Here is a 144,179-nt window from a genome sequence, read left to right on the forward strand (position 1 = left end):
TTCACATAGCAATCCTCTGAGTGCGACCCCCCCCCCTTATAGATTCATAGAGTCATAGATTCTAGGACTGGAAGGGACCTCGAGAGGTCATCGAGTCCAGTCCCCTGCCCTCATGGCATTATCTAGACCAGTTAAATAAATTAAAAACACTTTATATATATTTAACACCATTATAAATGCTGGAGGCAAAGCGGGGTTTTAGGTGGAGGCTGACAGCTCATGACCCCCCCTGGAATAACCTCTCGACCCTGAGGGGTCCCGACCCCCAGTTTGAGAACCCCTGGTGTACACAGTAAAGTGTCGCCCAAAGAGATATGGCTCTAGTTTCTTAAGAGCCCACGCCATAGCGAGGCATTCCTTCTCTATAGCCACGTAGTTTTGCTCCCGAGGTAACAACTTCTTGCTCAAGTACACGATGGGATGTCTCTCCCCCTTTTCATCAGCCTGCATTAACACTGCACCCAGCCCCATGTCTGAGGCGTCAGTGAACACCATAAAGGGCTTATCAAAGTCTGGGTTTACCAGAACTGGACCACTGACCAGAGCCTCCTTCAGCGCACAGAGAGCCCTCTGGCACGCTCGGTCCAGACCACTTTGTCTGGCTTCCCCTTCTTGCATAGCTCAGTGATGGGGGCGGCTATGGAGCTAAAGTGCGGCACAAATCTTCGATAATACCTCGCCATCCCAATAAAGGCTTGGACCTGCTTTTTGGTTTGGGGAGCGGGCCAGTCTCTGATTGCCTCCACCTTGGCTGGTTCTGGCTTTAGGCAGCTGCTCCCCACCCGGTGTCCCAGGTAAGATACTTCAGTCATCCCCACCTTGCATTTCTCAGCTTTTATGGTCAGCCCAGCCTCCTGGAGTCGGTCCAGCACTTGTTTAACCTGAGACACATGGTCTTCCCAGGTCTGGCTAAAGACACAGATGTCATCAATGTACGCCATGGCAAAACTCTCCATCACCCTCAGTAGCTGATCCACCAGGCTCTGGAAGGTAGCAGGCGCCCCCTTGAGGGCAAAAGGCAGGGTCAGGAATTCATAGAGCCCCAGAGGGGTGATAAAGGCAGATTTCAGCCTGGCATCTGCATCCAGTGGTACTTGCTAGTAGCCCTTTGTAAGATCCATAGTGGTAAGGTAGCGAGCTCCTCCCAGCTTGTCTAGGAGCTCATCAGGCCTGGGCATAGGGTAGGCATCAGATACAGTGATGGCATTAAGCTTCCGATAGTCCGCACAGAACCGGATCGACCTGCCCTTTTTGGGAACCAGCACCACAGGCGAGACCCAAGGCCTGGAAGATGGCTGGATCAACCCCAAAGCCAGCATGTCACTGACCTCTCTTTCCAGGTCTTGAGCAGTTTCCCCTGTGACTCGGAAGGAGGAGCATCTTATAGGTGGCTGCAATCCTGTCTCCACCCGGTGGACAGTCAGATTAGTGAGTCCAGGCTGGTTGGAAAACAGCTGTCGGTACAAATGCAACACCCTCTGATCTCCGCTTGCTGGGCAGGGGTTAGCCAATCAGAGAGGGGAATTGTTTCCAGGGAGGAGCCAGCTCCTGTCTCAGGGAATAGTTCTACTAAAGGGTAATCTCCCTGCTCCTCCCAATGTCCACACATGGCCAACACCACTTTCTCCCTTTCATAATCTGGCTTCATCATATTAACATGGTATATCTTGTGGTGGTGTGCCCGGTTAGACAGTTCCACCACATAATTTACCTCATTTAGTTGCTTGACAACCTTGAAAGGGCCTTCGGGGATGAGAACCATCACCTGGTCTCCGGTGGCGTAGGTGCGGGCCCGCGCTGTGTGATCATACCAGACCTTCTGCTTCCTCTGGGCTCTGGCCAGATTCTCCTTGGCCAAGTCTATGAGCTCAGCAAGTCTTTTTCAGAAGGTCAAGACATACTCTACCACTGATTCTCCATCGGGAGTGGCCTTCCGCTCCCATTCATCTCTCATCAGGTCCAGGGGCCCCCTTATCCTTCTTCCATATAACAGTTCAAAAGGTGAAAACCCAGTAGACTTCTTGGGTGCTTCCCTGTACGCAAACAGCAGGTGAGATAAGTACTTGTCCCAATCCTGCGGGTGCTGGTTCATAAAGGTTTTCAGCATCAACTTTAGAGTTCCATTGACCCTCTCCACCAGCCCCTTGGACTGGGGGTGATATGCTGAGGCCCAGATGTGCCAGACCCCACATTTCTCCCACAAGCACCAGAGCAGGGCTGACATGAAGTTGAAGCCTTGATCTGTCAAGACTTCCTTGGGGAACCCCACTCAGCTGAAAATGGTCAGCAGTGCATGTGAAGCCAATGGAAGACAAGGCCACTGCCTTGGGGTAGCGGGTAGCGAAATCTACCACCACCAGAATATATTTCTTCCCTGACCGGGTCATCTTGCTGAGAGGCCCCACTATGTCCACAGCCACCTTGTGGAAAGGCTCTTTTATAATGGGCAAAGGTCTCAAAGCCGCTTTGCCCTTGTCCCGGGCCTCCCCCACCCTCTGACAGGGGTCACAGGATCGGCAGTACTGTTGGACAGTAGTAAAGACTCCAGGCCTGTAAAAGTTCTGTAGCAGCTTCTGCCAGGTGCGCCGGATTCCCTGGTATCCTGAGAGAGGGATGTCAGGAGTCAGGTATAGTAGCTTGTGGCAATACTTCTGGGGGACCACCAGCTGCCTCTGGATCCCTCATGACTCCACTTCCCCTGGGAGAGCCCATTCTCAGTACCACAGGAACCTCTCTTGGCAACCTCTCCCCATGGTCTGTGCTGCGCTGAGGCCAGCCAGGTCCCTTAGCTTCTGCAAGGAGGGATCTTTCTGTAACTCGGCCTGGAACTCAACAGCTGGGGAAGAGACGGGGACCTGCTCCCTCTCACCAGCTGGGTCGAAGCCGCAGCCCCTCTGAGCCTTGTCCCTGGGCACTCCCTTCCCACCGAGGTCAGGGCATAGTGCCCCTCGCCGGCTCTGGCTACGGGTCACGACTAGGGCGTTCAGGGGGTTGCTTAGCCAATCCTCTAGGTCACCCCCCATCAACACCTCAGTGGGCAAATGGTGGTGCACCCCCACATCCTTGGGGCCCTCCTTGGCCCCCCATTTCAGATGTACCCTTGCCACGGGCACCTTGAATGGGGTCCTGCCCACACCCGTCGGGTCAGGTAGATGTTGGGTACCACCCAATCTGGGGCCACCACCTCGGGCCAGGCCAGTGTCACCTCAGCACCCGTGTCCCAGTACCCATTGACCTTCCTCCCATCCACCTCTAGGGGGACAAGGAACTTGCTCCGCAGGGACAGCCCTGCGCCCACCCTGTAAACTGAGAACCTAGAGTCCGGAGTATCCAGCCCTCCAGAGGAGCTGGTCTGGAAAACTCCTTCCTCCGGAGCTGTTGGTAAGCTGCCAGCCCCCCTGCCTGGGAAGCCTGCCCCTCCTCCGGCTGTGTCTCTACCCAGTTAACCCTGTGTGGGTTCAGTCTGCTCAGTCTGTCCTTGAGCTTTGGGCACTGGGACCGTATGTGGCCTCTCTGGCCACAGTAATAGCAGTTGTTGGTTCCCTCAAGCCAGGCGATTGGTCCTGACGCCAGTTGTTCCCCTTGGGAGGGGGTTCTCCACATTCCCCCTTTGGGGGGTCCCAGGGTGACTCTCTCTCTGCATCATGGTAGGCTTATTCTTTTGGGACTCCTCCATTCCACCCCCTGACCGGTGGTCCACAAAGTCATCAGCCAGCTGCCCTGCACTCTACAGGTTCCTCTGGCTTTTTGTTCCCCAACCATATCCTCAGGTCGGATGGGCAATATTCATACAGTTGCTCCAGTACAATCAGTTTAACCATAGCCACCTTAGTCTGGGCCGCATCTGCCCACTTGTGGACATATCCCTGCATTTGGAGGATCAGTTTTAGATATTTGACCTCAGGGGTTTTACACTGACTCTGGAACATTTTCCGATACGCCTCAGGAATCATCCCAAACTTGTGTAGTAGGGCCTTTTTGAACAGTTCATAGTCCCCTGCCTCCCCACCCCTTCCATTCGGCTGTACATCCCCACGTCTTTGGGGTCCAGTAAGGGGATGAGAAACCGGAGCCTGTCAGCAGGGTCAATCCTGTGCAGCTCGCAGGCCTTCTCAAAGGCAATCAGGAATTCATCTATGTCCTCCCCTTCCTTACGCTGGGACAGGATGTGCTTATCAAAGCTCCGTGCAGTCCTGGGTCCCCCCTCACTCACCACCGCAGGGGGCTCTTTGCTCCTCAGCTTTGCTAACTCCAGTTCATGCTGCCACTGCTTTTCGCAATCCTCCTGCTCCTTCTCCCGATCCTTCTCTCGATCTTCCAGCTCTTCAGTTTTAGCTCCCTCTCCCATTCCAGCTGCCTCAGCTCCAGCGATGGGGAGCTCTGCCGCGAGTATCCCCTGCTGGCCAGAGGGGTCACGGTGCCCTCAGTATTCACCGGGCTCCTTCCAGCCCCTCCCCTAGACATAGGTAGGAGGGGCCTCGGCAGCAGTCTGACCCCTCCCAGCCAGGACAGACCCCAGTGCCCACCCTGCATCTGCTGGGCTGCTTCCCTCAGAGATAGGGATTGGTTCCTCTGAGCGATCTTCCTCCTCCAGCTGGGCAATCAGCTGTTCTTTGGTGAGCTTCCCAATGCACAGGCCTCTCTGCCTGCACAGCTCAACCAGGTCCCTCTTAAGGAATGGTTATACATCTTCCTGCTGTTCCCAAGTTGCTGTGGACTCGCAGGCCTGTGTGCTCTCAGTTCCCCACGGTTTCCAGGAAGAACCCCTACTGTGTCAGCCCTTCTCCAAGTCACCACCTCTCTCCCAGGGTCAAGCTGCAGACTCCTGCACCCCTGGAATCTCTCACTGCAGTCCCCAGGGGGACCCCATTACTGCAACAGTCTTTCTCGCTGGTCACACACTCCCAGGGGTTAAGCGTAGCTCCTTTGCCCCCTGAATCTGCCCCTCTCTGAGCCTTCAGCACGCCTTGTCCTCATCAATCCCCCTTCATTTTACTGCTCCCCAGTCACTTACTGCAGGAAGCGCCAACCACGGGATGCAGTAGATCCCACCCCTACCACCAGTTGTCATGGAGTGTGGGGGAGTCAGGGGGAGTCAGTGCACCCCCCACTTCCTGCGATTCATCATGACTCTCAGCCAGCCAGTAAAACAGAAGGTTTATTAGATGACAGGAACACAGTCCAAACCAGAGCTTGTAGGTACAGACAACAGGACCCCCTCAGTCAGGTCCATCATGGGGGACAGGGAGCCTAGACCCCGGCCCTGGGTCTCCCTCCATTTTCCCAGGCACCTCCAAACTGAAATCCCCTCCAGCAGTCTCACCCAGCCACACACCCCGGCTCTTCCTCCAGCCTTTGTCCAGTTTCCCAGGCAGAAGGTGTCACCTGGCCCTAGCCCCCTCCTGGCTCAGGTTACATGCTCAGTTATTGTCCATCAAGTGAAGTCACACCCTAATATCCCATCTTCAATGCAGACAGTACCAGTAAAACTCCCAGGCAACATTCCCAGATCAATCCTCCCTACTCCATCACATCCGGGCTCAATGGATAGTGATCAATGGCTCAATGTCTAGTTGGCAGCCAGTATGAAGCGGAGTGCCCCAGGGGTCGGTCCTAGGGCTGGTTTTGTTTAACATCTCCATTAATGATCTGGATGATGGGATTAATTGCACCCTCAGCAAATTTGCAGATGGCACTAAGGTGGGGGGAGAGGTAAATACGCTGGAGGGTAGGGATAGGCTCCAGAGTGACCTAGACAAATTGGAGGATTGGTCCAAAAGAAATCTGATGAGGTTCAACAAGGACAAGTGCAGAGTCCTGCACTTAGGAAGGAAGAATTCCATGCACCACTACAGGCTGGGAACCGACTGGCTAAGCAGCAGTTCTGCGGAAAAGGACCTGGGGATTACAGTGGACAAGAAGCTGTATATGAATCAGAAATGTGCCCTTGTTGCCAAGAAGGCCAACGGTATATTGGGCTATATTAGTAGGAGCATTGCCAGCAGATCGAGGGAAGTGATTATTCCCCTCTACTCAGCACTGGTGAGGCCACACCTGGAGTATTGCGTCCAGTTTTGGTCCCCCCACTACAGAAGGGATGTGGACAAATTGGAGAGAGTCCAGTGGAGGGCAACAAAAATGATTAGGGGGCTGGGGCACATGACTAAGGAGGAGAGGCTGAGGGAACTGGGGTTATTTAGTCTACAGAAGAGAAGAGTGAGGGGAGATTTGATAGCAGCCTTCAAATACCTGAAGGGGGGGTTCCAAAGAGGATGGAGCTCAGCTGTTCTCAGTGGTGGCAGATGACCGAACAAGGAGCAATGATCTCAAATTGCAGTGGAGGAGGTCTAGGTTGGATAATAGGAAACACTATTTCACTAGGAAGATGGTGAAGACTGGAATGGGTTACCTAGGGAGGTGGTGGAATCTCCATCCTTAGAGGTTTTTAAGGCCCGGCTTGACAAAGCCCTGGCTGGGATAATTTAGTGGGTGTTGGTCCTGTTTGAGCAGGGGATTGGACTAGATGACCTCCTGAGATCTCTTCCAACCGTATGATTCTATGGTACCACTGCCTCTCTGTCTCTTAGGCTAGCAAGTTGTGGATTCATTTCATCATTGCGCTGTATCTCAGAGGCCAGATGGTAGTGCGTTCATGGCACCACTGTCTCTCACAGGCTCTCAGGCTATGGGTTCATGGTACCACTGCCAGAGTATCTCCTAGGCCAGCATGCGGTGTGTTCAGGCACCACTGCCACTCTATCTGAGGACAGAAAGGAGTGGGTCCATGGTATCACTTCCAAAGTATCTCTTAGGCCACCATGTGATGGGTTCATAGCACTTCTACTGCTGTATCTCAGAAGCTAGCAGGCGGTGGGGTCATGGCACCAGTGCTGCTGTATCTCAGAGATTAGCAGGCGATGGGCTCATGGCACCATTTCCACTGTACCTCAGAGGACAGCAGGCAGTGGGTTCATAGTAGTACTGCCAAAGTATCTCTTAGGCCAGCAGATGGTGAATTCATTTCATCATTGTGCTGTATCTCAGAGGCCAGCAGGCAGTGCATTCATGGCTCCACTGCCGCTGTCTCTGAAAGGCTAGCCGGCTGTGGGTTCATGGTACCACTGCCAAAGTATAATAGGTCAGCAGGCAGTGGGTTGTTGGCACCACTGCTGCTGTCTCTCACAGGGTAGCAGGCCGTGGGTTCATAGTACCACTTCCAGAGTATCTCCTAGGCCAGTAGGTGAGGGGTTCATGGCTCCAGTGCCAGTGTATCTGAGAGGACAGGAAGCAGTGGGTCCATAGTATCACTCCCAAAGTACCTCTTAGGCCACCCTGTGATGGGTTCATAGCACTTCCGCTGCTTTATCTCAGAGGCCAGCAGTCATTGCATTGATGGCACCACTGCCGCTGTCTGTCACAGGCTAGCAGGCCGTGGGTTCATAGTACCACACCAGATTATCTTCTAGGCCAGCAAGCGTTCGGTTCATGGCACCACTTCCAAAGTATCTCTTAGGCCAACAAGTGGTATGTTCATAGCACCTCTGCTGCTCTATCTGAGAAGACAGTAGGTGGGGGGCATGGCAACGCTGCTGTCAGGGTGCCCTCCCCACTCTGAACTCTAGGGTACAGATGTGGGGACCCGCATGAAAGACCCCCTAAGCTTATTTCTACCAGATTAGGTTAAAAACTTCCCCAAGGCACAAATTCGTCCATGTCCTTGAACGGAATGCTGCCACCACCAAGTGCGTTAGACAAAGATTCAGGAAAAGGACCACTTGGAGTTCCTGTTTCCCCAAAATATCCCCCCAAGCCTCCTCACCCCCTTTCCTGGGGAGGCTTGAGAATAATATACCAACCAAATAGGTAAACAAGGTGAGCACAGACCAGACCCTGGGGTTTTTAGGACACTAAAAACCGATCAGGTTCTTAAAAACTGAACTTTATTATAAAGAAAAAAGTAAAAGAAGCACCTTTGTAAAATCAGGATGGAAGCTAATCTTACAGAGTAGTAAGAGTTAAAACACAGAGGATTCCCCTCTAGGCAAATCTTTAAAGTTACAAAAAACAGGACTAAACCTCCCTCTTAGCATAGGGAAAATTCACAAGCTGAAACAAAAGATCACCTAGCGCATTTCCTTGCTATTACTTACTATTTGTAATCTTAGATGCTTATTTCAGATATGGCTTTAGGAGATGTATTTTTCCTGCCCTGGTCCCTCTCTGTCCCGGAGAGAACAACAAAGAGAGCACAAAACAAAAACCTTCCCCCACAGATTTGAAAGTATCTTCTCCCCTTATTGGTCCTTTTGGTCAGGTGCCAACCAGGTTATTTGAGCTTCTTAACCCTTTACAGATAAAGGAGGGATTTTATGCTACCCTTAGCTGTAGGTTCATGACACGCCCCCCCCCCCCCCCCCCCCAAATCACAGACGGTGCTGGACAGCCTGCTCCACACTGGCTGTGATTTCTTCCTGGAGCTCTAGGAGAAAACAGAATTAATAAGACACGTGCACCTTTAGATATACTACTAATGATATAAAAATTAACAATATTTTCCACATTTCAAGGACGATTTTAACCAGTTGATTCTGGGAAACTTTCACAGGAGAGTGCATCAGCCACTTTGTTAGAAGCTCCTGAAATGTGTTGTATTTCAAAATCAAAATCTTGGCGTGCTAAACTCCACCGAAGCAGTTTTTTGTTATTGTCCTTGATGATATGAAGCCACTTCAGCGCAGCATGGTCGGTTTGCAGGTGGAAACACCATCCCCAAATGTATAGGCGTAGCTTTTCCAGCGCGTACACAATGGTGTAGCATTCCTTTTCACTGATTGACCAGTGGCTTTCCCTCTCAGACAGTTTTTTGCTGAGAAACATGACAGGATGGAATTCTTGATCCAGTCCTTCCTGCACTAAAACTGCTCCCACACCACGCTCGGACGCATCTGTGGTTACTAGGAAAGGTTTGTCAAAGTCTGGGGCCCTTAGCACAGGGTCAGACATGAGTTTCGCTTTAAGCTGCTTAAAGGCCTTCTGACACTCTTCAGTCCTCTGAACTCCATCTGGCTGTTTCTTTTTGGTTAGATCTGTCAGTGGGGCGGCGATTTGGCTGTAGTGCAGTACAAATCGCCTGTAATATCCGGCCAAGCCTAAGAAGGATTGGACCTGTTTCTTTGACTTTGGGACAGGCCTCTTTTGGATAGCATTCACTTTGGCCTGTAGGGGGTTGATAGTTCCTTGACCCACCTGGTGTCCAAGGTAAGTCACTCTGTTTAGGCCTATTTGACACTTTTTAGCCTTAACAGTTAGTCCTGCCTCCCGTATGCGCTCAAAGACTTTTTGTAGATGCTCCAAGTGTTCTGCCCATGAATCACAAAAGATGGCCACATCGTCAAGGTAGGCGACTGCAGATTCTCCCAATCCCGCTAGGAGACTATCTACAAGTTTCTGAAAGGTGGCGGGTGCATTTCACAGCCCGAAAGGGAGCATATTAAATTCATACAGCCTTACATGGGTGATGAAGGCTGACCTTTCCTTGGCGGGTTCATCTAGCGGTACTTGGTTAAGTCTAAGGTAGAGATGAACTGGGCACGTCCCAGTTTCTCCAATAGCTCATCTGTGCATGGCATTGGATAGTTGGCTGGGCGAGTTACAGCATTTAGCTTACGGTAGTCCATGCAAAAGTAACAAGGAGTCTGGTGGCACCTTAAAGACTAGCAGATTTATTTGGGCATAAGCTTTCGTGGGTAAAAACCTCACTTCCTCAGATGCACTCCATGCACTCCATCTGGTTTGGGAGCTAGAACCACTGTAGATGTCCATGCACTGTTAGAGGGGCAGATTACCCCCATCTGTAGCATGTCCTGGATCTCCTGTTCTATAGCAGTTTTGGCTTGAGGTGACACCCGGTAAGGTTGGGCTCTAATTGCGTGAGCATTACCTGTGTCAATGGAGTGGTATGCCCATTCAGTGCATCCTGGGGTGGCTGAGAACATCAGCGCGAAGCTAGTGCACAGCTCCTTGATCTGCTGTCGCTGCATACATCCGAGGGTCATGGAGAGGTTCACCTGTTCCACGCCACCATCACTTTTTCCTTCATAGTAGACACCTTCAGGCCACTCAGTGTCATCTCCTCCCTGAGCTGTAAACTGTCAAACCTTTAATTTCTTGGAATAAAAGGGCTTTAGAGAATTAACATGGTACACTTTAGGCTTTAGGGTTGAGGTTGGGGATGCTATGAGATAGTTAACAGCTCCCAGGCACTCTTGGACCGTGAATGGCCCTTCCCACAACGCTTCCATCTTATGGGCCTGGAGCACCTTCAAGACCATGACTTGGTCCCCTACTTAGAAGGAATGCTCTCTGGCATGGTTATCATACCAGGCCTTTTGCTCTTCCTGAGCATCTTCTAGGTTTTTTCTAGCAAGGGCTAAAGAGTCTTGGAGGGTGTTTTGTAGGTTGTTTACAAAGTCCAGAATGTTAGCTCCTGGAGAAGGTGTAAACCCCTCCCATTGCTGCTTCACCAACTATAATGGCCCCTTAACCTCGTGGCCATACACAAGTTCAAATGGTAATACCACAGATCAGAAATGAATTTCTCATTACACGTCTTATGAACTGATCTCCTCCAATCCATTAGCAGTGCAGCCTAATGGCTTTTAGACAAGGAGTCCTTGAGAAATTCGTCAGTAGCACAGATCATGACTGTATTTCTCATTTTTCTTCTTTCTTGCTAACCGATTTCTTCCAAACAGCCAGGAAAAAAGCCTTATGGCTTTTAGACGAAGATTCCTTGAAGAAGTTGTCAGTAGCAGGGATCAGGAATGAATGTCTCATTTTTCATCTTTCTCATGAACCAATCTCCTCCAAATGGCCAGGAGACAATCCTAATGGCTTTTAGAAAAAGAGTCCTTGAGAAATTTGTTACTAGCATGGATCCAAACTGAATTATTGAGTACTCGTCTAACTCATGAACCGATCTTCTCCCATCCATTGGCAGTGCATCCTTATGCCTTTTAGACAAGGCGTCCTTGAGAAATTTTTTAGTAACACAGATCATAAATGTAGTTCTCATTTTTTGACTTTCTCACCGACCGATCTCTTCCAAATCATTAGCAGTCCATTCTAATGGCTTTGAGACAAAGATTCCTTGAAAAAATTGTCATTAGCACAGATCAGGAATGAATTTCTTATTTTTCATCTTTCTTGCTAACCGATATCTTCCAAAGGGCCAGGAGAAAATCCTAATGGCTTTTAGCTGAAGATTAATTGCCACATTTGTCAGGACCACTGATCGGGAATGAACTTTTCATTTTTCATCTGTCTCATTAACCAATTTTTTTCAAAACCGCCAGGAGATAATCCTAATGGCTTTTAGATGAAGAATCCTTGAGAAATTTGTGACTAGCACGGATCAAAAATGAATTATTCAGTACTCATATTACTCACGATCCAATCTCCTCCAAACCATGAGCAGTGCATCCTTATGGCTTTTAGATGAAGATTCCTTGATAACATTTGTCGCTAGCGCTGATCCGGAATAAATTTCTCATGTTTTGTCTTTCTCACCCACCGATATCTTCCAAACCATTAGCAGTACGTCCTAAAGGCTTTTAGATGAAGATTCCTTGAGAAATTTGTCAATAGCAGAGATCAGGAATGAATTTCTTATTTTTCATGTTTCTTGCTAACCGATATCTTCCATACGGCCAAGAGGAAATCCTGATGGCTTTTAGAAAAAGAGTCCTTGAGAAATTTGTTACTAGCAAGGATCCAAACTGAATTATTGAGTACTCGTCTAACTCATGAACCGATCTCCTCCAATCCATTGGCAGTGCATCCTTATGCCTTTTAGACAAGGCGTCCTTGAGAAATTTTTTAGTAACACAGATCATAAATGTAGTTCTCATTTTTTGACTTTCTCACCGACCGATCTCTTCCAAACCATTAACAGTCCATTCTAATGGCTTTTAGACAAAGATTCCTTGAAAAAATTGTCACTAGCACAGATCAGGCATGAATTTCTTATTTTTCATCTTTCTTGCTAACCGATATCTTCCATACGGCCAAGAGGAAATCCTGATGGCTTTTAGACGAAGAGTCCTTGAGAAATGTGTTACTAGCACTGATCAGAAATTGATTATTGAGTACTCCTCTTACGAACTGATCTTCTCCAAAGCATTTGCAGTCCATCCTAATGGCTTTTAGAAGAGTCCTTGAGAAATTTGTCACTAGCACTGATCAGGAATAAATTGCTCACTTTTAGTATTTTTCACTAACCGAGGTCTTCCAAACCATCAGTAGTGCATCCTAATAGCTTTTAGACTAAGCTGCCATGAAATCTTTCTCACTAGCACTGGTCAGAAATGAATTTCTCACTTTTAGTGTTTTCTACCAAGTGATCTCTACCAAACATCTAGGAGAGATTTCTAATGGCTTTTATACATAGCGTCCTGAGAAATTTCTCAAGAGCTCAGATCAGGAATAAATTTCTCGTTTTTCTTCTTTCACACTAACCTTTTTCTTCCAAACGGTCAGGAGAAAATCCTAATGGCTTTTAGACAAAGATTAATTGAGACATTTGTCAGGGTCACAGGTCAGGAATAAACTTTTCCTTTTTCGTCTTTCTCATGAACCCATTTCTTCAAAACCGCCTGGAGCCAATCCAAATTTTCACAAACCGATCTGTACGAAATGACGAGGACTGCATCTTAACGGCATTTAGAGTAACATCCCATGAGAAATTGGTCACTGGCACTGGTCAGGAATGAATTTCTCATTTTTAGTATTTTTTACTAACTTATCTCTAGCAAACATCCAGGAGAGATTTCTAATGGCTTTAGGAGGACGATTACATGAGAAGTTTATCACTATGACTACTCTGCAATGAAATGGTCATTTTAAATAATTTTCATGATCCAATCTCTGCCAAAGCACCAGGCGAGAAGCTAAAAGGCTTTCTGAAGCTGATTCTGTGGGAAATTTTGTGACTAATACCATGCAGGAATAAATGGTAATTTTTAATCAATTTTCACTAACCCATCTCTTGCAAGCCACCAGGAGAGCCTCTGAAAGGCATTCACAGGTTGATTCCAAGAGAAGTTTATTGCTAGCACTAAGCAGCAATGAAATGGTCATTTGTAGTTATTTTCACTAACCGAGCTGTGCCAAACCACCAGGAGAGAATCCTATTGACTTTTAAAGCAACATTCCCTGGAAATTTGTCACCAGCACAGATCATGAATGAATTTGTCCTTTTTCGTCTTTCTCACTAACCGATAGCTTCCAAACGGCCAGGAGAAAATCCTAATGGCTTTTAGCTGAAGATTAATTGCCACATTTGTCAGGACCACTGATCGGGAATGAACTTTTCATTTTTCATCTTTCTCATTAACCGATTTTTTTCAAAACCGCCAGGAGATAATCCTAATGGCTTTTAGATGCAGAATCCTTGATAACATTTGTCGCTAGCGCTGATCCGGAATAAATTTCTCATTTTTTGTCTCTCTCACCCACCGATCTCTTCCAAACCATTAGCAGTACGTCCTAAAGGCGTTTAGACGAAGATTCCTTGAGAAATTTGTCAATAGCAGAGATCAGGAATGAATTGCTCATTTTTAGTATTTTTCACAAACCGATCTCATCCAAGCCATCAGTCGCGCATCCTAATAGATTTTAGACTAAGATGCCATGAAATGTTTCTCACTAGCACTGGTCAGAAATGAATTTCTCACTTTTAGTATTTTCTACCAACTGATCTCTACCAAACATCTAGGAGAGATTTCTAATAGCTTTTATACAAAGAGTCCTGAGAAATTTCTCAATAGCTCAGATCAGGAATACATTTCTCATTTTTCTTCTTTCACACTAACCGTTTTCTTCCAAACGGCCAGGAGAAAATTCTAATGGCTTTTAGACGAAGATTAATTGAGACATTTGTCAGGAAAACTTTTCCTTTTTCGTCTTACTCATGAACCGATTTCTTCAAAACCGCCTGGAATCAATCCAAATTTTCACAAACCGATCTGTACGAAATGACGAGGACTGCATCTTAACGGCATTTAGAGTAACATCCCATGAGAAATTGGTCACTGGCACTGGTCAGGAATGAATTTCTCATTTTTAGTATTTTTTTACTAACTTATCTCTAACAAACATCCAGGAGAGCTTTCTATTGGCTTTAGGAAGACGATTACATGAGAAGTTTATCACTATGACTACCCAGCAATGAAATGGTCATTTTTAATAATTTTCATGATCCAATCTCTACTAAAGCACCAGGCGAGAAGCTAAAAGCCTTTCTGAGGCTGATTCTGTGAGAAATTTTGTGACCTGGCACCTGGCACAAGTGCCGGATGATGCGGAGCTGGTGCATCACTTTGGCCGTGACGTCCTCCTGCTGCAAGGGAACGAGAACCTGTCAGAGACTCAAACGCCCCGAGGAATCAGGGGGAATTAAGGGCACCTGGAACCAGCAGTATTTCCACCCAGCACCTGCCCACCACTGAGGGATGAATTCACCTCCTGAACCCCAGAATGGAGTCTTCTTGTCCTTTCTAGTAACCTCCAGTGCCAACCCCCCTCCTTGTAGGGTGAGCTCCTGTTACCTCCCGCTCAGTGCCCTTGACAGCTGTTCCACCTCCAAACCACAGCTCAAGTTATCAGAACCCTCTTCTCCACCCCCACCCAGGTTGGGCAGGGAGGCGACTCTAGCAGGGGGGCAGGAGGGGTTCTGGCAGCAGTGAAGTGGGTTGCGGGGAGGTTGAGATCTTGCCCCAAGTCATCCCAGACACTAATGCTAAGCCACAGGATGCATCCGAAGAAGTGGGTTGTAGCCCACGAAAGCTTATGCTCTAATAAATTTGTTAGTCTCTAAGGTGCCACAAGTACTCCTGTTATTTTTGCGGATACAGACTAACACGGCTGCTACTCTGAAGCCACAGGATGGCAGCATTAAGTGTCAGTGGAGTCCAAGCACTATTTCAACCCCACAGTTTTGGATGAACTTCCCACAAGGGGAGGTGAAGAGCACCCCCAGCAACACACACACACACACACACACACACCACTCCTGGTGGTGGGAGGGGAACAGGAGAAAGGACAAAAGAAGTAAGAGATGAAGAGAAAGGAAGGAGGGATGGAGGAAAAGGTAAAACGAAAAGGACAAACCCTAATGTCCCCAGTGATTCCACGGGACAAAATCCCAGGTGGGCTATAAAATTCTGCCACATTGAACTAGTGTTTTCCATGCCTAGAATTCAGCTGGCACCAGGTGGATCAGACTGAACAGGTTACAAACCTCTCCGAGGCTCTTACCTTCTAAACAGGGACGTCTGTTTTCTAGTAAAATCAGTAAAAGGAAAGGAGAAAACTCAAAAGAGGCTCCTACTCGCACTCACATACGTGAACCCTAATACTCTCTCAGTCCTCAAAGAGAGACCTCGAGAAGGAGACTTGCTGAAGCAAAGTCACAGGGGTCTACGAGGTTTTCCTGGCTCTGCGCCCCTATCCTGCCTGGCTCATGTCAGCATCTCTCTGTGAGGTCACCACCTCCCCACCACCTTTGACCAATAGGCTGAGGTCCTGCAAAAGGCCTTTGTGATGTCACTGCCACACACACCCCTCCTCTGAAGTGCTATTGTCCTGCCGCTGACCAGACACTTTGAAGGTTTGAGCTACTCCCTGTGGATCACCCCACTCAATGCCTGTTCATTCTAGGAAGCAAGCCGGCTAGATAGTAAAACATCAGAGGCTGCTCCCAACGCTATACTCAGTTTTAACAAAATTAGCAGACTTTATGGCCAGAAGAGACCTTTAGAGCATCTCATCTAACCCCCTGCATATCATGGGCTTCCTGTATAGCACAATAGTTACTTTTTTGGAAAACACATTCCAGAAAGGCATCTAGTCTTCATTCAATGACATCAAGAGATGGAGAATCCACCACTTTCCCTTTTAGTGAGTGCCAGGGGGCTCCATTTCCCCTTCCACTAGCTCCCCATTTACAGTGAGCCAGAGCAGTACCTGCAGCAGGGAGCGGGAGTTGCTGATGGCCTCAGAGGCACAGCCCCTGCAGTGTCTCAGGCACCTGGCGCAAGTGCCGGATGATGCGGAGCTGGTGCATCACTTTGGCCGTGACGTCCTCCTGCTGCAAGGGAATGAGAACCTGTCAGAGACTCAAACGCCACGAGGAATCAGGGGGAATTAAGGGCACCTGGAACCAGCAGTATTTCCACCCAGCACCTGCCCACCACTGAGGGATGAATTCACCTCCTGAACCCCAGAATGGAGTCTTCTTGTCCTTTCTAGTAACCTTCAGTGCCAACCCCCCTCCTTGTAGGGTGAGCTCCTGCTACCTCCCCCTCAGTGCCCTTGACAGCTGTTCCACCTCCAAACCACAGCTCAAGTTATCAGAACCCTCTTCTCCACCCCCACCCAGGTTGGGCAGGGAGGCGGCTCTAGCAGGGGGGGCAGGAGGGATTCTAGCAGCAGTGAAGTGGGTTGCGGGGAGGTTGAGATCTTGCCCCAAGTCATCCCAGACACTAATGCTAAGCCACAGGATGGCAGCATCTAGTGTCAGTGGAGTCCAAGCACTATTTCAACCCCACCGTTTTGGATGAACTTCCCACAAGGGGAGGCGAAGAGCACCCCCAGCAACACACACACACACACCACTCCTGGTGGTGGGAGGGGAACAGGAGAAAGGACAAAAGAAGTAAGAGATGAAGAGAAAGGAAGGAGGGATGGAGGAAAAGGTAAAACGAAAAGGACAAACCCTAATGTCCCCAGTGATTCTACGGGACAAAATCCCAGGGAGGGAATAAAATTCTGCCACCTTAACCTAGTGTTTTCCATGCCTAGAATTCAGCTGGCACCAGATGGATCAGACTGAGCAGGTTCCAAAACCTCTTGGAGGCTCTTACCTTCTAAACAGGGACGTCTGTTTTCTAGTAAAATCAGTAAAAGGAAAGGAGAAAACTCGAAAGAGGCTCGTGCTCGCACTCACATACGTGAACCCTAATACTCTCTCAGTCCTCAAAGAGAGACCTCGAGAAGGAGACTTGCTGAAGCAAAGCCACAGGGGTCTCTGAGGTTTGCCTGGCCCTGCGCCCCTGTCCTGCCTGGCTGATGTCAGCATCTCTCTGTGAGGTCACCACCTCCCTAACACCTTTGACCAATAGGCTGAGGTCCTGCAAAAGGCCTTTGTGATGTCACTGCCACACACACCCCTCCTCTGAAGTGCTATTGTCCTGCCGCTGACCAGACACTTTGAAGGTTTGAGCTACTCCCTGTGGATCACCCCACTCAATGCCTGTTCATTCTAGGAAGCAAGCCGGCTAGACAGTAAAACATCAGAGGCTGCTCCCAACGCTACACTCAGTGTTTCCAAAATTAGTAGACTTTATGGCCAGAAGAGACCTTTAGAGCATCTCATAGACTCATAGACTCATAGACTTTAAGGTCAGAAGGGACCAATATGGTCATCTAGTCTGACCTCCCGCATGATGCAGGCCACAAAAGCCCACTTTCCCTTGCAGTCTTTAAATTAAGTCGCAGAGAATCCTTCAGCCTGCGACCCCTGCCCTATGCTGCGGAGGAAGGCGAAAAACCTCCAGGGCCTCTGCCAAGCTACCCTGGAGGAAAATTCCTTCCCGACCCCAAATATGGCGATCAGTAGAACCCCGAGCATACAGGCAAGATTCTACAGCCGGACCCTCATTTTACCAGCGATGGCACGTTAATGCCTAATTGACTAAAATCACGTTATCCCATCAAACCATTCCCTCCATAAACTTATCTAGCCTAATCTTGAAGCCAGAGAGGTCTTTCGCCCCCACCGTTTCCCTCGGAAGTCTGTTCCAAAATTTCACCCCTCTGACGGTTAGAAACCTTCATCTAATTTCAAGCCTAAACTTCCCCACGGCCAGTTTATATCCATTTGTTCTCGTGTCCACATTAGTACTGAGCTGAAATAATTCCTCTCCCTCCTTGGTATTTATCCCTTTGATATATTTAAAGAGAGCAATCATATCCCCCTTCAGCCTTCTTTTGGTTAGGCTAAACAAACCGAGCTCCTCAAGTCTCCTTTCATAGGAAAGGTTTTCCATTTCTCGGATCATCCTAGTGGCCCTTCTCTGTTCCAGTTTGAGTTCATCCTTTTTAAACATAGGAGACCAGAACTGCACACAGTACTCCAAATGAGGTCTCACCAGCGCCTTGTATAACGGAAGCAGCACCTCCTTGTCCCTACTAGAAATACCTTGCCTAACGCATCCCAAGATCGCATTAGCTTTTTTCACAGCCACGTCACATTGCCGACTCATAGTCATCCTGCGATCAACCAGGACTCCGAGGTCCTTCTCCTCCTCCGTCACTTCCAACCGATGCGTCCCCAGCTTATAGCTAAAATTCTTGTTAGTCATCCCTAAATGCATCACCTTACACTTCTCACTATTAAATCTCATCCTATTATTATTACTCCAATTTACAAGGTCATCCAAGTCTCCCTGCAGAATATCCCGATCCTTCTCCGAATTGGCAATACCTCCCAACTTTGTGTCATCCGCAAACTTTATCAGCCCACTCCTACATTCGGTTCCGAGGTCAGTAATGAATAGATTAAATAAAATCGGACCCAAAACCGAACCTTGAGGAACCCCACTGGTGACCTCCCTCCAACCTGACAGTTCACCTTTCAGTACTACCCGCTGCAGTCTCCCCTTTAACCAGTTCTTTATCCACCTCTGGATTTTCATATCGATCCCCATCTTTTCTAATTTAACCAATAATTCCTCATGCGGCACAGTATCAAACGCTTTACTAAAATCGAGGTATATTAGATCCACCTCATTTCCTTTATCTAGAAGGTCTGTTACTTTTTCAAAGAAGGAGATCAGGTTGGTTTGGCACGATCTGCCTTTCGTAAACCCATGTTGTAATTTGTCCCAATTGCCATTCACCTCAAGGTCCTTAACTACTTTCTCCTTCAAAATTTTTTCCAAGACCTTGCATACTACAGAAGTTAAACTAACAGGCCTGTAGTTACCTGGGTCACTTTTTTTCCCCTTCTTGAAAATAGGAACCACATTAGCTATTTTCCAGTCCAACGGTACCACCCCCGAGTTTACAGATTCATTAAAAATTATCGCTAAGGGGCTTGCAATTTCTCGCGCCAGTTCCTTCAATATTCTAGGATGAAGATCATCCGGTCCGCCCGATTTAGTCCCATTTAGCTGGTCAAGTTTGGCTTCCACCTCTGATACTGTAATGTCAATTGCCCCTCCTTTATTCCCCTCTGTCCTGCTCCCTCTATTCCTAAGCCCTTCATTAGCCTTATTAAAGACCGACGCAAAATATTCATTTAGATATTGTGCCATGCCTAGATTATCCTTAATCTCCACTCCATCTACATTCTTCAGCAGTCCCACTTCCTCTTTCTTTGTTTTCTTCCTATTTATATGGCTATAAAACCTCTTACTATTGGATTTAATTCCCCTCGCGAGGTCCAACTCTACACGGCTTTTGGCCTTTCTCACTGCATCCCTACATGCTCTGACCTCAATAAGGTAGGTTTCCTTGCCGATCCCTCCCCTCTTCCATTCTTTGTACGCTTTCTGTTTTTTCTTAATCGCCCCTTTGAGATGCCCGCTCATCCAGCTAGGTCTAATTCTCCTGCCTACTAACCGTTTTCCCTTTCTCGGGATACAGGCCTCGGACAGCTCGTGCAACTTCAGCTTGAAATAATCCCAGGCGTCATCTGCCTTTAGATCCCTAAGTATGTTAGCCCAATCCACTTCCCTAAGTAGTTGCCTTAATTTATTAAAGTTGGCCTTTTTGAAATCGTAAACCTTAGTCACAGTTTTATTTCTGTTAATCCTTCCATTTAGTTTAAACCGAATTAGCTCATGGTCACTCGAGCCAAGGTTGTCCCCTACAACCATTTCCTCAACGAGGTCCTCACTACTCACCAGCACCAAATCTAAAATGGCATCCCCCCTCGTCGGTTCAGTTACTACTTGATGAAGGAATTCATCTGCTAGCACGTCTAGGAACATCTAAGCCCTATTATTGTTACTAGCATTTGTTCCCCAATCTATATCTGGGAAGTTAAAGCCCCCCATGATTACACAGCTCTTATTAGTTTTTACTTCCTTAAAAACATTAAATAGTTCTCTGTCCGCATCCAGGCTAGATCCTGGCGGTCTATAGCACACCCCAAGCACTATCCCAGGGGAGGCTCTAGTAGTTCTTTTACCCAGTGTAATTATTGCCCATACAGACTCCGTCTTATCCATTCCATCAGTTATTATTTCTTTACATTTTAGCTCATTATTGACATACAATGCCACACCCCCACCTTTACCTTTTTTCCGGTCATTCCTAAAGAGCACATACCCTTCCATACCTGTACTCCAGTCATGACTACTGTTCCACCACGTTTCGGTTATTCCTACGATATCAGGTTTCATTTCTTGGACCAGGAGCTCCAATTCCTCCATTTTGTTACCTAGGCTTCTCGCATTCGTGTATAAACATCTTACTGTATGCTGTCTATCCTTTCTCCCATTAGTTATGCAATTTGGTACGGACCCCGTACTGTCCATCCGCCCCCTCCTTCTTATGTCCAATTCCCTACCCCTACCTATATCTGTGCTTATCTCTTCGCCCTCTTTTTCAGTGTTGGAATCTGGCGTGGAGATTAACTGGACATCTCCCAACCGTCTCCCCCAAGTTCCTAGTTTAAAGCCCTTTTGATGAGATGAGCCAGCCTCCCTCCCAGAAGTCTATTTCCTTCCCTACTCAGGTGAAGTCCATCCCGTGAGAACAGCTGTCTGTCCCCGAAAGCCTCCCAGTGGCCATACATCCCAAAGCCCTCCTTATAGCACCACTCCCTTAGCCAGCTATTTATCCTCACAATTCTGTCTGCCCTTTGCTGTCCTTCTCTAGGAACAGGCAGAATCCCACTGAAGATAATCTGAGCCTCTACTTCCTTAAGCGTCTTCCCCAGCCTGGCATAATCTCCCTTGATTCTCTCTAGCGAGAACCTAGCCGTGTCATTCGTTCCTACGTGAAGGATGATCAAGGGGTTCTTACCTGCTCCTTTTAGGATCCTTTTCAACCGCAGGTCCACATCTCGTATCTTAGCGCCCGGCAGACAGCACACCCTTCTGTTTTCTGGGTCCGCCCTGGTCACAGGCCTGTCTAACCTCCTCAGTAAGGAGTCTCCGATCACATAAACCTGCCTTTGCCTGGTGGCAGTGCGATCTACTAATCTGTCCCCTGTTCCCTGTGGCCGTAACTCCTGTTTGTCTCTATTTTCCCTTATAGTCCCCCTATTGCCATCCTGTATCCTCCCGGGGCTGAGTATTGATGCTGTTTCCATCAACTCCTCCCCCCTCTCTATTGGACTAGCTGCCCTTCTTTTCTTCCTCTGCCTCCCACCATCAGTTACCACCTGCTGCGTCCCCTCCTCGTTATCCAAACACCCAAACCTGTTCCTGAGTTCTATTTCCCCCTCACTAGCCCTCCTTTTCCTTGGCCTGCTTCTCACGGTCACATGCTTCCACTGCTCTTGTTCTCCCCCCGACATTCCCCCGTCACAGACCCTGGCCCCCGCTTCCATCTGCACCCCCGAGCATTCCCCTTCAGCCACCCCTTGCCTTTGCTCCATTAGCTGCTCGAACCCCCTTCTAAACTCTACCAGGGTCTCTACCTGCATCTCCAACCCGTGGACCTTTTCCTCTAACAGGTCAATTAGGCGGCATTTCATACAGAGATACCTCTGGTCAGGTGGTACTGCTAGAACCATATACATACCACAGCTGCCACATGCAATCATCTGCATTGTGTCCCCCGCTGCTAGGCTCATGGCAGCTATGGTCTCTGTCTGCAGCCTCTGGGGAAACAGAGCACACCGACCGCCGTGCCCTCCTGCCTCCCCTTCCACCTCCTCCAATGAGACTCACTCCCACTTAAACTCCCCTGTTAGCAGCCCTGGGTGCCGCTGCTCGCTGCTTGTGCCGCTGCTTGGCTGGGAGGCCTCTTTTATAGGCCCCCTAATCAGCCAAGCTCCGCCCCCTAATCAGGGCTCTGGGCTCAGCACACTGCCCCTACAGGCCACTACACATACAAGCACTACAAAGACAGACGCAAGTACAGATACCTTCTCCTCCAATGAGACTCACTCCCACTTAAACTCCCCTGTTAGCAGCCCTGTTTGCCGGCTCCTGGGTGCCGCTGCTCGCTGCTTGTGCCGCTGCTTGGCTGGGAGGCCTCTTTTATAGGCCCCCTAATCAGCCAAGCTCCGCCCCCTAATCAGGGCTCTGGGCTCAGCACACTGCCCCTACAGGCCACTACACATACAAGCACTACAAAGACAGACGCAAGTACAGATACCTTCTCCTCCAATGAGACTCACTCCCACTTAAACTCCCCTGTTAGCAGCCCTGTTTGCCGGCTCCTGGGTGCCGCTGCTCGCTGCTTGTGCCGCTGCTTGGCTGGGAGGCCTCTTTTATAGGCCCCCTAATCAGCCAAGCTCCGCCCCCTAATCAGGGCTCTGGGCTCAGCACACTGCCCCTACAGGCCACTACACATACAAGCACTACAAAGACAGACGCAAGTACAGATACCTTCTCCTCCAATGAGACTCACTCCCACTTAAACTCCCCTGTTAGCAGCCCTGTTTGCCGGCTCCTGGGTGCCGCTGCTCGCTGCTTGTGCCGCTGCTTGGCTGGGAGGCCTCTTTTATAGGCCCCCTAATCAGCCAAGCTCCGCCCCCTAATCAGGGCTCTGGGCTCAGCACACTGCCCCTAAAGGCCACTACACATACAAGCACTACAAAGACAGACGCAAGTACAGATACCTTCTCCTCCAATAAGACTCACTTCCACTTAAACTAACCCCCTGCATATCATGGGCTTCCTGTATAGCACAACAGTTACTTTTTTGGAAAACACATTCCAGAAAGGCATCTAGTCTTCATTCAATGACATCAAGAGATGGAGAATCCACCACTTTCCCTTTTAGTGAGTGCCAGGGGGCTCCATTTCCCCTTCCACTAGCTCCCCATTTACAGTGAGCCAGAGCAGTACCTGCAGCAGGGAGCGGGAGTTGCTGATGGCCTCAGAGGCACAGCCCCTGCAGTGTCTCAGGCACCTGGCGCAAGTGCCGGATGATGCGGAGCTGGTGCATCACTTTGGCCGTGACGTCCTCCTGCTGCAAGGGAACGAGAACCTGTCAGAGACTCAAATGCCCCGAGGAATCAGGGGGAATTAAGGGCACCTGGAACCAGCAGTATTTCCACCCAGCACCTGCCCACCACTGAGGGATGAATTCACCTCCTGAACCCCAGAATGGAGTCTTCTTGTCCTTTCTAGTAACCTCCAGTGCCAACCCCCCTCCTTGTAGGGTGAGCTCCTGCTACCTCCCCCTCAGTGCCCTTGACAGCTGTTCCACCTCCAAACCACAGCTCAAGTTATCAGAACCCTCTTCTCCACCCCCACCCAGGTTGGGCAGGGAGGCGGCTCTAGCAGGGGGGCAGGAGGGATTCTGGCAGCAGTGAAGTGGGTTGCGGGGAGGTTGAGATCTTGCCCCAAGTCATCCCAGACACTAATGCTAAGCCACAGGATGGCAGCATCTAGTGTCAGTGGAGTCCAAGCACTATTTCAACCCCACAGTTTTGGATGAACTTCCCACAAGGGGAGGTGAAGAGCACCCCCAGCAACACACACACACACACACACACACACACACCACTCCTGGTGGTGGGAGGGGAACAGGAGAAAGGACAAAAGAAGTAAGAGATGAAGAGAAAGGAAGGAGGGATGGAGGAAAAGGTAAAACGAAAAGGACAAACCCTAATGTCCCCAGTGATTCTATGGGACAAAATCCCAGGGAGGGAATAAAATTCTGCCACCTTAACCTAGTGTTTTCCATGCCTAGAATTCAGCTGGCACCAGATGGATCAGACTGAGCAGGTTCCAAAACCTCTTGGAGGCTCTTACCTTCTAAACAGGGACGTCTGTTTTCTAGTAAAATCAGTAAAAGGAAAGGAGAAAACTCGAAAGAGGCTCCTGCTCGCACTCACATACGTGAACCCTAATACTCTCTCAGTCCTCAAAGAGAGACCTCGAGAAGGAGACTTGCTGAAGCAAAGCCAAAGGGGTCTCTGAGGTTTCCCTGGCCCTGCGCCCCTGTCCTGCCTGGCTGATGTCAGCATCTCTCTGTGAGGTCACCACCTCCCTAACACCTTTGACCAATAGGCTGAGGTCCTGCAAAAGGCCTTTGTGATGTCACTGCCACACCCACCCATCCTCTGAAGTGCTAATGTCCTGCTGCTAGCCTGACACTTTGAAGGTTTGAGCTACTCTCTGTGGATCACCCCACTCAATGCCTGTTCATTCTAGGAAGCAAGCCGGCTAGACAGTAAAACATCAGAGGCTGCTCCCAATGCTACACTCAGTGTTTCCAAAATTAGTAGACTTTATGGCCAGAAGAGACCTTTAGAGCATCTAATCTAACGCCCTGCATATCATAGGCTTCCTGTATAGTACAATAGTTACTTTTTGGGCACACACATTCCAGAAAGGCATCTAGTCTTCATTCAATGACATCAAGAGATGAAGAATCCACCACTTTCCCTTTTAGTGAGTGCCAGGGGGCTCCATTTCCCCTTCCACTAGCTCCCCATTTACAGTGAGCCAGAGCAGTACCTGCAGCAGGGAGCGGGAGTTGCTGATGGCCTCAGAGGCACAGCCCCTGCAGTGTCTCAGGCACCTGGCGCAAGTGCCGGATGATGCGGAGCTGGTGCATCACTTTGGCCGTGACGTCCTCCTGCTGCAAGGGAACGAGAACCTGTCAGAGACTCAAACGCCCCGAGGAATCAGGGGGAATTAAGGGCACCTGGAACCAGCAGCATTTCCACCCAGCACCTGCCCACCACTGAGGGATGGATTCACCTCCTGACCCCCAGAATGGAGTCTTCTTGTCCTTTCTAGTAACCTCCAGTGCCAACCCCCTGATACCAGACACCTCTGTGTTCTTGGGGAACCAGGGTGCAGTATCCAGCCTGACTCATGAAAGACAACCCCCCCCCCCACCTCTGCTTAAACTAAAACCCATCAGAGGAAAAAACTTGCAGAGAGCAGTGAAGGGCATTGGGTGACACACCTAGACCCCTCCTGACAAGGGTGACAAGATTAAGACATCTCCATTAGCATACAGAATGGAGAGCAGAGACAACTCCCCTAGCCTCATCTGCATGAAAGATGAGACAGGAAGACATCTCAATTTACATACAGAATGGAGAACAGAGAACCACACTGAACTCTGGGACGAGAAAAAGCAGGGAAGCACTGCATCACGGGAATCTCTGCTCCAGATGCTAATGAACCTATGGCTGCACACACTTGGCTCAGCAATTATCAGACCAATTCTAGTAATGAATCCTTAATTGATATCCAAATACTGAAGTAGCCTAGTTGCATTGTGAGCTCCCTGGAAGAAAACACCACCCATAGCCAAGAGTGATCAGTTCCTATTGTCTAGTCTAAAGAAAACCCTTGAGTCATCAGTTTACCTATAAACAAATCTAGTGTTCTCCCTTGAACAATTGCAATTTCTCTACAAAAATCCCTACTCACCCTGTAGTCAGGGTTCTGATGCTTAGATCCAAACTATGCATCAGTTCCACTGGAACACCATCTTCTCCTGACTGATCGTGCTGGCGGCTCTGCCTGTCTCCTACATTCAGGACCCTCTGCGACCACCATCACCTGGGAACCCCGACCAGTTCAAGCCTCATGGAGTGGGTGAGATCCCCCCTCTTTCTCTCTCTGTGTTTTCCTTTCTACCTTAGGTATTAACCTTTAATAATGTATGTTATGTTGGTTTAGCTCTCCTTGTGTAGTTATCACTATTATTCAATAAATAACTTTTATGGTTAACTTGGTTGCTTCTGTCTCTGTTGCTGAACTTTACTCTTTTGTGTTTTTAGCTTCCCCCATTCACTCTACAGCAATGCTTCTTTTACCTAAGCTAAAGATCCCTGCAGCGCCCAAAATACTGTGGGGTTTGCTCATCAAGTAGGTTACTGCCAGTACAATTGTGTTGGGGAAGTGGGGATAGGGACGTGCTGAATCTGGGACGCATAAGGGTAACAGCTTGAAAGTGCTGCTTGACCCAGTCCATGGAGCCCAGGGGCATATAAGGAGAGGTAGCTTGAAAGTGCTGCTTCATCCAGCCCAGTGAGTCCAGAGACATATAAGGGGTCAGCTTGACAGTGCTGATTGACCCGGTCTGCTCACACTTGCTCTGTTAATGTATGTGTGGGTGTGTGGGTGTTCATCCGGTTCTGGGGCTGGAGTAACCCAGCCCTAGGGAGCCTAGGTCCTGCAGGATAGCTCCACTGGGAGGGGACTTGCAGAAGGGAGAAGTAGAGCTTCATATGAAAACACAAGTGACACAAGCTGTACATTGATAGAATTACAGAACCCCCTTCCCCAGAAGAGTAACCCGAATAAATGAGCATACCCCAAAGAAATGGGCACATCTGGTAACACCCCCTCCTTGTAGGGTGAGCTCCTGCCACCTCCCCCTCAGTGCCCTTGACAGCTGATCCACCTCCAAACCATAGCTCAAGTTCTCAGAACCCTCTCCTCCAGCCCCACCCAGGTAGGGCAGGGAGGGGACTCTTGCAGGGAGGGCAGGAGGGATTCTGGCAGCAGTGAAGTGGGTTGCAGGGAGGTTGAGATCTTGCCCCAAGTCATCCCAGACACTAATGCTAAGCCACAGGATCGCAGCATCTACTGTCAGTGGGGTTCACGTGGCTCAGACCAGACACCTGGGCTGGGGACCCGCCCCCATAGTACTGGTCGAGTGCGTGGCCCAGGGTGTTCACAGCCCCCTCCTCACCCCTCCCTGAGCCCAGCCTGGCTCCTCACCTGGAACAAAGCAGCAGTGCCCATTGGCCTCACTGCTGCCTGAGTCCCAGGTGCTGCTGCTGTCCCTTGGGGAGTGGGCCGAGCTGCTGGTGCTGCGACAGGGATCCTCCACCTCCTGCCCTGGGGAGGCTGGAAGGTCCTCAGGGACTAGGCAGGGCGATGCCTCCTGCTGAGAATCAGGGCTGGGCTCTTGGGGCCGGTGCTTCCCACACAACAAGCCCCAGAGCCACCCTGCCCGGCTCCCCTTCTGGGCTGGGTCCTGCCTGCCCAGCCGCATCCTGGGCCAGCTCCATTTCGGCCTGGCTGGTGGCTCTCTCACCTCAGCGCCTGAGCCAGGAGCGGCTTTCCTCTGCCAGAAGGCTGGGCACTTCCACCTCCTCACTCGGCCGGGAGCTCTTTCCCCGCCAGCAGGGATGGAGAAGCCGCTTTGCTCCTAGGGAAGATGGCAGCTGCTTCCCTCAGGCTCTGGGGCCACCTGCAGAGCCTTCTTCCTGAACCTTCTCAGGAGCCTGGACAGCCTGGAACCGAGCGGGGAGCAGGCGTGAGTCTGGGGTCAAGGCAGCCTCTCACTAACCAGCCTTTTTGGTCCCTCCCCATCCCTGCCGAAGCCAGAGCCTGAATAAAGTGCTCTCAAATGAGCTCCAGACCAACAACAGTTCATGAACTGCGCAGAGACAATTAATGTAGAGAAGCAGCAAAATTCGTCAAACAGATGACTGCTTATGACTTATTTACTTGTTCTTAAAAGAGAACAAAAAGGACCTGAGTCTCCTCCCTGTCAATAACCCCCTGCTCAACCAATCAGGGTAGAGACTGAGGGGCGGGAGGCTGAGAGTTCTCACCAGAGAGCCCAAAGGAAGGCCCAGGTCACCAGCAGGGATCACTGTCCGAGGGTTATTTCAGCCCCACTTTCTTGGGTGGACCTCCCACAATGGGAGATGCAGAGCACCCCCCGCAACACGCAACACACACACTCACACACACACACACTCACACCTCCTGGTGGTGGGAGGGGAACAGGAGAAAGGACAAAAGAAGTAAGAGATGAAGCGAAAGGAAGGAGGGATGGAGGAAAAGGTAAAACGAAAAGGACAAACCCTAATGTCCCCAGTGATTCCATGGGACAAAAATCCCAGGTGGGCTATAAAATTCTGCCACCTTGAACTAGTGTTTTCTATGCCTAGAATTCAGCTGGCACCAGATGGATCAGACTGAGCAGGTTCCAAAACCTCTTGGAGGCTCTTACCTTCTAAACAGGGACGTCTGTTTTCTAGTAAAATCAGTAAAAGGAAAGGAGAAAACTCGAAAGAGGCTCCTGCTCGCACTCACATACGTGAACCCTAATACTCTCTCAGTCCTCAAAGAGAGACCTCGAGAAGGAGACTTGCTGAAGCAAAGCCACAGGGGTCTCTGAGGTTTCCCTGGCCCTGCGCCCCTGTCCTGCCTGGCTGATGTCAGCATCTCTCTGTGAGGTCACCACCTCCCTAACACCTTTGACCAATAGGCTGAGGTCCTGCAAAAGGCCTTTGTGATGTCACTGCCACACCCACCCATCCCCTGAAGTGCTAATGTCCTGCTGCTGGCCTAACACTTTGAAGGTTTGAGCTGCTCTCTGTGGATCACCCCACTCAATGCGTGTTCATTCTAGGAAGCAAGCCAGCTAGACAGTAAAACATCAGAGGCTGCTCCCAATGCTACACTCAGTGTTTCCAAAATTAATAGACTTTATGGCCAGAAGAGACCTTTAGAGCATCTCATCTAACCCCCTGCATATCATGGGCTTCCTTTATAGCACAACAGTTACTTTTTTGGAAAACACATTCCAGACCTCCAGGATAAAATGATAAGGCGTATCATTGAACAGAGCGAGCAGCCCAACTAAACTGGCTGTGAGCTCCAGGAAATAACAATTCCAGTGGCAGGAAGTTGAAGCCAGACAAAATATGGTGCAAATTTTTCACAATGTGTGTACTTAAATCACTGGAACAAGGGACATGGTGGAGTCTCCATCTCCTGTAGTCCTTCAATCAGAATTGTAAGTCTCTTCCTTAAAAATAAATAAATTAATAAAGAATTGCTCTAGCTCACCCATAAGTTACTGGGCTGGATGCAGGAATCACTGGGAGAAATTCTCTGGCCTGTGTCATACAGAGGGTCAGATTAAATGATCATAAAAGTGCCTTCTGGCCTTAACATCTATGACTCTATGGAATGTATGAGGGGCTGAGGATTAGAAACCTTAAGTGCCAAGTTGCAGTAGCAGGTGAGCAGTTACTCCACAGCCTTAGTAAGGAAGGAGAGGACATGTGGCCTATTGCCTCCCCCCCACGCTCGCTCTCTCACACACACATTTGCGACCAGGATTCGTATGACAATTGTCTACAGAGATGACATAAATAAATAAAAATAAAATAAATTAATGGAGATATCCTATCTCCTAGAACTGGAAGGGACCTTAAAAGGTCATGGAGTCCAGCCCCCTGCCTTCACTAGCAGGACCAAGTACTGATTTTGCCCCAGATCCCTAAGTGCCCCCCTGAAGGATTAAACTCATAACCCTGGGTTTGCAGGCCAATGCTCAAACCACTGAGCTATCCCTTCCCCCATACAGAGATGACAGTTTGCGCCAGTGGTAAAAATAAGTGCCAGCAGGTTAAGCGTTAACAGTCTCAGACCCACGCAGATGAAGATTTAACAGCAATTAGTGCTGTAATTCTCTACTCATGCCTCTGGCCTGTTTGTTTGAGAAGTTCAGTTATTTATTGGGACAAGTTTAAAGAATGAAGCAAGGGTGATGCAGCAGTATATTGTATTTATAGTCTCTTTAAAATTAGTTGTTTAATCACCAGAAGGCCTCCCATTATCAGGGGTCTCTCACATGAAGTAGATACACGCAGAGGCTGTATGCTGAAAGTTTGTAGGAGCCATCTTGTCATGTTATAACGAGAGTTCTGGTTTAAACTTTATATCCCTGGTCCTGCTCTGTTTCCTGAATTCTGTAGCACACTCATAAGGAAGATACTCTCAGTTGCCTGGCAATGCTAGAAAGCAAGATACCCCTAGTGTAAATATGGTTATACTGGCAAAGCTGTGACCATTCCCCGTAAAACTTGATTTGCTCAGGGTGGGTGAAATAAGGTGGTACAAAGTCACTTTGCCGGTATAAACCACCAGGACCGTTTTGCTGGTATAGTTTATGTAGTAGGAAGAGGGCCTGAAACATAAGCCCTTGTATCAGAGGCCTGGTGTGAGGCCTGAGGCCTGAACTAGGGTGACCAGATGTCCTGATTTTATAGGGACAGTCCCGATTTTGGGGTCTTTTTCTTATATAGGCTCCTATTACACCCCACCCCCGTCCCGATTTTTCACTGTCTGGTCACCCTAGCCTGAACTAAAGTAGTTTTGTTGATATAAAGCAAAGAAGCAAAGTCGGGTTTTGCCTGCTTGCAAGCAGACAGAATCTGGCAAGAATAGGGCTGATATTGCAGAAACACACATTCCTAAGTAGTGTTAGGCACAAATATATGCAAACACATTCCAGAAAGGTGGCACCAGAACACCTCGATAGCAAGCACGTTCCCCAAAGAGAACAGGAACACGCTGACCCATCTTAAGGAAAAAGTCAAGATGACAGCATGATGGATAGAGATTTTTTGATCGAACCAACATGTACAAGGTAATGGGTGGCTCCTGGATACATCAATGGGTGGCACCCTAATACGTCAGAGGGTGGCACCCTGGTACATCAGGAGTAATGAGTAACTTGTTTGTATCTGTGTGTTGGTGTCACTAGGCATAGCTACCAGGTAACTCAGGGGAGTGGAAGGCCAAAAGAGCCGATGAAGCTCTTCTGCTCTGGGCCTACCTGAACCACAAAACTCCATCTTGTGAACTCTCACCTACTTCTATGCTAACCGCTTACATGTTGAAGCAGAAATGTACTGGTCAGCTTTTCTCTAGCATACAGCTGCTGTTTTGCTCAGACTGCTGTAAACAGGCCTTGCAAGGCCAAAAGATAAGCAGACGAATGGGAATTTTTCTAATTGTAACTGCTAGAGAAGGGAGGGGTGGGAGGGGTAAGAGGGAGTAACAGACAAAGGCTTACACAGAAACAGCTTGGAATATAAAAGGGAAAATTTTATTTGTATGTGCTGCACTGGATTTGAGACATGCTGGTCTCCTAGTGCCATTTCAGAGCTCTGAAATAAACTTGTCTTGCTTTCTCCCCTCGGTGTCTTTATTGGTGCCAAGCACACCGGGCAACGAACCCTGTTTGCCATCTTGGGGCCCAGTTCTGGGCAGGCAACATGTGTATAAAGATGTATCTCAGAGGGGGTGTCTTTGTCTGGCCGAGGGGAAAATGGAAAGTCGGGGCCATTCACTGAGCTGGTCCATTGTCACAGGCATACATGTGTTAGTGTACCTGTAACCATTGAGCCAGGGCATTAGTACCATGCCTCGTCAGCAATAAACCTGACCAAGTACCTTTGCTGAAAACCAAGTCTGTGAATTTATTGGGTGGTTCAATCACAGCCTGCTGTCTCTGCTATCTGCGCAGAGCTGGAAAGCACGCTGAAAGAACACACACACAGCCAAATATCTATCAACATCTGAAGACAGTGTACTCTGGCATAGCTACTAGGAACAAACTCCTAGGGTAGACCTGGGCTGTAGCACCATGGGCTGCTGCAGGTTTTCGTGACTACGTTGCTAAACAAAGACCTTGTGAAGCTGCAGTGATTTAACACAAGGTGTAAGTTGAAAACCATCTAGTTAAACTGGTGCAAAAAGCCACATGAAACTGATTTTTGTGTAAGAGAGGCCTTTTGTTTTATTGTTTATTTTAACTCAGTTTGGAACAGGTTTAACTAAACCAGTGATAGCTGCCTTTAAACCAGGGGTCTCAAGGTCCCGGCCTGCGGGCCATCTGTGGCCCAAGAACCTCGCCACTGCGGCCTGCGGAGGAGAAACGCATGCAGACACGCTGCCAGCAATGTTTGCTGCAGGCGCGGCCCCTGCAGCTTCCATTGGCTGGGGGAGAGGGACAGAGATACCATCACTAATGGCTGGGCAGAGTCAGCCATGGAGGCAGCATCATTAGTTGCCAGGCAGAATCAGCCATGGAGGCAGCATCATTAGTTGCCGGGCAGAGTCAGCCATCGAGGCAGCATCACGTTTTTCCACAATGAATATAAACAAGTCAAAATACCGAACACAACTATCTGATGCACACCTTGCTGCAATCCTGAAGGTTTCAACTGCACAGTCACTGAGGCCAAACATCAACAAACTGACAGAACTGAAGCATTGCCAGGTGTCTGGCAAACACTAAAAACTCTCTGGCAGGCGAAGAATTGTATAAAGTTGCATAACAGTTTTATTATTTCTAAGAAACTCAAAATAAAAAAATACAATATAAACGTTTTCTTTTCTGAACACCATCTTCAGTGACACTAGTGGCCCACTGGGAGGATTTGAGGACTGGCACTGGCCCTAAGGTAAATTGAGTTTGAGACCCCTGCTTTAAACGGATGTAGGAGCGTCCACATAGGAGTTCGCACTCATCTAAATAAACTGGATTAAAAACCAATTTAATTTAAACTGATACAACTTTCCCATGCAGAGAAGGCCAGAGGCTCTAAGGCCTGGTCTACACTTAAAATGTAGATTGACACAGCTATGTCACTCAGGGGTGTGAAGAATTACAATAGAGTGCTTCTATTGAGCTAGCTCCTGTTGCTTAGGAAGGTGGATTACCTACAGCAATGGGAAACCCTGCCATCGCTTTAGTCTGCATCTGCACTATGGGGTTGCAGCGGCATAGCTAGAGTGCCACTGTAGCCCCCCTAGTGTAGGAAAGCCCTAAGTCACATTCTGGCAGCCTCGTTGTGAAAAGGCACCAGGAGCTGCTTGGCAGCTCTGCCTGGGGAGATCATGGTGTATTTATTACCTAACTGAATATTATCTCATTCTTTGCTGAGCAGTGGAAGCTGAGACCAAAAGGGTGAAATCCAACAAGGTTTATTAGGACAACAATGAAGCAACACCCATATTTACACTTCCTGTTTCCTGTTGGCTTCTAAACAAAGACTACAGCTCTCAGCAATCAATGCTGGATCTAGCAACACCACATTTCCCTCATCTTAGAACAAACTCAATCTTACGGCAGTAATACTAATCCAATAACCTCCTACTATAATAAACATAAATTATGTAATTAGCAAATAAACAATAACTAAGAAGTAGTTATGTAACTGTAATTAGAATTCTAGTTATAATAGAAGACTGTTCCTTTAATAATTACAGAACACAGTCTCTAGCCAATACAGTTGGCTGTCAGACTCTGACAGCATATTCGTCAGGCCCAATATCCTGTCAGTTATCCTGTATTGTCAGCAGCAAAGGGCTAGTTAGATAGTCTGAAACATTGCACTATGTCTTAGTAAGCAGGGGCAAGATGAATAGTGCTCCAGACTGACCATCTGACAGCTTGTAAGCGTGAGGTCCTTGTGACGGGGTCCCTGGGATGCAACATGGACTGTGGGATCACTGAGTCCTCTGTCCCTCCAACATGGGGTGCCCCTCACACTGTGATGCTATGTCAAGCCACATACCCCTGGCAGGCACCTCCCTTACACAGCCATCCATAGACAGCAACACACCCAGCTGAGTTACATGAATGCTTCTCCCAGTCATTCATGAACCAACAATAGGGAGGCTCCAGCCAATTCCCCCCCAGCTCCCCAGCCAATTCCCCCCAGCTCCCCAGCCTTGCACCCCAGAGCTGTACCATCTTGCCCTGGTCAGAAGCCTAACCAGAATAAGTTCATTACCCAGACTGCCCCTGCTTCGATGAAAACTGAGATTTCCCAAGCACTTCAACCAAACCACACTGTTTTAGGTAAAATATAAACTACAGAAAGATAGATTTTAAGTGATTATAGGTAGCGAATGTAGAGATCAAAGTTGGTTACCTAAGAAATAAAAGTAAATTCACAATCTGAGTTCTATAAACTAAACAGGATAGTATAGTTCCTCAATTCACAGGCTGGGACTCTTTTCCAGCCTGAAACCGCCCTCCCACATACAAAGTCTTTGTCCTCCAAACATGTTTCCAGGTGTTGAGTTGTGGGGGGGAGTGAGGCCAAGTGATGATGTCACTTCCCCTCTTTTATAGTTTCTTCCAGCTTGTTGGAAAAATCCTTTGCTGTGGTGTGGGGATCAGGTAGTCTCCATTGGTCAAGCAGTCTCCATTGTCTACGTGTTCTCTCTGAGAAGTTTCCATTGTATACAGTTTCTGAGATCCTTTCCTTGATGGGTGTTGATGAGCCATTAACCCCTGTCTGCCTCCTCCATTGTTGCACCTGAAAGGTTGGTTGTGGGTGTTCCCAACCTCACAACATATTTCAGTAACACATACATAGCAAAACTTCATAACTTCCTATACCATGATAGCACATACAATCCAACAGGATATTAATGTTCAACAGATCAAGACTTTTAAAATGATACCTCTCAAGGCAAACTTTGTACAAAACATATCATAATTCTATGACAGTGATGAATATGGGAGTTCCAGAGTGCTACTCTGAGGTACAGAGTGTCATAGTCCTTTTTAGAAACAATTTTCAGTGGGGAAGTGAACCTGGGTTCTCCTTTTCCTAACATTCCAGGTTTTCATACTTCTATAAACAAGCCACATTTGAATTTCAGTTCCCTGACCCCACAGCATTTATCTGCATCTTATATTTTTGTGGTTTCATTGAACTGTTTGTCTGATATCCGGCAGCAATGATATATCAGATATAGGCCCGTGTAATCCAGCAATGTTTAATTTAGTATGCATCTCTCTACCGTGCAATAATTCAGCAGGTGACCTTTGTGTTGTGGCATGGCGTGTAGCCCTGTAGATTTAAAAGTAATCGTAGTGAAGGTTGTCCACACTTTTCTTTCCAGCATAGCTGTCTCCAGACTGTCTTTCAAACTTCTATGGAATTGTTCAATTTCTCAATCAATTTGATTGTAATACATGATTATTTTCTACATGTAATGTTAAAGTGTCATAGAATCGTAGAAGATTAGGGTTGGAAGAGACTTCAGAAGGTCATCTAGTCCAACCCCCTGCTCAAAGCAGGACCAATCCCCAACTAAATCATCCCAGCCAGGGCTTTGTCAAGCTGGGCCTTACAAACCTCTATGGATGGAGATTCTACCACCTCCCTAGGTAACGCATTCCAGTGCTTCACCACCCTCCTAGTGAAATAGTTTTTCCTAATATCCAACCTAGACCTCCCCACTGCAACATGAGATGATTGCTCCTTGTTCTGTCACATGCCACCACTGAGAACAGCCGAGCTCCATCCTCTTTGGAACCCCCCTTCAGGTAGTTGAAGGCTGCTATCAAATCCTCCTTCACTCGTCTCTTCTGCAGACTAAATAACCCCAGTTCCCTCAGCCGCTCCTCGTAAGTCATGCGCCCTATCCCCCTAATCATTTTTGTTGCCCTCCGCTGGACTCTCTCCAATTTGTCCACATCCTTTCTGTAGTGGGGGTGCCCAAAACTGGACCGACCCCTGGGGCACTCCGCTTGTTGCCGGGTGCCAACTAGACATCAAGCCGTTGATCACTACCCATTGAGCCCGACGATCTAGCCAGCTTTCTATCCACCTTATAGTCTATTCATCCAATCCATACTTCTTTAACTTGCTGGCAAGAATGTGTGAGACTGCTTTGCTAAAGTCAAGCTATATCACGTCCACGACTTTCCCCATATCCACAGAGCCACTTATGTTCCCTTCTGCCAGAAAGGTTTCAAATTCCAGTGAGGAAAATTGTGTTCCATTGTCCAACACAAATTTTTCAGGTTCCCTTCCCTGCTAAAGACAATCGACACGAACTTGATGAGTGTAGCAGAGATGACATATAAATATAATAATGGACATATAATATCAATGGCAAGCTTTTCCCATGTGGCATCTGGAAGAAGAACAGGCTGTAATGGTGGCACATGATCACCACCATTTTGTCATGTAACTGGCTAGTAATGCACGTTTTTATAGCTGCTTCAACCTGAGCATGCATTCTTGGCCCCAATACAGGTCACATAGACACTCTTTCATTCTGTCAGTCCCTTGATGTGTATCATGTGCCAGATGTATGAATTTTGTCTGCAGTGTGTCGGGTACAATCAACCAGTCAGTACCTCATAATACCCATCCGTCTAGTACAGAATTGTTTTGAGTACGCTACAGTAAAGGGGCAAAGCTGGATCAAGCATTTGGGGTTGTGTAGCCATTTTGTTATCAGCTGTTCCTGCAATCTTTGTTGAATGGGGCAGTAAGTAAGTAAGCAGCTTTGAATTATTCTTGTGTAACGGATGTGGGGGTGCCTGCTATAAGTGCAACTACATTGTCACCATCTGTCGGCAAGGGCAGGCAGGACAAGCATCACATTTTGAATTCCCAGCCTTTATTCTGTGACATACATGAAAGACAGTAATCTTGCTGACCATCTAGCAATCTGGCCTCCCACTCATCCAAGTCCTTTAGAAGTTAACAGTGTCGTCAAAGAGCTATGATCTGTATGCGACTTGAAAGTCTGGCCCCAGAGCTAAGTTCTCCATTTTTCCATAGTCCATAGCAAGCAAGTGCTTTCTTTTCAACAGATGAATACTTCCTCTCAGCTTCTGTAAGTGTTCTTCAAGCAAATGCAACAGTGTCCTCCATGTTGTCATCCTGGATTTGAGTAAGTGTTGCTCCCAGTCTGTAGTCTGAGGCAGGGTCAAACAATGCAAGTGCTGGACTATTTTCAATCAAATCTTTCACTGTTTCAAAACAACTTGTGCAACAGTCATCCAGGCCAAGCTCGAGATTCCCTGGAGTATGTTTGTAACGGTGACTGAAGTGTTGTTCAGAATAAACTTGGCATACCATGACATAAAAACTAAGAAAGCATGTAAGGTTTGTGTGTCTCTTGGAGGTGGTGGTTTTTAACCACCATGATGTGGTCCAGTTCAGGTTTCAATCCAGTCTCCAAAATTATGTGCCCCAGAAATAACAACTCTGTTTGTCAGAATTGGCATTTGGCGAAATTCAGTTTCAGCCCTGCAGTTTTGATGTGGTTTAGTACTGCATGGAAATGTTTTTCATGTTCCTCGCAAGTCTTCCCAAACACAATAATTTCATCCAAATAATACTGGACTCCAGGCTGATTCTTCAGAATCACTGACATTATTCTTTGGAAAATGCTGGGTGCCAATACAAGTCCGTATGGTGCATGTTTCAAGTGGAATAGATCCTCAAGCGTAATAATGCTGTGAGATATCTCTGTCCTCCTGTAGTATAACTTGGTGATATGCATTCTGTAGATTGAGAGTAGAAAATGTCTTTGTGTCACAAAGATCCACCAATGCTTCTTCTATGTGTGAGTGGATAGCTGTCAATCACAATGGCTTTATTAGGCTCCCTTAAATCTATGCTAAGACAAATACCTCCAGTCTTTCTCTTTATCACTACTATTGGTGAGACTCATTCAGATGATGCAATCTCTTCAATAACACCATTTTGTACTAATTTTTTAACCTCTTGTGCTACAGCATCCCTGACGGAGAATGGTAGAGAGGGAAATTCTGTCATACAGCTGTCACTTGAGGTCAAAATTTAATTTCGTGAGCAAATCCAAATGCACAGCCACTGGGGCTCCTCTGTACCATCCTCGTTAAGAGCAGAGACCAGAGTTTGTGCTGTAGTGGTGCCAGGTGGGGTAAAAGCAATGTGCCCATTGCCTGCCTACATGTTTAGTGAGGGAAACAAATCGCTGTTTAGGATAGCAGTACCCCTAGGCATAGGACAGAATTCTGCCAGTACACATTATGTATCAAATGTCAGGGTTGCAGGTAGTCAACCAAGCACAGGGATGTGGTTCATCAAGTAGCACACTAGGTGTAAGCTCAGTTCAGTAACTGATACATGTCCAAAGTATTGCAAGCAAATCAATTCAGGTAGTATAGAAACTGCTGAGCCAGTGTTCAACATTCATTCCACCACCTGGGGCTTCACTCCTGCTGCAGCAGAGACATGAACAGCACACGTTATTTTATCCACAGTGTCTGTGGAGCTGTTTCCATCCACACCCAATGCAGTAAGTTACCTCTGGCATGGTAACCGCACGTACTTGTTGATTAGGATGGGTTGCTTTAGCATACCTTAGGGAAATGTCCGCTCTTTTTGCAGGCCACTGAGCTCCCTCTGCAAGCTTTCCAGTATAGTCCAGGGATCGGCAACCTTTGGCACACAGCCTGCCAGGGTAAGCCCCTGGCGGGCCTGGCTGGGCTGGTTTGTTTACCTGCTGCGTCCACAGGTTCGGCTGATCGCGGCTCCCACTGGCTGCGGTTCACTGTCCCAGGCCAATGGGGGCTGCAGGAAGTGGCGCAGCCCGAGGGATATGCTGGCCACCCTTCCCGCAGCCCCCATTGGCCTTGGACAGTGAACCGCGGCCAGTGGGAGCTGCGATCGGCCAAAGCAGCGGACGCGGCAGGTAAACAAACTGGCCCAGCCTGCTAGGGGCTTTCCCTGGCAGGCCACGTGCCAAAAGTTGCCGATCCCTGTGTAGTCTGTAGTGGGGTGTTACATTCACAGTGGTGACATTCTTTTCCTTGTGTGTTTTGAAATCACTGGGAATGTTACTTCTCATTTACATTGCCCTTGTAATTTTTCAGCTGCCTTGTTGTAGTCCAGATGTAGTGGTTGCACGGCTTGCATCGCACCTGCTGTTCCCTGAGCTCATTATATTCACCTCCACCATTGCTGACTCGATGTGATTAGCAATGGTTACAGCTTTCTGCCACTTCAGTTCTGGTTCAAGCAGTAGATGTTCTCTAATACAAGGCACAGCTGTTTTCTCCATGAGCCGATCTCAAATAATTTCATCTGCCATGTTGCCAAAAATCACATGTGACAATCAGTTCCCTTAAAGCAGCAATATACTGATCTGTCAATTCCCCTGGTTTCCACGCTGGTGGAATTTATAGCATGCAGCTACCACATTCACTTTAGACACACACAAAAATTAATGCAGAGAGTGCTGTATCATATTTATTATTCAGAAGGGAAGAGTGTAACATATAGCTGCCCTTCTGCTCCAAGGCACTTAAATAAGCAAAGCACATTTTCTTACTTCAGAGAGTTCTCTGTCATTAGCTGCAAGGACATCGTACTCAGATACTCTTATCCAAGCATTAAAAGCAATTGGAAGCTCTCCTAGGCTTTGAAGAAAGGGTGCAGGTGGATTCAGGGGCAGGAGAGCCATCCTAGTCACCACTTTGTTGAGCAGTGGAGGCCGAGACCAAAAAAGTGAAATCCAACATCAAACAGCTCCAGAAGCAGCTGCTGCAGCAGCCCCTGGCCTCAGCACATACAGATACGCTTACCCTTCCTGCTAGTTCTCTAACCTCAAAGACTACAGCTCCCAGAAATCAATACTGTATCTAGCAATATCACCCGGGGCTCTGCTAGGCCTTGTTTGCACACTGGGGGGAGTTGGGTTGGGGACTCTCAAGTATTCATAGAATGTCCCCACAAAGCATGGCAGGGAGGCAACTGACAATTCATTCTCTAATCAAAGAATCTGCATTGCCTTTGTTGTAATAACCTGGAGCTACCCCCTCTCTGAGCCCTGAGTATTTTTCCAGGGGAAACCCCTCACTTCACACGAGTCCCAAAGTGGATTTGGATCTCAGTCAGTGTAGGTCAAAGACAAAGAAACATAATCAAAAGAAGAAATAAAAGATCTGGTCCTGCTGATGTAGATGCTGCTCTCTCTGTAGTTTCCAGCCCTTTCTAGGATGGACACTTCAAGTCATCAGAAAAGGATGTTTCTCTTTCTCCTGCACACACCCTTAGAAGTTGTGTGGCAAGAAACAAGAGCTGATTTTCAAGCATTTTTCTTCACCTTTTTATCTCCTCTTGCTGTTTTCTCCAAAATTAAAGGTCTAATAGTCTTTAAAAGTCTTTCATAGGTTCATTCACAGATTCATAGATTCCAAGGCCAGAAGGGACCATTATGATTCTGACAGCAGATCTGTTAGAAAAACAGCCAATCTTGATTTTAAAATTGCCAGTGAAGGAGACACCACCACAACCCTTGGTAAGTTGTTCCAATAGTTCTCAAACTTTTTTGTTTGGGGACCACTTGAGAATTGCTGAGGGTCTCAGCGGACCACTTAACGATCTTTCCAAAAGTTGTTGTACCATTAACTAACTATTGTAAAGCGCGTTGGATAAAAAAACACCTTAATAATAATTAACATTTTTTTTGTTCTACAAATAAAAGCACAGAACTCATATTTTAATATCAGTATTCTTACCTTTCTAATGCGATGGATGTGCCTCTCTCCCCCACCACAGCCGACACAGAGCTGAGGCTGGGAAGGAGTGGGGTCTCTCCCTCACCACAGCAGCCACAGAGCTGGGACTGGGAAGGAGGGCCTTCCCTCCCCAGCAGCCGCAGCCTTGGAGCTGGGGAAAGTCGCCTTTCTCTGGCTGCTGCAGCCCTGTACATCCCAAATTCCCCCCACCTCCTCTTCTCACCCCACTCCCCCCCCCCATTCCCCCCAAGGCCACAACCTCACCTTACATGTGTGTCTTCTCCAGGGTCCAGGCACCTAATTAGTGGAGCCACGCCTGGGTGGGTGGCCCTTCATTCTCTCATGTGCGGCCTTAGAGGGAACTATCTGCGGACCACCTGAATGGAGCTCGCGGACCACAATTTGAGAACCACTGCAATAGTTAATTACTCTCACTATTAAAAAATTATGCCTTATTTCCAGTCTGAATTTCTCTAGCTTCGACTTCCTGCCATTAGCTTGTGTTACACCTTTCTCTGCTAGACTGAAGAGCCATTATCAAATATTTGTTCCCATGTAGGTACTTATAGATTTTCTCACAGTTCTTGCACAACAAAGATGTGAAAAGAACACCCAGAGTGTGGAGAGACACACATTGAAATCTGTTCGCTTATGCCCAGGGCATAGGCTCTTGAACAACTGATGGGAAATACCTGGCAGATAGAAGGGAATTCTGGATACTCGCATGAAAATGAGACACATCAAGTTCCACATCAAAATAAATTATTATTCTGCTGGGAATTCAAATTAGCAGCCCAAGTTCCTGACCTGTCACCTTCAGTTCCAGAGTGGCTTCCGCATAAAATCTGCTTGATCGGAAGAAACAGATAAACTGCCCATGGTCAGAGGGGGTGATGTTGCGTATACGCAGGACAACGCTTCCATCCACAATACCATCCTTCAGCAGCTCTGTTCTGCCCTGAGAATTTGGTATTTGCTGCTCAGCCTGATCTTTTTCATTCTGATACAGCTGGACAGGTTCAGAGAACTTGGATCGGTACCAGCGCACCTCCATCTTCTGAGCACTTGTGTTACGGAAGAGGTGACAGGGTAACAGGGCATCTTCACCTGCAGAGCCCATGATGGGATGATCAGGTCCAATCACCTTGAAATTCACTGTTAAAGGAACCAAGACACACAGAAAATTAGACCAGAGGGGAGCTGGATTGCTTTCATAGGTAATGAATGGTGATCTCTCACAACTGCCTGGGCTGCAACTTGACCAGCTCAAACTGAGCTAATGGTGTCTCACTGTATCTGCACTGGAAAACAGGTCAAGTTAGGACAGGCTTAGCTAGCACATGTTAGCTAACCCTTGAGCTAAACTCAGCCACTTTTCCTAGTCAATACCAATCCAGAGAGAATTAAAAAATGGGTGATCTCTGTCTCTAAATGTTGTGAGCTGGTTAATGGCTGAAACCAGAACAATTAACCTGTGGAAGACTGTTTGCTAGACTGGAACCGAGGCAGGTGGCCTCTAGAGAGAAGGATGATACAGAACACCTGAAAGGAGAGGCTGTGTCTGTGACATGCTGTGGAGCTTAAGGCCTGGTCTACATGGGAAAGTTTTACTGGTTATCCAGGTGTAATTATACTGGTATAACTCCTATGTGGACCCCCTTATTCTGGTATAATAGTGACCTTTTTCAGTTTGCCTTAAACCCCTTCCCCAGTGACATAAGCTAAACTGAAAAAAAAAAGTACTTTGTTTTATATTTGTAACTTGCTATGTATCCTTTCAAATATAGATATTTGAAAAACAATAAAATATAGTACAAAATCCTTCTTTACCCCTTCCACTTATGACATTCTCTGCTTGGTAGCACATCACACAAAATGAATTTACAGCATGTGTCAGTCACATTCAGTTCAAATCACTCTGTTTCATATATTTGACTTATTTGTGTAATGTGCAATTCAAACTTTTGCATCATAGATTCATAGATTCCAAGGCCAGAAGTGATCATCTAGTCTGATCTCCTGTGTAACACAGGTCACAGAACTTCCTTGTATTTCACACTGGTGACACCCCTGCTGGAATTCTGTGTCCAGTCCTGGTTCTCACAATTCAAGAAGGATGTTGATAAATTGGAGCGGGTTCAGAGAAGAGCTATGAGAAGATTAAGGAATGACTTGATAATGAGCTCAATTTAGCAGAGAAAGCTATAACACAATCCAATGGCTGGTACAGAAGCCAGCAAAAATAAGTAAATAAATAAATAAGAGGTGAAAACAGGGGAGTTTGAGTGGGAGTTCAGTGGGAGGAGAAGGAAGGAGGCAAGCACCTATTCCATAGGGGACAGTGAGTGAGTTTTTGTAGTTTTGTGTGGGTTTTTTTCTTTTTTTTTTTCTTCTTTTTTCTTCAGTTTGCAGAGGCTGGTAGGGCATAGTTTTTTGTGAGAGAAGCAGAGTTCAGATTAGGGGGCAGGGCTTCCCTGATTAGGCAGTGGGGCTTCTCTGATTGGGGGTCTATAAAGGCAGCCAAGCAGCCATCCAGTGGCACAGGAACCAGCAAACAGAGCTGAAAACAGGGGCGTTTGAGTGGGAGGTTGGGGAAGGGAGTGTGTAGTGGTCTGTTTCTGCTTTGGTGTTCATTGGGGGGGGGATTTTGTTTGGGGATTTGTTATTTTCTCCATGACAGGAGCTTAGGCGGGAAGGCTGTGACAGATACAGAGGCAGCAGTGGTAGTGAGACAAGGAATGGGTGAGACAATGAAGACAATCAGATGTGGAAGCTGCAGGATGTAAATTATCCGGAAGCGGGTACACAAAAAGAGCTTGGTTTGTATGAAGTGCCGCCTCTTAGACTAGATGGAAGAGAAGATCAGAGACTTGGAGATGCAAGTGGAAACTATGGTTGTTTAGTTTTGATGGGGATTCAAGCAGATGATGGAGGGAAGACAAGAGAAGGCTGAAGGGAAAAGTCAAGACTGGCAGATGCAAGCTGCACTGATGAACTCTGAGGGGAGACTGCTGGATGAGGAATGCGGCCACTGGAAGCATGTGACTATGAGAACCAGGCAGAGGGAAAGACTGGCTAATGAAGGAGAAATAGAGCTCAGGAATAGGTTTGCTGAGTTGGAAAATGAAGAAGGGGCACAGCAGGCAGTCACAGAAGGTGGGAGGTCAAGGAAGAAGAGAAGAACGGCTAGTCCTATAAGAAGAGGGGAAGGATACAGGATGACTCACAAAAGATTGCAAGTGTGAACAAAAGACAAGAGGACTTGCAATCAGAAGGAACAGGAGGAAGCAGGGCCGGCTCCAGGCACCAGCACAGCAAGCTGGTGCTTGGGGCAGCTCATGGAAGGGGGTGGCACGTCCGGCTCTTCAGCGGCAATTCGGCGGCAGGTCCCTCAGTCCCTCTCGGAGGAAAGGACCTGCCGCCGAATTGCCGCAGAAGAATGAAGCGGCGCGGTGGGGCTGCCGCCAAAGTGCCCCCGATCGCGATCGCGGCTTTTTTTTTTTTTTCCCGCCGCTTGGGGTGGCAAAAACCCTGGAGCTGGCCCTGGGAGGAAGGCCAGAAAATCACAACAAAACCAAGAAAAGGAAGGTCTACATGATTGGGGAATCCCTACTAAGAAGAACAGACAGGCCTGTCACCAGAGCTGATCCGGAGAACAGACGAATGTGCTGTCTGCCAGGAGTTAAGATACAGAATGTGGACCGGAGGCTGAAAAGAATTCTAATGGAAGCAGTAAAGAATTAACTGATTGTCCTTCACATGGGGAACAAATGATACTGCTAGATTCTCACTGAAATGCACCAAAGGAGAGTATGCCAAGCTGGGGAAGACACTTAAAGAAATGGAGGCTCAGGTGATCTTCAGTGGGATTCTGCCTGGCCCTAGAGGAGGAGAGTGAAGGCAAGACAAGATTATGATGATCAACAGATGGCTCAGGCAGTGGTGCTACAAGGAGGGTTTTGGGATATTTCATGACTGGGATGCATTCACAGACAGAGGACTGTTCTCATGGGATGGACTCCACCTGAATAGGGAGGGAAATAGACTGCTGGGGTGGAGGATGGCACAACTGATTAAAAGAGCTTTAAACTAGGAACTCGGGGGGAGACTGCTGGGAGATGCTCATGTAATCCTCATGCCTTATTCTAATATTGACCGGCAGGAAAGTCAAGAGAGAATACTCCAATGGGGAAAGGAAGAGCAGTATGTAGGAGAATGGACAGTAAGAGGAAAGATAGTGCCAATACCAATGAAGCTAAAGTCAAGTAGGCAATACTGTAAGTAGAATAACTGTACTCAATCAGGTGAGGAATCTGAGTGAAGCCAAGCAGCAACAGTTAAGATGTTTGTACACCAATGCAAGGAGCCTGGGTAACAAAATAGAGGAACTAGAACTACCAGTGCAGGAAGTGAAACCAGATATTATAGGGTTAACAGAAACATGATGGAATAGTAGTCATGAGTGGAGTACAGGAACTGAAGGGTACATGCCGTTCAGGAAAGACAGAAATAAAGGCAAAGGTGGTAGAGTAGAATCGTATATTAATAAGGAGTTAAACTGTAAAGAAATCAGAAGTGATGGAATGGATAAAACAGAGTCTGTTTGGGTCAAAATCACTTTGGAGAAGAAAGCTACCAGAGGCTCCCCTGGATAGTGCTTGGGGTATGCTAGAGACCCCCTCCCCCCACACATCTGATTTGGATATGGATAGAGACCTTTTTATGATTATGGGAGACTTTAACTTCCCAGATATAGATTGGAGGACAAGTGCTACTAATAATAGTAGGGCCCAGATTTTCCTGGATGTGATAGCTGACAGATTTCTTCACCAAATAGCCACCAAACCAAAAGAGCTGATGCTATTTTAGATTTGGCATTCATGAGTAGTGAGGACCTCTTAGAACAGCTAGTTGTAGGAGACAACCTTGGTTCAAGTGATCATGAGCTAATTCAGTTTAAACTAAATGGAAAGATAAAAAATAGATCTGCAATTAGGGTTCTTAATTTCAAAAGAGCAAATTAAAAAAAGTAAGGGAATTAGGGAACTGGACTAGACTGAGGAACTCAAGGATCTAACTGTGGAGAAGGCTTGGAATTACTTTAAGTCAAAGTTGCAGAAACTATCTGAAGCCTGAATCTCAAGCAAGGGGAAACATTAGTAGGGAAGGGTTACAGACCAAGTTGGATGAGCAAGCATCTCAAACTATTAAGAGAAAGCAAAAAACCAACAAGGAATGGAAGATGGGATGGATCAGTGTGACACTCTTTACCTCAAATTAGCACCCTGGACCCCTCATATTCACTATTATCATGTGATTATGGTTTGTTTTGTAAAAAGTATGCCTTGTGAAGTATCATTTTAAAAGTGTGGATCTGTTGGACCTTAATATGCTGTGGATTTTATGTACTATCATTGTATGTGAAGTTATGAAGTATTGCTATACATGTTACTGAAATATGTTATGAGGTTGAGAGATGCCCACAGCTGGACTTTCAGTAGGGACAAAGAAGCCGCCATCGCTGGCCAGACAGGTGTTAATGGCTCATCAACACCCAGCCTTCTATCTCAGAGACTTCTTGTAGAAGGCACATATGCAATGGGGCAATCTAACTCACGTTACAGCAAGGATCTTTCTAGCATCCTGAAGAAAGCATAAAAGAGAGACAGTGACATCATCTCTTGGCCTCTCTCCCCGCCACCTCCATCTCAACACCTGGAAGATCGTCTGGAAGAGAATGGTCCCAGGCTGGAAGGGTGTCCAGTCCGTGTATTAAGGAACTGTAAGCTACCTGTAGGATCTGTTAGGGTGAGAGACAACTTGATTCAAATCTTACTTAGTCTGTTAAAGTTAAAATTTAGACTGCATTTCTATGTTTATTACTTAGGTAACCAACTTTGATTTCTATGCCTGCTACTTATAATCACTTAAAATCTTAGTTAGCCTTTTTTGCATCTCCATCACATTGTTGACTCATATTTAAGGCTAAGCTTTTGGTATGGGTATTTTTAATAAAAGTCACGGGCAGGATGTGGGCAATAAACAATAAATCATGGAAGCCCAAGCCCCGCTATATGGGGCTGGAGCCTGAGCTCCACCTCCCAGGGCTGAAGCCTTAGCTCTGCCGCCCGGAGCTGAATCATAATTTTCAGGAAGTCATGGAGGTCCCATAAAATCATGGAATCCATGACCTCCATGACTGACTCATAGCCTTATTCATATTCAATCGGTGATCCACTGTAAGCCCCGGATCCTTTTCAGCAGTGTTACCGTCTAGTCATTTATTCGCCATTTTGTAGCTGTGCGTTTGATTTTTCCTTCCTTAGTGAAGTGCTTTGAACTTGTCTTTATTGAAATCCATCCTGTTGATTTCGGACCAATTCTCCAATTTGTCCAGGTCATTTGGAATTCTTATCCTGTCTTCCAAAGTTGTAGCAACCTCTCCCAGCTTGGTGTCATCTGCAAAACTCCCTTCTGTAAACCACCCTTTCACTAACTAGGATACAATGCAGGCAGAAGCCCAGCAGCAGAGTGGGGGCTATCCAGTTTATTGCACCGACTGTTGCATGTATGATTACCTGCCCTGTGGGCGGGTGGCGTATGTGTGCAGTCGGTGCAAGGAGCTCCTGGCCCTCAGAGACCATGTACGGACTTTGGAGGCCAGGGTGGCGGAACTGGAGGAGCTGAGAGAGGCAGAGAGGTATGTTGATGAGGCTTTCCGGGACACTGTAGAATTGTCCCACCTCCGCTTAGACAGCACCTGTGCTGTTAAGGAGGAAGAAGGACCCAGGGAAGTAGAGCAGTCAATGGGAGCAGAGGGAAACTTTCCCGTAGTTGGGACCCTCCTTCCAGATGGTTCTGGGGTTGCCTCTCGCACTGAGGTTGCCTCTCCGGGGGAGGGAACTCCAGTTTCTAGGAAAAGGCAGGTGTTAGTAATGGGAGATTCGATTATTAGAAATGTAGATAGCTGGGTCTGTGATGACCGGGAGAACCGTATGGTGACTTGCCTGCCTGGTGCGAAGGTTGCGGATCTCTCGAGGCATCTAGATAGACTTATGTGTAGTGCTGGGGAGGAGCCGGTGGTCGTGGTACATGTAGGTACCAATGACATAGGGAAGGGTAGGAGAGATGTCCTGGAAGCCAAATTTAGGCTGCTAGGGAAGAGACTGAAATCCAGGACCTCTATGGTGGCATTTTCAGAAATGCTCCCAGTTCCACGCGCAGGGCCAGGTAGGCAGGCAGAGCTTCAGAGTCTCAATGCGTGGATGAGACGATGGTGTAGAGAGGAGGGGTTCACGTTCATTAGGAACTGGGGAAACTTCTGGGATGGGAGGAGCCTATACAGGAGAGATGGGCTCCACCTAAACCAAAGTGGAACCAGACTGCTGGCACTAAACATTAAAAAGGTTGTAGAGCAGTTTTTAAACTAGGAGATGGGGGAAAGCCGACTGCTGCAGAGGAGCGTGTGGATCGGACACAGACTTCTCTTAGGGGAGAGTCTGATGATAGAGAATCTCCAGGTTATAGTCAGGAGCAGAGGACTGAAAAGTATAATGTAAGGGCCGGATCAGATGATAAACAGCCACATAAAAAAGAATCTGGCACATCAGAAAAAGGCAGGCTAATAAACAGGGACAAGTTTTTAAAGTGCTTGTACACAAATGCCAGAAGTCTAAATAATAAGATGGGTGAACTAGAGTGCCTTGTGATAAAGGAGGATATAGATATAATAGGCATGACAGAAACCTGGTGGACTGAGAGCAATCAATGGGACACAATCATTCCGGGTTACAAAATATATCGGAAGGACAGAACAGGCCGTGCAGGGGGAGGAGTGGCACTATATGTTAAAGAAAGTGTAGATTCAAATGAAGTAAAAATCTTAAGCGAATCCACAGGTTCCATAGAGTCTCTATGGATAGAAATTTCATGCTCTAGTAAAAATATAACATTAGGGATCTATTATCGACCACCTGACCAGGACAGTAATAGTGATGATGAAATGCTAAGGGAAATTAGAGAGGCTATCAAAATTAAGAACCCAATAATAGTGGGGGATTTCAATTATCCCCATATTGACTGGGAACATTTCACTTCAGGACGAAATGCAGAGATAAAATTTCTCGATACTTTAAATGACTGCTTCATGGAGCAGCTGGTACGGGAACCCACAAGGGGAGAGGCGACTCTAGATTTAATCCTGAGTGGAGCGCAGGAGCTGGTCCAAGAGGTAACTATAGCGGGACCGCTTGGAAATAGTGACCATAATACAATAGCATTCAACATCCCTGTGGTGGGAAGAACACCTCAACTGCCCAACACTGTGGCCTTTAATTTCAAAAGGGGGAACTATACAAAAATGAGGGGGTTAGTTAGACAAAAGTTAAAAGGTACAGTGACTAAAGTGAAATCCCTGCAAGTTGCGTGGGCCCTTTTTAAAGACACCATAATAGAGGCTCAACTTCAATGTATACCCCAAATTAAGAAAAACAGTAAAAGAACTAAAAAAGAGCCACCGTGGCTTAACAACCATATAAAAGAAGCAGTGAGAGATAAAAAGACTTCCTTTAAAAAGTGGAAGTCAAATCCTAGTGAGGCAAATAGAAAGGAGCACAAACACTGCCAACTTAAGTGCAAGAGTGTAATAAGAAAAGCCAAAGAGGAGTTTGAAGAACGGCTAGCCAAAAACTCCAAAGGTAATAACAAAATGTTTTTTAAGTACATCAGAAGCAGGAAGCCTGCTAAACAACCAGTGGGGCCCCTTGACGATGAAAATACAAAAGGAGCGCTTAAAGATGATAAAGTCATTGCGGAGAAACTAAATGGATTCTTTGCTTCAGTCTTCACGGCTGAGGATGTTAGGGAGATTCCCAAACCTGAGCTGGCTTTTGTAGGTGACAAATCTGAGGAACTGTCACAGATTGAAGTATCACTAGAGGAGGTTTTGGTATTAATTGATAAACTCAACATTAACAAGTCACCGGGACCAGATGGCATTCACCCAAGAGTTCTGAAAGAACTCAAATGTGAAGTTGCGGAACTATTAACTAAGGTTTGTAACCTGTCCTTTAAATCGGCTTCGGTACCCAATGACTGGAAGTTAGCTAATGTAACGCCAATATTTAAAAAGGGCTCTAGGGGTGATCCCGGCAATTACAGACCGGTAAGTCTAACGTCGGTACCGGGCAAATTAGTTGAAACAATAGTAAAGAACAAAATTGTCAGACACATAGAAAAACATAAACTCTTGAGCAATAGTCAACATGGTTTCTGTAAAGGGAAATCGTGTCTTACTAATCTATTAGAGTTCTTTGAAGGGGTCAACAAACATGTGGACAAGGGGGATCCGGTGGACATAGTGTACTTAGATTTCCAGAAAGCCTTTGACAAGGTCCCTCACCAAAGGCTCTTACGTAAATTAAGCTGTCATGGGATAAAAGGGAAGGTCCTTTCATGGATTGAGAACTGGTTAAAGGACAGGGAACAAAGGGTAGGAATTAATGGTAAATTCTCAGAATGGAGAGGGGTAACTCGTGGTGTTCCCCAAGGGTCAGTCCTAGGACCTATCCTATTCAATTTATTCATAAATGATCTGGAGAAAGGGGTAAACAGTAAGGTGGCAAAGTTTGCAGATGATACTAAACTACTCAAGATAGTTAAGACCAAAGCAGATTGTGAAGAACTTCAAAAAGATCTCACAAAACTAAGTGATTGGGCAACAAAATGGCAAATGAAATTTAATGTGGATAAATGTAAAGTAATGCACATTGGAAAAAATAACCCCAACTATACATACAACATGATGGGGGCTAATTTAGCTACAACGAGTCAGGAAAAAGATCTTGGCGTCATCGTGGATAGTTCTCTAAAGATGTCCACGCAGTGTGCAGAGGCGGTCAAAAAAGCAAACAGGATGTTAGGAATCATTAAAAAGGGGATAGAGAATAAGACTGAGAATATATTATTGCCCTTATATAAATCCATGGTTCGCCCACATCTCGAATACTGTGTACAGATGTGGTCTCCTCACCTCAAAAAAGATATTCTAGCACTAGAAAAGGTTCAGAAAAGAGCAACTAAAATGATTAAGGGTTTAGAGAGGGTCCCATATGAGGAAAGATTAAAGAGGCTAGGACTCTTCAGTTTGGAAAAGAGAAGACTAAGGGGGGACATGATAGAGGTATATAAAATCATGAGTGATGTTGAGAAAGTGGATAAGGAAAAGTTATTTACTTATTCCCATAATACAAGAACTAGGGGTCACCAAATGAAATTAATAGGCAGCAGGTTTAAAACAAATAAAAGGAAGTTCTTCTTCACGCAGCGCACAGTCAACTTGTGGAACTCCTTACCTGAGGAGGTTGTGAAGGCTAGGACTATAACAATGTTTAAAAGGGGACTGGATAAATTCATGGTGGCTAAGTCCATAAATGGCTATTAGCCAGGATGGGTAAGAATGGTGTCCCTAGCCTCTGTTCGTCAGAGGATGGAGATGGATGGCAGGAGAGAGATCACTTGATCATTGCCTGTTAGGTTCACTCCCTCTGGGGCACCTGGCATTGGCCACTGTCGGTAGACAGATACTGGGCTAGATGGACCTTTGGTCTGACCCAGTACGGCCTTTCTTATGTTCTTATGTTCTTATGTTCTTATGCAAATTTTATCAGCATACTCTCCAGTTCATTATCCAAGTCATTAATGAAAATATTCAATAGTGATAGGTAGAATCGCAAAAGTTTAAGATGAGACAGGAGGAAAGTTTAAGGTGAAATATGATGTAAAAGTCCACTGAGTACAGGTTACACTGAGACCAAGGGGAGTAAAAAGGGAGAAAAATCAATATCTTCCCCTGCCCCCCCCCCCCAAAAAGATTTTCTTTCTCAAATTTACATAAAATGCTCTTATTATGAATTGTTTCAAAATAACAAAAGATCAATGGTATTCAAACTGTTGAGAGAAAGTAGAAGACACTCTGTGACAAGAGGCTTCCTACCTGATTCCAATGTAGAAACATGGACCGTAAAAAAGAAAAGGAGGTAACTGGACAGAGAGGGGTTGCCCATGGCACAATGCGAGTGGAAAGAAATCCTCATCTTCATTGTAACTTGATTCACACACCAGAAAGGAAAAGAAAAAAACAAATTCCAAGTGAGCAACGTGCTGTAATTTGGGATACAAATTCATTGAGCACAATATGAACCCTAGGACATGTGCTAATTAATAATTGCATCAAAATGTGCGTGTTTGCTACTGTTTTTGTCAAAAGACATGTTACAAGACATAGCAAAACTCGGCTTCACTGTTCACCATCTCAAATTACAGTCCAATATTCTGGACAAAGGCCTTAATACTAGCATTTGCAAAATTCATTGAAAAATATCACAAAAATCACTAACTTTTTGGTTGTAAAATTACAAAGAGAAAGTAGCCAAGAAGAACAAATGTATTTTGTATCTGTTTTTATAATGCAGTGTGAGAAAAAGCATTGCAATTTCTGGGTCTGGGTCACGTGGATAAATACAGAGCATCTAAAGTCATTAGTGAAGCTTTTCAAGTGGAAAAAGGAGCATTTTAAAAACAAATTAAAGGATGAGAACTTCCTGCCACATACCTCATGAGCCCAGGAGAAACTTCCCAGCAGTTACAGGATCACTGGGACATTTCCAGCTTCTCACAGTCAGTGAAATGGACCCTTAGTCCGGGAGGTGCCTTACAATGAAAGAATTCAAGTTATAGTATAAAGCAAAAATAATTTAGGAAAAGAGAATCAGTTCAGTATCATCTGTCCTTGTGCACTTTTATGGTGATGTTTTTTAAACAGCAGCAGAATTTACTCTTTTCTCCTGCATGTAGCAAGGCTGAAGATGCAAGTGAAATTGTAAAGCAGAAAGCCACCATTATCGTTTAGATGGTGATATGAAATTAAAGAGTTCTTATGGAAATCTGCATACAGCAATGTGCTTATCCTCTCAGACCCAGACGGCTTAGCCTCACACACATCCTGGTTGGAGCAGAGTCATTCCCACTGTGGAAGAGGCTGCTTCATCCCAGTATGATGGAGTGATGATAGTCACTCCATAGTTTAAGACTCTAAGGCCTGGTCTACACTAGGAGTTTATGTCGAATTTAGCGCCGTTACATCGAATTAACCCTGCACCCGTCCACACCAGGAAGCTATTTAGTTCGACATAAAGCTCTCTTAAATTCGACTTCTGTACTCCTCGAAAACGAGAGGAGTAGCGCTAAATTCGAAATGGCAATATCGAATTAGGCTAGGTGTGGATGGAAATCGACGGTAATAGCTCCGGGAGCTATCCCACAGTGCACCAGTCTGTTGACGCTCTGGACAGCACTTCGAGCTCGGATGCTCTGACCAGCCACACAGGAAAAGCCCCGGGAAAATTTGAATTCCTTTTCCTGTCTGGGCAGTTTGAATCTCATTTTCTGTTTGGACAGCGTGGAGAGCTCAGCAGCACTGGCAACAATGCAGAGCTCTCCAGCAGAGATGGCCGTGCAATCTAATAGAAAGAGGGCCCCAGCATGGACTGATCGGGAAGTCTTGGATCTCATCGCTGTGTGGGGCGATGAGTCCGTGCTTTCAGAGCTGCGCTCCAAAAGAAGGAATGCAAAGATCTACGAGAAGATCTCTAAAGCCATGGCAGAGAGAGGATACAGCCGGGATGCAACGCAGTGCCGCGTGAAAATCAAGGAGCTGAGACAAGGCTACCAAAAAACCAAAGAGGCAAACCGACGCTCCGGATTCCAGCCCCACACATCCCGTTTCTACGAGGCACTGCATTCCATCCTCTAGGTGCGGCCGCCACCACTACCCCACCACTGTCCGTGGACTCTGAGGATGGGATATTGTCCACGGCCGGTTCCTCGTCGGAAATGTTAGCGGACGGGGAAGATGAGGAAGGAGATGAGGAGGACGAGGCAGTCGACAGCGCTTGCACCGCTGATTTCCCCGACAGCCAGGAGCTCTTCATCACCCTTACCGAGATCCCCTACCAACCGTCCACAGCCGTTACCCCGGACACCGAATCAGGGGAAGGATCAAGCAGTGAGTGCTTTAAACATCTAAACATTTAATTTTAACATAACTGGAATATTTATATTGTTAAGAATGGGCTTTTCATTCACTCATTTAAACATAGAAACTTTTATTTATAACAAAACAGGAATATAAACTATATCAGCAATTTGGTGTTCATGATTTCTTTGGCTTAGTCAACTATTTAGTCCCAACTATGTACAAAAAATCAAATAATGTCCGGATATTCATGATTAGTCCACCACAGGACGCTCCACTCTGTAGTCCCTTCTACTGAAGTTAAACGAAAAGACGGTCAATGTGCCCGGGAATTGACAGACAGTCCTCCTGGGATAGCTCAGCATAGCTCTCCTGGAGGTACCGCTCAAGCATGCGCATCAGGTTCCGTGGCAGGGCGATCTTGTTCGGTCCACCGTGGTAACACACGTTCCCACGCCATGAGTCCATTAAGTAGTCCGGGATCATGGCACGGCACAGCATGGCGGCATACGGCCCTGGCCTCTGCATGCTCTCCCGAAGCATCCGTCCCCTCTCGCTCTCTGAGATCCTCATCAGAGTTATATCGCACATGACGCCCTGCTTTAAATTAGGGAGGGGAATGTTAGTATTGGGACCGCTTTACAGCCACGCGGTGGAGGCGGCAGAGGGGCAGCATACAGGGATCTTTCCCGGGGACAGCCGCGAGGTGGTGGGACAGGGGCAGAGCTCATGCTTCCCTGATTGCTGCCAGCAGAGAGTGGCCTTGCTTTCAGTGCGAAAGGAGACCAGTGCTACTATTACATTTTTAAGCTGCCACAAGTCTACGGCTTACCATGTTTTCCTGCACCAAAAGTAGAGTGTCCTGCAAGGCTTCTCTGATCGCAACTGCAAGACCCCAGGCACTGAAGGCGAGGGCCGAAAATTCGACCTTGTCCTGAGTGCGCATGTGAAAGGTGCAGTGCATGGTGTTGTTCACAGAGAAAGACTATGTTCTTTGTTAGCAACTTCATTTATCTGTCTCAGGAATTCACTCCCTTTTTCCCATTCCTACAGACACATCTGCGACTGTCTCCCAACCCAGCCTGGCATCACACTCCCAGAGGCTAGCGCAGATTAGGAGAAGGAAGAAGAAGACGCGTGAGGACATGTTTTATGAACTTATGGACTGCTCACGAGAGCAGGCAGCCCAGACGACACAGTGGAGGGAGAACTTGTCACAAATGCACAGAGCAGTCATGGAACGGGAGGAGAGGTGGCGCCAGGAGGACCAGCAGGCTACTCAAACCCTGCTTGGACTAATGAGGGAGCAAACGGAGACGCTCCGGCGCCTAGTGGATGTTCTGCAAGACCGGACGCAGGAGGACAGAGCCCTGCTGCTGTCTATCTCTAACCGCCCTCCCCCGCCACCAAGTCCCACACCCCCCTCACCAAAAGTCCAAAGAAGGAGGGGCGGCAAGGGACGTTAAAACTTTCAGTCAGCCCCTGCACACTGCTGCAGCAATGTAAGGCTCTCGTTCCACAAAGTTTGAAAAGTCCTTTCCTACCCATCTCACAGAAGCCAACGTCCAAGTTTCCTCCCCCCCCTTTTCATGTGCGGTTCATAATAAAACATCTGTTTCTGTTAAGTACTGTTTCCGAGAGTGTCTTTTAGAGGGGATTCTGTCTGAAGGGGGGGAAGGGGTTTGTTACTTGGACAGGACAGTCACCTTTAGCAGGCTACAGAGGCGGGGGCAGGTCCAGCATCAGGACACATACACAGTGCAGTCACCAGTTACCCTGGTCAGTCTGGGAGGCGGTTTTCATGTTCTGGGGTGCGAGGGGGTTGATCTGTGACTTTGTGGCGGGGGAGGGCAGTTAGAGATCTTATGCCGCGGTCCTTATCCTGGATCACAGAGCCACGCAGCAGGGGGTCTGTTACCCTCCTCCCCCTGCCAGAAAGTCACTTGGCCGACACATACACGCAGTCCCGGCCAGGACTGCTGGCAGGCTGCGTTGAAACAACCAATCCAGCACTGCGGAGCCTGTCATTCCCGGAGTTTAGAAGCATCATTTGCATCAGAACAGTAAACCCGCCCCCCGCCACAGTCTGCGTCCCCGGTTTAAAACATTCCCGCGAAAACAGTAAGAAAGAGAACCTTGTTCATTAACAAAACGGAACAGATTTTATTTGTTGGGAAGGTGGTGAAGGGGGTATGTAACTTGGAAGGATAGTGAACAGTAACCAGGTAAAGAAACGGGGGCAGGTTCAGCATCTGTGTCCACAAAGTAAACAGTCACTGGAGACCCTGCTCAGTCAGGAACCTGGCTTTCAAAGCCTCCCTGATGCACAGCGCGTCCCGCTGGGATCTTCTAATCGCCCGGCTGTCTGGCTGGGCGTAATCAGAAGCCAGGCTATTTGCCTCAACCTCCCACCCCGCCATAAAGGTCTCCCCCTTGCTCTCACAGAGATTGTGGAGCACACAGCAAGCAGCTATCACAATGGGGATATTGGTCTCGCTGAGATCACAGCGAGTGAGTAAGCTTCTCCATCTCCCCTTGAGACGGCCAAAAGCACACTCCACCACCATTCTGCACTTGCTGAGCCGGTAGTTGAAGAGTTCTTTCCCTGAGTCCAGTGCGCCAGTGTAGGGCTTCATGAGCCAGGGCATTAGCGGGTATGCAGGGTCCCCGAGGATGACTGTAGGCATCTCCACATCCCCAACAGTTACTTTGTGGTCCGGGAAGTAAAGACCTTCCTGCAGCCGTCTAAACAGACCAGAGTTCCTGAAAACCCGAGCGTCATGAACCTTGCCAGGCCATCCAACGTTGATATTAGTAAAACGTCCCCGATGGTCCACCAGTGCTTGCAGCACCATGGAAAAGTATCCCTTTCTGTTTATGTACTGGCTGGCCTGGTGGTCCGGTCCCAGGATAGGGATGTGAGTCCCATCTATAGCCCCACCGCAGTTTGGGAATCCCATCTCGGCAAAGCCATCTATGATGAGCTCCACGTTTCCCAGGGTCACTACCTTTGATAGCAGTAGCTTGACGATTGCCTTGGCTACTTGCATGACAGCAACCCCCTCGGTAGACTTGCCCACACCAAAGTGGTTAGCGACTGACCGGTAGCTGTCTGGCGTTGCAAGCTTCCAGAGGGCTATGGCCACTCGCTTCTGGACAGTCAGGGCTGCTCGCATCCGGGTGTCCTTTCGCTTCAGGGCAGGGGACAGCAACTCACACAGTTCGAGGAAAGTCCCCTTCCGCATGCGAAAGTTGCGCAGCCACTGGGATTCATCCCAGACCTGCAGCACTATGCGGTCCCACCAGTCCGTGCTTGTTTCCAGGGCCCAGAATCGCCGTTCAACAGTATCCACAAGACCCAGTGACACCGAGATGTCCTGGGCGCTGGGTCTCATGTTTTCTGAGAGGTCGGAGCTAGTGTCCGACTTCATGCCGTCACGGTGGTGCCGTAGCCTCCTCTCCTGATTTATCTGCAGCTGCCTCTGGTAAAGGTGGATGAGAAGCTGCGAGGCGTTGAGAACTGCCACAACTGCAGCGATGGTCGCAGCGGGATCCATGCTCGCACTGCTGTGGCGTCCGCGCTGTCAGTAATCAGAAAAGTGCGCGAACTGATTTCCCGCCGGCGCTTTCAGGGAGGGAGGGAGGGCGGGAGTGACGGACGGATGACGACAGGCACCCAAAAGCACCCTCGACACATTTTTTTACCCAGAAGGCATTTGGGGCTCGACCCAGAATTCCAATGGGCAGCGGGGACTGCGGGAACTGTGGGATAGCTGCCCACAGTGCACCGCTTCCAATGTCGACGCTTGCCCCGTTAGTGTGGACTCACAAAGTCTCACAAAGTCGAATTACTGTCCTTAGTGTGGACACACACGCTCGACTTTGTAATATCGATTCCACATAGTCGAATTAACTAAAATCGAAGTACTCTCGTAGTGTAGACATACCCTAATAGTTTCCTTTATAACCCTGATTTTTGACCCTACATCTATAAACTACAGGAAGATCCTATCAGCCTCAAAATTGGAACCTTAAATCTGGGGCTGAAGTAAACTATTTCTACCAAATTTGATGTGAATTGGACAAGTGGTTGCTGAATTATAACACCCTGGAAAGGAGGGTTCACCAAAGTTAAAAATCTTTTTTGCTGCTTTAAAGCATAAAGAACAAACACAACCACCCATTTTCTTATGGCTCCCTGGCCCCTCTGCTCCCTGGACCCTCTACAGCAGAGGTTCAGGGGCTGCCCCACATATGCGATCCCTGGCACAGCGCCCTAACCCTCTGAACATTCTGCTTTCACGAGACTTGCCCAATGCTCGGCTCTTCCTGCAGCCTCTTGCCTCGTTCACGTGGCTGGGCAGGGGTAGCTCCATTGCACAGACAGCATAGCTAAGCACATAGATTTGGCACAGTCATTCCAAAAGGCAATGGCTAAGTGGGAGTGACTTGAGTCTGCCCCAGGAGAGACTGACCTTCTCTTCCTAACTCTGCTAGAAGTGAGCTTGAGCAGTGTCTCTGGTCCTCAGTTACCGCCTCTGTTAGAAGGGGGAGAACGGTACTTGTTGGCCTCCTAGGATAGGGACATGGGGTGGTATTCACAAAGGTACTTCGGTGCCTGAGTCCCATTTTTAGGCACTGCTGAGACCCACGAAACTGCTGCTTGGCTGCTGCCCAACCCTGTAGGTGCCTTAGCTCACTTGGCTGCTTAGTGCCTAAGTTTCTGCAGCACAAATTCCCTACGTGCCTAAGTCTTTGCCTCCATGCATGTGCTCTGCTGCCTCCCTCTAGGTTTCCAGATGCCTATCCCCTGCCTAACCCCCAAATGTGTCCTTTATAAACAATTGATTAATATGGAGCTTCCCTGAAAGTTTTATTACTGGGGGCAGGAATAATTAACAATCAAACCCAGTGTCTTCATTTTAATTTCAAGGGTCAGTTTCCATATTATTCTAAATAAGGAGGATTTTTGGTCACATATTTGCAGATTTACTATGAAACAAGTGATTTTCTGTCTTTATCAAGTACCTCTATGCTTTGCCCTAGGGAGAAGGCTAATGAAAAAGAAAAGCAAACAGGGTGAGGCAGTGAAGTAGCTTCCTGCTCTGTAAAGCCTCCATCACACACAGCACATGCTAGTCAAGGGCTGTTAGAAAGAGTTCTTGGTTTCCCAGTTTGTAATCCAGGGATGACAACACACTCCTGCCTTTGAACCTGTGAAGGAAAAGCCCTGCAGAGGGGCTCAACCGGTCATGCTGATGGTGCCAACACTTGACCCCAATTCCCCGCACAGCTTTGATGGCTGCTTGTTTTGGTGCCCTTAGGAGCCTCAACTGCTAATGAACAGCGCCTGGACACTTGTTTGTGCTGCAGACTTTGTGGAGAGTGATTCCCAAGGGCTCTGGGCTCAGAGGGCAGCAGCGTGGCCTGTACATGACTGGGCCCATAGAGCAGTGGTTCTCAAACTTTTGTACCGGTGACCCCTTTCACATCGCAAGCCTCTGAGTGCGACCCCCATTATAAATTAAAAACGTTTGTATACATTTAACACTATTATAAATGCTGGAGGCAAAGCAGGGTTTGGGGTGGAGGCTGACAGCGTCCAACCCCCCATATAATAACCTCCCGACCCCCAGGTTGAGAACCCCTGCCCTAGAGGGTCTGGCCGGGCTGGTGCAAGCCCTGGTGCACTCGAGCAGGGCCCCACACAGGCGCTGGGTGTTCCCAGGCCAGGGCCTGGCCCAGCCCCTGGGGAACGGGCAGCGCAGGCAGTACAGCCAGATGGGCCCACGGGGTGGCTCCCTGGCACTGCCGGGCCGCAGCTGCGGGGTCTAGGGCGCCGCCGATCCCCCAAGAGCTGCAAACGGAGCTCGCGGGAGGAACGGGGGAGAGGAGGAACTAGAGGATATGTTGCCCCCGTGCTCCCTCTATTAGAGTCTAACCTGGAACAGTGACCGGAAGTGACAGCACTCAGTAACCCCTCTAACAGATTCCCAACGGGAACAGTGGGTGGAGGTTGCTCCTCTTCCATACCTGGGGGATTGGGAGCTAGTGGAGAGGGGGAGGCCTGGCGGCATTGAGACGGGGGGCACCTGGCAGGTATTGGGGCGTGGGGGGAGTGAGGAGGGGCGGCGTGGGGGGGTCCCTGCTGCAGTGCAGCAAGCTGGACCCTGCACCCCCGCGCGCACTGGGGATGGTGCAGAGCGGCGCGCGGGGCAGGGAGACATCTCCCGGGGGGGGGCTTCCCAGCAAGGGCGGCCCCTCCCCAGCGTCACAGTAGCTTTCGCTTTCGGCCTCGCACCACCGGCCCCTCACTCTAGAAATGGGAAGGCGAGGCGGGGCCGGGCTTGGCAGCAGCTAATGGGAGATGGAGTCAGGGGAGAAACTACATCTCCCATGGTGCCATGGGGTCCACAGTGGCAGATGGGAGATGGAGGCAGGGGAGACACTACATCTCCCATGGTGCCATGGGGCCTGCAGTGGCTGATGGGAGATGGAGGCAGGGGAGACACTACATCTCCCATGATGCATTGCCTCACTCCCCACCCCGCTGCTTCTTGCAGGGGTAGCCTCACAGGGTTATTGAGCTATGGCCCTGGGATTTCCCCTCCCCTGCCTAGAGCCCCCCAACCCCAGGCTCCGTAGGGTTTGCAGGTGGGGTCAGGGCCGGCTCTAGGTTTTTTGCTGCCCCAAGCAAAAAAATTTTTGGCTGCCAACCCCCACCCCCCCCACCAGCCCTGAGCTCTCTCTCTCCCCCCCCCCCCCTGCACCCTCCTGATGCCCCAGCCCTGGGTCACTGGTAACTCGCTCCCAGGGCGGGTCATTCAGCAGGAATTTTGGATGTTCACAGAACACAGACAGGATTGGTTCCCATATGGTTACAGAACTGCAGTAAAGTGGAACAATTTTCAGCTTGTGTGATTGGAGGATATCTGGATGCATATTATAAGACTGTCCTACATAAATGAGGAAAAGTTGAGGTGCCTTTATTATTCTTTTGTTCCATTCTTTGTTTCTATGGGGAATTTGCCAATGCAATATTACTGTCTTCCTTTCAAAGAAATAAAACTAAAACTTAAAAAAAAAAAAAAAAAAAAAAGCAATGGCTGTTGAAAATAGCAATTCCAGTCCTAATGACCACTGGGAAGCATTTCTTGCTCAATTTATTCTACTTTTTCTACAGCAAGTTACAGTGGATCAGTATATTTGATTTGGGAGAAATGAAGTAATAGCTGCCCAAATTGTGCTTGAGCCCTCCTGAATTTTGAGGGTGTTCAAATCTGGAAGGCAGGTGCTAGATTCCCTTTCTGAATATTAGCTATATCTGGAAAAGAAAAGTCAATTTCTGCTTCCATGGCTCAGAAGTGTAAATCCTCCTACGTGCCTGGTACTGTATCTAAAGCTGCCCAGGTCCTAGTAGAGCCTCCCCTCCCTTACTTTTCATTTTAAATTCTAGTGGGATCCACGTACCTCCCTTGCTAGGCTTCAGATAGAGAGGTGCACTGTCCATTTAGTCCACCCAATTCTTTCTTTGGGGGAGAGCCCAGGGCTGGGGTGGCAGGAGGTGCGGGGGGGGGGGGGGGGAGCCCAGGGCTGGGGCAGCAGGAGGTGCAGGTGGGGACCAGAGCTGGGGCAGCAGAGGGTGCGGGTGTGGGGGGAAGAGCCCAGGGCTGGGGCGGCAGGAGATGTGGATGGGGGCCAGAGCTGGGGTGGCAGGAGGTGTGGGTGAAGGGGGGGGAAGAGCCCAGGGCTGGGGCGGCAGGAGGTGCAGGTGGGGGCCAGAGCTGGGGTGGCAGGGGATGCGGGTGCGGGGGGGGAGAGCCCAGGGCTGGGGTGGCAGGAGATGCGGGTGGGGGGAGAGCCCAGAGCTGGGGCAGCAGGGGGGTGCAGATGGGGGCCAGAGCTGGGGCAGAGGGGGAGAGTCCAGGGATGGGGCAACACGGGGGTGCGGGGGGAGCGCTGGGGTGGGGGGGCAGCAAAAAACCTAGAGCTGGCTCTGCCCCTACCATTCACAGCAAGCTGCAGCATGAGGTTTCAGTTCCATACTCCTTCCCCCTCCCTTTCCTGTTAATTGCGTCTGAGGGAATGCTGGGAAATGTAGTTCTTTCCCTGCTCCAGGGCTGGCTCTATAGGCAGGGAGCTAACTAAGGAACTACAGCTCCCAGGGCCCCCTGTTGGTTCTCAGCTCCCATGCTGGATTCTTGCGCCCCTGCAAATTTGCCGCGCCAAGCAACTGCTTGCTTTGCTGGTGCCTAGAGCCGGCCTTGGGTGGGGTGCCCTGGGAAGTTGGGGTCAGGGGAAGATGGGAGGATTGGCGGGTGGAGGGGGGCTGGAGAGCTGCAGCAACCAAGGCAGTGAAGGTGGCCACTCACATGTTCCCAGAATGCCGAGGGACAGGGCGGGGAGGTAATATCTATTATTGGAATAAACTCTTTTGGGGAGAGAGACAAGCTTTTGAGCCAGGCAGGGCTCTTCTAAAGGGCTGGTAAAGGTGCTCAGAGTGTCACAGCTAAATACCAGGTGGAGTCCTCTACCCAGAACACCAGCCATTCCAGTGCTTCTGGGTACAGCGTGGACCCATCCGCACCCGTATTACCAACCCTAGTGCCTAACCCAGAGGTGGTGCCACCAGGGGGCACTGCCACAGTGGTGGGGGTTTACACAGGCCACTGCCCTAAATGACCACCAGGGGTCACACAGAGTGCACTGTGTTATTTGGCCACCAGATGTCACAGCCCAACAGGTGGGGTACACACAGGCCACTACCACAGCTGACCGCCTGAGAGCACTGCAGCGGTGGTGGGGAATATGTGCAGGGCACTGCCTTGCCTGGCCACCAAGGGGCACTGCCGCAATGGTTGTCGGGGGAGGTAATTCACACAGGCCACTGCCCTACCTGGCACCAGAGGTCACACAGCATGCACTATGTTATCTACCAGAGGTCACTAATGCAGTGATGGGATGGGAATCCATGCAGGGCACTGCCACGGTGGTGGTGGTGGCGTTCACACAGGCCAGTGCCCTTAGTGGCCACCAGAGGCCACATAGCATGGACTGTTTTGGCTGGCTCCAAGGGGGTCACTACTGCAATGATGGGGTGAGAATACATGCAGGCTCTGCCTCTCCTGGCCACTAGGTGGCACTGCCACAATAGTGTGGGGAAGATACATATAGGGCACTGCCACACCGTGCCACTTGGGGGGACAGTCCTCCAATTGATGGAGATACACAGAGAGCAGTGCCCCAGCTGGCCAGCAGAGGTCACTATCTATGTGTGTGGGGGTAATAACCGGAGAGCAGTGCCTCACTTAGCCACCAGGGGTCACTGCCCAAATGGAGGAGAAGCGTACAGTGCCCTGTCCCAGCTGGCCAGCAATGGTCACTGCCTCATTTGGGGGCATATACACAGGGTACTGCCCCATTTTGGCATCAGTGGACAAGTCCCCATTGCGGAGCGGTGATACACACTGGGAACAAGGGTCACTGCCACATTACCCAGGGTACTGCCCGACCTGACCACCTAGGATCACTGGCCAACAGGAGTTACTGAGTTGAGGGTAGGATACACAGAGGGCACTGCTCCAGTGGGTGAGATATACACAGGACACTGCCTCACCTGGACACCAGGGGTCACTGCCACAATTGTGGGGGTGGATCACACAGGTAATTGCCCTCAGTGGCCACCAGGGGTCGCTGCAGAAATGGTGGGGTGTGGGTGGGGGTAATATATACAGGGCATTGCCCCATCTGGCCACCAGGGGTCACTGCTCCAACAGGGAGGCACCTCCAGGGCACTTGCTTGCCTGGCCACCAGGGGTCACTGTCACAGTGGTTGTGGTTCTTAGCATATGTGCAACCTGCCTCAGGTGGCACATGACCAGGATTCACCACTGAATTTGGTCCAGTGGTTGGATCATTAGAGTCCCCGGCCCGGGCTGGGCACTCACGGGGCGTGTGACATGCCCGCTGATCCATGTCCTGCAGTGGGGGTGGTGGGGATGCACATAGGACACTGCCACACCTGGACACCACATGGAGATACACAAAGGGCACTATCCCACTTGGCCAGCAAGGGTCACTGTCCCAATGGGAGAGATATTCACCATGTACTGCCCAACCTGGTCACAAGGGGCACTTCATTTCACTGCGTGTGGTGGAGCGTGTCCATGTGTTATTCTGCACTTTAAGAAACAAGCCCAATGCCGCTGGTTGTCACAGATTAATTTTATTTACATTTGTGATGAAGAAGTTACAATCTCCACCTTGCCATGCACCTGCCCTAAGCCGGCGCAGTGTCCCTGAGGAGAGCAGCTGCCCCAGAACATAGAGACCCAAAGGGGAAGGAGCTTTAATGGGCAGCAATGAGAAGCTGCTTAGAGTCCCTGGTGAGGGGCACATGGAGCATTCATACAAAACTTTATGCAAACTCCCCACTTCATCACACATATGAGTTGTAACCAGAGTCCATGGAGGACAAGTGGGGGGGAAAAGAACACACAGAAAATCGGCATTTCAGCAAACACAGGTGAAAAGAAACAGCACGAAGTCTCCTTCTCCCACCCCATTTCCTGCCTCCTTGCTCTCGGCAAGAAAGAACTGGAACTAGGGCTCACGCTCAGCAGGGCCGGTGGAACCACTAGGCGAACTAGGCGACCACCTAGGGTGCCAAGATTTGGGGGCGCTAAAAAGCAGTGCCTAAAAAAATTTTTTTACACTACAGCAGAGTCACATCTTACGCAGGGATTAGGTTCTAAACTGAGCGCGAAAGAGGAAAATCGCGTATAGTGAAAATTTCCATAAAGTACAGTACACACAGTATACACTAGAACAGGGGTCCTCAACCTACAGCATGTGTGCCAAAGGTGGCACGTGAGCCGATTTTTTTTTTAATAGCAGACTGTGGGTCCCAGCTGCCGCTGGGACTGCCGGCCTGGGGTTCGATTCTCTCAGCCGGCAGTGGGCTGAGCGGGGCCGGCAGCAGGCCGGCGACCGGGACCCTGGCTGGCAGGCGCTGGTGGCCGGAACCCCAGACCAGCAGCGGGCTCAGCGGCAGCTGGGACCCGCAGTCTGCCATTACAAAAAAAATCGGCTCACGTGCCACCTTCTGTCTGCTGGCTCCTGCCAGCCAGAGTCCTGGCCGCCGGCCCCACTCAGCCACCTGCTGGCCTGCGTGAACGGTCTGGGGTTCATGTATTACGTGTCCAGCATGCGCGTCTGCGTCTCAGACCGCTGCAGGTATGGCTGGCTTCGGTCTATGTGCCAGGCAGGCACGACTTGGACTAGGTGGTCACAGAGCCATCACACATCCTGGCATCCTTGATGTGGAAGACGGAACCCCGATCGGTGTTGGAGGGGATCCCGTTCCCAGGCCTGTGTCCCTCAGTGACCTTGGTCTCCGATGTGTCGGATCTGGGATGGGGAGCCCACCTCGACGGCATCAGCACACAAGGAGTCTGTTTGCAGGAAGATCTTTCCCTGCATATAAACATCAGGGAGCTGAAGTACAGAGATCTGCAGAAACAGAGAAGCAGTTTTAAGTCTCATTACCAGCTACCACAGGACGTCTTCCCTGCTAAGTCATTAGGAATCGGTTCTAAACTGAGCCCACAGAGTCAATGAACGTTTTGCCTCAGAAGTGGACTTTGGTTACAAATGCGCACAGAGCTAGGGTGCCTTAGATTAGGGAGAATTGTTCCGCTGACCTTCAGGAAGTGCATAAGGCTCATCTAGTCAATGAGCAAGAGGAAGGCAGCAATTAGCAGCATTTTGCAGAAAGCAGCAGACAGTGAGCAGCGTATGTTTTAATCTTCACACATACACCCAGAGTATTATTTATTTAGAGGCCACAATGTGCTAGGTGCTTCCCAGACATACAAGCAGACATTGCCCAGCTCCAGAAAGCTGCTTGGGAAGCCCATTTTATAAATCAAGAGATAAAGAGATTCCTCCCTACCCTGTAATTTTCACTCCATGCATTTGAAGAAGTGGGTTTTTTACCCACGAAAGCTTATGCCCAAATAAATCAGACTCAGTCTCAGACATGTGGCAGACTTCTAGTGTTCCAGGAACACTTGGCTTGACTTTCTTGGCTTTCTTTTGTTTTCTCTGCTTGGTTTACCTGAGTCTTTACTCAGGAATTGGCCTGCCTAGCTTTTTTCTTGACTTGCTTGGCTTCAGTGGATGTTTCCTTGCTTGGCTCCACTTGCCTGTGTCTTTCTTTGCTTGGCTTGCCTGACTCTCTTTCCTTCTGTTCCTGGCTCTGTTCACTTGGTTTTCTCTCTCTTATTTTGCCTTCTTTGATTTCTTCCTGGTCTGGCCTGATTATGACTGGCCTGACAAAGTGTGGCTTGGCTAAGCCACCTCTTGAAATCACCACAGTAGTATGCTGACCCTGTCTGAGCCTGCAGCCTTTTATAACCTCAGTGCAGACAGGGAAAACATACTTTTGGACTGGTTGTCTGAGAACCAATGGGCAGCTACTTCATTTGTTACCCAAGCCAGAGGGGCTATGTCATCCTTTTATGACATCATTCCCATTGATTCACCGTTTGTGTTGGATTTTTAGTCAGTGATAGCTGCTATTAGCAAAACTCATCCTGTAACGGCATGAAATAGGCTTTGGTTACATTTTGAAAATTAGATGCCTTAAATTAGGCACCTAAATAACTTATACGTGGCCTGATTTGAAGAGGAGCTGAGCACCCACAGCTCCTGTTGATTTCACTAGGAGTTTTGAGTGCTCAGCACCTATGGAAATCAGGTCACTTTTAGTTAGTTGCTTAAAAGTGGGTTTAGGGGCTGAAATTCAGGCATCCTAAAGTTTGAAAATATTGGCCAGTTTCTCTGGAGCCCTTAACTTGGTGATGCTTCCCGTCTCTTAGAGAACCCTCATGGCACCCAAGCCCATGGTAAGGATTCTTTGCCATTCCAGAAACCCAAGTGTTCACTATTTGTCACTCTCAGGTTTGATTAGCCGCTTCTCTTGTTCGCGAGCTATTTTCTGAGACCGGGTTTAAAAACAGCATCTGGAGAGAACCCCTCACATCAGGCCAAATCCATTGTGTGATGTTGCACTCTATATGATTTTATGAAAATATGCTAATGAGTTAAATATAATGTAACTGGAATATGCTTCATACAAAAGGTCTCTTGTAAGGTATCATTACAAAGCTTATAATCTACTGAGTGTGGTCATCCTATTTGTATAAATGTACCACTCATGTAGCTGAAACTAGAAATATGAAATATAACTCTGAGGGCCTATTGTAATTATGCAAAGTGTGGGCCATTAATGGTGGTTTGGAATCTTGATGACTCCCATTAACCAGGACAATTGTCTGCAGATGGCTCTCTTTTACTTGTAAGTCTCCCTGTATACCTGTGTGCTGGCAAGTGGGTAATGTTTTCCCTTTAAAAAGGTGATCAAAGTTTATGTGAACCCCTCCACGTATTTAATAATTTCAGAAAGCCTGATTCTAGTATCACTTATACTGTATAAATCTGATATTATTCTAAACGAGTCAATGGTTTTATAATGGGGTAACTAAAAAATAAGAAAACAAACCAAAAAGAACAAAACAAAAAGAAAAACCAGGCCCATAGGCTTGATCCTTCATGTGTAATGGATTAAATTTTTCTGTCATGAGTTTGTTCTTTTTTCTGTTTTCACAAAACATGCAATACACATCAACTTCACTATGGGAAAAATGTTCCTAATCTTCAATCTATTGGGGAAATGCCTGAAAAAAACACAGAAATCCCCTCCCAGAATCTACACGATTTAGACATTTATGCTCCAATACGTCTGTTGGTCTATAAGGTGCCACAGGACTCTTGGTCGCTTTTTACAGATCCAGACTAACACGGCTACCCCTCTGATACTTGACACCATTTAGACAATTTCTGATGTAAATTTCTTAATGAAATGATTGAGTTCTATCTTTCTAGGCTTTTATACCATATTATCAATGCAGCTACCTGACCAATTGAATGATCCCTTAAAATTGTAGGATAGTAAAAGAGGAAATTAATTCACAAAAGAAGACCAGGCATTTTAACTGCTTTTATTAGACCAGACTGATGCATTTGAAAAGAGCCTTGCAATCAAGTGACTGTCATTTCTCCCAAATCTGGGGTGGCAGTCTCCCCTTTGCTCTGTTCTCGCTTAACAGGGACAGGAGCAGGGGCAATCCTTCCTTTGATGGCTCTCCTGCCATTCTTCTTCTTGGAAGGTAAAACCACAGGCTGATTTAAGTGCAGGACTCCGCCCTGAGAGATGGTGACACCTCCCAGCAGTTTCTTGAGCTCTGAGTCGCTGTGAATGGCCAGCTGCAAGTGCCGTGGGGAAATCCGACGCTTCTTGCTGCGTGCAGCGACCTCCCCAGCAATATCCACAATCTCATGAGTCACTTATTGAAGCACCGCGGCCATATCTACTGGGGCTCCAGCTCCAATACGGTCTGCAAATTGTCCTTTGCGGAGCAATCTGTCTATGCGACTGACAGAGAACTGCAGCCCAGCCCGGGAAGAACGGGTGATTTTGGCCTTAGGGTCTTTTGCGGTTGAGGTCTCACCAGAGTGCTCAAACTCAGACTCAGACTCAGACTCAGTCTCAGACATGTGGCAGACTTCTAGTGTTCCAGCAACACTTGGCTTGACTTTCTTGGCTTTCTTTTGTTTTCTCTGCTTGGTTTACCTGAGTCTTTACTCAGGAATTGGCCTGCCTAGCTTTTTTCTTGACTTGCTTGGCTTCAGTGGATGTTTCCTTGCTTGGCTCCACTTGCCTGTGTCTTTCTTTGCTTGGCTTGCCTGACTCTCTTTCCTTCTGTTCCTGGCTCTGTTCACTTGGTTTTCTCTCTCTTATTTTGCCTTCTTTGATTTCTTCCTGGTCTGGCCTGATTATGACTGGCCTGACAAAGTGTGGCTTGGCTAAGCCACCTCTTGAAATCACCACAGTAGTATGCTGACCCTGTCTGAGCCTGCAGCCTTTTATAACCTCAGTGCAGACAGAGAAAACATACTTTTGGATTGGTTGTCTGAGAACCAATGGGCAGCTACTTCATTTGTTACCCAAGCCAGAGGGGCTATGTCATCCTTTTATGACATCATTCCCATTGATTCACCGTTTGTGTTGGATTTTTAGTCAATGATAGCTGCTATTAGCAAAACTCATCCTGTAACGGCATGAAATAGGCTTTGGTTACATTTTGAAAATTAGATGCCTTAAATTAGGCACCTAAATAACTTATACGTGGCCTGATTTGAAGAGGAGCTGAGCACCCACAGCTCCTGTTGATTTCACTAGGAGTTTTGAGTGCTCAGCACCTATGGAAATCAGGTCACTTTTAGTTAGTTGCTTAAAAGTGGGTTTAGGGGCTGAAATTCAGGCATCCTAATGTTTGAAAATATTGGCCAGTTTCTCTGGAGCCCTTAACTTGGTGATGCTTCCCGTCTCTTAGAGAACCCTCATGGCACCCAAGCCCATGGTAAGGGTTCTTTGCCATTCCAGAAACCCAAGTGTTCACCATTTGTCACTCTCAGGTTTGATTAGCCGCTTCTCTTGTTCGCGAGCTATTTTCTGAGACCGGTTTAAAAACAGCATCTGGAGAGAACCCCTCACATCAGGCCAAATCCATTGTGTGATGTTGCACTCTATATGATTTTATGAAAATATGCTAATGAGTTAAATATAATGTAACTGGAATATGCTTCATGCAAAAGGTCTCTTGTAAGGTATCATTACAAAGCTTATAATCTACTGAGTGTGGTCATCCTATTTGTATAAATGTACCACTCATGTAGCTGAAACTAGAAATATGAAATATAACTCTGAGGGCCTATTGTAATTATGCAAAGTGTGGGCCATTAATGGTGGTTTGGAATCTTGATGACTCCCATTAACCAGGACAATCGTCTGCAGATGGCTCTCTTTTACTTGTAAGTCTCCCTGTATACCTGTGTGCTGGCAAGTGGGTAATGTTTTCCCTTTAAAAAGGTGATCAAAGTTTATGTGAACCCCTCCACGTATTTAATAATTTCAGAAAGCCTGATTCTAGTATCACTTATACTGTATAAATCTGATATTACTCTAAACGAGTCAATGGTTTTATAATGGGGTAACTAAAAAATAAGAAAACAAAACAAAAAGAACAAAACAAAAAGAAAAACCAGGCCCATAGGCTTTATCCTTCATGTGTAATGGATTAAATTTTTCTGTCATGAGTTTGTTCTTTTTTCTGTTTTCACAAAACATGCAATACACATCAACTTCACTATGGGAAAAATGTTCCTAATCTTCAATCTATTGGGGAAATGCCTGAAAAAAACACAGAAATCCCCTCCCAGAATCTACACGATTTAGACATTTATGCTCCAATACGTCTGTTGGTCTATAAGGTGCCACAGGACTCTTGGTCGCTTTTTACAGATCCAGACTAACACGGCTACCCCTCTGATACTTGACACCATTTAGACAATTTCTGATGTAAATTTCTTAATGAAATGATTGAGTTCTATCTTTCTAGGCTTTTATACCATATTATCAATGCAGCTACCTGACCAACTGAATGATCCCTTAAAATTGTAGGATAGTAAAAGAGGAAATTAATTCACAAAAGAAGACCAGGCATTTTAATTGCTTTTATTAGACCAGACTGATGCATTTGAAAAGAGCCTTGCAATCAAGTGACTGTCATTTCTCCCAAATCTGGGGTGGCAGTCTCCCCTTTGCTCTGTTCTCGCTTAACAGGGACAGGAGCAGGGGCAATCCTTCCCTTGATGGCTCTCCTGCCATTCCTCTTCTTGGAAGGTAAAACCACAGGCTGATTTAAGTGCAGGACTCCGCCCTGAGAGATGGTGACACCTCCCAGCAGTTTCTTGAGCTCTGAGTCACTGTGAATGGCCAGCTGCAAGTGCCGTGGGGAAATCCGACGCTTCTTGCTGCGTGCAGCGACCTCCCCAGCAATATCCACAATCTCATGAGTCACTTATTGAAGCACCGCGGCCATATCTACTGGGGCTCCAGCTCCAATACGGTCTGCAAATTGTCCTTTGCGGAGCAATCTGTCTATGCGACTGACAGAGAACTGCAGCCCAGCCCGGGAAGAACGGGTGATTTTGGCCTTAGGGTCTTTTGCGGTTGAGGTCTCACCAGAGTGCTCAAACTCAGACTCAGACTCAGACTCAGTCTCAGACATGTGGCAGACTTCTAGTGTTCCAGCAACACTTGGCTTGACTTTCTTGGCTTTCTTTTGTTTTCTCTGCTTGGTTTACCTGAGTCTTTACTCAGGAATTGGCCTGCCTAGCTTTTTTCTTGACTTGCTTGGCTTCAGTGGATGTTTCCACTGTGGCTGTGGTGGATCCAGCTCAGGTAGGGGATTTTGGGGGAGGTGCTGGGGAGGGTTGTTGTAGAGGGGGAGGGTCATGAAATCATAGAGTTCACAGTTCTAAGGAAGGGTAGAAGGGAGTACAGCAAAATAGAGACAATGGATTTCAGGAAGGCGGATTTTACTTCTGTGCCAGGGAAGATAATGGAGCAAGTAATCAAGGAAATCATCTGCAAACACTTGGAAGGTGGTAAGGTGATAGGGAATAGCCAGCATGGATTTGTAAAGAACAAATCATGTCAAACCAATCTGAGAGCTTTGGTACCATTAGCAACACTGAGAGACTCGGCCAAAATCTCTAGCAATTTTGATTTCTGGGAGGGGCTGCACAAAGGACTGATACTTTGCATGTACAGAATATATCACATTGTACCTGGGGAGTCACAAAGTAGTTTACAAACTTGAATTCAAGGAGCCTGACAGCTGCCTTGTTTCGGAAGATGGTACACACCTATGTAGGGCCCTATGAAATCTCTTTTATTATTGGGGATTTTCCAATTTAGTATTTTCTGAGTTTTGTCCTTTCCATTTCTTAAAAAGTAATTCCGTCTTTATGGTTTTTGTGTTAATCACAATTGTTTGATACACTGACCACAGTTAAGTAGCTTTACCATAAATGCACACAAATGTTCAGAAATGGCTTGCAAGGGGAGAAACTGATTTTACTAAAAGAATCCTACAATTTAAACAAAACTTCCTGCAGATACCCAGTGTACGGTAAAAGTGACATTTTTAACTCACCTTTTAAAGTAGCCATCAGTAACACGACCAACTGACATTGCTGAACAGTGACACTACAGTCCACAGCAGTGTGTGTGTGCATGGGGGAGGGAGGTTGTGGGGGGAGTGGAGTGTGTGTGTGTGTGTGTGTTGGTGGAGAGTATGTATGGATGTGTTGGGGAGTGGGGGAGGAGTGTGAGTGTGTGGGTGGAAGTTTATGGGGCGCAGTGGAGTTGAGTGTGTGGGTGGGGGTGGAAGTTTGTGGGGGCAGTGGAGGTGAATGTGTGGGTGGGCGTGGGTGGAAGTTTGTGGGGGCTGTGGAGGTGAGTGTGTGGGTGGGGGTGGGTGGAAGTTTGTGGGGGCAGTGGAGGTGAGTGTGGGTGGGGGCGTGTGTGGGTGGAAGTTTGTGGGCGCAGTGGATGTGAGTGTGACTGTGTGTGTTGGGGCAGTCAGGAGGCCGGGGGAGCTGGAGCTGCCTGAGCAGGGCTGAGCTGAGGGGAGAGGAGCAGCCCAGGGAGCCGCGTGGGGGGCAGAGCAGCAGCAGCCGTGTGGGGGCAGAGTGGGGCTGGGGCTGGAGCCCTCTGGAGCCAGGTGCGGGGAGCAGCTGGGCAGAGTGTGGGGGTCCCTGGGCAGCGGGCCCAGCACAGGGAGACCCCACCAGTCAAGAGGCCTTGCAGGCCGCACTGGGAGGGGTATTGTAACCCCCGCGGGGGCGGGAGGGGCCCTGCCACCTAGACCCTGAGGGCGTGTGGCCACCGCCAGAGCGAGTGTCCGACCCGCGGCGTCCCTGCAGCACAGCCAGGGCCTGGCCAGGGGCCTGGGACGTGTGAGGAACAGACTGTGAACTGCCCTGACATTCCAGCCACAGCTGTTTGGGGTCCCCCGTGCCACAGAGCGGGGTGACGGCTTTTCCTTTCACCTTCCCCAGTTTCTCCTTGTTTTTAATGACTTGCTGTTTAATAACTTGTGTTTGCTTTGAACTATATGCGATGATCAATGGGTCAGGGAAGCGTCCGGAGCAGAGAGAGTACCCCGGAGTGGAGACACCCGAGCCCTGTCCTAAGTACAACAACCAGATTGGGGGTCGAGCCCCAGGAATCCTGGGCCCAGCCTTGTCTGGGTTACGAGGACTCTGCCACACGAGAGTAGAAGGGGTGTCCTGGAGTCAGGCGGGCCTCTGGGTGAAGGGAGTGGGAGCGAGGACTCAGATCCTTTCGCCAGCCAATTCCACAGGGGTAGTGTATGAGCCAGGAAAGGTCCCCACGATAGCGGGACCATTCCCCCGCTTACATAGGCCTTGACACAGAATGCCTTTAGCTGTGGATTGCACTGCAGATCTGATTGGCTGTAAATCCTGGATACCTCTGGCAACATGAGACCGCATGAACTGGTCCTTTCCTATGGTCTGGCTCTGGTGAGGTAAGACTAAAAGGTCTTTTCACGGTTGGACCAGGACAGACTCTGGGGAGTGCATTATTCTCCTCAGCACTTCCATTCTGTAGTGCCCTGACAGCAAGATCCCAGGTGAATGTGTGGGTTACTCTCCCTGGCAGGGTCAGGTTTTCTGTTCAGTTTTTAATGACTGAAATGCTTTTCTCTTCTTTGTAACCTAGGCACATGGTTGGACTCCAATCGCAGAGCAGAAGCAGAAAATAGTCACCATTCCCCGGAGATGCCCAGCTAAAGAGGGAACTTTTCAGTAAGAGCTCCCTGCTGGTTCACACATGCATGTAGACAGCGTCCATGCGGGTGTCTGTCAGTGAGGTTTCTCTGTCTGTTCTGTCAAATGTTTGCCTACTTGTTTTCTGGCTGGTGCCGGCTGAAAGGATTTCGTATCCGAGGAAGGACGTATCCTCCTGCTTAGCAAACAAACAAAGCAGCACATTTCATGTCCAGATTATATTTAGTCGTAAATCGACATTGTGATGGTTCCCCACCAAGGAAAGTTACCCTGTCTTTAGGAAAATGACTGAAGTACGAATGCCAAACACAATTCCAATAGAGGATTCAAAGCAAGGTTTTCTGCATGGTGATTAAAGGCTTTAATTTAAATCAGTCCACCCTGAGGTGAGCAATTAAGAGTTGTTATCTTCACTGAAGGCAGTTGAGGTCTAAGCCCTTGGTTCTGTCTGAATGGAAATTCGTTCCATTTACTAATCCGGTTTCAGGAGCATTGTGTGGGGTGCAAGGAGAGGCCAGTGCCATGAGGACAGATGGCTTTGGATGTAAAGGTCGCCGGCAGCACCTGTAACACCTCCCCCCCAACGTGCCCTCACTTGTCCTGGCTCTGGAGCTGCGGCTGGAGCGGGGCTCGGGTCAAACCCTTTGGCGCTGAAGCCCAGTGTTGACATCTCGCTCTCGGGGGCCCAGACTGACCCAGCCACAATCCCCGCGCGGGGGGAGGGGGCGAGCTCTCTCTCCCGTGGCCGTGGGGAGCGTCTCGGGGAGAAGCGGATGCTTGCATTGGGATTTTACACAAAGACCTTTCAGAAGAGCCCTAGACCGTGTCTGAGCTGGCTCGGATGAGGCAGCAAGGGGCAGTGCAGCCTGAGCCAGTGAAACTGCCAATCCCCCAGGGAGCAGTGGAAGCAGGTCCAAGCCGCAGCAAAGAGCGGTTCCTGCCGGGAGACGGGAAGCAGGCAGATTGCACCTCTGTGGGACAGAGAGTGTCTGTTTGTTCTGTATGTGAACGGCACCTGGCACAATGGGGCTGGTCCCTGAGTGGGGCCTGTACACAATGCTAATAAAAGAAGGGGATTTGTTGGATTACTCTAAATCCCGAGTGGAAAGGTGGAGGTGACAGGGGCAAGCCCTGGACAAATGGGATCTGCCCAACCAGGGCAGCATGTGCAGGACGGGGAAGGGGAAAGGCCATTGGAAGTGTTTCCACAGAAGCAAAAAAATCAGGGAACCAGCCCAACCATGGTGGAGTGAGGTTGTTCCCTGGGCTAGATCTCCACAGACAGCAGTCATGGGCAGGCTGGGAGGGATGGCCTGGATTCACTTTGGATTGGCTCCAGTGTAAATGAGATGAGAATTGTCCCAGAAGGGCCCAGGTACAAGAGTGACAGACACTGTAGGTGGAGCCTGTGAATAAAAAAATTAGGTGCATTATAAAACAGTAGTAAAATAATCCCCCTGCTCCCCTTCTCCTGATGGGTGACCCCAAGTTTGACCTTGTACCTGTCCATGGGGCATCATCATTGAATGGGGGAGCTGTTAACGAGGCACCACAGGGATTGGCTGTAGCCCCCTCACTATTCAACTTTGTAATTAACCATCTGGAAGTAAATATAAAATCACTGCTGATAAAGTCTGTGGCTAACACAGCTTGGAGGAGTGGTAAATAATGCTAATGATGGGGCAGTTGTACAGAGCAGCCTGGATAGTTTGATAAAATGGGATTAGTAAAACAAATGCAGTTTAATACAGCCAAAAGCCAGGCCCTATAGCTGGGAACGGAGGCTGGTGGCCACACCTAGAGCCTAGGGAACCGTAGCCTGGAAAGCAGGGACTATGAAAAGGATTTAGGGTCATAGAGGACAAACAGCTGAACCTGAGCTTCTGTGAGCTGCTTTCAGGTTAAGCCTGCAGCTTTGGGCAAGTAATTCAGACCCTGCGTCTGTGTTGGAGCAGACGGGCGTGTCTGGCTCAACAAGACAGGGTTCTGGGGTCCTGAGCTGCCAGGGCAGGAAAGCAGGGGCAGAAGTAGTCTTGGCACATCGGTTGGCAGCTCCCAAGGGGCTTTCTGTGATCCAACCCGTCACAAGGGACAAAACACTCCAATCCCTCCTGGTGGGAGGAGCCAGGTTTGCTCTTCAAATTCTGTCCTTGGTAGATGTCCAGGTCTGGGAATGTCCCACAACAGCATTTCTAATGGGAAGCTGGCTGCAGAACAATTAAACTGCTGAGAGCTCCTATGCAGGTGGGGTGGGAATTCAGTCTCTGTGTTCTGTCAGTGCAGCTAGAGCAATAGGAAAACCTCACCAGTCACTGTAGCAACTGTCTACTCCAAAGTACTACAGGAGCATTTTAAGTGTAGACAGCCTGAGAGTGAGACCAGATCTACCTCCAGTTGGCACTAGGGATGCGCCAGCACTGAGACTACAGCAATGACAACAGTTCAATGCTTCCGGAGTTGGCACGGAGATTCAAATCTACGTGGGAAGGCCCCAAGGGATTTCTAGTCCAGCACCTTAACCCCTCAGCCACAGCTACCTGATGGCCACTGGCTTCCCTACACTATGATTCTCTTAGTGAATTATCACTTCACATTGTTTGCTCAGACCAGCCTCCCCGGCCCACTCACTGCTGTGCGGGGCTGTAAGTGTGTCCATTGCTGGACAGCAGGAATTCCTGCCCATTTCCCTTCCGGCTGGAGCAGGATTGGAGTGTGTTTGTGTTAATGACATTGCTGTAGATTGTTGTTCGTTCCCCATCTTGACAATTCAGACAGTCCCTTTCCCATTCAGATCTCCAGCATTTCGTTCCAATAGCAGGGGTCCGGTTTTCTCTGGGGCACTGACATGTTTCAGGGGGTTGGTGAGTGAACTCCACTTGCATTCCATCCTTGATGGGGCGGGACAAGGGTGGTCAGTTTTGTTGGGTCAGAAAGTTGGCAACCCTAGATCCAGGGGAAACAAACACCCAACGAGGCTGGCCAGGGGCAGGACATCAGCTTGGAGGGGAGGGGTGGGGGTGGCAGTGACATCACAAAGGCCTGTTGCAGGAACTCGGCCTATTGGGCAAAGGTGGTGGGGAGGGGGTGACCTCACAGAGAGACCCTGACATCAGCCGGGCAGGGCCAGGCCAGTCTCTGAGACCCCCCCGGCTTTGCTGCCGCAAATCTCCTTCGCGAGGTCTCTCCTCGAGGACTGAGAGAGAATTAGGATTCACGGATGTGAGCATGGAGAGGAACCTCTGTGGAGTTTTCTCCTTTCCTACGACTGATTGTGCCGAAAACAAACTTCCCTTTTCCAAGGTAAGAGGTCCAGAGAGGTTTGGAACCTGTTCAGTCTGATCCCCCTGGTGCAGGCAGCATTCTAGGCTAGGTCTACACTACAGCGGGGGTCCGACCTAAGATACGCAACTTCAGCTACGTGAATACCGTAGCTGAAGTTGCGTATTTTAGGTCGGCTTACCTGGCTGTGAGGACGGGGGAAAGTCGACCGCTGCCGCGCTGCCGCCGACTCCGCTGCCGCCTCTTGCCGTGGTGGATTTCCGGAGTCGACGGCAGAGCGATCAAGGATCGATTTTATCGCGTCTTCACTAGACGCGGTAAGTCGATCCCCGATAGACCGATTGCTACCCGCCGGATCGGCGGGTAGTGAAGACAAGCCCCTAGGCCCAGAAAACACTGGCTTAAGGTGGCCGAATTTGATTTCCTGCCTAGGACTTTGACGCTTAGAATCCCTGGGGACATTGGGGTTTATCCTTTTTGGTTTCCCTTTTCTTCTTTCCTCCCTCCTTTCTCCTCTTCTCTTGCTTCTTTTTCCCCTTTCCTCGGCTTCCCTCCCTCTACCAAGAAGGGGGGTGTGTGGAGTGTGGAGTGTGGATGGGGTGGGGGGTGCTCTCATTGCGGGAGGTCCTCACAAAGAGGTGAGGCTGGATCTGAGAGTGATCCCCTCTGATGTTGACCTGGGCCGTCCTTTGGGACATCTGGTGAGACCTCTCAGCCTCCCGCCCCGCAGAGTCTCAGTGCTGATTGGCCGAGCAGGGGGCTATCGCCAGCGAGGAGACTCAGGTCCTTTTGGCCTCTTTTCAAATCAGGCAAATAAGTCACAACCAATCCAATGTATGGGATTAATCTTGCTGCTTCTCTCCATTAATTGTCTCTTAGCAGGTCATGATTTCCTCTAATGGTCTAGGTCTTCTAAAATACTTGCTGAATAATTACTATGAACCACTGTTGGTCTGTAGCTCACTTGAGAGCACTTTATTCTGATCAGTCACTGTATGAAATTCAAGATGTCTCAGATAGGTTGAAAGTCAGGAGCAGTGTTTCCTCACATTTTGTATGTCCGTGTGCGGAATGAATTTTGTGATGTGCACCAATATGTGCAATTTTGTTATGTGACACATCACCTGTATATTGCCGCACATCACAAAATTCATTCTGCACATGGACGGTGTGTGGCAGGGGTGAGGCTGAAGGGTTCAGAGTGTGGGAGGGGGCTGAAGTGGGGCAGAGGGTTGGGGTGTGGGCTCTGGGGTGGGGCTGGGAATGAGGGGCTCAGGGCTAGGTCAGAGGGTTGGGGTGCAGGGGGTGGGGGCTCTGGCTGGGGGTGCGGGCTTTGGGATGGGGCTAGGAATGAGGGGCTCAGAGCTAGGGCAGAGGGTTGTGGTGCAGGGGGAGAGGGCTCCGGCTGGGGGTGTGGGCTCTGCGGTAGGGCTGGGAATGAGGGGTTTGGGGAGCAGGTTTCCCGAGGGAGAGAGGACTCCCCCCAGCCCTCTCTCACCACAGCAGCTCAGGGCCAGGTGAGAGAGCACCTGTCTCCTGGCCGCAGCAGCTCTGGTGGGGCTGGGCTGGGGCTGGGGGAGGGGACAGGATTTATTTTTCCTAAGTCAAAACGGGGAAGGGAAGGAGTTATGCTTCAGTTTTTACCTTATAAACTATGGTCCTGTCTAATATATAAGACACTATGGGAATAAGACACCATGTCATGTGGTGACATCACAAGAGCAGAGGGTGTGAGAACTGCAGCAACCGAGAGGGCAGGGGATTTAGAGTCAGATTGCTTCAAATGCTGCATTCGTCGGCTGACATTTAACAGCAATGCTTAGCTAACAGAATGGAGAAAGGAATTCTCTGCTAAAGATTCCACCTGCCCCTTTGGCCAAGTCCACCCCTTCCCTGAACAGAGTGTGCTCAGACCAACACCCGCCGCCCCCCCCTCACACACAAGCCCACAGCTGGGCACCCAGGACAAAGCAAGGGAGGGGGTGTTTGGTTTGTTTTATTTTTACTTTGCCCCAGCCCCGCCCCGCTCTGCCCCAGCCCCGTCCCCAGCCCCGCCCCGCTGTGCCCCGCCCCCGCCCCGTGCCCCGCCCCGCTCGGCCCCCGCCCTTAGTCCCGCCCCTGATCCGCCCCCAGGCCTCCCTGCTCTGCCCCGCCCCTGCCCCGCCACCAGCCCCGACCCGCTCTGCCCCGGCCCCGCCCCAGCCCCGCCTCCCCCAGGGCTTGGCCTCTGCCCTGATCGCTCTGCCCCACCCCCCAGCCGCCACATGCCCCACCCACTGCCACCTCCTTTCGCCTCCCTAGCGCCCCCACCCCTGAAACTCCTCTACCCAGGCCGAGGCCGGAAGCGGAAGTGAGTGCGGAGCTCAGGACGCCATTAGGAGAAGGTCAGAGGCGCCAGAGGGTGGGGCGGGGCCGTTGCATTGTGGGATTCCTCCTCCCTCCCAGCGAGTGTCTCCTGTTCCACCCACCCTCACCCACACCTCCACTGCCCCCACAAACTTCCACCCACCCCCACCCACACACTCACCTCCACTGCCCCCACAAACTTCCACCATCCCCCACCCACACACTCACCTCCACTGTCCAACAAAAAATTCCACCATCCACCACCCACACACTCACCTCCACTGCCCCCACAAACTTCCACCCACCCCCACCCTCACCTCCACTGCCCCCACAAACTTCCCCCCACCCACACACTCACCTCCACTGCACCCACAAACTTCCACCCCCACCCCCCACCCACACACTCACCTCCACTGCCCCCACAAATTTCCACCATCCCCCACCCACACACTCACCTCCACTGCCCCCACAAACTTCCACCCACCCCCACCCTCACCTCCACTGCCCCCACAAACTTCCAACCACACACACCCCCACACTCACCTCCACTGCGCCCCATAAACTTCCACCCACACACTCACACTCCTCCCCCACTCCCCAACACACCCATACATACTCTCCCCCAACACACACACACTCCACTCCCCCCACAACCTCCCTCCCCCATGCACACACACACTGCTGTGGACTGTAGTGTCACTGTTCAGCAATGTCAGTTGGTCGTGTTACTGATGGCTACTTTAAAAGGTGAGTTAAAAATGTCACTTTTACCGTACTCTGGGTATCTGCAGGAAGTTTTGTTTAAATTGTAGGATTCTTTTAGTAAAATCAGTTTCTCCCCTTGCAAGCTATTTCTGAACATTTGTGTGCATTTATAGTAAAGCTACTTAACTGTGGTCAGTGTATCAAACAATTGTGATTAACACAAAAACCATAAAGACGGAGTTAATTTTTAAGAAATGGAAAGGACAAAACTCAGAAAATACTAAATTGGAAAATCCCCAATAATAAAAGAGATTTCATAGGGCCCTACATAGGCGTGTACCATCTTCTGAAACAACTCCCGGGGGTGGGGATGGGCTCAGGGCTCCAGGCTTGATCGATGGAGGGGGAGCTCTGGGTTTGGGGCTCTGGTCTCCCACAACTGGGTAGAGACTCCAGGATCCGGGCTATAGCACCCAGGGCGGTGGTGGGGAGGGAGGACTCCGGGCTTGTGGTCCAAGCTCAAGCCACCAAGAGAGATGAAGGGAAGAGACCTGGTCTTCGGCTGCCATGGGGGGGAGATCAGGGCTCCAAGCTTCAGCCGCTGGGGAGGTGGAGGGGAGTGGGGGCTCTGGGCTCTGCGACTCATCCACAGGAGGGCAGGGAGGGAGGTTGGGGCTCTGGACTTCAGCCACAAGAGGGGTGAGGGGGTCAGTGCTCCGGGCTTCGGCCACTGGGGTGACAGCCCCTCCCCCAATGCACTGGCCCCCAGACCCTCTCACCTGCTCCACCAGAGCAAAACCCAGTCCAGTTCGTCCCGCTGCAGCTCGCAGACCCCTCAGTACAGCCCCACCTTCACCTGGTCCTGCTCAGGGCAGCTGTCAGGCTCCTTGAATTCAAGTTTGTAAACTACTTTGTGACTCCCCAGGTACAATGTGATATATTCTGTACATGCAAAGTATCAGTCCTTTGTGCAGAACCTCCCAGAAATCAAAATTGCTAGAGATTTTGGCCGAGTCTCTCAGTGTTGCTAATGGTACCAGCCTCTGTCTGAATGTCTGTGTGTGTGTGTATGCATAAGTTTATTGTGATGTCATGTGTGACAAGAGCAAAGACCGTTCTGGTTCAGCATTCTTGCCCTGCCTTCAGTCTGCCAACTTGCTTGGTTGACAACGGCTGGTGAACCCAAGAGCCGACAGACGCGTACTATCCATCTGTCAACAACTTCTTGAATCAGCTATTTCCACAGGTTTTCGGAAGAAGATGAGATTTTACAAAAGGTAATTCCCAGATTCTTTTCCTGCTCCTTAGATCACACATGACAGGTTGTTGCCTCCTTCATAGATTCTAGGACAGGAAGGGACCTCGAGAGGTCATTGAGTCCAGTCCCCTGCCCTCATGGCAGGACCAAATACTGTCTAGACCATGCTGGACCCTCTCCAATTTCTCCACATCTTCCTTGAAATGTGGTGCCCAGAACTGGACACAATACTCCAGTTGAGGCCTAACCAGCGCAGAGTAGAGCGCAAGAATTACTTCTTATGTCTTGCTCACAACACACCTGTTAATGCATCCCAGAATCATGTTTGCTTTTCTTGCAACAGCATCACACTGTTGACTCATATTTAGCTTGTGGTCCATTAGAACGCCTAGATCCCTTTCTGCCGTACTCCTTCCTAGACAGTCTCTTCCCATTCTGTATGTGTGAAACTGATTGTTCCTTCCTAAGTGGAGCACTTTGCATTTGTCTTTGTTAAACTTCATCCTGTTTACCTCAGACCATTTCTCCAATTTGTCCAGATTATTTTGAATTATGACCCTATCCTCCAAAGCAGTTGCAATCCCTCCCAGTTTGGTATCATCTGCAAATTTAATAACCGTACTTTCTATGCCAATATCTAAGTCGTTGATGAAGATATTGAACAGAGCCGGTCCCAAAACAGACCCCTGCGGAACCCCACTTGGTATACCTTTCCAGCAGGATTGGGAACCATTAATAACTACTCTCTGAGTACGGTTATCCAGCCAGTTATGCACCCACCTTATAGTAGCCCCATCTAAGTTGTATTTGCCTAGTTTATCGATAAGAATATCATGCGAGACCCTATCAAATGCCTTACTGAAGTCTAGGTATACCACATCCACCGCTTCTCCCTTATCCACAAGTCTCGTTATCCTAGCAAAGAAAGCTCTCAGATTGGTTTGACATGATTTGTTCTTTACAAATCCATGCTGGCTATTCCCTATCACCTTACCACCTTCCAAGTGTTTGCAGATGATTTCCTTGATTACTTGCTCCATTATCTTCCCTGGCACAGAAGTTAAACTAACTGCTCTGTAGTTTCCTGGCTTGTTTTTATTTCCCTTTTTAGAGATGGGCACTATATTTGCCCTTTTCCAGTCCTCTGGAATCTCTCCTGTTTCCCATGATTTTCCAAATATAATAGCTAGAGGCTCAGATACCTCCTCTATTAGCTCCTTGAGTATTCTAGGATGCATTTCATCAGGCCCTGGTGACTTGCAGGCATCTAACTTTTCTAAGTGATTTTTAACTTGTTCTTTTTTTATTTTATCTTCTAAACCTACCCCCTTCCCATTAGCATTCACTATGTTAGTCATTCCTTCAGACTTCTCGGTGAAGACCAAAACAAAGAAGTCATTAAGCATCTCTGCCATTTCCAAGTTTCCTGTTACTGTTTCTCCCTCCTCACTGAGCAGTGGGCCTACCCTGTCCTTGGTCTTCCTCTTGCTTCTAATGTATTGTGGAAGCAGAGAAAGAATGGACAGGAAGGGGATTGCAATGCATGACAGTTTGTTAGCAAGAGTTAGGCTAACTGTAACCCTAATAACGCGAGATTTGTAGAAGCGAGGATTGTGTGAGGCGAGTGGGAAAGAACTGTGTGAGAAGTTGTTGCGACCTTGTGTAGATAATATTGTATATAGACTAGAGTCTAAACAAGTGAGGAAAATAAGATATCAGGATGACCTATGTATAAACAAAATGCAGCTGTTGCTCATTATTGTCTGTAACAAAAGGTATAAATGCTTGCTGTAATTGTTTACCTGGGAGAGACCTGCCTAGGAGGGGGAGACCCCGTGTCCTAGTGCACTCTCTCCCTCTATGCAATTGATAGAGAGAGAATAAAGTATCTGATTTTGCTGTACCCAACCAAAGAGTGAGAACTGTGTTTTTCTCCGACAGTATTGATAAAAAGGCTTCTTGTTTCCCTTTATTCCCGTAGCCAGTTTGAGCTCATTTTGTGCCTTTGCCTTTCTAATCTTGCCCCTGCATTCCTGTGTTGTTTGCCTATATTTATCCTTTGTAATCTGTCCTAGTTTCCATTTTTTATATGATTCCTTTTATTTTTTAGATCATGCAAGATCTCGTGGTTAAGCCAAGGAGGTCTTTTGCCACATTTCCTATCTTTCCTACTCAGCGGAATAGCTTGCTTTCAGGCCCTTAATAGTGTCCCTTTGAAAAACTGCCAACTCTCCTCAGTTGTTTTTCCCCTCAGTTTTGATTCCCCTGGGACCTTACCTATCAGCTCTCTGAGCTTAGCAAAATCCGCCTTCCTGAAATCCATTGTCTCTATTTTGCTGTACTCCCTTCTACCCTTCCTTAGAACTGTGAACTCTATGATTTCATGACCCTCCCCCTCTACAACAACCCTCCCCAGCACCTCCCCCAAAATCCCCTACCTGAGCTGGATCCACCACAGCCATTTCCCTTCCCCGGCCCCTAGGAAGATGGGACGGTCTGGAGCAAAACGGGGTCGTTATTCTGCAGCCTGTCAGGATGAGAAGGGAAATTCGGGAGGTTTCTGAATTAGTGTTAGCCCATTTCACACCCCGATTCCCCCAGGCTCTGTCCTTGCAGACAGACACTGTAGACTCTGCCATGCTGGGAGACGCCTCAGTGACGCTATTACAGCACAGACCCGACCTCTCCCCCAGGACTAAACCCACCAGACGCTATTACACTCTCCCAGGAACAGAGTCTCTGAGCCAAACGCCAGAAAAGAGCAGAATCAAAGGAGCCCCTTTGGGGGATCCCCGACACTGTCCCCAGAACAGCCCATTCCCTCAGGAGCGCAGGGACCAGGCAGAGGCAGGAACTGGCTTTTCCTCTCTCTGCCCCTCCCCTCTCCCAGGAAAATCACTGCCCCGGGAGGCTGCAGGGAATGGAGCTGGGCAAGGCTGGGTGCCCGGAACCTCCCTCCCCACTGATTGCTCCAGCTGCCCCGTCCAGTCTCTCCCCTCTCCCTCCTGCACGAAGAGCCGGTCACTGTCCTGCATTCCCGTGGGTGTTTCCTCGCCAATAGCTACAGCCACTGCTAACGGGGTGAGCCTGGGTGTGTTGGGCAGCAGCTCTGAGCCGCACAGAAACTCTGGGGCAGGGATGGGGCGAGCAGGAGCCATTTCTGCAGAGTCACTTTCCAGCCTGGGCCCAGCACTTACCCCAGATCTCTCGTATCACCTGCAGTCTCTGGCTCAGGAGCTGACGCCAGCAGAGCCCAGGGGGGTGGGGGGAGGGTGTAAACTATTTCCCTGAATCAAGTCTCCTTCGGCAGCTCAGTCACCATTTCAGCTAGAGCAGAGCTGGGCACTGGGCCACCCGGGGCCTTTAACACCACAGCCCTGGGGAGGGGGTGCTGAGATGGACCATCCAGTGAGGAACACAAGTCCTTCTACCCTCCACCACACCCTAGTTTGGAACTGCTGCTGACGGCTCCCCCCACCCGTGGTAACTTTTATCCCCTCTGCCTCCCTCTATCTGGGGGTTTTCCCTTCTGCACCTACCTGGCAGGGCAGGCCGCCCCCCACCCCAGTCTGAACCCCTGAGCTTGTCCCAGCTTTGTCCCTCTGCCCATCCCTCCCCTCCGATTTCCCCCCTTCAGGGGGATATTCCCTGCCTTTGATTGCAGGGAGTAGATTCTGATGGCGCGTGAGGGCAGCAACTTGCAGATGTTACTGAGCATGTGAGAAGAACATTAGAAGATAAGGACGGCCAGACTGGGTCAGACCAAAGGTCCATCTAGCCCAGTGTCCTGTCTGCCAACAGTGGCCAGTGCCAGGTGCCCCAGAGGGAATGAACAGACAGGAATCATCCAGTGACCCATCCCCTGTTGCCCAATTCCCAGCTTCTGACAGACAGAGGTTAGGGACACCATCCCTGCCCATCCCGGCTAACAGCCATTGATGGACCTGTCCTCCATGAACCCATCTAGTTCCCCTTTGATCACAGGACCCTGCTCAGGAACAGTGAAGTTGCAAGTTCTAATAGGAAACAGCTTCTGATACAAGGGCAGCTCCTCTTCCTCCTCCCCTCCCATGGGGATGAGCAGCCCCCACAACTGCCACTCTGCCCCAGCCTCCTTCAACCCATTGCCCCCTTCAGCCTCCCCCCAAATGTCCCCTTCCCCCCATCGCCCCCTTCAGCCTCCTCCAACTGCCTCCCATCGCCCCGTTCAGCCTCCCCCAACTGTTCCCTTCCCCTCACCGCACCTGGTCACCTTCAGCCCCCCGTTGCGCTCTTCAGCCTCCGGCAACTTCCCCCCACTGCCCTGGCTCCACCACTCTCAGGTTCCCTTCCCCCCAACCATCTGCTTCCTTGCCATGAGTAAGAGGGGCAGAAAATGCTTTTGAAAAAACCTTTTGCAAAGTAAAAATAAAACAAACCAAACAACCCCCTCCCTTGCTTTGTGCTGGGTGCCCAGCTGTGGGCTTGTGTGTGTGTGTGTGGGGGGGTGCGGGTGTTGTTCTGAGCACACTCTGTTCAGGGAAGGGGTGGAGTTGGCCAAAGGAGCAGGTTGAATCTTTAGCAGAGAATTCCTTTCTTCATTCTGTTAGCTAAGCATTGCTGTTAAATGTCAGCCGACGAATGCAGCATTTGAAGCAATCTGACTCTAAATCCCCTGCCCTCTCGGTTGCTGCAGTTCTCACACCCTCTGCTCTTGTGATGTCACCACATGACATGGTGTCTTATTCCCATAGTGTCTTTTATATTAGACAGGACCATAGTTTATAAGGTAAAAACTGAAGCATAACTCCTTCCAAATAAAAGGAAGTTCTTCTTCACGCAGCGCACAGTCAACTTGTGGAACTCCTTACCTGAGGAGGTTGTGAAGGCTAGGACTATAACAATGTTTAAAAGGGGACTGGATAAATTCATGGTGGCTAAGTCCATAAATGGCTATTAGCCAGGATGGGTAAGAATGGTGTCCCTAGCCTCTGTTCGTCAGAGGATGGAGATGGATGGCAGGAGAGAGATCACTTGATCATTGCCTGTTAGGTTCACTCCCTCTGGGGCACCTGGCATTGGCCACTGTCGGTAGACAGATACTGGGCTAGATGGACCTTTGGTCTGACCCAGTACGGCCTTTCTTATGTTCTTATGTTCTTATGTTCCCTTACCCGTTTTGACTTAGGAAAAATAAATCCTGTCCCCTCCCCCAGCCCAGCCCCACCAGAGCTGCTGTGGCCAGGAGACAGGTGCTCTCTCACCTGGCTCTGAGCTGCTGTGGTGAGAGAGGGCTGGGGGGAGTCCTCTCTCCCTCGGGCAACCTGCTCCCCAAACCCCTCATTCCAAGCCCCAGCCCAGAGCCTGCATCCCCAGCCGGAGCCCTCACCCCCCTGCACCCCAACCCTCTGCTCCAGCCCTGAGCCCCTCATTCCCAGCCCTACCGCAGAGCCCACACCCCCAGCCGGAACCCTCTCCCCCTGCACCACAACCCTCTGCCCTAGCCCTGAGCCCCTCATTCCTAGCCCCATCCCAAAGCCCGCACCCCCAGCCAGAGCCCTCACCCCCTGCACCCCAACCCTCTGACCTAGCCCTGAGCCCCTCATTCCCAGCCCCACCCCAGAGCCCACACCCCAACCCTCTGCCCCACTTCAGCCCCCTCCCACACTCTGAACCCTTCAGCCTCACCGCTGCCACACACCGTTAATGTGCAGAATGAATTTTGTGATGTGCGGCAATATACAGGTGATGTGTCACATAACAAAATTGCACATATTGGTGCACATCACAAAATTCATTCCGCACATGGACATACAAAATGTGAGGAAACACTGCTCCTGACTTTCAACCTATCTGAGACATCTTGAATTTCATACAGTGACTGATCAGAATAAAGTGCTCTCAAGTGAGCTACAGACCAACAGTGGTTCATAGTAATTATTCAGCAAGTATTTTAGAAGACCTAGACCATTAGAGGAAATCATGACCTGCTAAGAGACAATTAATGGAGAGAAGCAGCAAGATTAATCCCATACATTGGATTGGTTGTGACTTATTTGCCTGATTTGAAAAGAGGCCAAAAGGACCTGAGTCTCCTCGCTGGCGATAGCCCCCTGCTCGGCCAATCAGCACTGAGACTCTGAGGGGCGGGAGGCTGAGAGGTCTCACCAGATGTCCCAAAGGACGGCCCAGGTCACCATCAGAGGGGATCACTCTCAGATGCAGCCTCACCTCTTTGTGAGGACCTCCCGCAATGAGAGCACTCCCCACCCCATCCACACTCCACACACACCCCTTCTTGGTAGAGGGAGGGAAGCCGGGGAAAGGGGAAAAAGAAGCAAGAGAAGAGGAGAAAGGAGGGAGGAAAGAGGAAAAGGGAAACCAAAAAGGATAAACCCCAATGTCCCCAGGGATTCTAAGCGTCAAAGTCCTAGGCAGGAAATCAAATTCGGCCACCTTAAGCCAGTGTTTTCTGGGCCTAGAATGCTGCCTGCACCAGGGGGATCAGACTGAACATGTTCCAAACCTCTCTGGGCCTCTTACCTTGGAAAAGGGAAGTTTGTTTTCGGCACAATCAGTGGTAGGAAAGGAGAAAACTCCACAGAGGTTCCTCCCCATGCTCACATCCGTGAATCCTAATTCTCTCTCAGTCCTCAAGGAGAGACCTCGCGAAGGAGATTTGCGGCAGCAAAGCCGGGGGGGTCTCAGAGACTGGCCTGGCCCTGCCCGGCTGATGTCAGGGTCTCTCTGTGAGGTCACCCCCTCCCCACCACCTTTGCCCAATAGGCCGAGTTCCTGCAACAGGCCTTTGTGATGTCACTGCCACCCCCACCCCTCCCCTCCAAGCTGATGTCCTGCCCCTGGCCAGCCTCGTTGGGTGTTTGTTTCCCCTGGATCTAGGGTTGCCAACTTGCTGGCCCAACAAAACTGACCACCCTTGTCCCGCCCCATCAAGGATGGAATGCAAGGCTGAGTTCACTCACCAACCCCCTGAAACATGTCAGTGCCCCCAGAGAAAACCGGACCCCTGCTATTGGAACAAAATGCTGGAGATCTGAATGGGAAAGGGACTGTCTGAATTGTCAAGATGGGGAACGAACAACAATCTACAGCAATGTCATTAACACAAACACACTCCAATCCTGCTCCAGCCGGAAGGGAAATGGGCAGGAATTCCTGCTGTCCAGCAATGGACACACTTACAGCCCCGCACAGCAGTGAGTGGGCCAGGGAGGCTGGTCTGAGCAAACAATGTGAAGTGATAATTCACTAAGAGAATCACAGTGTAGGGAATCCAGTGGCCATCAGGTAGCTGTGACTGAGGGGTTAAGGTGCTGGACTAGAAATCCCTTGGGGCCTTCCCACGTAGATTTGAATCTCCGTGCCAACTCCGGAAGCATTGAATTGTTGTCATTGCTGTAGTCTCAGTGCTGGCGCATCCCTAGTGCCAACTGGAGGTAGATCTGGTCTCACTCTCAGGCTGTCTACACTTAAAATGCTCCTGTAGTACTTTGGAGTAGACAGTTGCTACAGTGACTGGTGAGGTTTTCCTATTGCTCTAGCTGCACTGACAGAACACAGAGACTGAATTCCCACCCCACCTGCATAGGAGCTCTCAGCAGTTTAATTGTTCTGCAGCCAGCTTCCCATTAGAAATGCTGTTTTGGGACATTCCCAGACCTAGACATCTACCAAGGACAGAATTTGAAGAGCAAACCTGGCTCCTCCCACCAAGAGGGATTGGAGTGTTTTGTCCCTTGTGACGGGTTGGATCACAGAAAGCCCCTTGGGGGCTGCCAACCGATGTGCCAAGACTACTTCTGCCCCTGCTTTCCTGCCCTGGCAGCTCAGGACCCCAGAACCCTGTCTTGTTGAGCCAGACACGCCCATCTGCTCCAACACAGACGCAGGGTCTGAATTACTTGCCGAAAGCTGCAGGCTTAACCTGAAAGCAGCTCACAGAAGCTCAGGTTCAGCTGTTTGTCCTCTATGACCCTAAATCCTTTTCATAGTCCCTGCTTTCCAGGCTACGGTTCCCTAGGCTCTAGGTGTGGCCACCAGCCTCCGTTCCCAGCTATAGGGCCTGGCTTTTGGCTGTATTAAACTGCATTTGTTTTACTAATCCCATTTTATCAAACTATCCAGGCTGCTCTGTACAACTGCCCCATCATTAGCATTATTTACCACTCCTCCAAGCTGTGTTAGCCACAGACTTTATCAGCAGTGATTTTATATTTACTTCCAGATGGTTAATTACAAAGTTGAATAGTGAGGGGGCTACAGCCAATCACTGTGGTGCCTCGTTAACAGCTCCCCCATTCAGTGATGATGCCCCATGGACAGGTACAAGGTCAGACTTGGGGTCACCCATCAGGAGAAGGGGAGCAGGGGGATTATTTTACTACTGTTTTATAATGCACCTAATTTTTTTATTCACAGGCTCCACCTACAGTGTCTGTCACTCTTGTACCTGGGTCCTTCTGGGACAATTCTCGTCTCATTTACACTGGAGCCAATCCAAAGTGAATCCAGGCCATCCCTCCCAGCCTGCCCATGACTGCTGTCTGTGGAGATCTAGCCCAGGGAACAGCCTCACTCCACCATGGATGGGCTGGTTCCCTGATTTTTTTGCTTCTGTGGAAACACTTCCAATGGCCTTTCCCCTTCCCCGTCCTGCACATGCTGCCCTGGTTGGGCAGATCCCATCTGTCCAGGGCTTGCCCCTGTCACCTCCACCTTTCCACTCAGGATTTAGAGTAATCCAACAAATCCCCTTCTCTTATTAGCATTGGGTATAAGCCCCACTCAGGGACCAGCCCCATTGTGCCAGGTGCTGTCCACATACAGAACAAACAGACACTCTCTGTCCCACAGAGTTGCAATCTGCCTGCTTCCCGTCTCCCAGCAGGAACCACTCTTTGCTACGGCTTGGACCTGCTTCCACTGCTCCCTGGGGGATTGGCAGTTTCACTGGCTCAGGCTGCGTTGCCCCTTGCTGCCTCATCCGAGCCAGCTCAGACACCGTCTAGGGCTCTTCTGAAAGGTCTTTGTGTAAAATCCCAACGATTAGATGTGTCGCTTTGTTCCCCCCCCCCCATTGTTATTTGTTTGTACTGCCACTGGCTGCACAGCCGTCAGTCTGAGCCCGGGGCCTCATTCTGTTAGGCACTGCCCAGCCACACAAAGCTCTCCCTGCCCCAAAGAGCTTCCACTGAGTCATCGTATCGATCCCACAGGCCCAACGCTCTGCTCCTTCCCACAGGGCCTTAGAACATTTTCAACGTGTTTCTGGGCCTCTGAACCTTTTAATAAAATCACGTCTCTGGGTGAGTTACGGCTTTGCTCCTCCCCCACCCACTGGGAGCGTCCTGAATGCAGCCAAACATCTGTTTGTTGTGGCAGGCAGAAGGCCCTGGGAGGGAGGGGGCGGAGTTGGTTAGCGGGAATTGGGCTGGGGGGAGGGTAGAGCTTGGCTGCCAGTGGGTGCTAAGCACCGGCTAATTTTTCCCCGTGGGTGCTCCAACCCTGGAGCACCCATGCAGTCAGCACCTATGATCCCCTCCCCCAAAACAAAATTCCTAGAGATCTTGGGTGCATCTCTCAATGTTGTAAATGTTACTAGCTTCTGTGGGTGCGTGTCTCTCTGGGTGGGTGTCCAGGTGTGTTTCTGTATAAGTTTATTGTGATGTCACGTATCCCAACAGCAAAGAATGTTCTGCTTCAGCATTCTTGCCCTGCCTTCAGTCTCCCAACTGGCTTGGTTGACAACGGCTGGTGACCCAAGGAGCTGCTGATAGACGGGTACTATCCATCTGTCAACAACTTCTTGAATCAGCTATATCCACAGGTTTTCGAAAGAAGATGAGATTTTACAAAAGGTAATTCCCAGATTCTTTTCCTGCTCCTTAGATCACACATGACAGGTTGCTGCCTCCTTCATAGATTCATACCTGAAGAAACCCTTCTTGTTACTCTTAACATCTCTTGCTAGCTGCAACTCCAAGAGTGATTTGGCCTTCCTGATTTCACTCCTGCATGCCTGAGCAATATTTTTATACTCCTCCCTGGTCATTTGTCCAATCTTCTACTTCTTGTAAGATCTGTGTTGTATATCGACCTGGGTATGTGGCTGGTCCTTTAGCATCTGAAGAACTCTTTTGTTTGATGAAATTGGCTTCAAATAACCACTCAGCAGTAAATTCAGTGTTTTTGGTGGCAATAAAAGGACTGGAATGCCTAAGGAGACTGCTTTTCTGACTTCTTGTTAGCCAGTGGGGTGAAACAGAAGTTTACTTTGGTTGCTGGTTTGGTATCTCTTATCAGAGAATGACCACTGCTTTTTGGGGGTGCCTACCCCATTTCTCAGCACTTTGTCCAGAATTTACTATTCTCAGTTGTGACCCACTAAGGGCTTCTCTACACTACGCAGCTCTTAGCAACAAGGCTGGGTCGACACTGTCTTGTCGCTAAAAGTCAGTGTGTGTGAACGCTCTTTGCGGTATTTTGTTGGCGTTTTTGCCGACAAAATACCTCCAGCCCCGCGAGCGGCATAAGCTTTGTTGGCAGGAGAGCGCTCCTGCCGACAAAGCCGCGTTCACACCGCCGCTTGTGTCGGCAAAACGTTTGTCTTTCACGGGGGGCCTTTTTTAAGTACCCGCAAAAGAGAAAAGTTTTGTCGACAACCGTGCAGTGTAGACATACCCTTAAGCACAGTGAGAGATGGCTTTTGCTCTTTTGCGTACTGCTAATGACAGGGAGCTAACACAGGAGAAAGAAGAGGCAGGCAGGCTGACCACAGTGGCCAGGAGGAAGTGAGAAGAAACAACAGATGAGTGGTTGGAGAATGTGGACATCAATCCTGCTACCTCTTGCATGCAAAGCACAAGCTCTACCGCTTGAGCTAATTCCCCACCTCTGGCTTGTGGGTAAGGCACCCACCAGGCAAAGTGAGGGCTCTGCGGTCTGAAGTGGAAGAGAGCATCAGATGGGGGAACGCTTATAGTTGGGGAAGGGGTCCCGAGTCCTGGATCCCAGCCACACACCTCAGCACAAAGACCAATGGTCCCTACAGGACGTGTGTCATTGGGATAAGAGTTGGTAATAAGGATAAGCAACACACTTAAGAAGAGAACATGACTTTTATCTAACCCAACATAGCCAGGAGCAGACCCAGCTCAGGATCCTCAACCGGACTCACCCCAACTCCCGGGCACAGCGTCCAGTTAACAGCCCTCCCTTGGCCTGGCTGGACACCCACAGACACATGGCCACACGCAGCCCTTCCCTGCTTTGGCTCACTCCAAGCTGTCTGTACGCGTCAATCATGGGCTGCGCTCAGGAGGCCGTGTGGGAGACCAGTTTGCAGTCCCCTGACAGAGAACTACAGCTCACATCAAAAGCTGACCTAACAATGATCCCGGGTGAATAAGTGAGCTCACACTCCCTGGACACAATAAAAAGACATGATCCTACTGGGGTCTCTTCTATATAACCTTAGAGACTAACAAATGTATTTGAGCATAAGCTTTCGTGGGCTACAGCCCACTTCATCGGATGCATGTAGTGGAAAATACAGTAGGAAGAGATATATATATATACACAGAGAACATGAAACAATGGGTGTTACCATACACAACATAAGGAGAGTGATCAGTTAAGGTGTATATGGGGAGGGGGTAGCGAAGGGCTGTGTACGGGTAGGGGGTAGCTCAGGGTGCAGGGAGGGGGTAGCTAGGGGCTGTGTGCAGGCAGGGAGTAGTTCAGGGTGCAGGGAGAGGGTAGCTAGGGGCTGTGTACGGGTAGGGGGTAGCTCAGAGTGCAGGGAGGGGGTAGCTAGGGGCTGTGTACGGGCAGGGAGTAGCTCAGGGTGCAGGGAGGGGGTAGCTAGGGGCTGTGTGCAGGCAGGGGAGTAGCTCAGGGTGCAGGGGGAGGGTAGCTAGGGGCTGTGTTCGGGCAGGGGGTAGCTCAGGGTGCAGGGAGAGGGTAGCGAAGGGCTGTGTACGGGTAGGGGATAGCTCAGGGTGCAGGGAGGGGGTAGCTAGGGGCTGTGTACGGGTAGGGGTAGCTCAGGGTGCAGGGAGGGGGTAGCTAGGGGCTGTGTATGGGCAGGGAGTAGCTCAGGGTGCAGGGAGGGGGTAGCTAGGGGCTGTGTGCAGGCAGGGGAGTAGCTCAGGGTGCAGGGGGAGGGTAGCTAGGGGCTGTGTTCGGGCAGGGGGTAGCTCAGGGTGCAGGGAGAGGGTAGCGAAGGGCTGTGTACGGGTAGGGGATAGCTCAGGGTGCAGGGAGGGGGTAGCTAGGGGCTGTGTACGGGCAGGGGGTAGCTCAGGGTGCAGGGAGGGGGTAGCTAGGGGCTGTGTACGGGTAGGGGGTAGCTCAGGGTGCAGGGAGGGGGTAGCTAGGGGCTGTGTACGGGCAGGGAGTAGCTCAGGGTGGAGGGAGGGGGTAGCTAGGGGCTGTGTGCAGGCAGGGGAGTAGCTCAGGGTGCAGGGAGGGGGTAGCTAGGGGCTGTGTGCAGGGAAGGGAGTACCTCAGGGTGCAGGGAGAGGGTAGCTAGGGGCTGTGTGCAGGCAGGGGAGTAGCTCAGGGTGCAGGGAGGGGTAGCTAGGGGCTGTATACGGGCAGGGGGTTGCTCAGGGTGCAGGGAGAGGGTAGCTAGGGGCTGTGTAGTGGCAAGGGGGCTCCCGGTGGAACTCCCAGCTTCAGGGGGCGAGGCCTTGGGGCTCCTGGCTTCAGCCTCCCTGCTGCTCCTGGCTTGGGGGGACGGGAGGTTTGCTGGCTTGAGTCCCGCGCCGCTCCTGGCTTCAGCGCTGGGTCTTGCTGCACCAGGTTTCAGCTGAAAGGGCTCGCGGCCCCGGACCCCCGGCTGAGAACCGCTGATCTAAACAAAACAATGTTGGTAAAACCACGGGTCCGAACAGCAATGGCCGAGTCTTGGGGTTAGTCCTCCAGCCCCAGGGGAAAAGCTTCAGCCGGCCCCTGCTGCTCCCCTCCCAACTGCACCTGTGTGGCAAGGCAAACATGGATGATCAGTGCCGCTGGCTGCAAGCCTCCCTCCCCACCCACTTCCACCGTGGCTCTTTGCCCACCTTGTGCCCCACGGGGGAAGATGGCCATGCTGCCCAAACCTGAGCTCCAACTTCACCCCCACCTGCCAGGCTGGCTGAATGCAGAGCCATGTGGCCAATGGCAGGCAGAGATGGTGACTGGGCTCCTTCCCCTGCAAGCCAAGCCCAGCTGCCGGTGTCCTGCGAGCCCCCCTCACATGCTCCAGCAACAGCCACGTGCCGATCGGGGGCAGCGCCGGGCTGGACTAGAACACGGTTCAACAAAGAACGAGATGGGTTCCTGGAGGAGAGGTCCGGGAATGGCTGTTAGCCAGGCTGGGCAGGGAGGGGGCCCCTCGTCTCTGCTAGCCAGAGGCCGGGAATGGGCGGCAGGGGACGGGTCACTGGACGATCCCTGTTCTGCTCACTCCCGCTGGGGCCCCCGGCACTGGCCGCTGTCGGCCGACAGGACACGGGGCCAGATGGACCCTTGGTCTGACCCAGCCCGGCCGTTCCTATGTTCTATGGGCAGGGGCTTGTGGGGCTGAAGCCCCCTAACTGTGTATCCCCCCCCCGCCCCATAGCCAGCAGCCAGCGCAAAGCTCACACCCGCCACAGCAGCAGGGGGCGCTGCTGGTCTGGGGCTGCTCCCACAACCTGCTCCAACCCCCCTCCCCCGGGGCCGGACATGACCTCAGGGCGTGGCCAGGAGCCCAGGACTCTCCCCCACGTGGGGCAGCCTAGCACAGGATGGGAAGTTCCGCGTCTGGCCTCCAATCACAGCCCCAGTTGCTCTCTGCACGGGCCAATCAGCGGCCAAGGAACGCACATTTAACCGCCCTGCCTGGGAGCGAGACGGCTCAAATACAATGGGGGAGAAGGGGCGTTTTGGCACCAATCAGAAGCTGGAGAGGTGTGATAGGCATGTGGGAGCACCAATCATACTCCAGCGAGGAGCTGAATTTGTCTGTGGGCGGAGCTAGCTGCACGGGGGAGGGGAATCTCCAGCCGGGCCCTTCCCGCTGCTCCCCAGGAGCCTCCCCCAGGGCAGGGCCCCCGGCCAGGCCCCGCCCCTGCCCCAGGGCGGCCCCGCTTGGGGGGAAGGGGAGAGACCCCCACAGGGAGCGATGCCCCGGCCTGCGGGGGGCGGGGCTAGACAGGGCCTTGGGGTGGGGGGGGGGTTGGAACATGTCGCCTGTAAGAGCCCGGCCTGTCCCCTCCCCAACGCGCAGCTTCCACTTCCGCCCCGCTTCCGGGGCTAGGGGCTCGCTGGGTCTGGCCCCGTCACACCCCGAGCCTGGGGCTGGAATATCAGGTGGGGAACAGCCTGTGGGGCAGAGCTGCGGGGGGGGGGGGGTGAAGGTCCCAGCGCTGGAATAGCAGGTGGGGAGCAGCCTGTGGGGCAGGACTGGGGGGCAGAGCTGGGGGGGCGGTTGGAGGTCACAGGGCTGGAATAGCAGGTGGGGAGCAGCCTGTGGGGTAGGACGGGGGGCAGAGCTGGGGGGGCGGTTGGAGGTCACAGGGCTGGAATAGCAGGTGGGGAGCAGCCTGTGGGGTAGGACGGGGGGCAGAGCTGGGGGGGCGGTTGGAGGTCCCAGGGCTGGAATAGCAGGTGGGGAGCAGCCTGTGGGGCAGGACTGGGCGGCAGAGCTGGGGGGGGGGTGAAGGTCCCAGGGCTGGAATAGCAGGTGGGGAGCAGCCTGTGGGGCAGAACTTAGTAGACATCAGAAAACTCACACAGGCGAGAGGCCATATAAATGTTTGGACGGTGGGAAAAGCTTGAGTCGGCGATCACAGCTTATTACAGATCAGAGACTGCACACCGGAGAGAGGCCAGAGAAATGCCTTGAGGTGGGAAAGGTTCCCCTGAGCGATCAGCCCTTACTGCCCTGGAGAGACCCACACGGGAGAGAAACCCTGTACAGGCCTCGACTGTGGGAAAAGCTTCAGTGACCACTCAACGCTTACTAGAAATCGGAGAATCCACAGCGGTCAACATCAGCCAATCCCACAGGGAAGAAACCTCTTAGATTTCATTAGCTGGTGTGTAAAACACTAATATTAGAGCTTGGACATCAGAGACTCCCCCCACACCAGAGGGAAATTCTTTCAATGCCCTGACGAGGGCGGCCATAGTAAGAACTCCGTTTCCTCATTCCCACGCTCAGGTGAGTGGCATTTGGCTCCCAGGGATCCAGCTGTCCAGCGCTGGGGGGAGGACACAGCAGCACCAACTGGTCAGTGACTCTCGTTCTGCCTGGTCTAAGCAAACCCCAGACAGAGGAGAGGACCCCCAATCAGCACCTCCTGCCGGCTGCAGCCCTGGCTGCTGAGCTGATGGGCCAAAGGAGGGAGAAGGAAGAGACAGAAACTCTCCAGACACTCCCTGTCCCTGGCTCAAGTTCCCCCCTCCCTTCCCAGACCGGATTCCCCTTCCATGGAGATTAAGAGAGGGAAACTTGGGTCAGGCCCCACCTTCCCTCTAGACACCTGTCCCCACCCCCTATCTTCCATCAGCCCCTGGGCTGGGCTCCCCCACTGACCTGGAGCTGTTCCCTGGAAGGGGAGTGTCCAGGAAAGCTGGTAACTCTGCCCCTCCGTAAATCCCTCAGGGCTGGGATCTGCTAGATCCGATACTGAGGGAGCAGGAGGAGGGTTTGTGGAGAAACGGTGAATGGAATGGTTGGGGCTGGTGGAGTTGGGACGCAGAGCGAGCTGGGGGCTGGGGCTATCTAGTGTTTGGGGATCATGCGATAAGAGGAGAGGGAGAGCACGGGGGGTGCGGGGGGGAGAGGTGCTGCCTCTGGTCATTCATTCCCTCTCTATCTTCTCCCTGCCCCCTCTGCATTCAGAAAGCACCAAGGAGAGGAGCTAATTTCCCCAGGGGCTTTTACGGGAGGCCCAGAGATCCCACCTGTGCCTCCACAGCATCATCCTCGGAGGTTCCCTCTGTGGTAGGAAATGTGGTCGGGATGAGCCAGCACATCCCTGTGACGCTCCACCAGATTTCCTAGTGGAAACTGACCCTGAACATCTCATGTGTTCTCACCCCCCCCCCCTTTAGCAGAGTGACTGCTAGTCCCTGAATTCCCCCTTTGGGGCCGGATTGTCTCAGTCCCAGAGATTGTCACCTTGCTCCAGGCCGTGGGGAAAAGCATTTATTGTTTGTACACTTTCTACCTTATGGACCAGAATTAACTAGATGATAAAATAGTGGGACAGTAAAATGTGGTGCTTTCCCTCCAGTGCTATTGGAGGGTGATGGGGTGAGTCCAAGGGATTCCCTCCTTCCCCCTTCACCATCACCCTCCATCCTGACACAGCAACCTCTGTCCAGCAATGGAGAGTTTTATCCTCTCCTCATCCTACCTCTCCACCTCCCAAAGGGTCACTTGCCACAGGGGTTTTTCTCTCTTTGGGACGGCCGCTTAGTCGCACACTCCCATATTAGTCTAGTTTGACAGGAGGTAGCTCAGATTTGTTGAGGACTTCATGAGACCAATGATCATTTGCCGGAAGAGTCTTTTCTTTAATTTTTTTTTTTAATTTTTGTCTAACCCTTTGTCATGAGATTTGTGGTGTTTGAACAATGACTGTGATCGATCTCTCAGCACAGACACCGAGGGTGCGAGCTGGAGTCACGCTCCGAGGGGCAGAGACTGAGACAGGGAATGAAGTTACTGCCTGATACAGTCAGGAGTGGGGAAGTGGGGGACAGAGCTGGGAAACTGCTGGGTTTGCTCTTCAGAGCCAGAACGAGCCGAGGCTCAGAGCTGTGAACTCCCTGCGTCAAAGCCTGAGAGACTAGAAGCCGACACTAAACTCTAAAGGGTCATGAATGACACTCCAAGAAGAATGACGCAGGGAGGGGGCAGCGTCTCCCGACTGCTGAGATGACGAGGATGGGCACAGGCAGGAGGGTGCTGGGATGTCAGCAGTCGGAGCCAGCCTTGAAGCCAGGCCCTCCCACGTCACTGAGGCCAGAGGAAAAGGAGGAGCTTAAAGCCCCGCTGGTCGCCCCCTCCTCATCTACCCCCGTTTCCTCCTGTGTCAGGACAAGAGAGACTCCCTCTGCCCACTCCCCCCACATTCACCCCTCTCAGCTGAGCTCCTTGGATTCCCTGCTGTCAGCGTGTGGCTTTTGTTCCTGGGTCCCAGCGTCGCTCATGGCTTCTCTGCACTTTTCTACCCATTTATAAATGCTGCTGTCGCTGGGGCCGCAGCAGTGGGGGCAGCAGTGGGCTGGGATGGGGAAAGGAGTCTGTCTTTTTGTCCTTTGAAATAATAAAGTAGAATTGAGTTTCTACCACTCCCAGTGTCCTTTGATTTGCATTAACTGGCTACCGGCTCCTGAGTTACACAACGCAAACATGGTCTGCAGTGGATGGAAATGCACAGTGAGGTCATAGAATATCAGGGTTGGAAGGGACCTCAGGAGGTATCTACTCCAACCCCCTGCTCAAAGCAGGACCAACCCCAACTAAATCATCCCAGCCAGGGCTTTGTCAAGCCTGACCTTAAAAACCTCTAAGGAAGGAGATTCCACCACCTCCCTAGAGAACCCATTCCAGTGCTTCACCACCCTCCTAGTGAAAAAGTTTTTCCTAATATCCAACCTAAACCTCCCCCAGTACAACTTGAGACCATTACATCCTCAACACCCCCTTCTCTTTCTCTCCAGACTATTCTTTTAACCATTTCGTATCCCTTTTAATCTCTAGGCTCCCAGCAGTGACAAAACAGCTGTGATGGTACTGCCTGGGGCCTGGAAGTGAGCCATTGTTTTGGACTTGTTCCCAAAATGATTTGTTGGGAGGCTTCTTATGTATAGCTACCACTGAGAACAGTCTAGATCCATCCTCTTTGAAATCCCTGGGCCCCTGGGCATGGACCCCTTGGCCCCACGTCCCTGCTGGGGGCCGGGGGTGACGCCACAAGACATGAATAAGAGCCAGACCCCCCGGCCAGACCCAGGGACTCCAGCTCGCCAGGGCCCAGGAGGCGCCGGGCGGAGCGAGCCGGGGCCCAGCCCAGCAGCAGGAGTGAATTGTGGGTGCTGCCTTGCCAGCCCCCCGGGCCTCGGCTGCTGCCGCTGGGGCCCCCCGAGCCCTGGCTGCGGGTGGGGGAGGGACATTCCCGCTGCCCGGCCCCCCCCGAGAGTTTCTCCCCGGGCAGAGACCCCGGCCCGGCCCCCCTGACTGGGACCCCGAGCCCCCCCGGCAGTGCCCCATGTGGGGAGAAGGGGAGACCTGCCCCCCGCAGGGAGCTGCTCCCGGTGCAGCCTGTGCGGGGCGGGGGGCCCAGGCTGCTCCCAGCGGGGCGAGCTGCGAGTCCCGGCCTCGGGCAGAGGGAAGCGGCTGCAGCGCCCAGGGTTTGCAGGGGGTGGGGGCGGGGCAGCGACATGTGGGGAGCCGGGAGGAGGGGGAAGGAATTGGGGAACAGGGATGCAGGAGGGGGGTGACCAGGGATGTGGGAGGGGGCAGGAAGGGGGAGGGGGCGGGAGAGAAGTGATGGGAGATGTGGGAGGGGGCAGGAATTGGGGAACAGGGATGTGGGAGGGGGCAGGAGGGGGGTGAGCAGGGATGTGGGAGGGGGCAGGAGGGGGAAGGGGAATGTGGTAGGGGGCGGGAGGGGGGTGACCGGGGATGTGGGAGGGGGCAGAAATTGGGGAACAGGGATGTGGGAGGGGGGTGACCGGGGATCTGGGAGGGGGCAGGAATTGGGGAACAGGGATGTGGGAGGGGGCGGGAGGGGGGTGACCGGGGATGTGGGAGGGGGTAGGAATTGGGGAACAGGGATGTGGTAGGGGGGTGAGGAGGGATGTGGGAGGGGGCGGGAGGGGGGTGACCGGGGATGTGGGAGGGGGTAGGAATTGGGGAACAGGGATGTAGGAGGGGGAGGGAGGGGGGTGACCAGGGATCTGGGAGGGGGCAGGAATTGGGGAACAGGGATGTGGGAGGGGGGTGAGCAGGGGTGTGGGAGGGGGCGGGAGGGGGGTGACTGGGGATGTGGGAGGGGGTAGGAATTGGGGAACAGGGATGTAGGAGGGGGGTGACCAGGGATCTGGGAGGGGGCAGGAATTGGGGAACAGGGATGTGGGAGGGGGGTGAGCAGGGATGTGGGAGGGGGCGGGAGGGGGTGACTGGGGATGTGGGAGGGGGCAGGAATTGGGGAACAGGGATGCAGGGGGTGGGAGGGGGCCGGGGGATGTGGGGCGCTGGAGGGAGGCTGGGGGAACACACAGGTATCGGGGCAGGGGGAGAATTCTGGGGCTCAGGGGAGCAGAGCTGGACTAGAGGGAAACTCTGAGTGTCCGATAAAGGGAAGAAAAGGGGGGATGTGGGGGAGGGGCTGTGGGGGGGCTGGAGGGAGACTATGGAGCAAGCAGAGACTGGCTGGGGAGGGCAGAGCCAGAGGGCAGGAGGAGGGAGGGGGATGGGCAGAGATACAATGGCAGCTCCCCCAGCCCATGGGGTAGGAGATTGGGAGGGGCTGCCCCGCCCAGCAGCCACTGGGAATCTTTTTCCCTAGACATGGTCAAACCAGGGATATCAAAGGTGAACCAGGAAGTACTGGGTTTACTGGTTTGCTTACCGGTTAACCGGACCTTGCCAATTAACCCCGCCGACCGGCCAGCCCCCCTGGGCCAGAAGAGTCCCGGCCGCAGTGGGCTGGGGGGTGTGGGGCAGCCCCACGCCGGTGGGCAGGCAGGATCCCGGACAGAGCCACGCTGGAGTGGCTCCAGCCCTGTCTGCGGCAGCCATGGCGGCCTGGAGCAGACCCTGCCGTACCTGCTGCCCTGTGTCGGCCCGCTGGAGAGACCTGAGGTAAAACAGTTAACGAGTTAAATGATATAATTCTAACCGGTTAATCGTTTTAACCAATATTTACATCCCTAGGTCAAACAATCATGGGGGCGGGGGCATCAGACTTCCCGCTAAGGGCTCAGAATTTGCAAATATCCCCCCACCCCCTATGCGCGCACACGCCCCCTGCTCCTAATTTACTCTTTGTTTGGTTAAGACAGTCTCATTATTTGGGGATCTTACTCCTGGATGATAAATGTTTGGGGCTGACAGGACTGAACAGGGTCCCTCTCCGATTTCTGTGTCAACCAGAGTCACCTCTAGCAACAGCAGGAAGGGAGTTCACTTCCCAGTTGTTTTGGTTTGATTCTGGTTCAGTTCCATTCAATACGTTTGGTTTCATTTCTGGTTCAAGGCCACTGAAAGAAACAAAAATAGAAGTTCAGTTACTGGTTTAAATCCTATTTCAAATTTAGTGGAGGTAAATCCAGCTGCAATTCAATATTGGAAACTGTTTGGATTTTTGATTATTTATTTATTTGGTAACTTTAACTTTACATGAGTTTCCCTAGTGTTTTTGTGTTGTCAAATATACATGATTATTTTTTCCTAAACAGTCTGTTTGAGAAACCTAAAAAACCATATTTAAACATTTGCTTTGTCATACAGGACCTCTGCAGTGAAAGGACACATTGGAGGCCCGGAAATTGTCTTTTGACGCTCACTTGTGTTATGGAACTGCCAGTATGAATTTTGCTAGTTGATTTAGCGTGGGCGTGACATTTTTCAGCTGTTCCCAGTAGTTCAATATGTTTTCTTTCTTATGGAGACGTGGCCCATCTGTGAATGAATCAGGAATTGGCCCAATCCTTTTTTGAGCTTTCCATCATCCAGATATCGCTTCCTTTTTAGAGATTTCACAAGCGTTCAGAAGACATTCCAATTCATCTTTCAGTTTCAGACGTGTCTGACATTGATTCTCTGACATCATTATTTCTGACTCAAGCATTTCCATCTTCATCCACTTTTTGGTGTCATGAAATTTTGCCTTGACTTTGTCCTCTGCTGACAGTGGGGGTTGATGTCTAGGATCAAGATATATGTGTGAGAGAAACAGATCTCTCTGGGGTAGGGGTGGGTATCAGCCAGTGCCGCGGAGGGGGCTGGCGGGAGGCTTCAGTGGGGAAGGGAGTTTGGAGCTTGAACCCTGCCTCAAGTGGGGCAACTGGAGGGAGGAGCTGCCCCAGGGGTGGGGATGATGGGAGGAGGCATGTCAAGGAGAGAGGTTTGGGGAGCCGTTACCTTTGCCCTTGGACTTGAAGAATTATTATGAACTTCAGGGCCCAGGGAGCATCCAACCACTTCTCTCCCCAGGGGTATCTCAGAGATGGATCATCTACCTCTTGGCCTCCTTCTGCCTCCCATGGTGTGCAGGCAGCTCCCAAGGTTTCCCTCTCCCTCCCTGCTCTTTTGGGCTGGCCCCCTTCTCTTCTCATTGTTCTGGGGCCATCACTAGCCCGCTACTCTGTTGTCTTCTCTTCAAATGAAAATAAGATCTCTGTAGGTTATTATTATTTTTTTTATATAATGAGCTTTAAAAATGCTGAATCTTTCTTTTAACTGGTAACACACACACACACCGCCCTTTTTTTTTGGTTCAGTTCTGGTTCAGTCGGTAAAACAAATGCATGGGTGAGATTCGGTTCTGGTTCATGTACGAAATCCCGGGTTGAACTGGGTCTCCGGATCCGCTATGGGTCCAGAGGGGCAAATGAGATCAGCATCAGCCTGACTGTCCCTGGGGGCTGCGGGGGCAGCGCAGGGAGGCTCGGTTGTTAGCTGCCCCCAGCAGAGGCTCTGGTCATTGCTCAGGCCGAGGAGTCGGTGTCCGTCTCTCTCTGAGCTCAGGATACTGGAGGCCTGGAGCTCGCAGGGCTTCCTGGGGCAGATGCTGCTGCCTCTGCTGGGATCTGGGGGCCTGGGCTGAGGAGCTGCTGCTGCCGAGTGGGGTCTGTGCTGGGACAGACCATCACTATGATCCCAGACCAGCTGTGCCCAGCCAAGGGGGGACTTTCTCCTGGGTCTGCAACTATCCCCCTGGGGCAGCCCTGGGCTCTGCTGGTATCAGCTCCTGAGCCAGAGACTGCAGGTGATACGAGAGATCTGGGGTAAGTGCTGGGCCCAGGCAGGAAAGTGACTCTGCAGAAATGGCTCCTGCTCGCCCCATCTCTGCCCCGAGTGTCTGCGCGGCGCAGAGCTGCTGCCCCAGTGCCCCCAGGCTCACGCCCGTTAGCAGTGGCTGTAGCTATTGGTGAGGAAACGCCCATGGGAATGCAGGACAGTGACCTGCTCTTCGTGCAGGAGGGAGAGGGGAGAGACTGGACGGGGCATCTGGAGCAATCAGTGGGGAGGGAGGTTCCGGGCACCCAGCCTTACCCAGCTCCATTCCCTGCAGCCCCCTGGGGCAGATTGACTTTCCTGGGAGAGGTGAGGAGCAGGGAGAGGAAAAGCCAGTTCCTGCCTCTGCCTGGTCCCTGCGCTGCTGAGGGAATGGGCTGTTCTGGGGACAGTATCAGGGGATCCCCCAAAGCGGCTCCTTTGATTCTGCTCTTTTCTGGCGTTTGGCTCAGAGACTCTTTTCCTGGGAGAGTGTAAGAGGTTCTGGTAGGTTTAGTCCCGGGGGAGAGGTCGGGTCTGTGCTGTAATAATGTCACTGAGGCTTCTCCCATCATGGCAGAGTCTAGAGTGTCTGTCTATAGGGACAGAGCCTGGGGGAATCGGGGTGTGAAATGGACTAACACTCATTCAGAAACCTCCCCAATTTCCCTTCTCGCCCTGACAGGCTGCAGAATAACGACCCCGTTTTGCTCCAGACCGTCCCATCTTCCTAGGGGCTGGGGCAGGGAAATGGCTGTGGTGGATCCAGCTCAGGTAGGGGATTTGGGGGGAGCTGCTGGGGAGGGTTGTTGTAGAGGGGGAGGGTCAGGAAACACTCAGGCTGAGGTTTGGGGGGACAGGGACTGATAAACCTGCTGGGACATGCTCAGCCTATGGCCTGGTTTATTAACAGACCCATTGGGAGCGTGTGAACATTCCCCCATTTCTGAAACTGGAAACACCCCCCTGGACAGGGCTGGGAAAACAGCAGAGCACTGGAGCCTGAACCCCCTAGGCAGAGACTGCAGTGAATACAAAGGGGAGGTGCTGGGATTCCTGTCCCTGTTCTCTGCCCAGAGCTCTGCCTCCCACATCACCCTGTGCCTAGTAGGTGGGTGGGAAATGAGAAGACCCTGCCCTCCTCTGTCTGCTGGGAGGGACAAGGAGCGCTACAGGCTGAGCTAGCCAGGCTTTTTGAAAGCCTTTACACCTCCCCCACAAGGGCAAGGAGGCAGGCAGGCAAAAGAGAGGCCAAAAAAAAAAGTCCCAGGTACCCTTCCTCTTTTTCTCCACGGCCACTGCCTACCAGCAAGATTCCTTTTCCTCGACCTCCCTCCTGTGCCGTGGGGCCACTAAATCGCACCTATACAGCCAGCTGCATCCCAATCCCCCATGCTGAAGCCTTCCTGCCAAAGTCCTGCACCTGGCGCCACATCTCACTGGGAACTCGACTTCTTGTGCCCAGAAAGTCTCTGCCCCTCAGTAGATGACCCGAGAAACAGTGTCCATCCACCTTTTCTAACGAAGGCTTTGGAGAGGCTTTTCCCCTGTGGCCTAAGGGTGAAGGCAGCTGACTTTAGACCAGGCAATTGAGGGTTCATGTCCCTTCATGGTTGTGCTTGCTTAGTTTTCCCTTTGTGCAGAAATTCCTGCTTTCTTCAGGCCTGGAACCTCTTCTTGGCCGCTCAGGCCCATGCTCTGGTTTCAGCTAGAGCCCCAGGACGGAATTGGGGCGTAGGGCATCCCAAAGGCTAGAGCGTGAGCCTTAGTTGCTTCCAGGCTAGCCTTTGCCATTCCTGACTTGCCAAAGAAAATGGGCGGATGCCCAGGCTAGTGTGCAGAGCAGTTTCCCTCTTCCAAATGTGTGCCTGTCCCTCTGCTTGAGGGTGCTGCTAAATAGCACCTTTGGAGCCCGGCTGTTTCTCTGCTTCTCACCAGCTGGGGAAAAGCCTCTTGGGGGAAAATCTCCTGCCCCACTGTGAAATGAGCAACCTTGGAGCGGGAATGGTAAGAGGCCCCAGCAGCGGGGCTGGCCCTGCTCTCCTACCGTCTTCTGATGTTGGCCACAGAGCATCAGCAGCTGCCCCCCATGCTGGTCTGCGGATGGCCTTTCAGTGGGTGTCTGGTGTGCCAGGGAGCAGGCTGGCTGGTGTCTTTGTGGCTGTCTGCAGCTCACGCGCAGGCACGGTCCTCCCCTCCTCTTGCCCCACCCTCGGTTGCTCTGTGGCTTTTAAGCCTTCCCTTGGAGCTGTCAGCACCAGCCGCCTCTGCTCTAGGAGCCCAGAGGAGGAAAGTGTGCTGGGCTCCAGCCTGGGGCTCTTCCTCCCTCCTGCCTATCAACCCTGGGCCTGGGCCTCCTTTCGTTACGCACCATGTGGGCAAGAGTCAAAGCGCGGCAGCAAGTGCAAGGGCCAAGCTTGTGGGCATCTGGTGAAGCTGCGAGAATCGCAACCCTCAGGACTGCAGCATCTCTAGCCAGGGTGTCAAGTTCTAGGGCCCGGCCCATTGCGGCCATTCCGTCAAACCAGCCAGAGCGAGGACCTGGCACCAGTGGGCGCTAGTCACCCGGCAGGAGGGGAAAGACTTGCTCTTGCACAACTCCATAGAAGGAAGCAGAGCTCCCAGGGCTTGGCCACAAGCCAACAGGGTACCAGGTGGTCCCATGGAGAGTTGAAGTGAGATGGTAGGAGTCAGACTCCTGCATGCTGACCATTACACCAGGGGAGGGTGGGGAGCAGCTGTGTCCGGTGCAGGGCATTTGGAGTCCGGGGGCTGCGGCAGGGACGATGGTGCCTGGGCTGCTGCTGCCCCCAGCCAGGTCTGTACTGGGGAGAGAGCTGCATTAATTAATATGGAAATATACCTATCTCACAGAGCTGGAAGGGACCTTGAAAGGTCATCGAGTCCAGTCCCCTGCCTTCACAGCAGGACCAAGTACCGTTCCTGACAGATTTTTGCCCCAGATCCCTAAATGGCCCCCTCAAGGATTGAACTCATAACCCTGTGTTATGCAGGGGGTCAGACTAGATGATCAGGGCTGGCCTTAGAGCCTTTGAAACTATGAATTTATGAACCTAAAGATGGCTGTAACTGCTAGTGTGAAGGTTGCTGCTCCTGTCCAAGAGGAGATGCTTTGTCTGAGGTTTCCTTGGGGAGAGGCACCAGGATCCCTGTTCCCTCTTTCTCATAACCTTCCTTGGACAGAGCACATCACAGGTTCTCCCCTTTTGTTCTCTAACAGGAAACCTCCATCCACCAGATCTGTAATTCCTCCCATCCTCGCACAGTCGCTGGCTACATTTCCTAGCCTGACTCTCACCCCATGGACCTCACGCCTCCTCTGCCATTGGGCAGACATGGAAACAGCAAAGGTCAATTTCTATTTTCTTTGGTCATTGCCTGGGTCTAGTTGCAAAACTGCTTCATTATTAACCCCACTCCTTTGTGCACAGAATGTTGGGACTCTGGGAACAGATGGGGCCAAGCTGAAAACCAATAAACCTCTGTTCCCAGAGAACCCAGTAAAAGGAACAAAAGATTGTCATCGAGAAAGTTTGAGGGTCTGGAAGGATGGATTTGCAGCTGCAAATATGTTGACTTATTCTCAACTATTTCAATATCTGGAATTTATTAGCATGGGGAAAATAATCAGTAAACTTTAAATGAAGAATTTCCCATACTATTTATAACATCAAGTCAGAAGTTGGGCCACCAACACAATAACAAAGAAATCACACCAAGACCCATGACCAATGTAGGCTACAGTTTATTTAAACCCCTTTCCTGGAAAGGAATTGTAGGGGGGAATTTACACATCTATTGTATATAGCCCAATGGGGGTATAGTAGAATTTGTAGAGAGTTTTGAAGTCTATCTCCATGAGATTATTTCTGAGAGAACTGCCAAGATGACAGCCAGGGGATGGGAGTGGAGCTGTATCACTTTCAATAGCTTAAGATTTCTTTCTTCTGCATTATTTGATCTCATTTATGTGTGTTTCAATCATGTAAACAGATAGATATTGTCTCAATACACATACATTAGCCAATCATTACATGAGACAAAAGGTTTAGATTCACAACTTGAAGGCAATGAGTGAATTAGAACATAACATAACATAAGAACGGCTGTACCGGGTCAGACCAAAGGTCCATCTAGTCCAGTATCCTGTCTACCGACAGTGGCCAATGCCAGGTGCCCCAGAGGGAGTGAACCTAACAGGCAATGATCAAGTGATCTCTCTCCTGCCATCCATCTCCACCCTCTGACAAACAGAGGCTAGGGACACCATTCCTTACCCATCCTGGCTAATAGCCATTAATGGACTTAACCACCATGAATTGATCCAGTTCTCTTTTAAACGCTGTTATAGTCCTAGCCTTCACAACCTCCTCAAGTAAGGAGTTCCACAAGTTGACTGTGCGCTGTGTGAAGAAGAATTTCCTTTTATTTGTTTTAAACCTGCTGCCTATTAGTTTCATTTGGTGACCCCTAGTTCTTGTATTATGGGAATAAGTAAATAACTTTTCCTTATCCACTTTCTCCACATCACTCATGATTTTATATACCTCTATCATATCCCCCCTTAGTCTCCTCTTTTCCAAGCTGAAGAGTCTTTAATCTCTCCTCATATGGGACCCGTTCCAAACCCCTAATCATTTTAGTTGCCCTTCTCTGAACCTTTTCCAGTGCCAGTATATCTTTTCTGAGATGAGGAGACCACATCTGTACGCAGTATTCGAGATGTGGGCGTACCATCGATTTATGTAAGGGCAATAATATATTCTCCGTCTTATTCTCTATCCCCTTTTTAATGATTCCTAACATCCTGTTTGCTTTTTTGACCGCTTCTGCACACTGCATGGACATCTTCAAAGAACTATCCACAATGACTCCAAGATCTTTTTCCTGACTTGTTGTAGCTAAATTAGCCCCCATCATATTGTATGTATAGTTGGGCTTATTTTTTCCAATGTGCATTACTTTAGGGGCAACTCCAAGGGAAATACTATTTATGGAGATATCAATCTAAATTTTACATGAGTTTTGTTATCTTCCCTTTAGGTTCTATCCATGGAAATTCACCCATACTCATCTGCTGAAAGATAAATAATGGAAATCTGCCTCCAGAGAACGTGGAAGGCTGACGCAGAAGGGGAACTGAAAGATGCCCACATTCAAATCAAAACGGAACGTTGAGAACTGACTGTTGCAACGCTGGCCCCACCAGTCCCTAGGACAGGGGTGGCCAACCTGAGCCTGAGAAGGAGCCAGAATTTACCAATGAACATTGCCAAAGAGCCACAGGAATATATCAGCAGCCCCTCATCCACTACCCCCCTCCAGCCCCAAGCACCTCCCGCCCACCAGCAGCCCCACCAATCAGCACCTGGGAATCTGGGAATTACCTTCTGTAAAAACTCATCTTCTTTCGAAAATGTGTGGAAATAGCTGGTTCAAGAAGTTGTTGACAGATGGATAGTACGCGTCTATCAGCAGCTCCTTGGGTCACCAGCCGCTGTCAACCAAGCCAGTTGGTAGACTGAAGGCAGGGCAAGAATGCTGAAGCAGAACATTCTTTGCTGTTGGGATACGTGACATCACAATAAACTTATACAGAAACACACCTGGACACCCACCCAGAGAGACACGCACCCACAGAAGCTAGTAACATTTACAACATTGAGAGATGCACCCAAAATCTCTAGGAATTTTGATTTGCTGGAGGGGATCATAGGTGCTGACTGCATGGGTGCTCCAGCCCTGGGTGCTCCAGCCCTGGAGCACCCACGGGGAAAAATTAGCGGGTGCTTAGCACCCACTGGCAGCCAAGCTCTCCCTTCCCCCCAGCCCATCCCCCGCTAACCAACTCCGCCCCCTCCCTCCCAGGGCCTTCTGCCTGCCACAACAAACAGCTGTTTGGCTGCATTCAGGACGCTCCCAGTGGGTGGGGGAGGAGCAAAGCCGTAACTCACCCAGAGATGTGATTTTATTAAAAGATTCGGAGGCCCAGAAACACATTGAAAATGTTCTAAGGCCCTGTGGGAACGAGCAGAGTGTTGGGCCTGTGGGATCGATACGATGACTCAGTGGAAGCTCTTTGGGGCAGGGAGAGCTTTGTGTGGCTGGGCAGTGCCTAGCAGAATGGGGCCCCGGGCTCAGACTGACGGCTGTGCAGCCAGTGGCAGTACAAACAAATAACAATGGGGGGGGGGAACAAAGCGACACATCTAATCGTTGGGATTTTACACAAAGACCTTTCAGAAGAGCCCTAGACGGTGTCTGAGCTGGCTCGGATGAGGCAGCAAGGGGCAACGCAGCCTGAGCCAGTGAAACTGCCAATCCCCCAGGGAGCAGTGGAAGCAGGTCCAAGCCGCAGCAAAGAGCGGTTCCTGCCGGGAGACGGGAAGCAGGCAGATTGCAGCTCTGTGGGACAGAGAGTGTCTGTTTGTTCTGTATGTTGACGGCACCTGGCACAATGGGGCTGGTCCCTGAGTGGGGCCTGTACACAATGCTAATAAAATAAGGGGATTTGTTGGATTACTCTAAATCCCGAGTGGAAAGGTGGAGGTGACAGGGGCAAGCCCTGGACAGATGGGATCTGCCCAACCAGGGCAGCATGTGCAGGACGGGGAAGGGGAAAGGCCATTGGAAGTGTTTCCACAGAAGCAAAACAATCAGGGAACCAGCCCAACCATGGTGGAGTGAGGCTGTTCCCTGGGCTAGATCTCCACAGACAGCAGTCATGGGCAGGCTGGGAGGGATGGCTTGGATTGGCTCCAGTGTAAATGAGACGAGAATTGTCCCAGAAGGGCCCAGGTACAAGAGTGACAGACACTGTAGGTGGAGCCTGTGAATAAAAAAATTAGGTGCATTATAAAACAGTAGTAAAATAATCCCCCTGCTCCCCTTCTCCTGATGGGTGACCCCAAGTCTGACCTTGTACCTGTCCATGGGGCATCATCACTGAATGGGGGAGCTGTTAACGAGGCACCACAGGGATTGGCTGTAGCCCCCTCACTATTCAACTTTGTAATTAACCATCTGGAAGTAAATATAAAATCACTGCTGATAAAGTCTGTGGCTAACACAGCTTGGAGGAGTGGTAAATAATGCTAATGATGGGGCAGTTGTACAGAGCAGCCTGGATAGTTTGATAAAATGGGATTAGTAAAACAAATGCAGTTTAATACAGACAAAAGCCAGGCCCTATAGCTGGGAATGGAGGCTGGTGGCCACACCTAGAGCCTAGGGAACCGTAGCTTGGAAAGCAGGGACTATGAAAAGGATTTAGGGTCATAGAGGACAAACAGCTGAACCTGAGCTTCTGTGAGCTGCTTTCAGGTTAAGCCTGCAGCTTTGGGCAAGTAATTCAGACCCTGGGTCTGTGTTGGAGCAGATGGGCGTGTCTGGCTCAACAAGACAGGGTTCTGGGGTCCTGAGCTGCCAGGGCAGGAAAGCAGGGGCAGAAGTAGTCTTGGCACATCGGTTGGCAGCTCCCAAGGGGCTTTCTGTGATCCAACCCGTCACAAGGGACAAAACACTCCAATCCCTCCTGGTGGGAGGAGCCAGGTTTGCTCTTCAAATTCTGTCCTTGGTAGATGTCCAGGTCTGGGAATGTCCCAAAACAGCATTTCTAATGGGAAGCTGGCTGCAGAACAATTAAACTGCTGAGAGCTCCTATGCAGGTGGGGTGGGAATTCAGTCTCTGTGTTCTGTCAGTGCAGCTAGAGCAATAGGAAAACCTCACCAGTCACTGTAGCAACTGTCTACTCCAAAGTACTACAGGAGCATTTTAAGTGTAGACAGCCTGAGAGTGAGACCAGATCTACCTCCAGTTGGCACTAGGGATGCGCCAGCACTGAGACTACAGCAATGACAACAGTTCAATGCTTCCGGAGTTGGCACGGAGATTCAAATCTACGTGGGAAGGCCCCAAGGGATTTCTAGTCCAGCACCTTAACCCCTCAGCCACAGCTACCTGATGGCCACTGGCTTCCCTACACTATGATTCTCTTAGTGAATTATCACTTCACATTGTTTGCTCAGACCAGCCTCCCCGGCCCACTCACTGCTGTGCGGGGCTGTAAGTGTGTCCATTGCTGGACAGCAGGAATTCCTGCCCATTTCCCTTCCGGCTGGAGCAGGATTGGAGTGTGTTTGTGTTAATGACATTGCTGTAGATTGTTGTTCGTTCCCCATCTTGACAATTCAGACAGTCCCTTTCCCATTCAGATCTCCAGCATTTCGTTCCAATAGCAGGGGTCCGGTTTTCTCTGGGGTACTGACATGTTTCAGGGGGTTGGTGAGTGAACTCAGCCTTGCATTCCATCCTTGATGGGGCGGGACAAGGGTGGTCAGTTTTGTTGGGCCAGCAAGTTGGCAACCCTAGATCCAGGGGAAACAAACACCCAACGAGGCTGGCCAGGGGCAGGACATCAGCTTGGAGGGGAGGGGTGGGGGTGGCAGTGACAGCACAAAGGCCTGTTGCAGGAACTCGGCCTATTGGGCAAAGGTGGTGGGGAGGGGGTGACCTCACAGAGAGACCCTGACATCAGCCGGGCAGGGCCAGGCCAGTCTCTGAGACCCCCCCCGGCTTTACTGCCGCAAATCTCCTTCGCGAGGTCTCTCCTCGAGGACTGAGAGAGAATTAGGATTCACGGATGTGAGCATGGGAGGAACCTCTGTGGAGTTTTCTCCTTTCCTACCACTGATTGTGCCGAAAACAAACTTCCCTTTTCCAAGGTAATAGGCCCAGAGAGGTTTGGAACATGTTCAGTCTGATCCCCCTGGTGCAGGCAGCATTCTAGGCCCAGAAAACACTGGCTTAAGGTGGCCAAATTTGATTTCCTGCCTAGGACTTTGACGCTTAGAATCCCTGGGGACATTGGGGTTTATCCTTTTTGGTTTCCCTTTTCCTCTTTCCTCCCTCCTTTCTCCTCTTCTCTTGCTTCTTTTTCTCCTTTCCCCGGCTTCCCTCCCTCTACCAAGAAGGGGTGTGTGTGGACTGTGGATGGGGTGGGGCTGCTCTCATTGCGGGAGGTCCTCACAAAGAGGTGAGGCTGGATCTGAGAGTGATCCCCTCTGATGGTGACCTGGGCCGTCCTTTGGGACATCTGGTGAGACCTCTCAGCCTCCCGCCCCTCAGAGTCTCAGTGCTGATTGGCCGAGCAGGGGGCTATCGCCAGCGAGGAGACTCAGGTCCTTTTGGCCTCTTTTCAAATCAGGCAAATAAGTCACAACCAATCCAATGTATGGGATTAATCTTGCTGCTTCTCTCCATTAATTGTCTCTTAGCAGGTCATGATTTCCTCTAATGGTCTAGGTCTTCTAAAATACTTGCTGAATAATTACTATGAACCACTGTTGGTCTGTAGCTCACTTGAGAGCACTTTATTCTGATCAGTCACTGTATGAAATTCAAGATGTCTCAGATAGGTTGAAAGTCAGGAGCAGTGTTTCCTCACATTTTGTATGTCCGTGTGCGGAATGAATTTTGTGATGTGCACCAATATGTGCAATTTTGTTATGTGACACATCACCTGTATATTGCCGCACATCACAAAATTCATTCTGCACATGGACGGTGTGTGGCAGGGGTGAGGCTGAAGGGTTCAGAGTGTGGGAGGGGGCTGAAGTGGGGCAGAGGGTTGGGGTGTGGGCTCTGGGGTGGGGCTGGGAATGAGGGGCTCAGGGCTAGGTCAGAGGGTTGGGGTGCAGGGGGTGAGGGCTCTGGCTGGGGGTGCGGGCTTTGGGATGGGGCTAGGAATGAGGGGCTCAGGGCTAGGGCAGAGGGTTGTGGTGCAGGGGGAGAGGGCTCCGGCTGGGGGTGTGGGCTCTGCGGTAGGGCTGGGAATGAGGGGCTCAGGGCTGGAGCAGAGGGTTGGGGTGCAGGGGGGTGAGGACTCCGGCTGGGGATGCCGGCTCTGGGCTGGGGCTTGGAATGAGGGGTTTGGGGAGCAGGTTGCCCGAGGGAGAGAGGACTCCCCCTAGCCCTCTCTCACCACAGCAGCTCAGGGCCAGGTGAGAGAGCACCTGTCTCCTGGCCGCAGCAGCTCTGGTGGGGCTGTCCTGGGGCTGGGGGAGGGGACAGGATTTATTTTTCCTAAGTCAAAACGGGGAAGGGAAGGAGTTATGCTTCAGTTTTTACATTATAAACTATGGTCCTGTCTAATATAAAAGACACTATGGGAATAAGACACCATATCATGTGGTGACATCACAAGAGCAGAGGGTGTGAGAACTGCAGCAACTGAGAGGGCAGGGGATTTAGAGTCAGATTGCTTCAAATGCTGCATTCGTCGGCTGACATTTAACAGCAATGCTTAGCTAACAGAATGGAGAAAGGAATTCTCTGCTAAAGATTCAACCTGCCCCTTTGGCCAACTCCACCCCTTCCCTGAACAGAGTGTCCTCAGAACAACACCCGCCCCACCCCCCCACCCCACACACAAGCCCACAGCTGGGCACCCAGCACAAAGCAAGGGAGGGGGTTGTTTGGTTTGTTTTATTTTTACTTTGCAAAAGGTTTTTTCAAAAGCATTTTCTGCCCCTCTTACCCATGGCAAGGAAGCAGATGGTTGGGGGGAAGGGAACCTGAGAGTGGTGGAGCCAGGGCAGTGGGGGGAAGTTGCCGGAGGCTGAAGAGCGCAACGGGGGGCTGAAGGTGACCAGGTTTGGTGAGGGGAAGGGAACAGTTGGGGGAGGCTGAACGGGGCGATGGGGGGAAGGGGACATTTGGGGGGAGGCTGAAGGGGGCAATGGGTTGAAGGAGGCTGGGGCAGAGTGGCAATTGTGGGGGCTGCTCATCCCCATGGGAGGGGAGGAGGAAGAGGAGCTGCCCTTGTATCAGAAGCTGTTTCCTATTAGAACTTGCAACTTCACTGTTCCTGAGCAGGGTCCTGTGATCAAAGGGGAACTAGATGGGTTCATGGAGGACAGGTCCATCAATGGCTGTTAGCCGGGATGGGCAGGGATGGTGTCCCTAACCTCTGTCTGTCAGAAGCTGGTAATTGGGCAACAGGGGATGGGTCACTGGATGATTCCTGTCTGTTCATTCCCTCTGGGGAACCTGGCACTGGCCACTGTTGGCAGACAGGACACTGGGCTAGATGGACCTTTGGTCTGACCCAGTCTGGCCGTCCTTATCTTCTAATGTTCTTCTCACATGCTCAGTAACATCTGCAAGTTGCTGCCCTCACGCGCCATCAGAATCTACTCCCTGCAATCAAAGGCAGGGAATATCCCCCTGAAGGGGAGAAATCGGAGGGGAGGGATGGGCAGAGGGACAAAACTGGGACAAGCTCAGGGGTTCAGACTGGGGTGGGGGGCGGCCTGCCCTGCCAGGTAGGTGCAGAAGGGAAAAGCCCCAGATAGAGGGAGGCAGAGGGGATAAAAGTTACCACGGATGGGGGGAGCCGTCAGCAGCAGTTCCAAATTAGGGTGTGGTGGAGGGTAGAAGGATTTGTGTTCCTCACTGGATGGTCCAGCTCAGCACCCCCTCCCCAGGGCTGTGGTGTTAAAGGCCCCGGGTGGCCCAGTGCCCAGGTACCGCAGCTCTGCTCTAGCTGAAATGGTGACTGAGCTGCCGAAGGAGACTTGATTCAGGGAAATAGTTTACACCCTCCCCCCACTCCCCTGGGCTCTGCTGGCATCAGCTCCTGAGCCAGAGACTGCAGGTGATACGAGAGATCTGGGGTAAGTGCTGGGCCCAGGCTGGAAAGTGACTCTGCAGAAATGGCTCCTGCTCGCCCCATCCCTGCCCCAGAGTTTCTGCGCGGCTCAGAGCTGCTGCCCAACACACCCAGGCTCACCCCGTTAGCAGTGGCTGTAGCTATTGGCGAGGAAACGCCCACGGGAATGCAGGACAGTGACCGGCTCTTCGTGCAGGAGGGAGAGGGGAGAGACTGGGCGAGGCAGCTGGAGCAATCAGTGGGGAGGGAGGTTCCGGGCACCCAGCCTTGCCCAGCTCCATTCCCTGCAGCCCCCCGGGGCAGTGACTTTCCTGGGAGAGGGGAGGGGCAGAGAGAGGAAAAGCCAGTTCCTGCCTCTGCTTGGTCCCTGCGCTGCTGAGGGAATGGGCTGTTCTGGGGACAGTGTCGGGGGATCCCCCAAAGGGGCTCCTTTGATTCTGCTCTTTTCCGGCGTTTGGCTCAGAGACTCTGTTCCTGGGAGAGTGTAATAGCGTCCGGTGGGTTTAGTCCTGGGGGAGAGGTCGGGTCTGTGCTGTAATAGCGTCACTGAGGAGTCTCCCAGCATGGCAGAGTCTAGAGTGTCTGTCTGCAAGGACAGGGCCTGGGGGAATCGGGGTGTGAAATGGGCTAACACTAATTCAGAAACCTCCCGAATTTCCCTTCTCACCCTGACAGGCTGCAGAATAATGACCCCGTTTTGCTCCAGACCGTCCCATCTTCCTAGGGGCCGGGGAAGGGAAATGGCTGTGGTGGATCCAGCTCAGGTAGGGGATTTTGGGGGAGGTGCTGGGGAGGGTTGTTGTAGAGGGGGAGGGTTATGAAATCATACAGTTCACAGTTCTAAGGAAGGGTAGAAGGGAGTACAGCAAAATAGAGACAATGGATTTCAGGAAGGCGGATTTTGCTAAGCTCAGAGAGCTGATAGGTAAGGTCCCAGGGGAATCAAAACTGAGGGGAAAAACAACTGAGGAGAGTTGGCAGTTTTTCAAAGGGACACTATTAAGGGCCCAAAAGCAAGCTATTCCGCTGAGTAGGAAAGATAGGAAATGTGGCAAAAGACCTCCTTGGCTTAACCACGAGATCTTGCATGATCTAAAAAATAAAAGGAATCATATAAAAAATGGAAACTAGGACAGATTACAAAGGATAAATATAGGCAAACAACACAGGAATGCAGGGGCAAGATTAGAAAGGCAAAGGCACAAAATGAGCTCAAACTGGCTACGGGAATAAAGGGAAACAAGAAGCCTTTTTATCAATACTGTCGGAGAAAAACACAGTTCTCACTCTTTGGTTGGGTACAGCAAAATCAGATACTTTATTCTCTCTCTATCAATTGCATAGAGGTAGAGAGTGCACTAGGACACGGGGTCTCCCCCTCCTAGGCAGGTCTCTCCCAGGTAAACAATTACAGCAAGCATTTATACCTTTTGTTACAGACAATAACGAGCAACAGCTGCATTTTGTTTATACATAGGTCATCCTGATATCTTATTTTCCTCACTTGTTTAGACTCTAGTCTACATACAATATTATCTACACAAGGTCGCAACAACTTCTCACACAGTTCTTTCCCACTCGCCTCACACAATCCTCGCTTCTACAAATCTCGCGTTATTAGGGTTACAGTTAGCCTAACTCTTGCTAACAAACTGTCATGCATTGCAATCCCCTTCCTGTCCGTTCTTTCTCTGCTTCCACAATACATTAGAAGCAAGAGGAAGACCAAGGACAGGGTAGGCCCACTGCTCAGTGAGGAGGGAGAAACAGTAACAGGAAACTTGGAAATGGCAGAGATGCTTAATGACTTCTTTGTTTTGGTCTTCACCGAGAAGTCTGAAGGAATGACTAACATAGTGAATGCTAATGGGAAGGGGGTAGGTTTAGAAGATAAAATAAAAAAAGAACAAGTTAAAAAACACTTAGAAAAGTTAGATGCCTGCAAGTCACCAGGGCCTGATGAAATGCATCCTAGAATACTCAAGGAGCTAATAGAGGAGGTATCTGAGCCTCTAGCTATTATCTTTGGAAAATCATGGGAGACAGGAGAGATTCCAGAGGACTGGAAAAGGGCAAATATAGTGCCCATCTCTAAAAAGGGAAATAAAAACAAGCCAGGAAACTACAGAGCAGTTAGTTTAACTTCTGTGCCAGGGAAGATAATGGAGCAAGTAATCAAGGAAATCATCTGCAAACACTTGGAAGGTGGTAAGGTGATAGGGAATAGCCAGCATGGATTTGTAAAGTACAAATCATGTCAAACCAATCTGATAGCTTTCTTTGCTAGGATAACGAGTCTTGTGGATAAGGGAGAAGCGGTGGATGTGGTATACCTAGACTTCAGTAAGGCATTTGATAGGGTCTCGCACGATATTCTTATCGATAAACTAGGCAAATACAACTTAGATGGGGCTACTATAAGGTGGGTGCATAACTGGCTGGATAACCGTACTCAGGGAGTAGTTATTAATGGTTCCCAATCCTGCTGGAAAGGTATACCAAGTGGGGTTCCGCAGGGGTCTGTTTTGGGACCGGCTCTGTTCAATATCTTCATCAACGACTTAGATATTGGCATAGAAAGGACGGTTATTAAATTTGCAGATGATACCAAACTGGGAGGGATTGCAACTGCTTTGGAGGATAGGGTCATAATTCAAAATGATCTGGACAAATTGGAGAAATGGTCTGAGGTAAACAGGATGAAGTTTAACAAAGACAAATGCAAAGTGCTCCACTTAGGAAGGAACAATCAGTTTCACACATACAGAATGGGAAGAGACTGTCTAGGAAGGAGTACGGCAGAAAGGGATCCAGGTGTTATAGTGGACCACAAGCTAAATATGAGTCAACAGTGTGATGCTGTTGCAAAAAAAGCAAACATGATTCTGGGATGCATTAACAGGTGTGTTGTGAGCAAGACATAAGAAGTAATTCTTGCGCTCTACTCTGCGCTGGTTAGGCCTCAACTGGAGTATTGTGTCCAGTTCTGGGCACCACATTTCAAGGAAGATGTGGAGAAATTGGAGAGGGTCCAGAGAAGAGCAACAAGAATGATTAAAGGTCTTGAGAACATGACCTATGAAGGAAGGCTGAAAAAATTGGGTTTGTTTAGTTTGGAAAAGAGAAGACTGAGAGGGGACATGATAGTAGTTTTCAGGTATCTAAAAGGGTGTCATAAGGAGGAGGGAGAAAACTTGTTCAGTAAACACTGGAATAAACTGCCTAGGGAGGTTGTGGAATCTCCATCTCTGGAGATATTTAAGAGTAGGCTAGATAAATATCTATCCGGGATGGTCTAGACAGTATTTGGTCCTGCCATGAGGGCAGGGGACTGGACTCAATGACCTCTCGAGGTCCCTTCCAGTCCTAGAATCTATGAATCTATGAAGGAGGCAACAACCTGTCATGTGTGATCTAAGGAGCAGGAAAAGAATCTGGGAATTACCTTTTGTAAAATCTCATCTTCTTTCGAAACCTGTGGAAATAGCTGATTCAAGAAGTTGTTGACAGATGGATAGTACACGTCTATCAGCTCCTGGGTTCACCAGCCACTGTCAACCAAGCAAGTTGGCAGACTGAAGGCAGGGCAAGAATGCTGAACCAGAACGGTCTTTGCTCTTGTCACACATGACATCACAATAAACTTATGCATATACACACACACACACACACACCGCACCGCCCGTGGCTGAAGTCCAGAGCCCCAACCTCCCTCCCTGCCCTCCTCTGGATGAGTCGCAGAGCCCAGAGCCCCCCCCCCCCACTCCCCTCCACCTCCCCAGCGGCTGAAACAGTAAAGGAAACTTGGAAATAGCAGAGATGCTTAATGACTTCTTTGTTTTGGTCTTCACCGAGAAGTCTGAAGGAATGACTAACATAGTGAATGCTAATGGGAAGGGGGTAGGTTTAGAAGATAAAATAAAAAAAGAACAAGTTAAAAATCACTTAGAAAAGTTAGATGCCTGCAAGTCACCAGGGCCTGATGAAATGCATCCTAGAATACTCAAGAAGCTAATAGAGGAGGTATCTGAGCCTCTAGCTATTATCTTTGGAAAATCATGGGAGACAGGAGAGATTCCAGAGGACTGGAAAAGGGCAAATATAGTGCCCATCTCTAAAAACCCTATCAGTTCCTGGGTTCACCAGCCATTGTCAACCAAGCAAGTTGGCAGACTGAAGGCAGGGCAAGAATGCTGAACCAGAACGGTCTTTGCTCATCACACATGACATCACAATAAACTTATGCATATACACACACACACAGAGACATTCAGACAGAGGCTGGTACCATTAGCAACACTGAGAGACTTGGCCAAAATCTCTAGGAATTTTGATTTCTGGGAGGGGCTGCACAAAGGACTGATACTTTGCATGTACAGAATATATCACATTGTACCTGGGGAGTCACAAAGTAGTTTACAAACTTGAATTCAAGGAGCCTGACAGCTGCCCTGAGCAGGACCAGGTGATGGTGGGGCTATACTGAGGGGTCTGCGAGCTGCAGCGGGACATGCTGGACTGGGTTTCCCTCTGGTGGAGCACGTGAGAGGGTGTGGGGGCCAGTGCATTGGAGGAGGGGCTGTCACCCCAGTGGCTGAAGCCCGGAGCACTGACCCCCTCACCCCCTCTTGTGGCTGAAGTCCAGAGCCCCCAACCTCCCTCCCTGCCCTCCTCTGGATGAGTCGCAAGAGCCCAGGAGCCCGGCCCCCCCCCCCCCACTCCCCTCCACCTCCCCAGCGGCTGAAGCTTGGAGCCCTGATCCCCCCCCCCCCATGGCAGCTGAAGACCAGGTCTCTTCCCTTCATCTCTCTTGGTGGCTTGAGCCTGGACACAAGCCCAGAGTCCGCCCTCCCCGCCTCCGCCCTGGGTGCTATAGCCCGGATCCTGGAGTCTCTACCCAGTTGTGGGAGACCAGAGCCCCAAACCCAGAGCTTCCCCCCTCCATCGATCAAGCCTGGAGCCCTGAGCCCATCCCCACCCCCCGGGAGTTGTTTCGGAAGATGGTACACACCTATGTAGGGCCCTATGAAATGTCTTTTATTATTGGGGATTTTCCAATTTAGTATTTTCTGAGTTTTGTCCTTTCCCATTTCTTAAAAAGTAATTCCATCTTTATGGTTTTTGTGTTGATCACAATTGTTTGATACACTGACCACAGTTAAGTAGCTTTACTATAAATGCACACAAATGTTTAGAAATGGCTTGCAAGGGGGAGAAACTGATTTTACTAAAAGAAACCTACAATTTAAACAAAACTTCCTGCAGATGCCCAGAGTATGGTAAAAGTGACATTTTTAACTCACCTTTTAAAGTAGCCGTCAGTAACACGACCATCTGACATTGCTGAACAGTGACACTACAGTCCACAGCAGTGTGTGTGTGCATGGGGGAGGAGGTTGTGGGGGGAGTGGAGTGTGTGTGTGTGTTGGGGGAGAGTATGTATGGGTGTGTTGGGGAGTGGTGGAGGAGTGTGAGTGTGTGGGTGGAAGTTTATGGGGCGCAGTGGAGGTGAGTGTGTTGGGGTGGGGGGCGGACGTTTGTGGGGGCAGTGGAGGTGAGTGTGTGGGTGGGGGTGGAGTGGCGGAAGTTTGTGGGGGCAGTGGAGGTGAGTGTGACTGTGTGTCTTGGGGCAGTCAGGAGGCCGGGGGTCCCGTCCTCCGTGTGAGCTGGAGCTGCCTGAGCAGGGCTGAGCTGAGGGGAGAGGAGCAGCCCAGGGAGCTCTGTCTCCCGTGGCCGTGGGGAGCCTCTCGGGGAGAAGCGGATGCTCCGCCCCCCCGTGAGCGCACCGGCCCCGGGTGCAGCGGGGGGAACGGGACCGAGCACAGCGACGCCCCGGAGCCGGGCGGGGGTGATGTCCTGGGGCTGAAAGTGCCACTTACACCTGACCGGGCACCGCGGCTGAGCGCCCCCGGGACCCCCGAGCCGGGCGGTGCGGTGTGGAGCGGTGCGCCCCGGGGAGAGCGGGGGCCGCACCAACCTCCGCGAGGGACGGGCACGCCGCTCTGCCCAGGCCCCGCCCCCAGCCCCGCCCCGCTATGCCCCCGGCCCCGCCCCTGCTCCAGCCCCGCCCCGCTGTGCCCCGGCCCCGCCCCCTGCCCCGCGCCCCGTCCCTGCTCCAGCCCCAGCCCCCGCCCCGCTCTGCCCCGGCCCCGCCCCCCAGCCCCGCCCCGCTGTGCCCCGGCCCCGCCCCCCGCCCCGTGCCCCGTCCCTGCTCCAGCCCCAGCCCCGCCCCGCTGTGCCCCGGCCCCGCACCGTGCCCCGTCCCTGCTCCAGCCCCAGCCCCGCCCCGCTCTGCCCAGGCCCCGCCCCCAGCCCCGCCCCGCTGTGCCCCGGCCCCGCCCCGTCCCTGCTCGAGCCCCGCCCCGCTGTGCCCCGGCCCCGCCCCCCTGCCCCACCCCCTGCTCCAGCCCCAACCCCGCCCCGCTCTGCCCCGACCCCAGCCCCGCCCCTGCTCCAGCCCTGCCCCCAGCCCAGCCCCGCTCTGCCGCAGCCCCGCCCCCCAGCCCAATCCCGCCCCGCCCCGCCCCCCAGCCCCGCCCCTGTCCCGCCTAGCTCTGCCCTTCCCCCGACTCCAGTCCAGTCCCTGCTCCGACCCCTCCCCCAGCCCCGCCCTGCTCTGCCCAGGCCCCGCCCCCAGCACCGCCCCTGCTCCAGACCCGCCCCCAGCCCCGCCCCGCTGTGCTCCAGTCCCGCCCCCTGCCCCGTCCTGTCCCCCGTCCCTGCTCCAGCCCCAGCCCCGCCCCACCGCGGCCCCGCCCCCCAGCCCCGCCCCGGCCCCTGTCCCCGCCCCTGCTCCGGTCCAATCCGCTCCGGCCCGCCCCCAGCCCCGCCTCTGTCCCGCCTAGCTCGGCTCCTGCCCCGCCTCCAGTCCAGTCGCTGCTCCGACCCCGCACCCAGCCCCGCCCCCGCCCCGCTCGGCCCCGCCCCTAGCCCTCTCTGCTCTGCCCCGCCCCTGCCCCGCCCCCAGCCCAGTCCCGCTCTGCCCCGGCCCCGCCCCAGCCCCGCCTCCCGCGGGGTTTGGCCTCTGCCCTGATCGTTCTGCCCCACCCCCCAGACGCCACATGCCCCGCCCACTGCGACCTCCTTTCGCCTCCCTAGCGCTGCACCCCTGAAACTCCTCTGCCGAGGCCGGAAGCGGAAGTGAGTGCGAAGCTCAGGACGCCATTAGGAGAAGGTCACAGGCGCCAGAGGGTGGGGGGCGGGGCCATTGCGCGCTGCTTCTGCTAGCCCCGGTGCATTGTGGGATTTCTCCTCCCTCCCAGTGGGTGTCTCCTGTTCTACCCACCACCACCCTCACCTCCACTGGCCCCCACAAACTTCCACCCACCCCCACCTCCACTGCCCCCACAAACTTCCACCCCCCCACCCCACCCACACACTCACCTCCACTGCCCCCACAAACTTCCACCCACCCCCACCCCCACCCACACACTCACCTCCACTGCCCCCACAAACTTCCACCCACCCCCACCCTCATCTCCACTGCCCCCACAAACTTCCACCTACACACCCCCCACCACCCTCACCTCCACTGCCCCCCACAAACTTCCACCCACCCCCACCCACACACTCACCTCCACTGCCCCCACAAACTTCCACCCACCCCCACCTCCACTGCCCCCACAAACTTCACCCACCCCCACCCACACACTCACCTCCACTGCCCCCACAAACTTCCACCCACCCCCACCCCACCCACACACTTACCTCCACTGCCCCCACAAACTTCCGCCCCCCCCACCCCCACACACTCACCTCCACTGCGCCCCATAAACTTCCACCCACACACTCACACTCCTCCACCACTCCCCAACACACCCATACATACTCTCCCCCAACACACACACACACTCCACTCCCCCCACAACCTCCCTCCCCCATGCACACACACACTGCTGTGGACTGTAGTGTCACTGTTCAGCAATGTCAGTTGGTCGTGTTACTGACAGCTACTTTAAAAGGTGAGTTAAAAATGTCACTTTTACCGTACACTGAGCATCTGCAGGAAGTTTTGTTTAAATTGTAGGATTCTTTTAGTAAAATCAGTTTCTCCCCTTGCAAGCCATTTCTGAACATTTGTGTGCATTTATAGTAAAGCTACTTAACTGTGGTCAGTGTATCAAACAATTGTGATTAACACAAAAACCATAAAGACGGAATTAATTTTTAAGAAATGGAAAGGACAAAACTCAGAAAATACTAAATTGGAAAATCCCCAATAATAAAAGAGATTTCATAGGGCCCTACATAGGTGCGTACCATCTTCCGAAACAACTCCCGGGGGTGGGGATGGGCTCAGGGCTCCAGGCTTGATCGATGGAGGGGGAAGCTCTGGGTTTGGGGCTCTGGTCTCCCACAACTGTGTAGAGACTCCAGGATCCGGGCTATAGCACCCAGGGCGGAGGCGGGGAGGGAGGACTCCGGGCTTGTGTCCAGGCTCAAGCCACCAAGAGAGATGAAGGGAAGAGACCTGGTCTTCAGCTGCCATGGGGGGGGGGATCAGGGCTCCAAGCTTCAGCCGCTGGGGAGGTGGAGGGGAGTGGGGGGGGGGGGTCTGGGCTCTGCGACTCATCCACAGGAGGGCAGGGAGGGAGGTTGGGGCTCTGGACTTCAGCCACAAGAGGGGTGAGGGGGTCAGTGCTCCGGGCTTCAGCCACTGGGGTGACAGCCCCTCCTCCAATGCACTGGCCCCCACACCCTCTCACCTGCTCCACCAGAGGGAAACCCAGTCCAGCACGTCCCGCTGCAGCTCGCAGACCCCTCAGTATAGCCCCACCATCACCTGGTCCTGCTCAGGGCAGCTGTCAGGCTCCTTGAATTCAAGTTTGTAAACTACTTTGTGACTCCCCAGGTACAATGTGATATATTCTGTACATGCAAAGTATCAGTCCTTTGTGCAGCCCCTCCCAGAAATCAAAATTCCTAGAGATTTTGGCCAAGTCTCTCAGTGTTGCTAATGGTACCAGCCTCTGTCTGAATGTCTCTGTGTGTGTGTGTATATGCATAAGTTTATTGTGATGTCATGTGTGATGAGCAAAGACCGTTCTGGTTCAGCATTCTTGCCCTGCCTTCAGTCTGCCAACTTGCTTGGTTGACAATGGCTGGTGAACCCAGGAACTGATAGGGTTTTTAGAGATGGGCACTATATTTGCCCTTTTCCAGTCCTCTGGAATCTCTCCTGTCTCCCATGATTTTCCAAAGATAATAGCTAGAGGCTCAGATACCTCCTCTATTAGCTTCTTGAGTATTCTAGGATGCATTTCATCAGGCCCTGGTGACTTGCAGGCATCTAACTTTTCTAAGTGATTTTTAACTTGTTCTTTTTTTATTTTATCTTCTAAACCTACCCCCTTCCCATTAGCATTCACTATGTTAGTCATTCCTTCAGACTTCTCGGTGAAGACCAAAACAAAGAAGTCATTAAGCATCTCTGCTATTTCCAAGTTTCCTTTACTGTTTCTCCCTCCTCACTGAGCAGTGGGCCTACCCTGTCCTTGGTCTTCCTCTTGCTTCTAATGTATTGTGGAAGCAGAGAAAGAACGGACAGGAAGGGGATTGCAATGCATGACAGTTTGTTAGCAAGAGTTAGGCTAACTGTAACCCTAATAACGCGAGATTTGTAGAAGCGAGGATTGTGTGAGGCGAGTGTGAGAAGTTGTTGCGACCTTGTGTAGATAATATTGTATGTAGACTAGAGTCTAAAAAAGTGAGGAAAATAAGATATCAGGATGACCTATGTATAAACAAAATGCAGCTGTTGCTCATTATTGTCTGTAACAAAAGGTATAAATGCTTGCTGTAATTGTTTACCTGGGAGAGACCTGCCTAGGAGGGGGAGACCCTGTGTCCTAATGCACTCTCTCCCTCTATGCAATTGATAGAGAGAGAATAAAGTATCTGACTTTGCTGTACCCAACCAAAGAGTGAGAACTGTGTTTTTCTCCGACAGTATTGATAAAAAGGCTTCTTGTTTCCCTTTATTCCCGTAGCCAGTTTGAGCTCATTTTGTGCCTTTGCCTTTCTAATCTTGCCCCTGCATTCTTGTGTTGTTTGCCTATATTTATCCTTTGTAATCTGTCCTAGTTTCCATTTTTTATATGATTCCTTTTATTTTTTAGATCATGCAAGATCTCGTGGTTAAGCCAAGGAGGTCTTTTGCCACATTTCCTATCTTTCCTAATCAGCGGAATAGCTTGCTTTCAGGCCCTTAATAGTGTCCCTTTGAAAAACTGCCAACTCTCCTCAGTTGTTTTTCCCCTCAGTTTTGATTCCCCTGGGACCTTACCTATCAGCTCTCTGAGCTTACCAAAATCCGCCTTCCTGAAATCCCTTGTCTCTATTTTGCTGTACTCCCTTCTACCCTTCCTTAGAACTGTGAACTCTATGATTTCATGACCCTCCCCCTCTACAACAACCCTCCCCAGCACCTCCCCCAAAATCCCCTACCTGAGCTGGATCCACCACAGCCATTTCCCTTCCCCGGCCCCTAGGAAGATGGGACGGTCTGGAGCAAAACGGGGTCATTTTTTCTGCAGCCTGTCAGGGTGAGAAGGGAAATTCGGGAGGTTTCTGAATTAGTGTTAGTCCATTTCACACCCCGATTCCCCCAAGCTCTGTCCTTGCAGAAAGACACTCTAGACTCTGCCATGCTGGGAGACGCCTCAGTGACGCTATTACAGCACAGACCCGACCTCTCCCCCAGGACTAAACCTACCAGACGCTATTACACTCTCCCAGGAACAGAGTCTCTGAGCCAAACGCCAGAAAAGAGCAGAATCAAAGGAGCCCCTTTGGAGGATCCCCCGACACTGTCCCCAGAACAGCCCATTCCCTCAGCAGCGCAGGGACCAGGCAGAGGCAGGAACTGGCTTTTCCTCTCTCTGCCCCTCCCCTCTCCCAGGAAAGTCACTGCCCCTCCCCACTGATTGCTCCAGGTGCCCCGCCCAGTCTCTCCCCTCTCCCTCCTGCACGAAGAGCCGGTCACTGTCCTGCATTCCCGTGGGCGTTTCCTCGCCATTAGCTACAGCCACTGCTAACAGGGTGAGCCTGGGTGTGTTGGGCAGCAGCTCTGAGCCGCGCAGAAACTCTGGGGCAGGGATGGGGCGAGCAGGAGCCATTTCTGCAGAGTCACTTTCCCAGCCTGGGCCCAGCACTTACCCCAGATCTCTCGTATCACCTGCAGTCTCTGGCTCAGGAGCTGATGCCAGCAGAGCTGAGGGGGCTGGGGGGAGGGTGTAAATTATTTCCCTGAATCAGGTCTCCTTCGGCAGCTCAGTCACCATTTCAGCTAGAGCAGAGCTGCGGTACCTGGGCACTGGGCCACCCGGGGCCTTTAACACCACAGCCCTGGGGAGGGGGTGCTGAGCTGGGACCATCCAGTGAGGAACACAAATCCTTCTACCCTCCACCACACCGTAGTTTGGAACTGCTGCTGACGGCTCCCCCCATCCGTGGTAACTTTTATCCCCTCTGCCTCCCTCTATCTGGGGGTTTTCCCTTCTGCACCTACCTGGCAGGGCAGGCCGCCCCCCACCCCAGTCTGAACCCCTGAGCTTGTCCCAGCTTTGTCCCTCTGCCCATCCCTCCCCTCCGATTTCTCCCCTTCAGGGGGATATTCCCTGCCTTTGATTGCAGGGAGTAGATTCTGATGGCGCGTGAGGGCAGCAACTTGCAGATGTTACTGAGCATGTGAGAAGAACATTAGAAGATAAGGACGGCCAGACTGGGTCAGACCAAAGGTCCATCTAGCCCAGTGTCCTGTCTGCCAACAGTGGCCAGTGCCAGGTGCCCCAGAGGGAATGAACAGACAGGAATCATCCAGTGACCCATCCCCTGTTGCCCAATTACCAGCTTCTGACAGACAGAGGTTAGGGACACATCCCTGCCCATCCCGGCTAACAGCCATTGCTGGACCTGTCCTCCATGAACCCATCTAGTTCCCCTTTGATCACAGGACCCTGCTCAGGAACAGTGAAGTTGCAAGTTCTAATAGGAAACAGCTTCTGATACAATGCAGCTCCTCTTCCTCATCCCCTCCCATGGGGATGAGCAGCCCCCACAACTGCCACTCTGCCCCAGCCTCCTTCAACCCATTGCCCCCTTCAGCCTCCCCCCAAATGTCCCCTTCCGCCCATCGCCCCCTTCAGCCTCCTCCAACTGCCCCCCATCGCCCCGTTCAGCCTCCCCCAACTGTTCCCTTCCCCTCACCGTACCTGGTCACCTTCAGCCCCCCCTGTTGCCCTCTTCAGCCTCCGGCAACTTCCCCCCACTGCCCTGGCTCCACCACTCTCAGGTTCCCTTCCCCCCAACCATCTGCTTCCTTACCATGGGTAAGAGGGGCAGAAAATGCTTTTGAAAAAACCTTTTGCAAAGTAAAAATAAAACAAACCAAACAACCCCCTCCCTTGCTTTGTGCTGGGTGCCCAGCTGTGGGCTTGTGTGTGAGGGGGTGGGGCGGGTGTTGTTCTGAGCACACTCTGTTCAGGGAAGGGGTGGACTTGGCCAAAGGGGCAGGTGGAATCTTTAGCAGAGAATTCCTTTCTCCATTCTGTTAGCTAAACATTGCTGTTAAATGTCAGCCGACTAATGCAGCATTTGAAGCAATCTGACTCTAAATCCCCTGCCTTCTCGGTTGCTGCAGTTCTCACACCCTCTGCTCTTGTGATGTCACCACATGACATGGTATCTAATTCCCATAGTGTCTTATATATTAGACAGGACCAAAGTTTATAAGGTAAAAACTGAAGCATAACCCCTTCCCTTCCCCGTTTTGACTTAGGAAAAATAAATCCTATCCCCTCCCCCAGCCCCAGCCCAGGCCACCAGAGCTGCTGCGGCCAGGAGACAGGTGCTCTCTCACCTGGCCCTGAGCTACTGTGGTGAGAGAGGGCTGGGGGGAGTCCTCTCTCCCTGGGGCAACCTGCTCCCCAAACCCCTCATTCCCAGCCCCATCCCAGAGCCCACACCCCCAGCCAGAGCCCTCAGCCCCCCGCACCCCAACCCTCTGCCCTAGTCTTGAGCCACTCATTCCCAGCCCCACCCCAGAGCCCACACCCCCAGCCGGAGCCCTCCCCCCCTGCACCCTAACCCTCTGCCCTAGCCCTGAGCCCCTCATTCCCAGCCCCACCCCAGAGCCCACACCCCAACCCTCTGCCCCACTTCAGCCCCCTCCCACACTCTGAACCCTTCAGCCTCACCCCTGCCACACACCGTCCATGTGCAGAATGAATTTTGTGATGTGCAGCAATATACAGGTGATGTGTCACATAACAAAATTGCACATATTGGTGCACATCACAAAATTCATTCCGCACACGGACATAAAAAATGTGAGGAAACACTGCTCCTGACTTTCCACCTATCTGTGACATCTTGAATTTCATACAGTGACTGATCAGAATAAAGTGCTCTCAAGTGAGCTACAGACCAACAGTGGTTCATAGTAATTATTCAGCCAGTATTTTAGAAGACCTCGACCACTAGAGGAAATCCTGACCTGCTAAGAGACAATTAATGGAGAAAAGCAGCACGATTAATCCCATACATTGGATTGGTTGTGACTTATTTGCCTGATTTGAAAAGAGACCAAAAGGACCTGAGTCTCCTCGCTGGCGATAGCCCCCTGCTCGGCCAATCAGCACTGAGACTCTGAGGGGCGGGAGGCTGAGAGGTCTCAGCAGATGTCCCAAAGGACGGCCCAGGTCACCATCAGAGGGGATCACTCTCAGATCCAGCCCCACCTCTTTGTGAGGACCTCCCGCAATGAGAGCACCCCCCACCCCATCCACACACACCCCTCCTTGGTAGAGGGAGGGAAGCCGGGGAAAGGGGAAAAAGAAGCAAGAGAAGAGGAGAAAGGAGGGAGGAGAGAGGAAAAGGGAAACCAAAAAGGATAAACCCCAATGTCCCCAGGGATTCCAAGCGTCAATGTCCTAGGTAGGAAATCAAATTCTGCCACCTTAAGCCAGTGTTTTCTGGGCCTAGAATGCTGCCTGCACCAGGGGGATCAGACTGAACAGGTTCCAAACCTCTCTGGGCCTCTTACCTTGGAAAAGGGAAGTTTGTTTTCTGGCACAATCAGTGGTAGGAAAGGAGAAAACTGCACAGAGGTTCCTCCTCATGCTCACATCCATGAATCGTAATTCTCTCTCAGTCCTCGAGGAGAGACCTCACGAAGGAGACGTGTGGCAGCAAAGCCGGGGGGGTCTCAGAGACTGGCCTGGCCCTGCACCTCTGTCCTGCCCGGCTGATGTCAGGGTCTCTCTATGAGGTCACCCCCTCCCCACCACCTTTGCCCAATAGGCCGAGTTCCTGCAACAGGCCTTTGTGATGTCACTGCCACCCCCACCCCTCCCCTCCAAGCTGATGTCCTGCCCCTGGCCAGCCTCGTTGGGTGTTTGTTTCCCCTGGATCTAGGGTTGCCAACTTTCTGACCCAACAAAACTGACCACCCTTGCCCCGCCTCATCAAGGATGAAATGCAAGGCTGAGTTCACTCACCAACCCGCTGAAACATGTCAGTGCCCCAGAGAAAACCGGACCCCTGCTATTGGAACGATATGATGGAGATCTAAATGGGAAAGGGACTGTCTGAATTGTCAAGATGGGGAATGAACAACAATCTACAGCAATGTCATTAACACAAACAGACTCCAATCCTGCTCCAGCCGGAAGGGAAATGGGCAGGAATTCCTGCTGTCCAGCAATGGACACACTTTCAGCCCCGCACAGCAGTGAGTGGGCCGGGGAGGCTGGTCTGAGCAAACAATGTGAAGTGATAATTCACTGAGAAGAGAATCATAGTGGATGATTCCCCGGATCTAGGGTTGCCAACTTTCTGACCCAACAAAACTGACCACCCATGTCCCGCCCCTTCGCCGAGGTCCCGGCCCGCTCACTCCTTTTCCCTCCGTCGCTTGCTCTCCCCCACGCTCACTCACTGGCTCATTTTCACCAGGCTGAGGAGGGCTGGGGAGGGTCTCTTTTCAACTGGCTGTTGTCAGGACAGAGCTGGGAAGGAGGCTGCCTGCCAAACACCTTGAAGAGGAGGCGTCCCTCCCTGTCAGAAAATCATCTCCCTCCTTCAGTTCAGTGACGGCCTGAATTGTTCCTTATCCCGGCAGAGCTGGAGGATTGAAAGCAGCAACATCAAACCCCTGTGTAGCTAGCGGAAATGAACACAAACACTCCCTTGTATCTGAACAGATGGTTAGTTTTACCCTTGGTAAACTACAAGGCTAAAGGGATGGGCGGTGGCACCAGCTCTAAGGAATGAAACACAACACAATCATCATCGTTATGCCCATCGTTGCCCCTTTATTCTTCTGCTGTCTCGCTCCAACCACCGTGGCCCTCTGTCGGTTCAGTGAGAGTGCCACACTCATTGCTTCTGACACACAAAGATTCACACACACACCTTGCACGCAAAACCTCACCAAGGAGTCACATGCACCTGCTGGTTCCCTGCACCCCTGCTGTACAGAATCCAGTCACGAGGAAAGCTTGTGGGGCCCAGAGCTGGCAGGGAGTCCGGTGCTGGAGTATTTAACCTACAGTGACGGCACTCGGAGGAAAGATGCTGAACGAGTGCCAGTTAAACATTGGGAGCTCAGGTTCCAGTCCCCTCACAGGTCAGTCCATCGCTCTAGGCAAGGGGCACATCTGAATTCTCAGCTGGCTCAGTCTAGCTGCGTAGTTCTTGTTTACACCCAGTCAGGTCTGAGGCCTGTTTCGCACCCTGTGTTTGAGGAGACTGTCATAAACCACTCTCTGCAATAGCAAATGCAGGAGGCCGTGTTATTGCTCCTGCCCCAGCACAGACAGACAACGAGGGAAATGGTCTATATTTGAGGGTGGGACTCCCTGCCCTTGGCCAAAGACCAGCACCTCTCTTTGACCAGTCCCTCATGAAGCGTTTCTTTCAGCAGGGAGCCCTAGAGCTCAGTGGCTGGAGCGCTGCGGTTGTCACTGACGCTTGGGGAGCTCCAATATCACTGGGCTCCTCTGCCAGCAAGTCAAACGAAAGGAATGATTTCCTCATTTGACAATCCTGGGCTTGTGTGAGGGGATGTCCACACTGCACACTGAGCCTGTCTCTGTGTGGCCTGGGCTTGGTGACTTGTGTTGCCAATCCGGTGTTTGAGCATCCAGACTGCAGTGGAAACTCAGGCCTCAGGCAGTGTCTATCCTACCGCAGTAAGTCGTCCTAAGTGACGCTGCTCCAGCTACGTGAATAACACAGCTGGATTCGACGTAGCTTAGGTCGACTTACTGCTGTGTCTACTCTGTGCTGGGCCGACGGGAGACTTACCTTACTCCTGGCGTTCCCGGTGTAGTCCCAGAGTCGCCCGGAGAGCGCTCTACTGTCGATTTAGTGGGTCTTCACTAGACCCCCACTAAATCGACCCCCGGGGGATCGATCGCAGCAGACAGCCTCACAGCTGTGCTGCGCATCCAACCTGCACTACTCAGCCCCGAGTCAGAAATTCAGCTCCTGTGGGGTGTGGCCCCCTCCTCAGCTCCCCGAGTCCCCAGTGATTTCTGCCATCACTTGTCTCCAGCCTGTTTGTGTCCATACGCTCCCCGCGGGGAGGCTGTGAGTGGTCTAGTTACAAGCTCTGGTTGCTCAGGCCTGTCAGGGAAGGCGAGCTCCGGGGAACATTGACACTGGAGATCCCTCAGAGGAAGCACAGGCCGTGGGTATAATAGGCGGGGAGGCTAAGCCTCCCCTGGCACAGCCGCCGACCAGGCCCCAGATGCCTGGGCCCCGGTGGCCCCTCCTGTGCTCCATCTCTTCCTGTATCTGCTTAGCCCCTTCTCCCAGCCCCCATCGCCCACCGCTGCCTGGCTGAGTTCCCCCTCTCCTGCACTACACCCCCGCTCTGTGGGGTCCCTTCCGCTCACTGTGTGCCTCCTCTCCTCCACTCCCTCCCCCGCTTTCCCATGGGTCAGTCCTGGGGCTGGTTTTATTCAACATCTTCATTAATGATCTGGATGATGGGATGGATTGCACCCTCAGCAAGTTTGCAGATGACACTAAGCTGGGGGGAGAGGTAGATACCCTGGAGGGTAGGGATAGGGTCCAGAGTGACCTACACAAATTGGGATTGGGCCAAAAAAAATCTGATGAGGTTCAACAAGAACAAGTGCAGAGTCCTGCATTTTGAACGGAAGAATCCCATGCCCCGCTACAGGCTGGGGACTGACTGGCTAAGCAGCAGTTCTGCAGAAAGGGACCTGAGGATTACAATGCACAAGAAGCTGGATTTGAGTCAGCAGTGTGCCCTTGTTGCCAAGAAGGCTAACGGCATATTGGGCTGCATTAGTAGGAGCATTGCCAGCAGATCGAGGGAGGTGATCATTCCCCTCTATTCGGCACTGGTGAGGCCACACCTGGAGTATTGTGTCCAGTTTGGGGCCCCTCACTACAGAAAGGATGTGGACAAATTGGAGAGAGTCCAGCGGAGGGGAAGGAAAATGATTAGGGGGCTGGGGCATATGACGTATGAGGATTGGCTGAGGGAACTGGGCTTATTTAGTCTACAGAAGAGAAGAGTGAGGGCGGATTTGATAGCTGCTTTCAACTACCTGAAAGGGGGTTGCAAAGAGGATGGATCTAGACTGTTCTCAGTGGTACCAGATGACAGAACAAGGAGCAATGGTCTCAAGTTGCAGTGGGGAAGGTTTAGGTTGGATATTAGGAAAAACTTTTTCATTAGGAGGGTGGTGAAGCACTGGAATGGGTTACCTAGGGAGATGGTGCAATCTCCTTCCTTAGAGGTTTTTAAGGTCAGGGTTGACAAAGCCCTGGCTGGGATGATTTAGTTGGGGATTGGTCCTGATTTAGGCAGGGGGGTGGACTAGATACCTCCTGAGGGCTCTTCCAACCCTGATATTCTCTGATTCTATGATAGGCAGATAGACCCAGACTAGTCCATAGGAGACTGGGGGGGACGGGGAGGGGAGGCGCAGAGGAAGAGGATGCAGGCAACTGAACGTGACAGGTGTTCATGAAAGGAGAGAGAGAGTGTTTGAGTGTGAGTTGGCCAACACAGAGAAGAGAGAGAGAGAGAGAAACCTAGGAGGAAGGAACAAAACTCAGAACAAGGAGTCACCCTCATGGACCCAACTACTGCTAGGGAGCAAACACCACCACTGGCCAGAGAGATGAACAGCCCCCGCAAATGGCAACATCAACTCCCTTGAATCCACAGCTAGTCAGGAAACCCTTTTTCTTGGTTTTTTTTGGTTCTTTTTTTAAACAAACCCACACCCAGCTAACGGGAAGTCCCTGCCTGGAGCCAGGGGGGCTGTGACCAGAGCCCTCACCAAACCAGACACTGATCTCACAGACAGTGACAGCTGCTCCGCTCCCAGCTGGACAGGTCTTGCCTGGCATCAACAACGCTTGCGCTCTCGCTCGCTTTCCATCTCACCACCGAGACGGACTCTGTCCCCCACCCCCACCACACACTTCTTTTCCCTTGGTGCCAAACACAACACAAGAAGGAAAAACAAAAGTTATCATCACAATCTGCCGTGATGGCCAGGCTCTCCTTCTCGCATCTCCCACACCCCAGGGCTCTACCCTGAACCCCCTTCCCATGATGTTGTCAGAGCTACAATTAGAAAGCACCCCACTGCACCTGCACCCAACATAGTCACTCTGCACAGGAGACTCTTGTCCCTTCCACTGGTCTTAACCCCACAGAGTCTCAGGCCCAGCTAGGATGCACCTTATTTTTCTTTAGTACTGGGGCTCTCGTCCTCTCCTTCCTATCCCTCTTGGACTCCATCTGTGAGAGAGGACTGGGAAGTGTTACAGACACAGAGACCCTCTCCCAGCTCTCTCTGCGCCCTGGGCTCACACCTGGTTGTCTCCCCAGTCCTTGGCGCTGTCCAGCATGTCTCCCTCCACAGAAGTCACCTGATGTCATCTTAGACTCCATCTTCATATTGCTCTTCTCCTTCCCAGAACTCCTGCTCTGCTCCTCAGACCTGTCTGTCCTCAGCTCTGCAGGCAGAGGGGAAGGGGCATCATGGGAACACACACGCCCCATTCCAGACACCACATGGCATCCACAGGGCTACCAAACCATGTCACCTTGTGCCAAAAACCACACCCCACCCCAAGGGAGCAAAACGCCTTTGTGAGCCCAGCACACACATACACACCAAGCCCAGCCAAATTGGGAGCTTGCCCCCCCTTCCCGGGCCTCATGGATGGAGAAGTTTGGTGGGCAGTGGGGGCCCCGAGGGACTGGCTCAGCGTGTGAATGAGGGACTGGGATATATGTGGGGGCAGGACTGTGGGGTTGGGGTGTCCAGGAGGACCCAAGGTAAGGGACTAGGGGTAGAGGAGAGTAGGGTTACCAAGTGCACTGTGGGACTGGGGGATTTAGAGAGCCCAGAGAGGATGGGTGGGGCAGGTTGGAGGGCCCCACGGGGGCTGAAAAGGGGAATCCAGCAGGTTGGGGGGTAGCAGAGAGTGGAGATAAGGGACTCGCACACTGGGGATGGAGAAGGCAATGGGGTGACAGGGACGTGGGGCCCAGCACTGGAGAAATGGGCTGGAGTCGATTGGGGCGGGGTGGGAGGAGGACGCTGGGGGAGGCAGCACATTGGCAGGGCAAAGGGAAAGGCCAAGGAGAGAGGACAAGGTGGGGGAGGGGAGCACTGGGGGATAACGGGGGGCTGAGGGTGAACTAGGGGGAGTTTGGGGAGCAGGACTGAGGGGTCCCCACGGGCACAGGGCGGGTCTGGGCGCAGTTGGTGGTTGGGGGGGACAGGGCAGGTTGGGGGCTGAGGGGGATGTCACGGCTCTAGGGAGCAGGGAGCGGGTGGGGGAGGGGGGAAGGGGGTGGATGGGGCGCAGGGCAGGGTGGGAGTGGGGGGGCAGGGAGGACGGGGCAGGTTGGAGGGCTGAGGAGGATGTCGGGGCTCTAGGGAGCAGGTGGGGGAGGGGATGGGGGCTGAGGGGGATGTCGGGGCTCTAGGGAGCAAGTGGGGGAGGGGATGGGGGCTCAGGGGGATGTTGGGGCTCTAGGAAACAGGTGGGGAGGGGCTGCGGGGGCTGAGGGGTCCCCACGGGAACAGGGCGGGGCGCAGGGGGTGGATGGGGGGCTAGGGGCAGGGGCGGACGGGGCAGGTTGGGGGCTGAGGGGGATGTCACGGCTCTAGGGAGCGGGTGGGGGAGGGGGGCAGGGGGTGGATGGGGCACAGGGCGGGGCTGGGGGCATGGGGTGGATGGGGGGTGGGGGCAGGGGGGATGGGGCAAGTTGGGGGGCTGAGGGAGATGTCGGGGCTCTAGGGAGCGGGTGGGGGAGGGGATGGGGGCTGAGGGGGATGTCGGGGCTCTAGGGAGCAGGTGGGGGCTGACGGGGATGTCAGGGCTCTAGGGAGCAGGTGGGGGAGGGGATGGGGGGCTGAGGGGGATGTCGGGGCTCTAGGGAGCGGGTGGGGGAGGGGATGAGGGGGATGTAGGGGCCCTACAGAGCAGGAAGCGGGTGGGGGAGGTTGATGGGGGGCTGAGGGGGATGATGGGGCTGTAGGGAGCAGGTGGGGGAGGGGCGGGGGGGCTGAGGGGGATGTCGGGGCTCTAGGGAGCAGGGAGCGGGTGGGGGAGGGGATGAGGGGGATGTACGGGCCCTACAGAGCAGGAAGCGGGTGGGGGAGGGGATGGGGGGCTGAGGGGGATGATGGGACTGTAGGGAGCATGTGGGGGAGGGGATGGGGGGCTGAGGGGGATGTCGGGGCTCTAGGGAGCAGGTGGGGGCTGACGGGGATGTCAGGGCTCTAGGGAGCAGGTGGGGGAGGGGATGGGGGGCTGAGGGGGATGTCGGGGCTCTAGGGAGCGGGTGGGGGAGGGGATGAGGGGGATGTAGGGGCCCTACAGAGCAGGAAGCGGGTGGGGGAGGTTGATGGGGGGCTGAGGGGGATGATGGGGCTGTAGGGAGCAGGTGGGGGAGGGGCGGGGGGGCTGAGGGGGATGTCGGGGCTCTAGGGAGCAGGGAGCGGGTGGGGGAGGGGATGAGGGGGATGTACGGGCCCTACAGAGCAGGAAGCGGGTGGGGGAGGGGATGGGGGGCTGAGGGGGATGATGGGACTGTAGGGAGCATGTGGGGGAGGGGATGGGGGGCTGAGGGGGATGTCGGGGCTGTAGGGAGCAGGGAGCGGGTGGGGGAAGGGATGGGGGGCTGAAGGGGATGTCGGGGCTGTAGGGAGCAGGTGGGGGAGGGGCGGGGGGGCTGACGGGGATGTCGGGGCTCTAGGGAGCGGGTGGGGGAAGGGATGGGGGGGCTGAGGGGGATGGCGGGGCTCTAGGGAGCGGGTGGGGGAAGGGATGGGGGGCTGAAGGGGATGGCGGGGCTCTAGGGAGCGGGTGGGGGAAGGGATGGGGGGCTGAAGGGGATGGCGGGGCTCTAGGGAGTGGGGAGCGGGTGGGGGAGGTGAGGGGGGGCTGAGGAGGATGTCGGGGCTCTGGAAGCAGGGAGCGGGTGGGGGAGGGGATGGGGGGCTGAGGGGGATGTCGGGGCTCTAGGGAGCGGGTGGGGGAGGGGCGGGGGGGCTGAGGGGGATGTCGCGGCTCTAGGGAGCGGGTGGGGGAAGGGATGGGGGTCTGAAGGGGATGGCGGGGCTCTAGGGAGTGGGGAGGGGGTGGGGGAGGGGCGGGGGGGCTGAGGGGGATGTCGGGGCTCTAGGGAGCGGGATGGGGAAGTGATGGGGGGGCTGAAGGGGCCCCACGGGCGCAGACTCAGGCGCGGGGGCGGGGCCGGGCTCCTTGTGGCGCGCGGAGCCGCGAGGGCGACACGAGATTGAGAACAGCAGACACTCGCTGGGAGGGAGAAGGAATCCCAAAATGCACCGCGGCTGGCAGAAGCAGCGCGCAACGGCCCGGCCGCGCCCCACCCTCTGGCGCCTCTGACCTTCTCCTAATGGCGTCCTGAGCTCCGCACTCACTTCCGCTTCCGGCCTCGGCCTGGGTAGAGGAGTTTCAGGGGCGGGGGCGCTAGGGAGGCGAAAGGAGGTCGCAGGGGGCGGGGCCGGGGCACAACGGGGCTGGACTGGAGCAGGGACGGGGCAGGGGGCAGGGCCGGGGCACAGCGGGGCGGGGCGGGGCTGTGGGCGGGGCCCGGGCAGAGCAGAGCGGGGCGGGGCTGGGGCTGGAGCAGGGCCGGGGCAGGGGGCGGGGCCGGGGCACAGTGGGGCGGGGCTGGGGGCGGGACCGGGGCAGAGCGGAGCGGAGCGGGGCGGGGTTGGGGGCGGGGCCGAACGGGGTGCCCGTCCCCCGCGGAGGTTTGTGCGGCCCCGCGCACCCTGGGGCGCACCGCACCGCCCGGCTCGGGGGTCCCGGGGCGCTCAGCCGCGGTGCCCGGTCAGGTCTAAGTGGCACTTTCAGCCCCAGGCCATGGCCGCCCGGCCCCAGGGCGTCGCTGTGCTCGGTCCCGGTTCCCCCGCTGCACCCGGGGCCGGTGCGCTCACGGGGGGCGGAGCATCCGCTTCTCCCCGAGACGCTCCCCACGGCCACGGGAGACAGAGCTCCCTGGGCTGCTTCTCTCCCCTCAGCTCAGCCCTGCTCAGGCAGCTCCAGCTCCCCCGGCCTCCTGACTGCCCCAAGACACACAGTCACACTCACCTCCACTGCCCCCACAAACTTCCACCCCCCCCACCCCGACACTCTCCTCCACTGCCCCCACAAACTTCCACCCATCCCCACCCCCACACTCACCTCCACTGCCCCCACAAACTTCCACCCACCCCCACTCACACACTCACCTCCATTGCCCCCACAAACTTCCACACACACACACCCCCAACTCACACTCACCTCCACTGCCCCCTCAAACTTCCACCCCCCCACCCCGACACTCACCTCCACTGCCCCCACAATCTTCCACCTCCCCCACCCCGACACTCACATCCACTGTCCCCACAAACTTCCACCCATCCCCACCCTCACCTCCACTGCCCCCCACAAACTTCCACCCACCCACACCCCCAACTCACATTCACCTCCACTGCCCCCACAAACTTCCACCCCCCACCCACACACTCACCTCCACTGCGCCCCATAAACTTCCACCCACACACTCACACTCCTCCCCCACTCCCCAAGGCACCCATACATACTCTCCCCCAACACACACACACACACACACACTCCACTCCCCCCACAACCTCCCTCCCCCATGCACACACACACTGCTGTGGACTGTAGTGTCACTGTTCAGCAATGTCAGTTGGTCGTGTTACTGACGGCTACTTTAAAAGGTGAGTTAAAAATGTCACTTTTACCTTACTCTGGGCATCTGCAGGAAGTTTTGTTTAAATTGTAGGTTTCTTTTAGTAAAATCAGTTTCTCCCCTTGCAAGCCATTTCTGAACATTTGTGTGCATTTATAGTAAAGCTACTTAACTGTGGTCAGTGTATCAAACAATTGTGATTAACACAAAAACCATAAAGACGGAATTAATTTTTAAGAAATGGAAAGGACAAAACTCAGAAAATACTAAATTGGAAAATCCCCAATAATAAAAGAGATTTCATAGGGCCCTACATAGGCGTGTACCATCTTCCGAAACAACTCCCGGGGGTGGGGATGGGCTCAGGGCTCCAGGCTTGATCGATGGAGGGGGAGCTCTGGGTTTGGGGCTCTGGTCTCCCACAACTGGGTAGAGACTCCAGGATCCGGGCTATAGCACCCAGGGCGGTGGGGGGGAGGGAGGACTCCGGGCTTGTGGTCCAAGCTCAAGCCACCAAGAGAGATGAAGGGAAGAGACCTGGTCTTCGGCTGCCATGCGGGGGGGAGATCAGGGCTGGGGAGGTGGAGGGGAGTGGGGGCTCTGGGCTCTGCGACTCATCCACAGGAGGGCAGGGAGGGAGGTTGGGGCTCTGGACTTCAGCCACAAGAGGGGTGAGGGGGTCAGTGCTCCGGGCTTCGGCCACTGGGGTGACAGCCCCTCCCCCAATGCACTGGCCCCCAGACCCTCTCACCTGCTCCACCAGAGCGAAACCCAGTCCAGCACGTCCCGCTGCAGCTCGCAGACCCCTCAGTACAGCCCCACCTTCACCTGGTCCTGCTCAGGGCAGCTGTCAGGCTCCTTGAATTCAAGTTTGTAAACTACTTTGTGACTCCCCAGGTACAATGTGATATATTCTGTACATGCAAAGTATCAGTCCTTTGTCAGCCCCTCCCAGAAATCAAAATTCCTGTTGCTAATGGTACCAGCCTCTGTCTGTATGTCTATGTGTGTGTGTGTGTATGCATAAGTTTATTGTGATGTCATGTGTGACAAGAACACAGACCGCTCTGGTTCAGCATTCTTGCCCTGCCTTCAGTCTGCCAACTTGCTTGGTTGACAACGGCTGGTGAACCCAGGAGCTGATAGACTCGTACTATCCATCTGTCAACAACTTCTTGAATCAGCTATTTCCACAGGTTTTCGGAAGAAGATGAGATTTTACAAAAGGTAATTCCCAGATTCTTTTCCTGCTCCTTAGATCACACATGACAGGTTGTTGCCTCCTTCATAGATTCTAGGACAGGAAGGGACCTCGAGAGGTCATTGAGTCCAGTCCCCTGCCCTCATGGCAGGACCAAATACTGTCTAGACCATGCTGGACCCTCTCCAATTTCTCCACATCTTCCTTGAAATGTGGAGCCCAGAACTGGACACAATACTCCAGTTGAGGCCTAACCAGCGCAGAGTAGAGAGCAAGAATGACTTCTCATGTCTTGCTCACAACACACCTGTTAATGCATCCCAGAATCATGTTTGCTTTTTTTGCAACAGCATCACACTGTTGACTCATATTTAGCTTGTGGTCCACTAGAACGCCTAGATCCCTTTCTGCCGTACTCCTTCCTAGACAGTCTCTTCCCATTCTGTATGTGTGAAACTGATTGTTCCTTCCTAAGTGGAGCACTTTGCATTTGTCTTTGTTAAACTTCATCCTGTTTACCTCAGACCATTTCTCCAATTTGTCCAGATCATTTTGAATTATGACCCTATCCTCCAAAGCAGTTGCAATCCCTCCCAGTTTGGTATCATCTGCAAATTTCATGACCGTACTTTCTATGCCAATATCTAAGTCGTTGATGAAGATATTGAACAGAGCCGGTCCCAAAATAGACCCCTGCGGAACCCCACTTGGTATACCTTTCCAGCAGGATTGGGAACCATTAATAACTACTCTCTGAGTACGGTTATCCAGCCAGTTATGCACCCACCTTATAGTAGCCCCATCTAAGTTGTATTTGCCTAGTTTATCGATAAGAATATCATGCGAGACCCTATCAAATGCCTTACTGAAGTCTAGGTATACCACATCCACCGCTTCTTCCTTATCCACAAGACTCGTTATCCTAGCAAAGAAAGCTATCAGATTGGTTTGACATGATTTGTTCTTTACAAATCCATGCTGGCTATTCCCTATCACCTTACCACCTTCCAAGTGTTTGCAGATGATTTCCTTGATTACTTGCTCCATTATCTTCCCTGGCACAGAAGTTAAACTAACTGCTCTGTAGTTTCCTGGCTTGTTTTTATTTCCCTTTTTAGAGATGGGCACTATATTTGCCCTTTTCCAGTCCTCTGGAATCTCTCCTGTCTCCCATGATTTTCCAAAGATAATAGCTAGAGGCTCAGATACCTCCTCTATTAGCTTCTTGAGTATTCTAGGATGCATTTCATCAGGCCCTGGTGACTTGCAGGCATCTAACTTTTCTAAGTGATTTTTAACTTGTTCTTTTTTTATTTTATCTTCTAAACCTACCCCCTTCCCATTAGCATTCACTATGTTAGTCATTCCTTCAGACTTCTCGGTGAAGACCAAAACAAAGAAGTCATTAAGCATCTCTGCCATTTCCAAGTTTCCTGTTACTGTTTCTCCCTCCTCACTGAGCAGTGGGCCTACCCTGTCCTTGGTCTTCCTCTTGCTTCTAATGTATTGTGGAAGCAGAGAAAGAACGGACAGGAAGGGGATTGCAATGCATGACAGTTTGTTAGCAAGAGTTAGGCTAACTGTAACCCTAATAACGCGAGATTTGTAGAAGCGAGGATTGTGTGAGGCGAGTGGGAAAGAACTGTGTGAGAAGTTGTTGCGACCTTGTGTAGATAATATTGTATGTAGACTAGAGTCTAAACAAGTGAGGAAAATAAGATATCAGGATGACCTATGTATAAACAAAATGCAGCAGTTGCTCATTATTGTCTGTAACAAAAGGTATAAATGCTTGCTGTAATTGTTTACCTGGGAGAGACCTGCCTAGGAGGGGGAGACCCCGTGTCCTAGTGCACTCTCTCCCTCTATGCAATTGATAGAGAGAGAATAAAGTATCTGATTTTGCTGTACCCAACCAAAGAGTGAGAACTGTGTTTTTCTCCGACAGTATTGATAAAAAGGCTTCTTGTTTCCCTTTATTCCCGTAGCCAGTTTGAGCTCATTTTGTGCCTTTTCCTTTCTAATCTTGCCCCTGCATTCCTGTGTTGTTTGCCTATATTTATCCTTTGTAATCTGTCCTAGTTTCCATTTTTATATGATTCCTTTTATTTTTTAGATCATGCAAGATCTCGTGGTTAAGCCAAGGAGGTCTTTTGCCACATTTCCTATCTTTCCTACTCAGCGGAATAGCTTGCTTTCGGGCCCTTAATAGTGTCCCTTTGAAAAACTGCCAACTCTCCTCAGTTGTTTTTCCCCTCAGTTTTGATTCCCCTGGGACCTTACCTATCAGCTCTCTGAGCTTAGCAAAATCCGCCTTCCTGAAATCCATTGTCTCTATTTTGCTGTACTCCCTTCTACCCTTCCTTAGAACTGTGAACTCTATGATTTCATGACCCTCCCCCTCTACAACAACCCTCCCCAGCACCTCCCCCAAAATCCCCTACCTGAGCTGGATCCACCACAGCCATTTCCCTTTCCCGGCCCCTAGGAAGATGGGACGGTCTGGAGCAAAACGGGGTCGTTATTCTGCAGCCTGTCAGGGTGAGAAGGGAAATTCGGGAGGTTTCTGAATTAGTGTTAGTCCATTTCACACCCCGATTCCCCCAGGCTCTGTCCTTGCAGACAGACACTCTAGACTCTGCCATGCTGGGAGACGCCTCAGTGACGCTATTACAGCACAGACCCGACCTCTCCCCCAGGACGAAACCCACCAGACGCTATTACACTCTCCCAGGAACAGAGTCTCTGAGCCAAACGCCAGAAAAGAGCAGAATCAAAGGAGCCCCGTTGGGGGATCCCCCGACACTGTCCCCAGAACAGTCCATTCCCTCAGCAGCGCAGGGACCAGGCAGAGGCAGGAACTGGCTTTTCCTCTCTCTGCCCCTCCCCTCTCCCAGGAAAGTCACTGCCCCTCCCCACTGATTGCTCCAGGTGCCCCGCCCAGTCTCTCCCCTCTCCCTCCTGCACGAAGAGCCGGTCACTGTCCTGCATTCCCGTGGGCGTTTCCTCGCCAATAGCTACAGCCACTGCTAACGGGGTGAGCCTGGGTGTGTTGGGCAGCAGTTCTGAGCCGCACAGAAACTCTGGGGCAGGGATGGGGCGAGCAGGAGCCATTTCTGCAGAGTCACTTTCCAGCCTGGGCCCAGCACTTACCCCAGATCTCTCGTATCACCTGCAGTCTCTGGCTCAGGAGCTGATGCCAGCAGAGCCCAGGGGAGTGGGGGGAGGGTGTAAACTATTTCCCTGAATCAGGTCTCCTTCGGCAGCTCAGTCACCATTTCAGCTAGAGCAGAGCTGCGGTACCTGGGCACTGGGCCACCCGGGGCCTTTAACACCACAGCCCTGGGGAGGGGGTGCTGAGATGGACCATCCAGTGAGGAACACAAGTCCTTCTACCCTCCACCACACCGTAGTTTGGAACTGCTGCTGACGGCTCCCCCCATCCATGGTAACTTTTATCCCCTCTGCCTCCCTCTATCTGGGGGTTTTCCCTTCTGCACCTACCTGGCAGGGCAGGCCGCCCCCCACCCCAGTCTGAACCCCTGAGCTTGTCCCAGTTTTGTCCCTCTGCCCATCCCTCCCCTCCGATTTCTCCCCTTCAGGGGGATATTCCCTGCCTTTGATTGCAGGGAGTAGATTCTGATGGCGCGTGAGGGCAGCAACTTGCAGATGTTACTGAGCATGTGAGAAGAACATTAGAAGATAAGGACGGCCAGACTGGGTCAGACCAAAGGTCCATCTAGCCCAGTGTCCTGTCTGCCAACAGTGGCCAGTGCCAGGTGCCCCAGAGGGAATGAACAGACAGGAATCATCCAGTGACCCATCCCCTGTTGCCCAATTCCCAGCTTCTGACAGACAGAGGTTAGGGACACCATCCCCGCCCATCCTGGCTAACAGCCATTGCTGGACCTGTCCTCCATGAACCCATCTAGTTCCCCTTTGATCACAGGACCCTGCTCAGGAACAGTGAAGTTGCAAGTTCTAATAGGAAACAGCTTCTGATACAAGGGCAGCTCCTCTTCCTCCTCCCCTCCCATGGGGATGAGCAGCCCCCACAACTGCCACTCTGCCCCAGCCTCCTTCAACCCATTGTCCCCTTCAGCCTCCCCCCAAATGTACCCTTCCCCCCATCGCCCCCTTCAGCCTCCTCCAACTGCCCCCCATCGGCCCGTTCAGCCTCCCCCAACTGTTCCCTTCCCCTCACCGTACCTGGTCACCTTCAGCCCCCCGTTGCCCTCTTCAGCCTCCGGCAACTTCCCCCCACTGCCCTGGCTCCACCACTCTCAGGTTCCCTTCCCCCCAACCATCTGCTTCCTTACCATGGGTAAGAGGGGCAGAAAATGCTTTTGAAAAAACCTTTTGCAAAGTAAAAATAAAACAAACCAAACAACCCCCTCCCTTGCTTTGTGCTGGGTGCCCAGCTGTGGGCTTGTGTGTGTGTGGGGGGGGGGGGGACGGGTGTTCTTCTGAGCACACTCTGTTCAGGGAAGGGGTGGAGTTGGCCAAAGGGGCAGGTGGAATCTTTAGCAGAGAATTCCTTTCTCCATTCTGTTAGCTAAGCATTGCTGTTAAATGTCAGCCGACTAATGCAGCATTTGAAGCAATCTGACTCTAAATCCCCTGCCTTCTCGGTTGCTGCAGTTCTCACACCCTCTGCTCTTGTGATGTCACCACATGACATGGTGTCTTATATATTAGACAGGACCAAAGTTTATAAGGTAAAAACTGAAGCATAACTCCTTCCCTTCCCCGTTTTGACTTAGGAAAAATAAATCCTGTCCCCTCCCCCAGCCCCAGCCCAGCCCCACCAGAGCTGCTGCGGCCAGGAGACAGGTGCTCTCTCACCTGGCCCTGAGCTGCTGTGGTGAGAGAGGGCTGGGGGGAGTCCTCTCTCCCTCGGGCAACCTGCTCCCCAAACCCCTCATTCCGAGCCCCAGCCCAGAGCCTGCATCCCCAGCCGGAGCCCTCACCCCCCTGCACCCCAACCCTCTGCCCTAGCCCTGAGCCCCTCATTCCCAGCCCTACCGCAGAGCCCACACCCCCAGCCAGAGCCCCCTCCCCCTGCACCACAACCCTCTGCCCTAGCCCTGAGCCCCTCATTCCCAGCCCCACCCCCCAACCCTCTGCCCCACTTCAGCCCCCTCCCACACTCTGAACCCTTCAGCCTCACCCCTGCCACACACCGTCCATGTACAGAATGAGTCCTCAATCTCAGTCTCAGTCCTCGAGGAGAGACCTCGCGAAGGAGATTTGCGGCAGCAAAGCCGGGGGGGGGGGGTCTCAGAGACTGGCCTGGTCCTGCCCGGCTGATGTCAGGGTCTCTCTGTGAGGTCACCCCCTCCCCACAATGGAC

The sequence above is a fragment of the Emys orbicularis genome, chromosome 23 (genome assembly GCF_028017835.1).
Source record: "Emys orbicularis isolate rEmyOrb1 chromosome 23, rEmyOrb1.hap1, whole genome shotgun sequence".
Taxonomy (NCBI): domain Eukaryota; kingdom Metazoa; phylum Chordata; order Testudines; family Emydidae; genus Emys; species Emys orbicularis.